The sequence below is a fragment of the Taurulus bubalis genome, assembly GCF_910589615.1.
Source record: "Taurulus bubalis genome assembly, chromosome: 7".
Lineage (NCBI taxonomy): Eukaryota > Metazoa > Chordata > Actinopteri > Perciformes > Cottidae > Taurulus > Taurulus bubalis.
The window spans coordinates 22466905-22573757 of NC_136595.1; the positions used below are offsets into that span (position 1 = coordinate 22466905).

Below are 106853 nucleotides of genomic sequence, written 5' to 3' on the forward strand. Positions count from 1 at the left end.
CCTCCTCCTCTGTCCTTGCTTCCATAAATCTCTTTCACTAGCTTGTCTCATGCGGTACCTCCAGCTCTGGCTGTGTATATCTTTTTAGGGCTGGGTGCTGAACCTCGATGCTGCTTTAGTGAAATGTGTCCGTGGCACTGGAGTCGTGAAAACCGTCAGCTGGTCTTTGGTCTGATTTATAATCTTGTTTACTATTTTTTTTATTTTTTATGATCGAACAGTCCTTGATTCAAATTGAAATTTTGTTCTCCTGCGACTGCTTGTGTTTGCCAAATGAAAAACAGGAAGTTGTAGTAAAGCACGTTTGCATTTCGCCAAATTTAGTATCGACAAAAGTGTCTTCTATTGTATTGTTTGGGGTGTATTGAACCACCTCAAACAATACCCAGCCTCTGCATTATTCCATATCACATTAAACCTTCATTACCAGATTGTTTTGGCCACTTTTAGGCAGCAGAAACAAGCTCCAAAGACAACACTGACATAATAATGTATTCTGGAGTAAAGTCCAATATTCAATCTCTTAAACTCTGATTTTCAGCCTTCTAGAAGATATGAGAATCACTGAAAATAAACTAAACAGAAACTAAAAAACCATCAATTCAGTCTGACTCATGTAGTGTTTTATAATTCTATGGTTTATTAAGTCTGATTTTATATGCTGTGGTTTGAGTATTGATCTTATTTCACTCTAATTTGATTTTAACATTTTACTGTTTTTAGCTTGATTTTGGTCTACACCAACAATTGAGGGAATATCTGTCTCTTTAGCTGTTAAATGCTCTGCCGTTTGGTGCTGGGCAGTGTGTGTGTGTTGTTGATCATTTGAGCATTATTGCTAAAAACAGCTGCCATGCTGAGGCGGAAAGCGATACTGATGAGAGAGGTGAGAACAATGAGGTCGTGCACCTGAAAACTAAAACAATGAGCTGAAGCTCCACATTGCTGCTTTAAATGAAAAATATATTTGTGGGATCTGTGTTAAAATACTATATGTAAGTCTTCATCATTTTTAAGGGTGTCAAGTGATACCCTGCACTATTATTTATACATTCTGATATTTTCTATGTGTCTGCACATTGTGTATCTATCCAAGCACAGTCAAGCATCTCCATTTTAGCCATAATTATTTGTGTACAGTACAATGGTTTAAATATATCGTGTCGCACTCCCACGCGGGTCTCCGACACTTTTAGCCCGGATGTGTGAATGTCAAGCAAAGGGGTCGCTGCAGAACATTAACGGTTCAATAGAAAGAAACCGGGGTGAAAGAAAAGAGGAAGGGTGAGAACGAAAGCACAACTGATCAAAGCAGTGTTTTGCACTCAATATGAGTACATTCATGGACACAAACCCAAAGAGACTCACACACACACAAGCCGACGGACACAACAAAAACACCACCTCTAACACACCATGACCCAGATGAACTGAAGCTATCTCTGGATCTGCATTTGAATCAGGAACGGATGGGAAGAGACACACACAAAAAAACTGAACAGAAAACATCAAAAGATCAGACAACGGACTGAAAGAGTAACTCCACACCCAAGTACACCCATGCCCTTCTGTTTTCTTTATCCCGCTTTTGTTGTGAAACACACTGAAAGGGATAAAGCCACAAGGGATGACCATTGTGACAGCCAGCAGCGCCCCTCGCTTCAGCCCTCTGCTCCTCCCGTGTCCCAGGCAAACCAGAGAGCCACCAGAGTGGGTCGAGGCGCAAGAGATGCCCGGTCCTGGTTTGGTACATCTCACACGACGGATGGAGCCGCTGTCCTCCTCATTGATATTCTGCTAGGCTGCCTTGTGGGCTAGGACCCTGACTCTTAACGGCCATTTGTTGCCGCAGTCTCCTCCTGCTTCTGGGGCACAAAGAGGCTCAGTGTCGGGCAGAGGAGGCTGAATGGAGCTCCCAAGCGGCCGGGCCTCACAGCCCCAGTTCAGACAGCCAGACAGCCACAGCTCACATTCCCTCCTTCAAATGGACTGCAGGGTCCATGGGGGCCTCGGGTCGGGTCGGGTCGGGCAGACCCTGGCGTACTGAGAGTCAGCTCGGGAGGGAAGAATGGAGGGGAGATATTGTTCCTTTTCCCAGCGCCCATCTCCTCCTGACATCCCGGAACTTCAGTTTGCTTTGCTGAGAAAACAGTTGCAATATAAAATATCAAATTAAATTGGCTTTTTCTTCGTCCTTATATGTCTCATTATTGCTTTCTTTCACTTCATGATGGCTCTGCTCTGTCCAAGCGCTGTCTCTGAGGTACTGGGAATCACAAAAGAATGTCAATGGGAGTCTCGCCCCTTCACTTCACTGGCCAACCTCACACCTCTGATTGCTAAACACACCGAGACATATAATAAAATCCATTTGTCTCTCTGCGATTGTTTATAAAAAAGGGGAAATAATGTTAACTTCAACCTCCTCCGTACAGAAATATCATTATATAGTTATACTTCACAGTTAAGACAGGACACTGGTTGGGGTTGTCGTGGCCACTCACACTCACACACAGACACACAAACAATCCCACGCACAATCACATACACACACACTGCATGATTTATTGAGAGTCACGGCCCTCTGGCACGGCTACAACAGTTTTAGTCTCATCTGAAATCCAAAGTAAAGCACATTGTTGTCTGCTGGATGCCACTGGCACACAAAAAAAAAAGCCGGAACTAAAATTCACGCTCAAAGAAGATCCATGGTGTCAAAAGGGTGAACAAAATGCTGGAGGGAGACCTTTCACATTTGGCGCTGCAAGGGAAATTGTCTTTTTTTTTGATTTTCTTCTAATCTCACACCCTCTCCTTTGAGAAGATTCCCTTTCCTTTGCACCCCTCTCTTCACCTCACTGTTTGTCCTGTGGTGCCAAAGTCAAGCTCTGCGGGTTGTACCACTTCCAGAGCAGAGGGGTGCACCTCAGATTAAAAGCAGAGGAGCGGAGACGTGAGGAGAGTTTGCTCCTCCTTTTCAACTGTCTCTTTGTCTCTCTCTTCAGTCAGCTGAATGACGTCAGAACATTGAATGACAGTGAGAGAGGACAGACAGGGTAAGGTTGGACCGGGACAGTGAGTCTGAGGGGTTGATTTATTCCAGTCTGCTGTTGGAGGGAATGGGTGTTCAGAGAGAGCTTGGTGCCGGGGCTCACGTACTTTGCCTCACTGGCCACTGGGGGTGCGCTCTCCCATGTTCTTCCCTAGAAGATGGCTGAAGTCAGCCAGTTCTCCCAGCCCTCGAGGCCCGTGCATATCTGGCCTGATGAGGCCCGGGCGCTGGGAGTGATAGGGCACCCCATTGTTGCAGTTGTAGTTGAGCGCCTCGTGACTCCAGCGAGGCTCCCCATAGTCCATGTGGGGCGTGGGAGCGGACACCACCCTCCGTCGGTCGGGGGAGTCCTGCGGCGTGGCGGGGTAGATGTAGTCCCCCGCTGAGTTCCTCAGGGTGCCGCTGGGACGACTGCCGCCGTGCTCCCCTCTCTGGGTGGCTAGGATCAGGTAGCGCTGGCGCTCTGTGTGCGGAGGCAGCACGACCTCCCCCTGGTCCTCTATCCGGACCATGCCTCCAACGCCTCCACCTCCGTGCAGGAACTTGGAGCTCAGGTAGATGACGGAGTTGTTGGGGCAGGGAGTCCCCACGGCGGTGAGGAAGGTCTGGCTCTGGTCCCAGTCGGTGTCCGGGAGACGCATGGACCGTTTCTGCTGCAGCGGGGTCTGCTCCGGGGTGGGCAGCAAGCCCGGGTCCATCTCTCCTTTAGACCAGCCGTTGGGCATGACGAAGGGGTTGTCCGCCTGCGAGCGACGTCTCTCGCCGCCGCTGGTTCTCGTCACGCTCATCACCGAGCCGCTGCGGCCCTGTCCCAGCATGCTCTGCTCTTTGTCGCTCTTGCGGCGGGTGCCGCCGGCTCCGGCGCTTCGGGGGTGGCGGTGGCGGTGACTCATGATCCAGCAGACGGTGAGGCCGGAGAGGATGGCTCCAGTTGCGAAGGCGGAAACTGCAGACACCACCAGCAGGTTTACAGACACCAGGCCATCAGGCTCCTCGATGAAACTCTCTTGGAGCAGCAATCCTACAGAGAGAAATACAATCACAAAAGGAAGTCCATCAGTCAACTGGTGGAAATAGCATCAATATTTCCTGCATTAAACATGTGGGAGTTAACAAACAGCGAGACAAAATGGCCTATTTTCTCTCTCCCCCTCTGTGGGTGGGAATGGTCGTATGCTTTCCAGCCAAGGTATAATTGCCTTGATTACGTAAAGTGGATGGAGACTTTAATAGCTGTAATAACTGTCTTCCTGATTGAGAATAGCTCTCAACCCTAACATGTTTCGCAACATTAGCTTTACAGGGAGAGATGCCAAGTCTGGCATTAATGGTGAGTAATAATTGCAAGGTTTCCTATTATATATAACAGTTATACCTCCCTAGATGTTTGTGTTGTTTATACTACTTGTGACTTATAAGTATTGTCATTGTGGACAGGAGGTATAATTATCTATTAAGCTGAATCTATTAAGGCAGTAAACATAGCTATCTTTCACTGATACTTCTGCCTTGTGCTGCAAGGCGTCGTCTTTGTAGATTTAAGGGTAAAATATCAGCAGACAACGCCATGACTTTTTGTATTTCTGTTATATAAAAACATGATGAAGTCCCTCCGAGAGAACGGTTTATGAATTATTGAAGATGTGAGTACAGTGAGACCACAGCGCCGCTGCCATGGATCAATTAAGAAAATGCCAGAAGAAAAGTTGTTCTTTGCTGCAGCGAGCTCCTGAGAGCAACACCAAGGAATACAATGGAACTGGGAATTGAATCGGAGAGCAGATTGGAGAAAAACAGATGAAGGAAAGGGGAGATGGGGACAGAGAGAGAGAGAGAGAGAGAGAGAGAGAGAGAGAGAGGGAGGGAAAGAGAGAGAGAGTTGCCTCAAGCCAACGTGACATTTGGGGCCTTAGACAAACACAGTAATAGTTGGTAAATTACAGCACGGATCGTGGCAGAGGGAGGACTGTCTGCACAAGGACACTGAAATAAATCCTTTCTCACAGAAAATAAATGGATGTCATAGGCCTCGGCAGCTACTTACTCACTTGCACACAGCACTGGGAAGACAGAATGAACGTACAGAGAGCAGAAGCGTCTTTTTAAACAAACATACTCTTATTGTCTGACAAATTATTTTTTAATGGGAACAAATGGAGCTGGTTGTGGTGCAAATACGCTAACACGAGGCAGCCGGGTGGTTAATTAATGTGGCCTGTGGCTTGGTATAATAAAGTGTTAGTCTACACATTGACATTAAGCTGGGGAATGGCAGATAAAGCCCTGTGCGAGATTGCCGAACTGCTGTGCTGTGCCGGAGGTGCTCTTGTACACATTAAAAGGAGCAGTTTACCAAAAAATAAAAAAATAAAAAGTGTCTTTTACCCGCAAAGTTTCACATTTTTGGGGGTCTGGGCACATCCGATTGAGGTCGTCCCAACAGCTTCGAGCTAAAAGCTTGTTTTTTCGTTCGTTGACCACTAAAAATAGATAAATGAATACATTTGGAAAAGTCCCATTTTTCAAAATGCTGGCAACTGTGCTTTTGCAGAAACAGTTCTTAATGAAAAATAAGCACATTGATTTCTCTTGGTGACTGAACGCCTTTTCAGAGACACGAGTACAATGCCCTCTAAATGTGCGAAAAGAGCAGAGAAAAGACGAGAAAAAAATCACCGTGGTAACAACACTAATAGTCTACTGCGAGGCTGCACTTAGGCGATGCTAAAATCAGCACGCTAATTTCAGGTAATGCTAATTAAGGTAGCAGGGACAGTGATATGTTGCCTGTTAGCATGCATAATAATAATATTTGCATATTAGCTCCACACATAAAGTGCAGCTGAGGCTAATGGGGATGTCATTAGTTTTGCAGATATTTGGTCATAAACCAAAGTATTGGACAAATTAACGTTGTGGCTTGATGATGGAAAAGGGATCACCAACGTTTTTTTTACAAATCATTCTGAATCAATTGTCATCGAGACATTTTTACTAAATATCCCAAATGTCAACCTCATGGTGAACATTTAGGAGTTTCTGTTTCATGGCAAACCGTTGCTGTGATACTTCAGTGTGGACCAAAATAGAAAGATACGTTGCTATCGTGGATGAAAACATAGTTTTTTAACACTTAGACGAGAGATCCTCGACTCCTCTGCTCCGCTCCGTCCTCTCAACAGGTTTGCGGTTCCCATCGACTCTGACCTGACATTAATCAACTGGCCTTGTTGGTCAATCAATGTCCCTTTCAGCACTAATTAGTCCTTCATCAGCGATCCAATAAGCTGAGCGACACACGTGGACACTGCAGGCTTTAGTTCCAGCCTGATAATTATGTGACATGCACGGCGGTTTAGTTCAGTTCAGTTCAGTCAGACAAATCCTCCTGAATAACCGGAGATCAGATTTCATCAGCGGGATTGTGTTCGGTCTTAAAGCGTATTTGTTTTTAATTTTTTTTCTTTGCTTGATGGCACAACGCCTTCTTTCCTCATTTCCTTTTATCTTTGCTTTTCCTCTTTGCCGATAAATCAGCACTGCCTCTGAATATTCATTTGGGGATCGTTCGGATCGTCCACAACTTTTATGGCCCATGTCTTTAATAATAAACCTACTTATAACGCGTTATAATCAGCTTATAGTGCTGTGTCATTATAGTCATAAGCTCTCATCAATATTCAGAATGCTTTATAACAATATGTTTTAATAAACAACACAATATAAGGTATTTTATAATGACTTATAAGTATCAAGTATCATAATACATAATAATTGTAATACATTATAATATGATGATAATACATTATAGTCACTGTAATAATAAATTATAATGTGATTAGAAGTTGCTTCAAGTAGTCATTGTTTGCAGTGAGTGAAGTGAAAGATATCTTTAAATCAATTGATCTTCACTTTAATTAAAGTAAAAGTATGGTATAAGTATAACTATTACAAGTATGTTAATATTAAATTATAGACATCAGTGCAATAGAAAGTGCTACACATTTTCTTTTAACATTCTCCTGAAGTGGCTTGAGTATATTGAGTATCAAGATTTATTAAGGAGGTTACTGTTGCCCAACGGGATGTAAAATTTTGATTGCTCAATATCTCAAAATTGCCCTGAACACGGATGGCAGCCCATAATTCAGATTTTTCTTCCCTTCGTTCGCTCATGCTGTCACATGGCCAGCTCGTAGTTACATCAGTCTTTGCGTTGTCATTTAAACACTTGCGTACTTCTACGTTTATATTGAATTTGACATCTGTTCATTTTGAAGTTCTTTTCTCCCAAACAAAACCCCGGGCCTTGCTGTATGTATTTCATGTTCCAGGCCAATATTCAATTTGGAAAGACGGCTAGTTTCAGTTACATTATCTCCACTCTCCTGAGTGAAAAGGGTGTTTGTGGGGGCAGCAGATGAGAAAAAAAGGCATTTTGGAGGTTACCAGCATATTCATTACAGCGTCCACCCCCCACACACACTGGAGGAGTTTGAAAAGTCGGGTAATGAATTGATTCATTGCTGGATGATGTTTTCTGAATAAACCGCAGCCTTGATGACTGTAAACAAAAACGAAGCGCTGCTGCAATAACAGAAAATTCGGAGCAAGGCTGCAACATCACGGCGTAAAACCGCAAATCTCCTCTTTCTCACACACACACACACGTGTGTACACACACACACACACACACACACACACACACACACACACACACGCCACATCTGGAATTGCTCTTGCAGTACTCAGCTGCAGAGCTTGTAGATATTTCTCAAACATTTACCTCAACTGTGGTCCGGGGTTGCTGTGTGGCACTTCAGATTAAATTTTGCACGCTGCAATAATACTGCTGTCATCCTCACGCAGGAGGAAAGGACTTGACAAGTGTGTGTGTGTGTGTGGCTTTCTGTGTGTGTCGCTGTAGAGACACGCTGGCCTTCTCACACTCAATATGCTTCTTTGACTCTTTCTCTTCGGACTTTCAGATTATGTTGATTTTGTTTTTGTAAATTTCTTTTTTTTTTATTTCTGTCTTTCTTGGATGCACAACATGCAGAATGTTTAGTGAGCGTCAATAAGCTGAAAGAGCTGATGGAAAGAAAAGGGTAGATGTGGTAGTGTGTTTGTGTGTGTGTGTGTGTGTGTGTGTGTGTGTGTGTGTGTGTGTGTGTGACAGCAGGCAGGTTTCCATGCATCCTACCGAGAGGTGACAGTAGAAGCAGCACTCTCCCCTCCCTTCAACTCCTTCTCTCCTCTTCCAATCCCGCTCACTTATTAAAGCTTAATAGAAGCCAACATGCATGCCTGTCAGCCTGACGCACACTGAGCTGCTTGTCTTGAGGCTTCCAGCTCCAATTACAGCGTAACAATGAGAGGAGAGGAGGAGAGAGGAGGAGAGGAGAGAGAAGAAGAAGAGGAGGGGTGAGTGCTGTGGACAAGGGAGGAGAAGTGAGGAGAGAAAAGGACATGAGACAAAAGTTGAGGGTTGAAACAAAAGAGTTGAGAAGATGAGAGGAAGACCAGCTGAAGAAAAGAGGAGAGGAGAGGGATAAGTTATGGGTTGTGGAACAGGGAGGAGCAGTGAGGAGGAATTAAAACATAAAGTTGAGAAGAGGAGAGGACACTGCTGAAGAAAAGAGCAGAGAGGAGTGGAGGGCTTAAGAGAGGATTAAAGAGGTGAAGAGGAGCGAGAAAGGGTTAGGGGAGGGGAGGGGCTCTGTTGTTGAAAGCAACGCTGATAGGATATTTGTGTACAATATTTAATAAACTGTACATTTGCAGCAGCTACTTGTCAAATTCAAACTACAAAGCGGCTCGCACAAAGTTTTCAATTTCTCTTCGGTATTGGATTTCCTTTGTCTCTCCCCCGCAGTCATCTGTTCCCTCACACCCCCGTATCGTCCTTCCCTCCCGCCAATCCTCTTGTTTGCTGCTAATCCCCTCGTATCGCTCTCTCTTAGCCACCACTCCTTTGATCAGCAGGGGTGGCGGCACCACGGGAGTAATGGCTTAAAAATCCAGAGGAGAAGTAAAGAAACTTTCCCTGGAGCACTTTCAAATCAAGGACGTTGCCGCACGATCAAATCTAACATCTGCGCGACAAAGTGAAGTTTCCGTTACACGGCGAATGTGACAGCTGCGCTCGTGGTAATCTAAGTGATTTAAAAAAAAAAAATCTTCTCTCATGTCTTTCTGCTCTCATTTCTCGCCGGTGAGTAAGGGAAATTAATGGAAAGCCCTGCTCGCTCAATGTCAGTCGTGAAACATTTCCCTTGATTGGAGCACTGGCAGAAGACTCGGTGGATCGGCCCGGCCCATGCTCACGGTTTGGCGCCGCTTTCGACAGTGACCTTGCGAACATGTGTGTGTGTGAGATAAAGACGGGAGAGGGGGAGCGTGCATCAAAAGGATGATCACAGTTTATTGCAACTTGGGTTTGTTTTTTTTATAGTTTTGGCAATCGAGTATGATAGCACTGTACTCATCAGAGTAATTGCTTCAATCTGGGAACACTGTAGCATCGTTACTATGAAGTATGGCAAGAAACACCAGCGATCAAACAATCAGAGAAGCCGACGTTAAAGCCGGAGAATCTACCAGTAAAATGATTTTGTCTGTTTTTCTTCTTGTGAAGTATTTAAGTGTTGCCTCCCCATGCTTTTATAAAAAAATTTAAACAATGTGAAGGGAAAGTTACTCTCAACTCAAAGGTCTTGGAAAAGGTTTGGAACCTATGATCTAACCCACTTTATTTTCCGAGGTCAAGCTTAAAGTAATTGCACCCAAGATGTGTGTCGTACTCCCTCATTGCACAGGAACACTGTGTGTGCTCACAACTACAGCAAGTGGGAAGATAAAGTTAGGCAGGAAGACAGTTTGCAAACTGGATGTTTCAGCAGACGGGAAATTAATATGCCTTTGTTTTCTCTTCCAAAAAAAGTTTGTCCAAGCCGAGGTTAAAGCCTGACTCCTCGTGTTTCTTGTCTTTTTTTTCTTCTTTATGCAGAATGTTGTTGGTGGTCTCAGAGCTCTGCAATTCACTCAACAATTAAAGTTGATCTGTGAAATAAAAGTCAACCCCTGTCCTTCTTACGCACATGCTCTTGCACTTTCCAAAACTGAACTGCGTGGGTGTGAGAAAACAAACAGGATTTGAGCTTCCCTCTCTTTGGGAAGTTACTTTTCATGCGTACAAACAAAGTGCAAAGCTATGAACGCCTTCAAGGAGAGAAACTGTGCGCCGGTATCCCCGTAATGATTCTCTTCTCTCTCTCTCTGGTGCGTGGCTTTAGACTCCTCCTTCAAGTGTCACCATTCAGAACAGCTATAAACACTGTTGATCTCCGACGTCGTGAGACAACTTTCTAGCATAAGACAACTTTTATTATCACTGAGCGTGATGACCAAAACTACCAAACCTATGTTGTAACACATTTAAAAATAATTCTTTCCAAAACGAAGCCTGTTTCATCAGCTCACTCTCGACACCGGGTTTTGATTACTGCCTGCAGGTTTTTCAGCTAGTTTAGATGTTAACAAATTAATTTTGGAACTATTTGAGGCTTCCTGCAGTTCAATAAGTTCCCTCATCAAAAGCCATTCAAGGGAACTTTTATGCAGTTTGAGAGCTCGAATACATGTATTAGAAACGCAGCACATCAAAACAGAACAAAGAGACTTCACAGTCTCCCGGTGGACCTGTCGATGCCACGAGCGCACACTTCTGAGCTTGATAGGTTACGACTCTGTCAGCGCACCGCCACTGATCTGAGGGCCTTTCATCTCCAGAATCCACCATTTCTCTGCATGTTAATGTGTTTATGCACACAGTGACGGCGGGGATGCACGTGGCAAAGCACGTGCGCCGTGGTGTGAATACGCGCGTATAGATGTATGAATATGTGTGTGTGTGTGTGTGTGTGTGTGTGTGTGTGTGTGTGTGTGTGTGTGTGTGTTAATAAGTGACTGCGTGCGCCGCCTGCATCCATGGCTCAGTGGTTTTGCTCATTATCCTCCTCTCCCCTTTCTTCCATTGAAAGACTGCCGGCACTGTTTTGTTTCTTGTTTTTAACACGTCTTCCTCCTTCCTCCCACCCATCCCCATTACTTCTCTTTCGGCACATACGCTGTCTATTTCACTCTCTATTTCCACTATTGCATCTCTCACTCTTTCACACTCTTTCACACAGTGCACCTCATGCTGCGAACGCCGACGTGTGAGCGAGGATGGAAACAAGCTGAGAAAGAATTACAGATCTTTGAATAGAGGCAGGAACTCTGCAGAGCTCCTTACTCGGACTAAACCTCGCTCGCTCGTAAACTGTGTTTACTCTCGGGATGATTGTAAAGCCATTTACAGTCCCTCCCTGACAGCGTTTTTTTTTGGAGCATGGCTGCTGCTGGAGAGTTCTGCACGACTCCCTGGTTAAATAAAACAACAACCTCAGCTCCTGAGGGCTAGTCGGACGTGCCTGACCGATCAATATATTAAAACATTTATGCGCAATGGCCATGTGTTTGCAATTAAAATTCCATAAAATCTCCACCAGAAAACCTGCTCTTAATAGTTTCAGGTCTTCAGCTACGTCTATTAGCGAGGGCAGATCAGACTTTTGTCTGGCTTGTGAGTCGGGGATTGTGATGATGACTACATAATTACATACCTGCACGACTCTCCTGCTACCCATACATTCCTCTCCTCCACCTCTAGCTATGCAGTGTATCTTCATTTTTAACTCTCGCCCTCTTCCCTCGTCTTGGTTTCTGTCTTCCTTTTCTTGCTCACAGAAATAATCTCTGCTTGGGGTGAATGAATGTAAACCGAGAGTCGCTTTTGTTGGGCACTGCGTGGTAAAATCATCAAAAGGGAGGTGAGCTGACTCCCTGCCGTTGCCCATAAACGCTTTTTCACAGCCAACACACACGTGTTGCTGTCAGGAATGTTCCTCATTGAATTTGCGGATTCAATTAAAATCAGGAGACAATCTGGTCAACCTTTAGTGAGCGACAGCTTAACAAGGGCCAGTCTGTTAGCAGTTTCAGCTGCATCCAATCCAAACAAAGCAACTGGGCTGTGGCGGACACTGTGGTGAAATAAATTGTTTTCCAGAGAGTTTTGCACGCATGAGAGTGCATGTGTGTGTGCGTGCATGTTTCTCCGTAGGATGCAGTTTTTTATTCTTTTCCTCTACATACTAAAACGTACGGGTTACGGACTTGGCTGGGCTTTCGTTCGGTAATTGATACTTTCATTTTAGGTGCAAAGCCAGAAAGCAAACGGCGAAGAGCAAGAATAAATATTCACAAACATGTCACCGGCAATAAATTGGAGAGCAGGTCCGCATAGCATTAGTCAAACTACCTGCCCAGAGGGCTCATATCTCTCATTCCCAAATCATCAACCAAGCAATTCCAACGTAATCTTTCTCCCATGCTACATCCATACATCACTTTAGAGCTATGCACGATGCTATGCTATGCGCCCACCAGCTGAAAACACATGCCAATTTGTTTTTATGTTAAGTCCCCCAGCACTGAAGTGTTGGACCGGTTCCTGATACAAATGTATGGATGTATAACAGAATGATTAAACCATCAGGCCTCATGTCGGGGCGGCACGCCATCTGGGTGGCTGATTGAAACTACCATCGTCCTATTCGCTCAGCCACTCGCCCTGCTCTGTTAATTTACAGGTCGCCTTTAATGAAATGTCTCCGCCGTAACACGGGCAGAGGCCTCGGCAAGTCAATCGGGACACATCCTGTGCTGAACGATCGTTCAGAATCACAGCGCCGCAGAATGTCAGCTGACCTGCACTAAGGAGAGTTTACGGTGATCAATACAGGGGAGCTGCAACAAACATGCGTGTGAAAGAGATAAGAAGAAGGACAGACCGAGAGAGAGAGAGAGAGAGAGGGAGAAACAGAGGCTGAGAGAAGTGACAAAGAGAGAGAGAAGAAGCGTCAGAGGAAGGAGAAACATGCATGAGGTGAAAAAGAATGAGATGGAGACAGAGAGAAGGTGACAGAGAGAAAGGGAGTGTGGGAAAAAAGCGCAGTAGTGTTATTGATGTGTTACAGAAAGAAGGAAAAGTGTTGTTTGATGCAGGGAGTTAGGGGAACTCACCATGGTCGATTTCTGTCTGAATGATAGACACAAAAACAATCCCAAGTGCTGTGAGTGGAGAGTAGTTACAGTGCTCTGAATGTCACGCTGCAGGGCTCTGTTGAGGCATTACACAACGCCTCCAGGTCCGCCTCACTTTACTGGACAGCTACTACTCAGCAATGGCCACACACCTGCCGGAGGCCCTTGTTCTTCCTCAGCTCTCTCTGTGTCTGTCTATGTGTGTGTGTGTGTGTGTGTGTGTGTGTTGTAGGTTCAGCCAAATTCCTTAAATGTCAGTGTGTGGTGTTCAATTGGTAAACATTGTGAGAAGAGCTGCTGGCTTCAGCTGGTTTGCGTGTAGCTGTGTGTAAAAAGGTTCCAGGTCCCCTCACACCACAATGTTTAATGTGGCAAAGCCATTTTCCAGCTTTTTAACACACGCACGCACACGCGCGCACACACACACACACACACACACACACACACACACACACACACACACACACACACACACACACACACACTTTTTGAGGCTGGCATCTGGATCACATAAGACAACACATTAATCCAATCATGTACACACACGCACACATACTAGTTTTGCCATTGCGCCATGCTTTTGGGATATATTACATTTTAAGCGTTGCATGCGTCATTTTAAAGTATCGAGTATAAGTGCATACGTATTGGTCAAGGTGAAGCCAATTTTAACTGCTTCATACTCTAATGGGGAGTTCAAATTCTCTCACTCGACTATGTCATTTGACAAAAAAAAAGATGCACTTCCAGTCCAATTTTAATCATTATTATAATCGTTTGTAGACTGGATTTTGATTACTTTATATCTTTGCAATCAAGCAATCAAACATTTGTGCTCTACAATTACAGTTAATCAAGGTGTTGGCGTTTAGATTAATTGCCCCCCAAAAAACAGCAGCACTGATATCCGACATTAAAAGGCCCGGCAAACTTTTTTTTACCCCCTGGAAGTTAGATTTCTGAAGAAAAAAAATCATACGATGGTGTTATTGATGAAGAATTTAATTTCAGAAAAGAATCATCTGGGCTTTGTGGTTGTGGTTTGATTCAATTTGATTGACAGTGTGGCCTGGAAATATAAAAGAACAACTGTCACAAATTGATTCTTATGTTGCTAAATCCTGATAGGTGCATACAAGTATGTGTCACATCCCTCCAATTGAGCACCGAAAAAATAGAATAACATAGATCTTAACATTTTTTCAACTTTGGCACATAGCTCAGTTTTAAAATTAGCTTTTTAATTTGGCTGCATTTGTAATTGACATGCTTTGTAATTTCAGAACATAATTTAAGGTTCACAGTGTGGGTGTTGCAATGTATCTTGGCTTCTTTTTTTCCCACCAATAAATCACACTACTGTGTGACCTTGGATGAAGCCAACTAAATGTATTTAAATATTGTAGGTAAGGGTCAATATGCACATTTTAAAATCTAGGTATCTTTCTGAATTTATTTTGCACATTCAAATGTTATCAGTTTTTTATTTTATTTATTACTCAGAGGGACTCTGTTGCATAATGAGCTGCTCATTTGCATTGCATCTCCCAATTTATTTATTCTCTTCAATTTTAATTACCCGCAGCATTTTCTCAGCTGTCAGGTCATTAGAGGGACCTCGTCTACTTTAAACGGCAGCATGGAAAAACAACTTTTGGACGCGTGGGAACACAAACTCAGGCTTTAAACTTAAGTGCTTGTTTCAAAAGTTTGGTGTATTTCGGGGTAAAAATCAGTAAAAACAAAAGCTATAAAAAATGTCTCAGAGCGACTGTAGGCTATTTGTGTACAACCCTCCCCGCCCAAAAAATGCACTTCAACCTTTTAAAAGATGGCAACCCTGCACACACACACACACACTCACACTCACACAAACTCACACATCTATCGTCAAGGCTCTGTGGCTCGCTGAGGGGTCAGTTTGGGTTTGTCAAGCCTCCCGCTGTGGAGGAGATGTGAGGAGCCGAGGAAGGACTCGGATGGAAGAAGTTGGATGAAAGAGCTGAAGCCCTTCAGGAGTCCTCGCACCTCGCCAAGCTTTCCAGAGGCTGAGGCTGCTATTCTTATCTTCTTAGAGCTCGCCCCAAAAACATTCCCCATCTCTACACTGAGAGCCGCACACAGACGACATACAGTATTTCACTTGCCTTTCTTCCTGGGCAATGCCAAAGTACACACACACACACACACGTCAATTGTTATAAGGCACATAGGTCTTCTTATTTCATCAGCCGAGCCTCAGTATTCACCGGGGGGTTCATCTCTGTTTTTCAAGCCTCTGCTCCTTGGGGTGGGAGAGATGTGTGAGTTAGAGCACAGTCTGGCGTCTGGGGATGCACAGCTTCACACCACACTTCCTGTATCTCTCTCTCTCTCTCTCTCCCTCTCTCCCTCTCTCAGAAGTGACAGCAGAGGGAGTTAGGAGAGGAGGAAAGACGACGTTGGCGTCAAGGTTACGGAGCCCCCTCTCCGTCTGAAAGAGGAGACCGCATCAAACATAAAATGAACTACTGTGGCAAAAGCTTTTCTATCCCCCTCCCCATTCCTCTCTTTCTTTCTCGTTTCCTGTCTTTCTCTTTCTCTCTATTGGGGTTCAAACTACAGGGCAACTCATTTATCATGTGCAGACTTAAGAGCCTGCTTAAACTAGCTGCCATGTAAATACAAAGAACTGTGTCGGCTTTATAGGTTCCCCCTCATAAGCCTCAACTCAGGCCCCGTTCCAAACCGCAGCAATTAGGATGGAACTGGATGAGACCACGGTCGTAAATTTGCCAACAAATTTTCTTTCCTGGACAAAGCTCCTCACAAAATTTCATCCACCGGGGACACAGACAGAGTCGGTTCTGGTTCTGCGGTGATCGTCATCCACTCCAACATGACGGCACAACAAGGAATCTCCATTCCAGTTTCTCCTCATTGATGTTTCAGTGGACCTCAATTACTGAGTGATTGCATCCCACTGGTCCACTAGTCAAAACAGTGCCTTTCTTTGGGAAATATTTTCACAGCACCATAATTGCTTCCATCTGTAGCTACACTGTGGTAACACCAGCTATGTCATTATGGCTGAGTGAGTTCACAGCGAAACGGGTGGCGAATGTGTTCGTACGAGTGTGAACGATCGTGTGTGAGTTGGTGAGCGTCTGGAATGGTGCGCTCGCTGGAAAGCCTTTATTCCCTTTTATCAACATGGAGGAAACGAGAGATTTGAGAAGTGTTGAGTCGGAACGTCGAGGGAACGTGATGAAGCAGGACGTGTCTCCAGCACCCCTTACTCCTATTTGATGGCTGTTTTAACAGAGTTGACTTTAGCTGATGAGCTGTCTGTGCAAACACAATTTGACTTGTTCCCCCAAAAGGCCCGCAAACAGCAAAATAAAACGAGGCAGCGTGCAGCTCAATGCCGCTGGGAGATTCAGGTACCAACAACATGAGAATCTTTTCCCTTTAGAGCTAAGAGACCCTCGTGGTAATTTAAAAGAGAGAAGTTGGAGGTTTGACAGACTGTTTAGCCCACGTTTATGCTGTAACTTATCGGCCTGCTAGCAAGGGTCACGACCTGGAAAAACTGAAAGCCGGCCAATCGACACGTCGCGATAACCTCGCGTAAGTGGACCTGACATGCAATACAGTCTGTCGACACCGAAACCAAATCTGACTCATTGCGCGGTTTACAGGAATGGTTTCTATTACCTGTCACGTGCACGTTCACACATCCTCGATTCATACACTCCAACACACTCGCCAGGGCAGTTCAGAGTTAGTTAGGTGATTTCTGTCAGCGGGGCGTGTTCTGCTCAAACATCATTAAAACTGAACCCGGCATTAAATCCAGCTGCAGTTTGTCACGCTGGCCAAGTTGTCCACTGTGAAGAGACGAATACTTTAGAGGGCACACGACTGCTCACACGCAGACATTACTCGCTCTGTTCTCCTGCCAGCAGGATTGTTCGCTCACACTCTGGGCACAAGTGGCTCTGACCAACTCATTTCTTTGCAAATTGCAGGCCTGGCACGGCAGAGTAAGAAGTGTAATAGAGGTTGAAGCAACAATTAATACTTTATTAGTGGGAGGAATACAATATCAGCACATGGAGTCAGAGAAAGCTTCACTGATCACGACAGGTCGGACAGTTTCCTAATGGTCTGCAGGAGGTGCAGAATCCTAAATCATGATGAACACTGGAGACCAATCAGCTTTGAGGTGTAGTGGTCAACTGGTGTTAGTTTGTGTTGTTCAGGGTTCCTTCAAGAAGTTAAGTCGATTTAAGACTTTTTTTAAGGCCACTCAGAATTAAATTGATGACCAACTTTATAATCAAAATGTAATGCGTTGTTGGTTCCTCTTTCCTGCTCAGAGAAACAAAGACGAAGGACGTTTTGATAAATTACTTCAAAAAACGATGAAATAAAAAGAAAAAATTCCCATGTTTTAGTATATTAAGACTTTTGAAAGATTGCTTTCAGACATTTTAATACCAATTAAGACTTTCTTTTAGATGAATGAATGTAATACCTTTCAAGACCATTGAAGAAAATGTAATAAAAATGTCTTTATCCTTCTTTCAAGTATTGTCTGTGTAGCCACAGCCTGATATTACATTGGCTTTTGTGCTGAAGAACTCTATTGCTGTCCAAAAACTATTAAAAATACAACAAAGTCTTTCAAAGCTTTTCACTGGGTGACATACAGTTTTCTTTAGTTACGATCAACAGATGAAGAGCTGAAAATGGTGTAAATTGGCATTAACAGAAAAATGGAAACAGCTTTTATACTGATAATAATCTGTGTGTGCGCGTGTTTATCAGCCTTGGGTGTTGACAATTTGAGATGTATCTTTTTCGTTATATATCCCAGTGTGAATGCACCCACACTGTGTGACCAGAGTGTAAATGTGACATTACAGACTAAAGATGGAACAAACATATTATGCCAGCTGCTTTATAGATGGTAAGGAAAACATATGTCTTTACACTCCATCCGAAAAGCATTAAAACATGACATTGAAAAGTGTCTTTTGATGTGTGTTCGAAAGTTAAAGAGGTGAAACTCAAAGTACATAAACGTTTTGGGACTTTCTGTGAATGCAGGGTGGATACTAAAGCCTTGAAAATTGCTCTTAGTGCATTTGTTTGCAATAAAATGTGGTTGTAGCAGGTGGAAATGCAAGTCACATGCCAGGACGGCTGAGTCCCTTCACCGCTCACGGGGCTGCTGTGTTTGTTTGGACCCACAAAATTACCGAACAACAATTAAGTTAGCTTGCTTAGAGCCTGAGAGAACGTAGAGCACATCGGCTAATAGACACACACACACACACACACACACACACACACACACACACACACACACACACACACACACACACACACACACACACACACACACCAGGGTTCATACACATTTTGACCAATGGATTTCCATGACTTTTCCATGACTTTAAACCAAATTTCCATGACCAAACATTTTGTGAAATCTCTGTGTAAACATGAAAAAGTGAGAAAATATAGTAATTAAACTAACAATGAGAATTCCAAAGCATACAGTAAACCTTAAATGACACAAATGAATGAGACAATAGTTTGATTAATAGAATTCACATTTATATAGATACCTGTATGTATGCCTGCTTATATTTTGAGCGTCTTTCTTTTAAAAGCATATCAATTATTTCAAACTCAGCGTAAATGAACGACATATGAATATAACACATTTCCATGACTTTTCCAAAACCTTTGGGATTTTATTTTTTTCAAGGACTTTTCCAGGCCTGGAAATAACCATTTTCCATGACGCAAACACACACACACACACACACACACACGCACACACACACACACACACACACACACACACACACACACACACACACACACACACACACACATACGCACACACACAAGCACACGCACGCACACATAATTGAACCCAGTTATTTTTCTGACCTCATCTTTTTCATCAAAGTGCCCCTCCCACAACACATCGTCTCAATTACACATTGTGCTTCCAAACTCTGCTTTGATCCGAGAGGGTTTGAGCAACGGCATGTCTCTACATACTAATATTTGGTGTGTGTGTGTTTTGGGGATGATATTTACAACCAAAAGCCAATACCCTGCGCTACACCCCACTTCTTCGTATAGTTTGGCACTTACGATTTTTTGCAAAGATGCCATCGTTCACTTTTATGCCAAATTCAGTAGAACTGAATGATGCCAAAGATTAATAATTTGAAACTATAGTGTGAAGTGAGGAGAAGGGCAGCAGCTCTGTGATGGAACGAAAAGAGAAGATTAGGAGGGTGCGAGGCAGGCCGTTCACGTCCCCTAGACAGAATTACAGCTTGGCCACAGGCCCACCGAGGAGGCCAGTGTCAGCGCTGTGACACAGGAGACGCCGGTGGCACTCTCAGTCTATTTGTCACACCGGCTCGGCCATGCTCCCTCTCCTCTCACTTTCCTGAACCTCCCACCATTCTCAAAGCTTCCCCACTCTCCTATGTGATTATCCCACCGCCTCGCCATTTTCTCCTCCTCTAGCCTCTCTCTCTCTCTTTCTGTTCCCTCTTTCCGTTTCTTTTCGTATTCACCCATATGACTTTGCACTTCTGATCCTCTGGACCGTTTTACCCGTTCCGTCCTCAAAGTTTGCCTTTTTCCTTATGATCCCTCAATCTCTTTTTCGCTCCGTTCTCTACTTCTTGATCAGATTTACCCGGTTTCATCTCCCCATCCCCGCTCTTCTCAGCCCCATTCCTTTCCCCTTTGCAGAATCACCCTTGATATCTATTCGACTGCCATCAGCCAGAGGAGAGATGAAAATCGATTCTCCTTCCAGCAGCCGCTTCTCTCTCTGGCTAAGGAGGAAGGGGAGGCAGTTAGCTGGGCTCTAAGTAAGGCCGTCCATCCATCTTCCTTTGAGGTCTGACGACAAGGCTGCTCTGGAATGAGTGGAGCACTGACTGGGGCTGGAGAGAGAGATGAAACATGGTGGAGAGGAAAGGCACTGGAGCAGCAGCGGAGCAAAGGCTAGGGCACAATAAATGACTTGGCTGCAAAGCCAAAACTAGCATAAATCCCTCTTTTAAAAAATCGTAATATAACAAGCCTAACCTCAACCTTAAAGGGCCAGTTCATCCAAATTCTCACTAGCCGTTTTATTTGGCCAGGTTTTCAGACACACGTCTCTAAGATTTCCGAAGAGGCTCAAACATAAAAAAGATCCATTTATGACATATGTACAACGTTTCAGTTGTGAAAACCATTGTCAACTTTGCAGAAATGATTTATTTCGACAATGTTTCACGCATATAGAACCTTTAAACAATATGTCTATCTGTAACCTCATATCGGATTGCATACATGTATGAGTTTTCTGTAGTTCTACCATTGTAAATGCCCGATTTTCTTTTATTTGAATACTTGTTAGCTACCAGAAGAGGTCAAATTAGCTTTGTTTAGCTTGTAGTTTATTAAAAAAAATGACAAAATAGAGAATCGAAATTGAAAAAGAATTTGCATTCATGTAAAAGGTCAATGTGTTCAATGCTTTTCTGCCATAACAATAATCTTGTGCTGCAGAGTTACCCTGACCTCCGGTTGGGAGGGCTTTTAACATGACCTGTTACTTCAAGCTTAACCACAATCTTGATTGATAATCATGATTAAAAAAACTGTTTTTTAGGATCAGTGACTGCTGAAGATTGTATAAACTTCGATTTGAAAACGTAGACTCTTCTTTGCGGAAAGGGAAGGGTGAAAATGAGTTTGCAGAATTCCCACAAAGAGAGGTAGATAGGCTGACACCTTATCTCACCTCCCATCTGCTGGGTCAAGATACAGACATGTGCAAAGAGTTGGATGTAGAGATATGAAATATTCAGCAACCAACAGCCTTGTGTCTAGTTCACCGAACCAGGTCCCTGAAGAGTTAGTGCTGGTGTGTGTGTGAGCATCTGTGTGTGTTTGTAAGTACACAGATGTACAGTATGTGTCCTGTGTACGTTTAGAATGAGGTACGTGGAGAGAATTACAGAGAAAGATGCTGACAGACGTATATATAGAGTCTTAACAGTGTCAGTGACAGTTTGTCATAACAAGCTCAAGCTGCGCCTCTTTGTCTTCCTCTAAGTGAACATTGCTTTCTCAGATGGCTGGAGGAATCTTTGTCTTACGGGAAGACAAAGAGAGATGATCTGAGCGTTAACTGGGAACAGGAAACACGGAGGAAATCATCCATATCAGAGACAATGAAAGTGTCAAATAAGAAAAAATATATGATAAGATAAGCCAATAGACCGAGGTCATCACAACATCGCAGACAAAGTGCTGTCTAAGTGGCAGCCTTCGCAAAGATGCTGCCTCACATTCCTGCCATGTCAACCCAGCGGCTCTCTCGCTCGTCTAGCCACAACAGAGCTTACCTCCATCAGCAGAGTGCAGCTCGGGTATATTTCATGACTGGATCAGACGCGGGCGCAAAGTGCGACTCAGAGCTCAGATATACGTCAAAGGCACGGCCAGGGAGCAGGACAGCACGTCTCTATTTGACACCGGTCCAAGAGGAGCAGCCATCGGGGCCGCTGCTCTTTCATCGCTGCGACACAGATTTCTTTCGTGGATACAAATCTGAAAAAGTGATATTCTGCTTCACATTCGTGGCCAGTTTAGAGAGCATATGTCTGAGTCAATTTACTAAGCATGGCAAACACTACACAGCTGGTAAAACAGTTCTGTGATGTCTTTTGTTGCTCTGGAAGGAGCTTTGTCACATGTAGCGTTTTGAGGCTTGGTCCAGACTATTCGGATATAAAAGTTAAATGTGACAAGGAAAGAATGTCTGGAGTAAACCAAAGTAAGTACTTATGGTGAATGTAATTATATTAATGTTACTGCCAATTGTAAAAAATTATCTTTTAGTAATATAATTTAAGAAAACAATCATTTATGCTCAACTAAGAGCTGGCATATTGCGTCCTATAGAAATGGGTAGGTCTGCTGCTTTGGGGGAAGAAAATTGGAATGAATGACTCACAATGGATTGAAATAAATAATTGGCAAGTTATTTTGTGAATTTAGATTAGGCAGCCAAAATAATTGACACGACGCTCAGCTTTTATATTCCACCTCACACAAAGTTGCAGGTGCATGCAGCACGGCATTAAATACAGGAAATGAGGGATAAAGGCAGCGTTTGTTGAATAGGCACTTTCATAGGCTTTCTGTTTGCTTTGATTTCTTTATCTTTCTCACAAGTCCCCCCAACTTTATGCAAATGTCATATTAAATCGCTGTAGCAGTCCTTTAAGGTTGGTAGACATCATAGCAGGAGAAAAAGAGCTGTGATGATCTACAGTGTGCAGTGAGTATCGGTGTCGTTACTCTCTCTGACCCCTGAGACCTTGCACCATTGGTCGAGATATAACGAGTGCAAGATGATACAATACTAGAGTTTATAAGGCACTCCATTAGCACGGAGCAAGAGTAATCATGTTTATCTCTCACCCGCTGCTGTAGTACAGAAGTACAGTAATGATCATAGAAATTGTATCTTTAATTACACGCTTCCCGCACAACACATTATTTGCTGGAGTGTAGTTCCCTTGTGGAGAATAAGTATCAGATTTTCTTCCAGTTTGTGATATTTTACAAAAACTAACTTGCAGGAATCAAAAGCAGGATACATGCACAACCTATTCTGTTTCAAATATAATAACCCTTTTGGAAGATCATGGGTTTTCTGTTTTTCAGAGCAGGGCTAAACCCCAGCACATGTTCTATACGGGGCTACACATGTGATCAATAAAGGCAGATAACTATCTTAACTTCACCATGCATAGAGTTAGCATCAAGCCATCACAGAGCTCACCCCGTGGTTTTGGTGGTCAGAGGACCTGAAGTGAGAGAGCAGCATCAAACAGAGCGCCCATCTGAAACGGGATTAGAGCCGTTCGTGGGTTCTTCTGATTATGCAATATGTATCTGTTCTTTTCTCAGGGAGCATGGCACATGAACTCGGGGAACTTTCAGAAGTGAAGGATTAATTTGCACGCATTGGAATTAGCGCTCAGATCAAAGAGAGGGGGGCGTCGTGGGAGTATCCAAAACCTCTGTGTATCTGGAATAGAGATTTTCGCTCTGCTGTGTACCACTTCTATTTTCATAACAGGAGAGAGAGAGAGAGAGAGAAAAATGAAAACATCAAGGGGAATTCAAGCTGAAGTGGAATATAATTAACCACATGTATTTGAAACAGAACCTACCGGACCAAAGCAAAGATAGTATACAAGTGAGGACAGAGTAAACAGTGGGAAGAACAAAGTTAGCTTTAAAACATACACAGGGATTTTCCTGCCAGCTCGACAAAACGAGACTAGCCGACCGTCTTCATGTTCGAGATTGGTTGTTCCTCTGGGGAGGAGCGAGAAACTACAGAGCACCGAGGTGGATTGGGACTTTTTACTGTGTTTATTTACAGATTTCCTCTGTATAAATGGAAACTACCAAGCTCTTCCTCTCCTTTTACTGTATTGGTGTTTACCCTAGATAGGCACGTTACGTAAGGATCATAACACAGACAAGAGAGCTATTAGCTTTCACACTTGTCGACAAACACACACACACACACACACACACACACACACACACACACACACACACACACACACACACACATTCCCCTTACCGTCACAGTCACCCAAGTGGGCCACGTTTCCCTGTTCAACATCTTGCTCGAACGGCAGTCTGCAGAGGAGAAGAGACACAGTCATTAATCAGAGGACACGGAGGCCCGCGACACGGCCACCGACACACAGCACAGATCCTCTCCGATAGAGGAAAACGCTCTCAATGTTACAGCAGAGGACAAGCTGCAAGGAAGCGTGTATATATATATATATATATATATATATATATATATATATATATATATATATATATATATATATATATATATATATATATAAGCTCCTTTAACACTTTGATTGTCTTGTTTCTATTTTGACAAAGTGAGAAAAATAAAATAATTTAAAACAGCAAAAGAGCTCCCTTGAGCGTCCTAATTTCTTGCAATAATCACCATTATAATTCAAGGATAACCACTTATGCCGACAGGGGCATTAATTATGTGAATTAATGCATTGAATTAGGAGTATTTCTAGGTCAGCATTCTTGTCTTCACATTAGATTTGTGGCGTAAATGTCTCAATGTTTTCCAGTAGGGAAATATGTTTTAGTCATTAATATGGAACTTAAGGTATGGAGCCTGTTCAAATATACTGCAAATTATGAAGATCATCATAAAAGGTCACCTGTCATGAAAGTAAACGTTCAACAAAACCACAGACTTTAGTCATATTCTTCAGAAATTCCCACATATCTTATTTCTACAACTCTATCCTCAAGCTTTAAAACTCATTTCCCATTCAGGCAACAGGGGAGCAACAGAAACTCAAAGGACAAAAACACATGATGAGGTGAGGAAGCAGAGAGGAAATGAGAACAGCACAGAGACCAGGTGCACACAAAGAAAAACACAACGGCGCTTAATCATGGCTCATATCAGGGAAAAACAGCACCAAGATGCGAAAAAAAAGGCTGTGTGTGTGTGTGTGTGTGTGTATGTGTGTGCATTGCAATCATGATTACATAATGTAATGCATTTCCAATCCACTTCAAAATAAGACACACAGGAGGTTTTCATTCTGGTTTCAATGATTGAATATCTGCTGTGGGAAGACTGCAAACACACGCACACACACACACACACACACACACACACACACACACACACACACACACACACACACACACACACACACACACACACACAAGCACGCACTTGCTAATCAGCACTATACGTAATGACCATGTCTAATTAAGTTGGGAATTGTGTGCCTTAAAATCTGACTAAATAAAGACTGGAAACAACTATCCATACTCGGTCCAGGTAAAAACAATCTGCCGACCAGCACCTCTAAAAGGTCAATAATAAACACGCTATATCTCATTTGTCTTATCACCACAAAAAGCAGCACACCATGAGTTTTGGTTTAGCTAAATTTGCATCCCAAAATGTGGAACTATTCCTTTAATTGACAATTCCTTTGACTTAAATGTATGATCTATAAGTTGATGTTTCCAGGGCATGGCTTTTTAGAATGAACTAGATTCTAACTGACGGAGACTCAACTCATATTCGTGATCAAACTCCTAAGACTTGATTCAGTAAGGATCCATCAGTGAGCACTTGGCAGCAGACACGCTCTAGAGACCTGATGCAAGCCCAATTAAAGGAACATTTAGAGAAATGGGAGCTTATTCAAAGTTACAAGCCTTCGGGGTCTGAAGCATGTTTGAAATGCATCTTTCTTCACTTGCAATGGCTCATTGGCCTGCTTTACATTCTGGTTGATATGAAGGGATACAACAAGCGCTGCTTGGTCTTTTGTGGACAGGAGTCATACAAAACAACACTTTGGATTAAATAGGAAATTCTCTACACAGAAGTAAATTACCACTTAAAGATCTACATTGGTCCCCCAAATAGCGCTTACACCAAATCACCATTTGGCCTCCAAACAACCCTTGAAGAATCAGAGCAACAACAAAAAAAAGAGGCTCATTGGGACAAAGTGACTGAGAAGTCGGGATTCTGCAATTAGCTAAAGGCTCAGGCAGCATCGCAGCCAACATCTGTGCTTTTAATGCCTAGAACTCCCCGTGACAAATGAGTCCAAGTGCTCTGTGAACAAACAGCGGGTTGTCACCTTAATAAAGAATAATGTTTTGTGTTCACTTGGCTGCCTCTCAGGGATTGTGAGTCATTTACTTTGTATACATTAGCTTTGTCTGTGTGTCTGTGTGTCTGTGTGTGTATGTGTGTTGGTTTTTACAGTGTTTTGTTATTTCCATCACATTTCCCCAAACTGTAAAGTCCCCATCATAAAAAGGAGCGTGATAAAGACCACATGTGTATTCATGTTAAATGCTTGCGTATTAACAGTAATGATTGCCAATCCAGGACTACTTGAACCCCAGGGGTCACTTCAGCAGTTGCCAGAGGCTTTGGGGAACAATGGTGGAGTAGCTCAGCAAATCTAATAAAATATAAATCACAGTTTGATTTAGAAATACATCCATGTGTTGAATCAGCTATAACACCTTAACATTACATGTTGCAAATAAGATTGAATACTTAATAACTCAGATAAACAGTCAAAATATTCTCACTGGCAGAAGCAAAAGAAGGTGAGAAACGTTTTGTATCACCTCGTTTACAGTATATTAATAACACTCTGGGACAAAACAATGAAACCACACATAAAACCATGTTTCCTCCCAAAACACCCACAATAACTATTTTCATAAAGAATATAAAACTTTCCTTCCTCAGAAACGGCCCAACATCAGTAATTTTTTCACGCTGGCAAAGATTTCCTTCCACACTAAAATCTACAGTTTCACCCAAAAAGTTTATTAAAGGAGAAGTTTAACATTTTCACAATTGGCTTTCTCGCCAAGAAGCTCAACACCACTCTCACATCTGTACGGTAAATACTGTATGTAGCCAGAACCAGGAGATAGTTAGCTTAGCTTAGCATAAAGACTGGAAACAACTAACCAGACTCTGTTTAAAAATGAAGGTGTAACACAACAAGTTTCAGTAAAATTAGTATCCAAGACATCGATATAATGAATCAGCTATAACACCTAAACACAAGCAAAATGGAAAAGCAATAGTAAGATTACAATATGTTTTTGATACACCTTGTTTAGCAGTTCAATAATAACACTCTGGGACACAACAACAAAAAACCCAATCATAAACCATTTCTCCCAGTATTGTTTTCTTGAAGAATGCAAAACTTCTTTTCCTCAGAAAGTGCAATTAGATCTAACACCAACCGCTGAGCTCTCCTCTGGCGTCAGTTTGCAAAGAGAGCTTGCATTTAGTCCACAAAGAGGAAATCCGCAGTAACTCAAAGCAAAATCGATTGCAGAGTTGACCGCCCTTGGTAAATCAAATCAAAACCAACACAGAGGCCTTTAATAGTATAAGCAGGCAGCCTGAGGTGGTCTAAAGACCCATGTTGTCTGTTCTGCTGGCACTACACCTGTGTTTTGAAGGCCTAATTCAATAAGCAGCATGACTAAAGAAAGATTTGATTTCACCGGAGGGAGGCAGCCACAACTGGTGGTGAGCAAGACCCCTGCATTCAGTAGCAGGAGGAGAGAGAGAGGTCACACAAACAACCACATTCACACACATCCAAACGACACTGTGTCTGGGTACGTCATGCACAACACAGACAGGGTTGCACAACAGAGAAACAAACTCTAAACTCTGCTCTCAGTCACACAAGTACACAGTGTTATATGGCCACCACCTGATAAAAAGCAGAGTGAAAGAACATAGTAGTGTTTAACAGCGGCAGCAGACATCTTGAATCAATAATGTACAAAGAGCAGACTGTGTGACAGGTTACTTAGAGGGCACAGGTGTTACTCAGACGCTCAAGTAGTCTGATAGAACCAAGGACTTCCAGACCAGATAAATAATATATGGGGCGTTTCTACGGGTGGTCTGCTACTGTAAGGTGTGCTGTCGGAGAAATAACCTTGAGAGCGATGATAAAAGTGGAAATAAATCAAATCAAAACAAAAAAAAAATCACTTGTAGATCAAGGAGAGGGAAAGGCGGTAAAACAAAACAGACCACGAATAAACCAGACCAGAGTGCCAGTATGTCGATGCAGGCCAGGTACTGTATACGGTATGACGATGATGTAACGTATATGCGAATAGAGAGGTGTCATACCTGGTCCCAGGTCTGAGGAAAGAGCAGGTGCTTCCTCTGGTCCAGCCGCAGTAAGGATCCCTGGAGGCGATACAGTTCCTGCAAAGGATAACAAGTTACTCAATGAACCGCAAATAATCGCTATTTCACTTCAAATGTCTTCATGTAACTTCAATGTAAATACTGATCTGCTCGATTTGCATCTCTTTCACACATTCCATAAGGGCACATGATTTTCATTCCTGATGAAATTATGTAATATTAGATTAGTCAACGAGTCTATACTAGAAGTCAGGGCATCTTGTCAGATCTCATATTAACTATTTTTGCACATCTGAGCCCATCAACTACAAATGATGAGTTTTTATATTTATTTCCTACATCCAAGAAAGCTCTTCATGTCAAGCTTCTTAGGACTTGAAACTTGCTTGATGAGAGAATTCATCACAGGGAATATTTTGTCATCTACTTCAATATTGGGCAGGGTGGACATGTAGCTGAGAGCAGAAACAGATTGAATTTCAAATGCTTTCTTTAGTTAAAGGGAGAGCGGCTCGGGTTTGGTGGCATTTGATTGTGGTTTGAAGATTGTGACCGACTGAATAGCCTCCGCGCTCTCCTCCCTCTCCAAGACTGCGTTCACCTCGCTCGGAGGCCATCCATACCATAATAACAACGTGAGTCAGGTGGCAGCGGCTGGCGATACCACCGTTTTTCACTCTGCAGCTCACTTTACCACAGTTTCACAAGGCTGTCGGAGAACTACTGTGGCCTACATGTAACTTAAAAGAGTGAAAGGTTTGGTTTGTCCATTCTGGGCTACTGTAGAAACGAGGCGGTACAACATGAAGTACTCCGTGAAGATGACCCACTTCTTATCGACACGAACGGCTCATACCAAGCTCAAGAAAAACACAACGATTCTCAGTTTCTGGAGATTAAACACAAGGGAAAACATAGTTATGAATATTATATTTAATGAACACTGGCTCTTTAATTAAGGCAGTCTCGCAGTGAAGCGTGGAACTTAATTCTTGACTAGAAGATGGAGATGAAGATAAAAGGTTTGGAAAAAGTTTTTTAGTGTACTTCAAATTTAAGATGTCTTCGCCTGAACCTCGGTGCAGAACATTGAGACGTTCTGGGATTTGATCTGTCCAACAGTAACCTATTATATGCAAGAACTCCCCACATTTTCCTCACAATAACAGATTCGCAATGCTCGACTTGCTTGCCGTTTGTCTCCTGAGCTTGATTTTCAGAAAACATGGTTCATGAATGACGTATATTTCAACTGCACTTCTTTAGCATCAGATGTTAGAAACCCCTTGACTGCAGAAAAAAAGAGTGTTTGAAATGAAATGATAATGTAAGGTTGAATAAAAAACCACAAACTCAGGACTACTAATCTCAAGACAAACGCAAGTCTCTGTAAGTACATTTTTAAAAGCATACTAGCATCATTAATAGAAATTACTGTGCGCCTAAAAGGGAACCAATCTAAAAACCTGCAGTACCAGAAAATGGATGGCAGAGATGTCAAGTAGCCTAAAAGGGATTCATTGTTGTTGACTGATAAAATGTAAAACCTCTGACATCCGTGGTTAGCTGCACAGCATTACATTTTAATGATGGGTCTGCAAGTGGGGTCAAAAAAGGTTAAAACGTCAATCTGTAACTGCATGCATTGCAAAGCAGACTGTAAAACTGAATTATTAAAGATTTCAGGAAAAAAAGCCAACCATGTGGACTGGAAGCTGTGAGGAAAGGAAGCACTCACAAACACTCTTCAAGGGTTAAAAAGCCGACCTGAAGCTGCTGAAGCGTGACTATGACATTTTGAACATACAAAACATTAACTCTCAGTCTCTCATCTAAACACATAAACTCACACACTAAACGGACCTCAGGAAGAACGTGAGCGGTTCTTAATGTGCTCTGGATTACACGCTTGTGTGACTCACCTGGTTCAGTGAACACACCGCGTGCCTGATGTGTTGGCGTGTGCGGAGGTTTGTGTTAGTGTGTCAGTAGAGTAGACCCAGTCAATGTGCCATCGAGGGAGAGGGACTCTGTATCCTGGTGCTTGTGTGGCTGTATGCAGGTGGAACTTTATTGCTTTGAATATATGCATTTTTACGTTTAATTATGTCGGATTAGTGGACTCGGGGTATTGCTGCACTTTCGGTTTTCGTTAAACACATTCATACTGGCAAACTGCCTGAATAACAAAAACTTCTCTGGAGCTTCTGATAATCTTATAACTGCAGGGTGAGGTGAAAACCTTTAATTACCACCTTTAAATAAAGTAGCTGCTATGCTAAATATGATCTCATTAATAATTAACACATTAACTACTGAAACAACATTAAGCCATTTTAAAACAGAGACACATTTGACAAAACAACAGCTTAAAAAAGAACCTGTAAGAATGAAAGTGAAAAGGAGCATCTTTATATGGACAAAAAGATTGTCCTTATCATTCTCATAAGCTTCATTATAGTTTGTTATTGTCATTTATTTACCATATAATGCTTTACGCTTATGTCAGTGACTACTTGTAGTATTATCTGTTAAAATGATGGTGTATCTGTGATAAAGTTAAAATTGCAGTCAAAGGTAATAACAGCATTCTATGTAATGGTAAAGTATTACACTAACAGCTTTTATTAGATTTTCTTTCAATTTGCTGGCACATTTATGGCATTTTGACTCATTTCAGTATTATAAGGCAGTTAACACATTATCACTTTGCTCAAGGGCACAGGGACGGTCGGTATTAAGTTGTAGTACGGTTATTATTGCAGGAAAAATTCAGGTCAGCTACCCCGGAGCTGGCAGAGGTTCAGTGTCACGCTCAAGGACACTTGTTGTTCTTGTCACCTAACTTCTTATTATGCTGCCCTGCAGCCTTTTAATGCTCCTTTACGAACAGTGTTTGGTGCAGACTCACTTCATGCATCGGGAGTAGAGCTGGCATCGTGCCACTGGTACTCTGACCACACAGGAGGGGAAGGCAAGAAGCAGAGTGTGGCTAACCCGATCCAGAGTCAGAGACAACAGCTGCCTGGCCTGCAGAGAGTCTTCAGCACACCTGCAACACACACAGAACGCAAACAAAAATGCATGAGGCAATTTCAATTACCAGACAGAGACCGCACATTAAACCTCTGACATCACTGAGCCTTTCAGCAGGAAATAACAATATCCGTCACGACTCGGTGTGAAAGAAACAAACATAAACAGTTCTTTAAATAAAGGCCATAATAAAAGTGAAAGAGATGAGAGGTATAGCCGAGTCGCCAGATGTTACAATGTCGATCCAAATATGCACTGTGCTGATTGTAAAGGTTCGAGAGGTCCGCTGACCATCAAAAAACAGCAGCCAGCAGCTGAATCACTTCTAATTGCCACTTAGAGCTACGATAGCCGGCACCGACCTGCCTTCGTGCAGCGGATTTATACCTTTTTATGCACATGTGCACTCATGCATCAGTTGTATCGGGGTGGTTTATGGTAATGACATTGTGGTGGACCCACAGTCATTAGGAAGAATCTATCATTCTGCTAAGGCCAAGCTGTGAGTCATTCTTCACAGCCAATATCATGAAAATCAGGGAAAAGGAGGGGGAGAGATGTAGGGAGTGCAAAACAATACAATAAACAACTAATGCAGGAAAGAGAAACAAAGACGGGAGAATCATGAAAAGAAAACACGAGGAACAGAACCAATGTCAGAAAATTAGGAGAAGATACAGGCTCTATTAGTGGTGGATCTCTCTCGTTTCCAGATTCATTATGGCAACCGGCCAATCACAACGCAGTATTCTCTGCGCTGACTTCCTAAAAGATGACAGTGGCAGTGGCCCTGCTCCTGTGTTCCCTGGGGTTTACTCCAGGGCACAAGGCATCTCTTTGTCTGTGTGTGTGAGGTGAGGTTGGGTTTGGCCTGGAGCAGAAAAGGGAAATAAAAGATCTGATTTGGCTGTGCTCGGTCTCCTGATTAGCCGGGTGCCTGCTGTGACAGCCGGACTGTCACTGACCTCCTGCTGGGCCTACCATGCACACCAAATTACCCCTTGCACACTGGCTCCAGTCCACACCAGCTCATTCATCACACAGTCCCTTCATTTTCACCTCCCATCACTATCCCTCATTTTGTCAAGTCTGAACAAATAAGCTGAGACACAAATTGGTGAGCATATTTTGGTGAAAGGAAGGAAGGAAGTTAAATTAAGTATTAAACAAGAACAGCACGAGTAGATCTGGCTCTACTGTAGGGAGGAAGTGTGTTTTCCAGCCAGTTGGTTTGAGAAATAATCATATTTTCACCCTTATTGCAGAAAGAAAAGGTATTCATATCAGGGGGCACAATTACCATGACAGGAAGCTAGTGTTTAGAAGCATATTCTATTCTTTTTTAAATGCCTCTAATTAGCCTTGGTGAAAGACAATCACCAGCTAAATCTTCCTGCATCTGTGTGACAATCTTCTTCCCCCCACCCTGCAGCCATCCACTGTGTGGAACACTGCATCCCAAGAGAGAACAAAAGCTGAAATGAAGATTGAAAAGGCATTGTACCCCGTGTTCATTACGTAGTGGTGGGCATCCAATGAAACCTGAAAGCTGCCTGCCTCATGCAAAAATGCTAATTAGGAAAGGACAAGGAGCCAACTCCAATCTTTTGTCAAGATCCAGATATTGAATATGATTTAGCTTCAGACTGAATAAGAGGTAATTTTGGTCAAGATGAAGGATAATATGATTTTATCATTTCATTACTTTCTGATGTTTTTTTGGCCCTATTGCCATTCTACAGTATTTCTCCACCTCATTAGAACATGTTCAGATGCCTCGATAATGAATATTAGCCTTTAATCTTATTCTTTTCTATTTGCCCTATTTGTATTCTCTGCATGGGGTTGTATCCTCTCAGCTCCTGCACAATTATGAGTATCCCTCGAAGAATAGGTGAGGCTTTCTGCATAATTCAGGACACATCATGTTTCCAGGACATGTCATGCCTTTTCTTTTTCTAGGCGTATCACACCACCAGCTCCCCTCGCTGTATATACATCAACCCCGGATGTCAGTTAACCCTTTCCTCCCCTCCTCTGCTGTACAGTATGTCTTGAGCTATTTTATATCAATCTCTCTTACTGCACAAGTTTGTGGCAAAAATAAATAGTTTGGGATTTGGGGAAATACACTTGTTTGACTTGCTGAGAGTTAGATGAGAAGATTGACACCGCTCTCATGTCCACGCAACACATATATGTGCTACTTTCAGCAGCCAGTTAGCTTAGCTTAGCAGAAATACTGGAAACAAAGGAAAACAGCAAGCGTGGCTCTAATCAATGGTAAAAAATAAATAAATCAGCACCTTTAAAGCTCACTAATTAACACGTTAAGTAACAACCTCACAGTGACGTTTTTACACTTTTAGGAGTTAACCAAAATAGATAATGTGTTAATTTGTGCGCTTTAGAGGTTCTGGTACGTGGCTAAACTCGCTGTTTTACCTTGTTTGCAGTGCAAAGCTAAGCGAACAGCTGCAGCTTAATTTTTAACCAACAGATATGTGAGTGGTATCAATCTTCTCATCTAACACTTGGCAAAGCTAATACACATATTTCTAAAAATGTTAGCTTTAACGTCTTACTTTTCAGGGTTGAATCCCTCCAGTTCCTCCAGGAAGATGTTGCTGTTGGTGACAGTGTTGTCCTGGTTGGGCATGATGAGGAACTTGAGGATGGTCCCTCTGCTCGACCCGAGGAACAGGATGGTCTGGTTTCTATAAGGCCCGGCTTCTGTATCCAGCACAATCTTATTCAGCTGGTACCTGGAGAGATAGAGCACTGCATTAATGCCAGAGAGTTCTGAGACTCATTTGGGACTTTCTTTCCCCGTAAAAGATAAAAGCATGTAGTCAAGCATCTCTAAGAGGCAAATTTATGATTTAAGTGCAACAAGTGATTGGTTTAGCTGTGAAATACAGACTCTTGTGAATTTAAATCTTATTGTGCCATTTTCTCTTGAGTCACTGCAAAATTAAATTAATTCCATAGAGAAGAAACTGCTCATCACATTAGCATATTAAACTAATTACGGCAAACGTTGAGTCATTAATAATATCAGTCAAGTAAATGTGTCGGTCTTGGAACAACAGCAGAGTGTTGCTGTACTACACACAATCCTGTGTGCATGAGACAATAGACGACAATAGAAGCCACGCTGTGTCGGCCGTTTAATATTCCACATACATCCAGTCCCCATAATCCCCTGCTGGCTGGTCGGCAGCGGGACTACATATGGTAGATAGGGGAGAGAAAGAGAGACAGACAGACAGACAGAGAGAGGCATGTGTGCATTTATGTGAGACTTGATGTGCTACAGCTGCTGCCTGCTACCAGAGGCTTCAACACCAAACCAGTTTAACTTCAACAGCTGGAGTTCACAGCCCAAACACTGAGAAACATCGTCAAATAAAAATGTTGTTTTCATTTTCAGACCCTTTCAGAACTAAGACAATGTCTTAAAATCATGAATTAACTTAACGTACTTCACTTAACCCATCAAATTAAACACATTTAGCAGACTTCCCAGCATGCATACTTTGCTTGTTAAAACTTACCAGAAACTCATCATGTTTTGCACATAAATTATGTTTCTATACTAGTAATATGTCTTGATGGAAACATAATAAACTTTTGCCTTTTTCAATATTTACCAAGACTGCAATCTTTTCCTAACCTTAAGAAGTCTAAAAATAAGTATGAACAAACCGTAATAACAATTTAGTTAAATATTGTATTGCAGGGGGAAAAAAACAATTTTTCAACTTTCTCAGATATTCATCTTTCCCAGTCTCCTAGTAACAAATCACTAGGAGACAGTGTTGATGTTTGACTGCCCGTCACAATCTGGGTTCAGGCTCACCTGGCCATGGTTCTGACAATCCAGGGTCTTTGTCCGAGTGACGGGACGGCCTCATCCATCAGAGGGTGGGTCTTAACGAAGTTGAGCATCTCATCAGGGAACGAGTTTGAGGAATTGAACCTGGAACCTTGAACAGCACAGCCACCGGGTCTGAGGACAAGTTACAGAACATGTTTTTTATGAATACTTCAGGCCTCGGTAAAGATATAGATGTATAATGAAGTAGTCTAGACTGTCTGAGTGTCTCACATTCAGACACATACCACAGTTTCAACAAGAGACTGATTTGATTTAGTTATAAGAACCTCATGTTTGAAGTATTTGGCAAGTGATGGAATATTTGCGTGCGATATGTCTTTAGAGAGAGAGATCTGTTGTATCCTTGAGAAATACGAATCTCCCACCTCCATGCAATATTCAGAAGTATGTACAGGCTGTAATATCATGTGCATAATCTTCCTGCATTCTAAATTACACGTGCGTATAATCAACTTGTTTCACCATGTAAATATGTTTTTTTGTAAAAATGCCCATAAGTGGCATCTTCACGAGTTTTGAAATGTTAAATGTTTTTGCCTGCACGTGTATATTTACTTTTGTCATGAAATTTAAAAAAAAGACCACTCAAGAACAGTTGATGAGTGAATTGAAGATGTGTTATTCATAATACAGTCCTCTGATAACAGCCGGAATACCGGTGCATTAATTGATTACAGCCATCTGCACCTTGGCTTCGGGATGACTTCATCTGGAACGGGCGTCCAAATGGACTCGGGTGATTTCTGCTCCTTAAACCTCCCTTCAAACACCCCAGCCAGCTGCTCCATGTCGAAGGCACACACCGCCGAACCGGGGATACTACAGAGACAGAGGGGTGAGACACAGAGATGAGACCGAGAGGTGAGACAGCGGTGGATTGAGACAGGGACCGTCGATTGATAAAACACTTTGAACTGACACAAGATGACTGTCAGTACGATGTCAAGTGGGCTTTACTTTCCAACAGAAGTGCCGAAAGAATAAGTGTCGGAACGAGAAAAGACGAGGTAGATAATACCTAGATGGAAAAATAGACTGTGAAATGTGAAAAGGGAAGAAGTTAAAATGTAGAAAGTCAATTGTGAGAGTGAGAAAGGGACAGGCTTCCAGCGAAGATGACAAATTGGATTTGGGCTGTTCATATATTTGACATTCAAAACTTGAACACAAAGGAAATTGTTACTGAGATGAAGAGAAAGACTGGATAAGATAGATGCTGTCATCACCGTGGGCGAAGAATAGATAGGCAGCGGATGCAATAGCTCGATTTGACACATGAAAAGATCTTGGCTGGAATTCCTGGAATATGAAACGAAATAGGAAATGAGTCACTGAATATTTTGTCGTTCTCTGTGTGTATGTGTGTGTGTGAGAGAGAGTGTGTGTGCGTGTGTGTGTGTGTGTGAGAGAGAGAGCTATGGACACTTCTTGGAACAGATGTTCTGTTCCCTGTTGCTGAGTTCACGAGTAGTTAAACAGCCTCCAAGGTACACCGGGCTTTTTACTGGGATGTGTTGTAAGGTTTACAAGGACCAGCACACACACACACACACACACACACACACACACACACACGATCTCTCGCCTGATGTTACTTTTTATGTTTTGGCTGGAGAAAGCACTACAGAGACAGAGAAATAGAGAGAGCAGTGTCAGGATGAGATAAGGAATGAGTTTTAAAAAACATCCCGTGCTTCGTGCACCGAGACTCAACTCTGCTCCGAATGTGCCCTCCTCAATGACTAATGGTTATGCGTGGTGTGAGAGCTTGTGACTAAGTGTTAATACCTTAGCGATAAACACGCATTGAAAAACCCTGGGAGGCTGAGTCACCTGCAACCTGCCGCTATAAAAAAAACCCACACATACCCATCTGGTCCTCGCCTTCTTATTGTCTTTCTTTCTCAATAAAATAAACGCCCAAGTGGTAATTTCAGGGTCTGTGCGGCCATCCCCCGTGATTCTGAGTGGTGTTTCTGTTGAGTGCCTCTTTGAAGGCCACAAAAGGGTTTGTTTGGCAAGGCAGCACCCAGAGGCTGGATTTCGGGTTGCAGCAGGGAGCTGTGCTCTGCTGATGTGCCATTTGATCAGGTCACGCCGTCTCCCTCAGTACTTATCATTCATAGGCAGTGATGTGACTCAACCCCGGCCAGCGTGGCGGAGCTGCAGGCAAATCTGTGGACGATACGGTGTGTCTCTCTCAGGGCCGCCGGCACCAGATGTTATGTGTGACATGTCTGCCAGCTGTGCAGCGGTTGCCAGCTTGGCTTCCTTTCTCTACCTTATCCAACCCCGGCAGGTCACTGGGTTTGCCCCGTGTCGGGCCGTGCAGAAGTAAGCCAAAAAGGCCGTGGGCTGTTTTTCTCTCTGAATTTTCTTAATTATTTTCATTTTCACTCAGTCTCTCTTGTCTTTCCTGCTTTTGCTTTTTCCTTTTCTTTCAGTCGCCTTGCACACTTGAGACAACTTTCTTTTGTTTACTTTCTTATCTGTCCCCTGTCTCCATCGGCATTTTTTCGTCCTTCACTCTTTCTCCTTGACTCGGGTTGAGTGACAGGCTGTCCAGGCAAGATGCATAGCATGTCCGTTTGAGAGGACTGCTGCAGAGTCTAAAGTACTTCCTCACTGTTTAACAAGCTCTCTGACAGCTTGGAACAACACAGTCGGTCCTCGCGGACACATGATGATGCCTCGTAAGGGCAGACGAGGAAGAGCAGAAGAATGTGGGAGTCAGGGGAAGTTTTAAGCTCAATCCTCTAATTAGGAGTTCAACTCTGGTAAATTGTAGAGACTACATTTTGCACACTATATAAAAAGTAAAAAACCTTGTGAAATATGGGATATAATTATATAATTTATGTCCAAATGTTTATAGATGTAAAGGTCAGAAATCCAACACACTGATTGTCTGAATAGTGCTTTTTTGTTTTGTTTTGTTTTACAGAAAGCTTTTGTGTTTTTAGATCATTTTTAGTTTTTTCAAGGCTTTTGTGTTTGTTTACTTAATTGATTAACTTGATTTGATTTCAACTATACTTAGTATGTATACAGAACGGTTTCAGATCAACTTTGTTACCCTTTTCCCCCCCTGAAAAATCCGATAAAGAGTTTAGCCGCCACGATGGAATAAACTAATGACCAAACAATGTTGTCCAATCAACCAAAAAGGTATTTTATTTGTTCAGGAAAACACAACTCCCCTGGCATTTTAAAGGAACGTTTTATAATTTACGCTTATTTGTTTCTTGTCAAGATTGATACCATTAATAATAATAATAAATTTAATTTTTAAACGCACTTTTCTCAGAAACTCAGAGTGCCACAGAGCCAATATATAGTAAAACAAATAAAAACATAGTTAAAACATGGTAAAAGCAACCCCTAATAAAAAATGTAAAAAAGAAAAATGAATAGCTGACAATGAATCAACACAAGAAAAAGAATGCCTTCCTGAATAAAAAGGTTTTTAGGCCAGTCTTAAAAGAGTTCGCCCGGTCGCCCATGGTGCGGAGCTTGGTGTTGGGGACCCGGATATATTCTCATAAATATATTTAGCTTAGCTTAGTCTAGTAACAGAAAGATACAAGCTATTTTACAAGCAGAAATCTGTCCAAATGCAAAACAAATCTTTCCACCAGCACCTTTATGGCACACCAATTAACTGAACATAATATTCTTGTTGAAAACTGTACAAAAAAATGAAGTATGGAAACAATTGCAGCGCTACAAGGGATTATGTGACTATTTATTGGCTGGGAGTGCTATTACTAGGCAACCACCGACGACTTACAACTAGTAGTACCAAAATATCAAACACCTTCTTTAAAGTAAACCTCTTGGAGGCATCAGAGATACTGGATATGTTTAACATATTTATAGACTCATAGCTTCGATCAAAACTACATCAGAAAGTTTCAAATGAAAACCTTTCAACCTTATGAGACTTTTTTCTTCATACCTCTTGAACTTCTACCCTTTATCTTTAACTTTAATATTATTCGGTCATTCATTTTATTATACCAGAAACCTTTCACCTGTTCTTTTTTTGGGGGGTATTCAAGCAACCTAATTTCCCCTACTTTTTCTTAACCTTTCCACATGAGATCCCTGTGGGAATTCTCCTCACTATCTAGCCTGACTATCCAGGCTCATGTGGGCTCGTGAACACCTCTGTAACAACTCCTAGTGACATGGCTCAGCTGTCAACTACACACAGTGTTCCTTTCCCAGACCCATTTCTCAAGCGCTTGCTAGACACATAACTATGTATCCCCTGCCTTCTCTACTTGTGCAGGCCTGGGGGGACAAGCTTGCATATGTGCGCATCCTCCCTCATGTCAAACTTCTCCTGGCACAGTAAACCTTTTCTCCTCCTGCTCCTTGTCCTCCTCATTTCCCTTCCCCTGCCGTGTTTTCCTAGAGGGACATCCTGCTGTCTGACCCAGTCACATGGGATTCTTTACAGCCCAAAACAAACGTGGCCTCACCCACTCAGGATGCACTAGATTTACTTTACTTTGCATGGGCTGTTTTCCTTGCACTCGTGCATAGCTCTATTAAGGCTAATGAGCCCACGTCAGTCTGCTCCAGCAGCAATAGACGTTTTCAGCTGCCACAACAACAGCTAAGAAATAATGAAGTGTTTGTTTTTCAGTACCAGTCCAGTGCAGCATGATGTAAGCCTTTCCATTTGACATCTCGCCGCTTCTCTTCCGACATGTTCTCACTTATTTGAGCTGCTAACTAAAGCAGAAAGCACTTTCTTTTCTCTTCTTCTCCCCAATGGTCTCATATTTGTATTCTCCCTCTTTCCAGTTTGCTGTTGCTCCCTACGCCTCCTTGACCTCCCCGAGCATCAGGAGTCTGAGTGCAGACCCAGTCACATGGTGCTCAGTAGGAAATCCGAGCTCTTCTTTCATCCCTCTTGCAGAGGAAGGGCCTGGGGCTTCAGAGGTGGATGCACAAAGGAACTAACAACTGGAGGTGATTTTAGAAGCTGGAAGAAGAGACTGAAGGATACCACAAAAGCAACTTCATAACATTTGAGGAGCTGGTATGTGGCTGTAAAATGATCCCTGGAGTGTGTGGGCACAGGAGGAGATGAGTAACTTCAGAGTCCAGGGGACACTCTGGGGGGGGGGGGGGGCAGTTAAACCTTGATTTCATCCAGATATTCCCATACCACAGTACCCTATACGCTGCCCAGGGCCAAATGACAGGAGAGAATAGCTATTCCTCCACAGGTCCTGCTTCATGCTGTTTTCATTGCAAGCTGCCAGCCAGAGCAATTTGTCTGGCGAGCACTAAGCCAGTGTGCCGCAGTGGGCCACACGGGGCCAGTGGGAGTTTTGCAGCTCACCTCACACATTCTCTTGTTCGCTTTGTGCTCATTTTCCTCCATCACGCGTCTCCTTATCCATCCATCTAAACCTCTCTCTCTCTTTTGGCCGGCAGTTATTTAAAATAGGACCCAGTGGCAGTTTACCCGAGCAGGGGTGTGTGTTCAGCTGGTTCTCCTCGGTGGCATGCCGCAAATACCGTTATCTGGGAACCATTGTACGTTTGTTTGTGCAAGTGTGTGTGTGTGTGTGTGTGTGTGTGTGCAAAGCATCCGTCTGTCTCTGCGGGCAGTGGCTCGGTCTCGCAGCGTAGTCCTTCCAAATGCGTAGATAAGATGCAGCTGATGAAACAGTTTTAGATCTCAGGAAGAGCGAGGGATGCACGTGTTGTCCATTATTGACTTCCTTGTCCTTGAGTTCCACATCCGTCTCTCAACCCTCTTAATTCTCTTCTCTGTATTCTCTCCTTTTACATTTATCTCTTTCCCCACCCCTCTTCCCCTCTTTCTCTGCTGTCTCTTACCGGGAGTCCACTGCTTTGAGACACTGTCCTGCAACTGGGACAGCACTTTATTCTTAAAATGAAGAGGGTATTATACTGGGACCACTGACAGATGATTACTATGCTGCTGGCTGCGTTTAAGTGAGACGCTGTATTGATTCCAGACCAGAGTCAAATAGCAGGGAAGTATTTATATACGTTTGCTTCAACGTCTTGCACGACAGACACAAGAAGCTATAGCACGGCCATTCATAATGTTCTATGATTTGAGCAACGTCTTATTTTAAAGTGTGCAGTATGTTTATCCCTGTCCAATGCAAGGGATGCATGAAGGATATCCCTACAAACACACTATAATGTTCCTCTCAATAAGTAGTATAATATTAGGATCATGTTTTTCTTGCTCATGTTAAAAAATAGCACACAAAAAAGGAAAAAGCAGCATTTCAACAAAGCACAATAAGTAGATTACGCTAACTGTGTCTGAAAAGAGACATTGGAATAAAGGAAAGTGTTTTGGTTATTTACACTTTCAGCAAGAGGAATTATCTCATCCCACTGAAAGAAAATGTAAGACTCAACACTCACTTCAGAACATTAGAGCTTCTCTAATCTAATGCATCAAGAGGATCCGAGGTAAATAGTTTTGCACACTCCTTCCTCCTCGCTGTTGTTCAGTCTCTCTGGTTTGTTTGTGCCGTCTTTGGCTGCACAAATACCCACAGTCTTCAGTAATCCTCCCTTTACCACACAGCATCCTTCCTGTCGTCTCCTCTCACCTTTTTTCAATTTAATCTTGTCTTTCAACAAATCGCCCTTGTGTCCTCGATGAAAGCACTGCATGTGTCTTAAATTACTCTGTACCCCAGAATCTTGACCTTTGTACCTCCACACAGCTTCTTTCATTTCTCTGGAGATTTGCCTGGAGAGTAGGAGGCCTTGCTCTTTCCGACTTCATAGTTGAAGGAACAAACAGTGGTGGTCCACTAAATTTCCAAGGTGAGCCGTGTGAGTGCTGCTTCACACTGGGTGTCTATCTCAATCTCCACGGGAAGTATGTCAGGAAGTGTTTTTTACGTCGGTGTATTTGAAAAAACACCCTCAGTATTGAAATCCCTCCACTTCAGCCCTCAGAGGCACACACGTATGCACACATATATACACATACACACAAATGAGGCTTATTTGAAGGCAGACAGGTTGATTATTGATCTGGAGTCGTGATTGCCAACCAGGGTCTGCTCTTGCTTTGGGGTACGTGGAAAGATTGTGGAGTAGTAATACATAGTGGTGTCTGAGGCATAGCAATTTGAAAAAAGAGAAATTACAATGTGAATACAAAAATATACCCTGGTAAATATAAATAAAGGGACAGTTCACCCCTAACTTCAAATGTGTCCTCTTAACTGTTTATCAATCTAGATTATTTTGTGATGAGTTGGCTAGTTTTGGAGACAATAGCTGGAGGGACTATATGGCAAAAAAAATTTAAAACTTAGCAGCAATGTCTCTTCCAGAAATCATGACCCGGTTACTCCACAGACAGTGTCAGCAGTGTCATGTAGGAACTATTGTTGAAAGGAAAAAGTTAAAATAGCTAAAAGTAATGAATGAGATATTGAAATATTTAGCTGAAACAAATGGATAAAATATGGTTAAAATAGTTGGCTAAAAGTAATAAACTAATACCTAAAAATAACGAATAAATGGTTAAAATATTTATTTTTTATGTGTTAAAGGCACATGTGTGTGCTCCTTAACTTGCTTACAAGTCTATTTTGGTATGTGTGTGTTGTACCTGTTTGACGGTGTGGAGAACACCCCCAGGATGATGTCCCTGCCGTGCATCCTGATGATGGGGCTGGTGGATTGGAGCAGGTTAAAGTAGAAGTGGGAATCACCGGGAACGGAGCAGTTCAGACGGGCCTTCAGGAACGACGTCCACTGCTTCTCCAGGACGCGCTGAGACCCACCCAGATCGCGTTTGCACACCCGCGCCACACGTGACACCATCACCTGTGAGTGGTCCGGCACAGAGAAGCAGATGTGGGCATAGAAAATTACAAAATGCTTTTGTAACATATTGACAAGTGCATCTCAAAGCTCACATATAACGATTTGGGTTTGGGTTTTATCTTTAAAAGGTCTTTTCAACTTCAGGTTGATCTCTACAGTCATTTACAGGCTATTTGCAACACGGAAACCCTTTTTAGACAGATCGTTTTTTTATGAAGGTAAATCTAATATCAATTATTCATAAAAATGTCAGCGTATCTTAAAGTTGCTTCTTTGAACACCCTCATCCACACAACAGTGATGCTGCTTAAGGAACCATTTACTCTGCTCTCAGTAAACATGTCAAAGATGGAGACCTTGTGCAAGCACTTCTCCCCAAATGTGAATTGCTAATTCTTTAGAGAGGATCCTGATGCTGATATCTTTTCATAAAGATGTATCCGCAGCTCCGTTAAGGGTGGCAAATATACAAAAAAAGGGCTTTTCTCGGGTTAATAGAGACATGCATTGTTTACTCAGACTGTGATTTGTTGGATTAGATATGCAGACAAACAAATACAAGGATGAAAGGTCAGCGTGGCTGTGGGAAAAGAGTTTATATTGACATTCAAATAATAGCAGAGATAGCAGAGAGATATTAAAGCGGCATCTGTTTTCATGGAGTTGCATTTTAACCACACATCCTCTACAGTCCATTCAAACGATGCTGTGAATGGACCAGCGGCTCCTCCGCGTAGAAAACTGAGAGTTCAGAGGGAATTGACGATATGTGTTCATCAGAATGACTTCTATACCTTCTCCAGGTAGTTGAACTCCATGGCGATCTCTCTGAAGAAGAAGTAGATGTGAGGTCCCCACTCCACGGCGCTGACGAAATACGGCTCTGCATTGTGAGAGGGAGAGAAAGAAGAAGTGGAAAAGGTTGAATAAAATATAAATGGACCATGAGAAAGCATACAGCAAACAGTGTTTCCATTTGCAATTGCATCATTCACTCCCACGACACCGAGGTAACATGAGGGCAGTGAGAAAGAGGCACAGGCCACGCTTAATTTCATTACATGGTGAAAGGGGATTTCACACCAAACAATAAGCGCATTATGACTCCCTGATGTTTCCGAGAACTCGGTGTCACGCTTTGCATTTCGGCGCTATTACACCCGGGACCGGCTACAACCTGTGTGTCTGATGTCCTGTCTTCTTTTACCGTCCCATCGTCATGCTTGGGTTTGACCGTGATGTGGATTTTCTGTCAAGAAGCAGTCCGTTTGGCAGCTTCGTGGCCAGCGGCCCGAGCATGGAGTTGTCAGTGTGCTGCTGACTCAGCCCTCTGCTACTGACACATGTATCGATCCGGCATACCGCTAAGTGATGAGGACACACACTGAAAACACCGGAGCCTGATGCACACGCGTCTGTAGGTACCTCTGAACCACTTGGAGTCATGCTTGACGGTGCGCAGAGCGGGACTGTCCCCAAGGCTACGGTAGATCACCGCATCGATGGCCAGGAAGTCTGTCACTGTGGCTGTAAACAGATTTCCCTCTGACAAAGACACACACACACACAGACACACACAGAAACACTAGTTAATAAGACAGCCTGCCAAAGCAACAGCATAACCAGAAACAATACAGCTGGCCGAATGTTTTTATGAAAGTCCTCCAGCATCATGAACATAAAATGACTGATCAGTCAACAGTACAATGGTTGTAACATAATTGCAACTTTGCAGTCCTCCCACGCCAGAAAAACAACATTTTTAGTTTGAGCTAATATCAGATAATGGCGCGATGGCTGAACAGTAATGGCTCCCTGCAGTTTTAGCCACAGAGCACTGTTGATTCTATTATAGTGGAGTGTTTAAATATGATGAAGTAAACAAAGCTAATGAATAAAATGAAAAAATAAATCTCCCTTTTGTTGAGCTGTTGTATGTGGCTCATTCCATGAAGTTCAACAATGATAGTGATCCACGTGCAGGGGAGGAAGTGAGGACTAAAACAAAAGGTGCGTCTTACCTGCAAACCGAGCTACATTTGCGTGTTTGGGGTCGTAGGGGCATCTCGCCATACCGCTGACCGTGTCTCCGACCATCTCGAGAGTGTCTCCCTGTTACAGCACACACGCATATAGACACACACAAATGAGCGCATCAATCAGCAAACTCCAAGCAATATGAATTCATCTCCAGCAGCATTATGAAAACAAGCCACAAAGAGAATGACAATTAGGGAGTGTTACCGTAAGTGCAAACTAATGATTCACTGGTGCCAATTAGGGAAAGCAGCAACAACAACAAGATTCACATCAAGATCCTCATGCATAAATAAAACACACACACACACACACACACTGACAACAATAACAAAATGTCCTGACGTATACACAGACTAAATAACAATATTCTGCCCCTGAAACCGCTTTGACAAAAGCAATATTGCTCTCCTGATAATCGTGCTGATGGAAGCTGTCATGGGAGGTTGAAAAAGAGCTCTGGTAAACACACACACACACACACACACACACACACACACACACACACACACACACACACACACACACACACACACATACATCAAATCATACATAAATACTCTGTGAAAGTCTCTCTTCTGCATCTCTCTCTCTATACAACACACACACACATTTACAAACACACACTTAAAAGGTAGCCAAACGCAAACAATTTCAACAGCACAGTCTAATTCTTATCCACGGCTGAAAAAGGTGTCATTTCATTAAAAAAACAGCTATAAATAAAACAGTAGCTAGCATCACTAACTAGTCCCCAGAGAAACAGACAGCCTATCACGGAGAGACAGGTGTGTTATACACTGTTATAGAATGTCATTAGTGGCTGACAGATAATGGGTCAGACAAGTCTCAGTGTTCCCTGTTTGAAATGTGAGCGACTGAAAATAACACTTATCTGGAGAAGCCTTTGATAGAGGAAGGATTTTTTTTTCATCCTCTCTCTCTCTTTCTCTTTCTCTCTCTCTCTCTCTCTCAACTGCCTTCATCGCTCATTTAATATTCCCGCAGAATGAAGTGAAATCAGCCGAATCGATCGTGGTTTTTTTTTGCCCCACAAGTTTGAAATCGGTATTGTAATGGAGCGAGACAGGGAAGTGGTCCGGAAGTGGCGAGCGTTGGGCTGCATAGCGGAGAGGTCAGGTGAGCTGAATGGATAACCAATATGTTTTGGAGTGGAGGAAACATTCAGAGGACTAATTGTTTGAATCACGTCAGTCAACGCTTATAATTGCTATTAGTATGAGTAGCTTCAACCCGGGTGTCTCTGAAGATCTGCCTCCAACTGGGGGTGGGGGTAGAGGGTGGCTGCTTTGCTTTCTTAACGGCTAGTAAAATAAATTGAACCAGGCAAAGACGTCTCGTCTCTCCACCCTCCTCGTCCTCCTCTAACCTCTTTGTGTTCTTCTTGATTATCCGTCTCAGGCTCTCAACGATAACAAGCTCGGCAGACCGCAAAGCTAAACCACCGAGAAATAACAATTGTTGTATCTCAGGGAAACAAGGCACTGGGACTGCCAGACAACAAGGATAAATAAGTTCTGGGGAGGAAGTCAACACCGCCTCGGTAGCTGAACAAACAGCTCTAATCAAGCTGTAAATTCTCACCTGAACAGGCGTACTGATTATGTTTTGGAAGCGAGGACTCCGTTTAGGAAGTATAAATAAGGCATTCATCAGCGATGTCAGACCAATTCTTATGAAGTTATCTGACGGATAACTTACAGTATAGTTGGCACATAGCGGGTTGAAGGCGTTGGTCCCGCACACAAACAGGCCTCCTTGTCTGCTGAGCAGCACCTTCATGAAATTACGGCATTCATCCTGCAGGAGAAGAGAGACATAAAGAGAGAGCGGGAGCTTAATATGCAGGAGGGGTGAAAGTGAATAGAATAAAGGCAAAATGATGGAGTGAATAGAGGAAAAACTGAGTTTTTTTTCAGAGTGATTATCCAAACCGCTCTGTGAAATGAAGCTTCTCAGTCGCTTGACGTGTGGAATTATCACACCATTAACGCTGTCAATCATATTGATACAGTCTGAACGTAGCCTGCAGAGACTTCAACTGTCTACCCTCTTCACACATGCAAACACACACAGAACGCTGCACATACGCTGCTGATTGACAGACGGTAATCCAAACCAGCCTCAGGTTTTTTCTTTTTTCAAACAAGCGGCAGATTTAAGGCTAATTTCTCCACCGTGAGGCGTCCGACTACATGAAGCCTGCTTAATGACTAAATACACCAAAGACACAGTCTATTCTTTGAAATGAGAAGTCGTGTAAGCGCCACATGACTTAATAGCCGCTTTAGCCCCCGAGTGCCAAAAAGTGATGAATGTTAGTGGATGGAAACTGAGAAAAATGACTTTCAAGTTAAGCTGCTGCCTCGACAAAAGTATCGTCAGTGTGTTTATAGGAGAAATGATAAAACACATGAAACCTCTGATGAACACGCTGCTGTTAAGATCACATAATACAGGAAATACAGCACTGGCACTTTTAACAGTTCAGACTTCAGTGCTCGCTTGTGAACTAGTTTTTAACACACGCTCAATTGTAACATGTGTGTTCTCATATATCTGATTGAGATGTAGATGCAGAGTAAGAACAATTATTTTAAATAAAAGAGGAAAACTGAAAAAATAGGAAAAAGAGTTGTGAGCAGTTCAATTAAATAGTTTTTTCTCTCAGGTTGATTGATTTGTAGAATTGTACAGCTGTATGAGGTACATCTAATCAATATTTGATAAGAAGAAGAAAGTTATTATGGAAAACTTTTTGTTCTTACTTTTATCATCTTGTGACCCCTATTTATTTCAGGACTATTTGTTAGGTCCTGATCCACAGGGTGGGAAACCCTGTCTCAAGGGCTTTATCACCAAAATGTAACATGATGATGAACAAACAAAGAATCCATCAACGGTGAATCTGCATGTGTGGGAATTACAATGACCTTTGACTTTAAAAAGCCAAAAGTACCGACAGCAGTTTGTCTTCGCGAGTGTGTGTGTGTGTGTGTGTGTGTGTGTGTGTGTGTGTGTGTGTAGCGTGAGTGCCGATGTACAGTACAGTACTGTAGATCACTGGTGGACAGCAGCCAGCGACCCCCTCCCCAAACTACAAGTGTTCCAGCCAGGATGGCACCAGCTCTGCCACACACACACACACACACACACACACACACACACACACACACACACACACCAGATGGGGTCTACTTCAAGACCACCACTCACACTGGCCTCATCGGAAAGAGAAGTGTGGCTGGAGCAGAAGCGGTGGTGGTGATGTCGGGTATGTGAAAAAAACAGTGTGTACATGTGTGTGTGTTTGTGTGTTCGGAAGAGATCAGAGGGGAACCAGCGATATGAGAGACGGGTGAGTGTTATTCCAGATGCTCCACCCTCCTACCCCTCCTACCCCTCCACCTTCCCACTTCACTCCCTGCTGGGTTCTCAATTTCCAACAGCGAAATAAACAGGAAAGGAGGAAGTGTTTTCGCGTGAGTGTTAAGAGAGTGCGTGTGTGTGTGTGTCGGGGTGCAGGGGGGGTGTCAAGTGTGAGGTGTGCATTTCTAATGGCGCAGCAACGTGTGACAAATTGCAGAGCGACGCTGACAGTTTTAACCGTGTGTGTGTGTGTATCCGTCCCTCCCTCACATACAGCATGTGTTCATGTGTGCTTGTTGCATGTGCGCGTGTGTGTGTGTGTGTGTGTGTCGAATCATAGCACAGTATTTGCATGCTGTTGCATTCTGTCAGCTTGGTCAGAGCTGTAATCACAAAGCCAGATGAAGCACTCTTAATAACGAGCAAGTCCAACTGCCAGCCTCTCGGAGAGGGGAATAAAAACACTGCACCAATGTGCACATTTGGCCATGCTTGTATGCACAGAAAATGAAACGTTTCATGATAGGATAAAAACATTTCAACTGTTGAGTTCTGATTGCCAGTGGCACATTGCAGACATCCACAACATGTATCCCCTGCTGCATACATGCTTTTCATTAACCCTTATTCATCTATTCCAGGAAGCAATTTGGGGTCTTTTCTTATTTTACAATTCAAAGCCAGATTTAGTCAGCAGGATTAGGGTTTCACTATGATTTCCACATTTAAAAAAAAATAAACCAATTACAAAGGATCAAGTCGTGAATCCGAGAATTAAACAATTATTTTTAAAGCCAAATGGTGCAAGTCCTGGTTCCTTCTTCTCCTCTCTGCCTCCTTCCCTCTCTCTGTTCCCTCGCTCCCTGGGCTCAATCCAGACAAAACGCCACCTGTGCTGGTTGGCAAGCTTTCCCAAGACCCAGATGACTGCAGCCCTCCTTCTCTTCCTCCCTCTCCTCCCTCCCCCTGCTCCTCTTACTGACAGTGGCAGAGCCGCGCTGAAAAATTAATCTGCAGCACAGATGAATTACACAGGAGCACGCGCCCGAGTACCAGTATGGACGTAGTTGTGAATGGAAGGGAGATTTAAAGAGAAGTGAAAAGATAGGGTGAGACGGCTCACAAGTGTGTGTGTGTGTGTGTGTGTGTGTGTGCAGTACAAGTGCCTGTGAGCAAGTTTGCACACATGAGTCCGCAGGCAGCGTGTTTTTAATCAGTCTCTTGCTCTTAAGGCAGAGTCTTGCCAGGCTATAGTTCTACTCTGCGGGTGTTGACCGAGTCCAGTGCATGCATCGCCTCTTGGGTTCTCGGGCAGAGGCAGAGGCATTTTCCATGGACACGCAGAAATATGAATGCAAGTGATCACACAGACAGAGTCAGAGGATCGGCAACAAGTTCTCTGTTGCTACAACACGTCAGCTCAAAACAACCTGCAGCAGTCAGACACCATTAAAACTGAGGAGGCTCCACATTCTGCATCTGCTTTTCATCCATTGTCCGCAACTTAACCTTCAGTCTGAGAATATAAACAACCTTCTTCATTCGACCTTAGCCTGGGTTCAGTGCGTGCCCTAATGATGCAGCTTCATCCAAAAACCTTAAACCAACACGGGGTTTTACCTCCGGCTACAATCATCATTCCCGTGTTTGGTCTAACCACAATACAAAACAGGTGCATACGTCGTAAACATCTTCTGCTCATTTTCCCGTTTTATGAGCAACCCCAGCATGTTTCATACTCTCATTAAATATTTGGATTTATCACGATGACCTGTTTTAGTAATGATCGTACAATAGGAGCCATCTAAGGCAGGATTTCAGGGGCTCGTATTTAGCAAGCTGCTCTTCTAAATCTCCAAAGTTTCCATTACATGCCTGGCTGGTCCCCTGATGTTAGCGACCAGGGAGAAGAGAACGTTGCTCTGCCAAGAGCCGCCATCAAGCCAGAACACTCCCACACACTCACTCTCACTCTCACACACACACACACACATACACACACACACACACACACACACACACGACACACACACACACGACACACGCTCACAAAGGTTTGGCGAGTCCTCGACTTCACTCATTAACAACGGGCTCGTCATTCCCAGAAAAATCCCTGACGCACAATTTTGACTGAAAACAGAGTGACTTGCCATGACAGGAAATGAGAGAGTTGTGTATGTTTTCTGCGCATGTAGGCGGGGGATAAATTAACAGCGGTACCAAATTAGCAGCAATGTGCTGTTCTGAGTGCTGCAGTCTTACTCAGCATGTTAAAGCTAATCCGCATCCCTCAGCGACCCTTCTTCTCAGTTTGATGGTAATTCTGACTGAACACACCACAGGCCACAAACAAACATTAGACACCAGAGGGAGGGAGGGAGGGCGGGGGTGAGATAATAGAGATATGAGGACAAAGTAAAGAAAAGGAGAGGGTGAAGGAAGGAGAGACAGAAAGGAGGAAACTAGAGTTTTTCCAGGCCAGTCAGCCATGTGGCAGCCTGAGCGGTGGAGCCGACCTGCAGCAAGACCTCCACTCCCAGGTGGAAACACACACACACACACACACACACACACACACACACACACACACACACACACACACACACACACACACACACACACAGACACACACACACACACACTCCTTGACTGCAACACTTAACCCAAGTCAACCCTGAACAGCTCTCTGTTTGACAACCTGCTGAGAGAAAGGTGGCTAATTGTCACAATGTGATTAATACACGTCATGTTAAGTGGTTGCTTGTAATAAAACAAAATGTATGGAGAAATGAAGGCACAGCAGACTTCAGTCAAATCAAAATATTCCATTATACGGTCAGGACCAATAGGGATGGACCAATTCAACTTTCCCCTCATACCGATACGTGGCTTTGGGTATCGCCTGATACCGAGTACCGATCCAATACCAGTGTTTCATGGGGCAACATCAGGACTTAAACAATGCTTTCCTAACTTAAAGAAGAAGAAAAATTAACAAATAAACACTACATTACAACACTACATATAAAATAACTGAATTGTTATTTACATGAATACAAAGGAATTGCAGAATATAATGTATATTGCACATACAAATGTTATTGAATCAAATAGATCGGCCCCATCGTCATCCGCACTGATCCAGTTATTTGTGTCGGTATCGGCCTTGAATTTTAATGTCCCAGGTGTGGGGCAACTTTGATTAAACAAACAACAACAACAACAACAACTAGCAAGACAAGTGAAAGTAACTCCACATGTGGTGTTTCAAACTGATTAATTCGGGAGCCAAATAGGCTGTGAAACTGAATCTCTGACCATCAAACCCAGAAAAGGCAACCCTGAGCTCCTCAGAGAGCACGATCAACGCCATATTGATCAAACAATCTCGCTAAGTGCTGCTTCTAACGATGCCCGACCGCTCTTTAAAAGTGCTCTATGTGGAATTGCCTTTGTTGGCGTGCACATGCCACGCTGCCTAGCCTGATGTGTTGGCACAGTGCCACCTCTGGGGAACGTCTCACCCTCTACTTTTTGCTTTCTTTTGCTTTCATAAGAAGAGAAAGGGTGAAGAGTGGGAGGCAGTGACAGAGAACAACATGAAAAGGGCAAATACAGGCGAGATAAAGAGACAGCAGAACGCCAAGGACAAAGGAAAATATGGCGAGAATATGCCGAGTGAGTGACAGTCGTGCCCGACTGTTGGATTCATCAACAATTGTTTGGTCAACGCGGGAGAAGAAAAAAGGCGAAAAAAAGAATTAGGATATTGAATTTTCAGCCTAATTAGAGAGAATACTATGTCCTTTGTGATCAACCAAGCAGAAGCATTTAATTACAAAACCAATTACGAGGCGGTGAATGCATCACATCTGACACAACCGTCCCCCAAGCAGAACAGGATATTTTCAGGAGGAGGAGGAGAAGAGGGGACAGAGGGCGAAGACGGCACGGAGAAGATGACTGCTCGACAGATGTGATTCTCTTTTTGTAATCGTGTTCATGAATGTGGAGGAGAGAGAGAGAGCAGATTTAAAAAACAAATGGAATCATGAATATGCATGAACATACATGAGGGTTGGTGATTACTCCTCCATGTTGAGCGTATGCATGCATTAGAGTCAGAAACATATTGTTCTTGATTGAATATTCAGTTTGTTTGACCTCCAACATGATGTCCAAAACAGCAACGGGTCAACTGTAGCAATATAACATATTTTAATACAAAAGCCCCACAATAAACACAGTTGCTACGGTGCTATTGATATCACGATATCAAATTCACATCATTTGGTTATTGTAACATCAAAATTTATCCTGACTTGTGTTTGGTTTAAATTGTTTTTTCGAGACTGTTAATAAAACATGTTGGTGCTTTTAAACACTGAATGTGTGACAGAGCACTTAAAAGCACATTGTTGTATCTCCCTTTTGTTATGGCCACTCGAGGAGGTCATAACACAAAAAACAAACATTACAAAATATGTGGCATACATAGTTCATTATCTTAATTTCTATTTTGTTTTGTCAGAGCATTCTTGATTGCTGTAGGAATTTCAACAAATATTAGAAAAATACTTTTGAGAAAGATACCCAACCCCAGCTTTACGCTTTTGTGTATTGATATCGAGGAACTTGTTTTAACATAATATTTGAGTTTCGCAGTATCGCCCAGTGCTTATTCAAATATGGTTCATTTACCTATCCTTCAATTCAATTTCCATAAAATGTACTATACCACAATATCTATCACAATAGTGATCCTACATCTATGAAGCTGCACGTGCACATTGTGGGTGACACCGTTCGCTTTCCTGTCAACGCCTCCACACTATTCCTCTGAAAGACAGGTGGCTGTGATGTGCCATGAAAACTAACAATGCACCAGCAACATGCAGCAGAGAAGAAAAACATTCATGTTTCATGAGGAAGGAAATGCATTAAACACAAAGCTTCTTGGCGAGAAACACTGCATGTAAACTTTGTTGAGACCAAAACTCAAAAGGGTTCCGTTAAAAAAAAATACTTTTTTAACCGACAGTTTCTGTTTCATTGTGGACGCTGTAGTTTGTTGTCTTACAGGATCGCATTAAATTGCCAATGTGTATCTCGCCGACTTTTTCATCAACTAGTATTCGGAGTGAAAATAATTGCTTTTTCACTCACATATTAATTATAGTGACTTGAAAATATCGTGTCGGCTTTCAGAAATCCATATCGGTCGAGTGTGTGCGTACGTTTGTGACTGAATGTGCTTGTGTGTGTGTGTGTGTGTGTGTGTGTGTACACCCATTCATATGCGCCTGAGCCTCAGAGAGCTGACTGAGAAGACCTGGCAGTGTTCGTATCTTCCTCACATTGCCCGTATGACTCACAGCCTTAGCAGGCAGCACACTCATTAGGGGCAAGAAGACCTTTCATATCTCAGTCAGCCCCACAGCTCTCCTCGGGGCCGGCCAACAAGGACCCACACACTCCCCTTCTCCTCTCCTTTATCTCCCCCTCTTTTCTCTCTCACCTCTCGGTCTCTCTCTTCCTCCCTCCCCTCTCCTCCTCTCGGCCAAGCTTTTTGTCTCTGTCCCTCTATTCTCAATTGTGTTTCTGTCTGGCACTGTCTCACACATATTTAATGTCAGGTGTTCTCTCACTGTGTTAAATAAGTCTTTTTTTTGTTTTTTTCTGCCTGCAGGCGACAGAGTCCTTGTTTTCCCCCGCCAACCGTCACCACCACACTCACCCACACACATCCACTGAATACGGGCTGTTTACGTGTGGCAGCTAGGGGATGTGTGTGTTGGAGATATAAGAGGTATTCAGGCGTGGGCTGCTGGTGGCTGCTGGGACGTTTCACCCCATCACTTCTTTGCCGCCTCAGCTTCCCAACGCCCACCTGGATTTTCTGAGAGCGCCATACGCATTCCTGACTCGTGATGGTGGAACGAGAGATGTATAGGTAGGAGTGGCTCTATTCTTCTGATTGATGCGTGTGTGTGTGTGTGTGTTGGATGAGCAGGGACAATGAGACGATACGCGGTCGGAGCCGTCCTCATCTGGAGGCTGAGCCAGCAGGCATGACACTCAGATGACTGGCACACTGAAACCAGAGCTCCAGGCAGAGAGGGAAGACATGTGCCATAATGATGTGCGTACGAAAGAGAGCTCTGACATGCTTTCTACATATTTCATTGACCAAATGTCATCCAATATATTTGATCTGGAATTGTTTTGCATATTATTTTTGCAAATAATCTCATAATGCTTTTTTTTTCTTCTTTTTTTTTTTATATCAGAAGGAGCTGAACAATTTAAGCTATTCTGAAAAACAACTCAGAAGATGCCTCCAGTAAAAGAAAATGAAAATGCAAATGAGATGCTGAAGTAACTTAAAATCAATAAATTAAGAGTTTTTGCACTATATATGGTATTGTAACCCTCATCCTACAGATATCCCTGGGGACCCCGAGAATAAACAACCATCATTGCAAAATGTCTCACATCTTCTTAAAACATAAATTTGGTTATTAATACCATCTCAAAACAAACAAAACAAGTATTATTTTTTGCAGTTGTTCCTTCCTCCCTGATAGTGTGTAAGACTTTAAACTTGGACCTTTGGCAAACATGAAATCAAAAAATAGCTCCAGCTATTAAAACTGCATGTGCTGATTTGGGTCTATTAACTGTGGTGCATCACAGGACCCCAATATATTGTTCATTAGGAACAAAATTATAGACGAAGTCTGGACACTGGCTTCCTGTCGGTCAAGAATTTACTTTTATAAAGCACTGAATGGTTTGGGCCAAAATACTGATCTTTGGCTCTGAGGTGATCCGGCACAGGTCTGCTTTCTGTCCTTAGAGACAAAATTAAACATGGAAACGCAATGTTTTTATGCAACACGGAACAATCTCCGGAACAAACTCCCAGAAAAATGCAGGTCAGCTGCAACTCTCACTTCTTTGAAATCAAGGCTGAAGACCTTTCTGTTTGCTGCTGCCTTTTATTAAATCATTTCTGACTCGGCACTGTAACTTTTATTCTTGTATTTTATACCCGTCTGAATCTATTTTGGCCTGTTTTCCTCTTCTATGCTCCTGAATTTTTAATGACTGTTTTTAATTGTTTTATAATGTGTTTCTTTTGCACTTGATGTTTTATGTAAAGCTGTTGACTGGCCTTGTTGCTGAAACGTGCTGGATTAACAACTTTGCTTTGCCTGGTTTTGAAAAGAAAGAAAAGATGGAGAAGCAGACCCCGTCTCACCTCATGTTTGCCCTTCATCCTGCAGATCCTGATGTCATTCTTGTTTGACTCCCACGTCCTTTTCTATACATGAACAAAAACATGCAATCCTGTTAGCTACATTTGCATTTCTTTGTAGTACAAAAGTACTTCCTACATCCGCCTCAAGGTTATGAATGCTTTGGGAGTCTGTCCAGAAGGAGCTCACCTTGCTGTAGAACATCTCGTCTCCTGCGACGATGTCCAACTCCACGCGGAAAAGGTCATCCCTGGTGGGAGGAGAGAGAGATAGAGAAAGAGTGGCGGTCAGCCAACACAGCATTATCTAAAGCTTCAGGTAAGGAAAGACGCTGCACCAAGCAAACCATGAATGCCAGTTCCACAGCACGAGGACAGCATAGATACCATTGCACGCTCAGGACAGAGCGGGTCCATGCACACTTTATACAAACTCCTCTACTATGCATTCAATCAGTGTGGTTGTACAACAAAATAAGTCTGCACATGTAGCTACAATACAAACATATTAGAGACTTGTATTCGTTTAAATTTGATCAGAGCCTCAGAGATTAGGGAACAGCTTTACAATGTCTTCCATTTCTCCGAATACATATATATATATATATGAGAAATGGTACCTGACTGCATAATGATGTCTCGTATTTCTTCACTATTTGCTTCTTCTCATTAAACTCTACTTGCTGCATTAAATTTGCTCCTCGGCGCCCGAATTCAGCTTATCAGTCTTATTCAAAAGCCTGAAATTGAATTATTGGATAATTTAATCAAGTTGTTATACTGATGCTTGCACAGCCCCACATGCTGCCTACACGTGGTCCTGAACCTAACAACATGCATGTATTCATGATGTTCCAGACACTGCTTTCTCGTACTCCTAATCTGCTGGTAATTCTGCACCAACCTTGGATGTTTCTCTGAAAATGGAAGCTAAATGAGAGTTGGGCTCGGCAGCTAGTAACATCTGAAGTCTGCATATTGATCAAGGCCTCGGTATCTGCTGGGAAAGGGACTGAAGCATGGGCTTCATCTGAGCAAAGGGCCGGGCTCTGAACGGGCTCATCTGTAAATCTGCCATAGCCGTGTTATTGCGGCAGTATCGATCCCATCTCTGATCCGGCTCTGCCTCCCGGTGCTGCACGTCGTCTTGGTTTCTCTTTTTTCTTTAACAGAGGAAGGGGTTATCATGTGTGCATCCGTGTATAAGTGCCTGCATGTCAGTATTTGTACCACCTAAGTGTGTGTATCGATGCTTGTTTGCATCTACTTTTCTGAGCTGGGAGATTGTGTGCATAATGAGAGCACAGGTAGACCAAGTGTCACGACGTTACTCCGATCCTGAATAATTCATCCTCACTTCCTTGCTGGAGTTTTAGAAGATCCCCACTCTTACTCAGCCTTGCAGAAAAGCAGGGCGGCTAAGGAGCGAAGAAGGGCAAAATCACCAAACACTTGCTCGGTGCGTCCCTGCTTAACAGGTCAGAGTTTAAGCGTTCTCCAAACAGTGGAGTGGGCCAGAGTGTGAGGCATAATCTCATCCAGGCTGTTTCAGCGTTGTCTCACCATTAACATAATGGATATAGCAACAGGCCTCCTAGTCAGAGTGGATGGCAGCCAGCGCTGTTGCCTCTGATAGTGCAGAGGAGGGGGAATTATTTATGCTGCTGCTTCTCTTTCCCTCTGCATCTCTTCTCTTGCAGGTTGTTTGAATGATGCAAAGCCTGTGGCCTGTATGCTTTTGTTTGTTTATGTGTGTGTTAGTGGATTTAATGTGTGCAGCATGTTGTAGAAAGTTGGAGTTAAGGACTAGCATGTGAACTGTGTAAAATGTCTTTATTCTTAATGTTGCAGAATGTGCATGCAGCCATATAGCCTCGATTCATTAGGTCATAACTCACAATGGCGCCTCAACTCACAAAATGTAGCCCTTTAACCTACAATTTAAAAGTCTCCTATTTCTTTCTCTTTGACTGGCCGTGTGTGTGTGTGTAAGATGTGTGTGTGCCTGAGCTGTTATTTCATCAACGCCTCAGACCTTTTTTGACCTGGCTAATACAAAGTCAACACAGAATCTGAAGAGAAACTTTCAACATTTCCTACATTTTTGACTCGACCAGCTCATGAACTTTCTCCTTTTGACTGTCGAAACAACAGCAGACTCAAGGCCAAGACATCTTAAGCCTCTATTTCTTGTTCGTCTTCCTGCTCCTCTTGCTAGCAGCTGTATTGCGGTTTAGTGTGAGAGGCGTTCTGAGTCTGCAAACAGTGTGCAGGTAAAGCTGCTCCACTGAATGAAAATGAAATGGAAAGGTATCGAGCTGACCAACTAGTTACCCTGACACGTCTTCTGACTGAGGGAGAGTAGAATGTGGCTTGCCAGGGTGTGAGTTTGCACGTATTTGGGTACCTGTAAATATGTTCAATATCATACACTAGTGAAAATGTCAGTGCTCTTAAAACTAAAAAAGTGTGTACAGAAAAATCCCGTAAGCTCCAACTAAGAGCAGCGTTTCGGTCAAAGACCTTTTTCATGCTTTAAACTCACCCATTGTCTGCAACATCCACTTAGAAAAGGATACCATTGACGACTACATCGTAATACAAAATCGTAATTATTCATAATCATAATTATTGCATTTAGTGCATCCATGATAACATGTAAACAGCGTGGTCTGTGCCCATGTGGGTGTCTCCAGCCTGGAGGCTTCACCTCCCAAGCTTCCCGAGCTTCCCAGTCTTCGCCTCAAGAGAGCGTCTCCGCGTCCGTCTGCCATGAGGCATTTGACCCGGCTGTGACCGCCGTGTGACCCCCCGTGACCTCTGAGGTTGGTGTTTGTGTGCTAAGAAACAGAGCATCCACCAATCTGGCAGGAAGTCAACACACTTTCCTTTTCCACCTAATGCAAACATACACACATCCACGCATCGAGCCAGATGGTAAAACCCTCTCGCGCTTCATCACGAATGGAACAGTTAATCAAGAGTTGGCTTCGTTCCTTTGGTCATCTTGTCAATAGATAAACACTCTCCACTTGGTTTATATTTGGATGCGTCTGAAGACCACAGGATCCCCAGCTGCTCATCTGGGCAGCAATGAAATGGGGCTTAACGCAGCAAGGCGCTTTACTCCACCAGCCAACAGCCAAATACACAGTTTACGTTCATTTAGCAAGGATGGGAAGAGGACAGGGAGAGGTAGCTGCTCTCAGCAGGTGCTTGGGGGCAGAGATTTAGCAGCGCTTGCAGTTTGAGGAGCAACTATGCTAATAGTGACAGGATTTGGGGATGAGCGAGGCGTCTTATCAGGCCATGCACCCTGTAGGAGCTTTTGGCAGTCATACCTGTCGCCACACAGGTATTTATTTATATATAACACATTTAAAAAACTCTTCCTCCCTGCTGGTTGTCTCTGGCTCACACAAGCATTTGAACAGGGATCTGTGTCTTTTTCTGGGCTGATAATTCTCTGTCAGGAAGCAGCAAAACACTATTAGCCACATACAAGAAATATATAAATATACTCCCGTAAACGCTCTTTCTGTGAATCTCTCCTGCTGCCGAGAACCTCGCTCGTCTTTCTCGTCTTTCCACGTGTCAGTCTCGCGTTTCATTATCATCCGGTTGACTCAGACATTCATATCAGTTTACCTCTGCTTTTCAGTAAAAAGTTCTGCAGCAGTAAATTGAAATTAACGTCTCAGACGGCTTCATTGCTCTTTTTATATTTTAAAGCAGACTTGCAGACTGCAGTAGCTGTAGTTTTATTATTATCAGGCTGTGTGCATCTGTGTCTCAGCGCAGACAAAATGGCTGGAGCCTTGCTACATAGCTTGATATATTTACAACCAGCTCCGTAGTGAGGTTAGACCAGCTGGAGGCCAGGGACTGGGTCATTTCCTGGACCACTGTGGCGTCTCTCGTCTTAACCGTTTCAGTCTTTTTCAGACTGCCACTACAGCAAATAACCAGCGCCTTATGTGGACTTTTTTTTTTAGCATGTTTCAAGCTAAATCATTTTTGGGGCGACACGGGCAGTAAATCTTGAGGTGTATGTTTTTTGTTAGTTCAGTCTGTTTCAGGTTGGCTCCTGAATGCTCCAGGGAGCAGCAGATGTAGCTTTACGGTGTAAACCCGGTGCAGCTGAGCCGGCCGTCCTTGTCTGGCCTCCTGACCACCAGGGCTTCTGTCTGTCCAGTATCAGCACATTCACCAGACAGGCAGGAGGGGACCAGCATCATGTGGAGACCAAACCAGAAAGCCTTCAAATGATTTACTGTCACAGATTTGTTACCAAAAAAAACCTTGGCTAAGTATTCAGTACAAATGTTAGAACTTGTGCTACCTGCAGGATTTTGTCTGATTTCGCCAGCATTAAAAATCTATATCTATAAAGAAATAGCCAATCTCATTTACTTTTGTCATCTGTGAGCATAAGGACGAGATGGTCATTCACTCTTTTGAAGATCGTCAGTAAATGTGTATAAAATATTTTTTAGATTAGATCCTGATGGGCAGCTGGCATGGCAGACTCTGCCATCAGTGTATAAATGTGTGTGTGTGAAATACTGAAAATTGACAGTAGTGTGAAGCGCTTTGAGTGGTCGAGAGACTACATTGCTACTATTCTATACTATTCTATACAAATACAATGTGTTGTATTTATGTGGGTCATATAGAGGCCATCTGTATTACAGTGAGACTGTTTCATAACCGGTAAAAGTTCCTGATAGTAGCTTTAAATAAGGCTCGGTTTGTTAAGGCCTTGTCACAGTACAACGGCAAAATAGCAAAAAGAGAAATCCATACTTTTAATGACATCTCCTCAAAACACTGGAAACAGCCCAAAACTATCCCCAGCGGTACAAAGCCACAGCTGAGTGCTAATATTACGTTGTATTACGTTACATGTTAGAAGGTTGAAACTCTGACCAAAGTGTTGGAACTGGCACACATATGACATTCAACAATCAGCAAATACCTCTCGCTCGATTACTGACCGTATGTTTTATCAGTAAATTTAGGTTTAAAGCTCAGACACTGTAACTCCTAAAATAATGTTCAATGAGTGGCAAATGTTGCTTGCCAACAAAGGCAGTGAAAACCGACAGACCAACAGATTTTAAAGCTGAAAATGGCTCCGATGGAGCTATATTCGTACTTGTATATTGTACTAGTATGATGCAAGCAATCAAAGGCATATCACAGGTCCCTGGTTTCTTGAAGTGTATTATTAGTGTAGTTAAAGCCATCAATTACCTGCTCACACTATACGATTATCAGTATGTGTGGGTGTGTGTGTGTGTGTGTGTGTGTGTGTGTGTGTGTGTGTGTGTGTGTTGTACCTGGCTCCGATGTAGAGCGTCCGATTGACTTGGAGGATCCTCTGGATGTGTAGAGGCTCTTGTCTCAGCCATGTCCGATGGGGTCGGCCCAGGAACACCGGGTGTCTTCTCACCACTGTCGGTGAACGAGAGACAGAGACACATTCATGGCTGATTCCCAGACTGACATCCATCTTTGACTAAAGTAGTCACCATAAAAGTGGTTTCCTGTTAGTTTGTTTTGACAGTTCTGCAACAGTAACAGACACAGAGCAGAACACTGAGACTGAGATACAAGAAACAAATAATCTTCTGAAAATGATGGATGTCTGAACTATACCTCATATGTCACCGTTATATTCATGAGATTTCTTTCGTTGACTGATTGGGACTCACTTTTGATAAATTGTTCATTTGCTTCTGCTTTTCGTTGACAAGGTCGGTAAGGCATGTTCTGCCAAGTGATTCAGATAACTCAAAAAGAGAAACATGCAGAGACAGGTGAGTTTTTGAAAAACATCAAAAAACGCAAAACAAGATGTTCAAAGTGTTTCGGAGGATGAGTAAGGAAGACCTTAAGGGAGAGAAATCAGAGATAAAAATGGTGGGGCATGTTGTCTCGTAGAAAAGAAAATGGAGAGAGAGGCAGAAATCACACTTACATACAAATCAGATGGATTAGCAGTATGGCTATCTGTCTTTGACCTTGACAGAGGGGAATGAGAGCTTTTTTATTATCAGATATCCTCTCATCTTCTCTCTGCTCTTTCATCATCACCTCTTTAAATCCCACCCTCTAGTCCATTCATCTGTTTCCTCCTCTTATACATCACTAAGTTTTGTGTGCTTCTGCTTTATTTCTATGCTGTAATTCCTTCCTATTGTATCGACATCAATCCGTCATGGGACCTGGGACCACTGTGATTTATTCCTTTTTCTCAGTGTCCTTCACTTTTTCCATCTCTGTCCACCTCCACACCTCCCTCTACTTGTATTGTCTGTACTTGTCTGGCCTTCTTGATGAGCCTGTATTTTCCACTAAAGCTTGGACCTGCTGTAAACCACAGCTGCTGAGTCTAACACAGCCCCTCCAGTGCAGCGCTCAGCGGCCTGACAACCGCTAAACTCTTCTGTTTGGTATTGATACGTCGAGAAAGGTCTGGGCTCAGCTGGGAAACCATCGATCAATAATATTGAACTGCAATCAATCAAGGTCAGATCTGAGCTGGAGACTGTCGAGTTGACACGGAGACTCGAAGTCTGAGTGCGTGAGAAGCTGCGTCTCTCGAGGGTCTGAGCGTGTGTGTGGGAGAGTCACGAACGCCAGAGCCCCTCCCTACACTCTGGTCTCATTCCTGAGTGCGACCCCACACCTCCTGATCGAGACACCAGTCAACACCATTCGTGTGAGAGCTTGTCTGACCTCCAGAGCCCACGCCGTGACCTTAAGGCTCCTCCATGCCCTCCCCCCCCCCCCCGCCCTTATTCAACACCCTGCCTGTTCGGCCGCGATCCCACACCTCACACATCACGACCTGGGAGGCAGGCACGCAGGGGAGTAGGCGGCTAGAGGGCGTGAAAAGTCGGGAGGTCAGTACCTTCGGTGGGGATGAAGTTGAGGGGCCCCGGCTCCGCTGGGAACGCCGAGCTCGCCGCTCGGAGCAGCCAACACAGCAGGAAGAAGGGAGGGGCCACGGTCGCCATAGCAACACCACGGCAGAGTCTGTGAGAATTAAGAAAAAGACAAAAAAGGAGAAAAAGGAGTGAGTTTTTGCTAAAATGAGGCGGAGGAGTGAGACAAATGAACATACAGAGACACAGAGGGGCATTCACTCACCCAATGACTGACTGGCTGACTGGCTGACTGACTCGCTGACTGACTGACTGACGGTTTTCTTGACTGAAGCTCTATCTTTATAGTCCCACAGCATGTCTGTCTCTACGCCCTGATGTGAGGGGAGAGAAATAGCCCGTCGGAGCAAGGCCTTAAATCATCCACTGAGGGAGAAGTGTCCAGTCAGCTCTGAATGCAGCCAGATCACTGTGGCACACCATGACCACATCAAACATCACACCACCTATGACACATCTGAGAAGAATGCGAAGGAGGCAAAGGGGCGACGTCTTGGGCAAGACAGAGGGCATTATGTGTCCTATAGATGAATGGAAAATCTGTATAGGGAGAGAGTGAGTGAACGGCTCAATAACAGACAGATGCAGACATCGAGCGCTATCCAGGATATGAAAGAGGCTGAAAGAGGGGGAGAAGTGGTGGTTTACTTAAATTAAATGCTTGCCAGGGCCACAAATCGCCTCTCTGACGGCGGAGCTAAACTGTTGGTGTTTTTCATCAGGCGGTACAGAGGCCCATGCAGGGTCTCAAGATAGGATTCATGTGGAAATACAAATGATACCCAAATGAAGTTACCCTCCGCGATACATCTAGTGTGCATGTATTAAGCACTCTACCTCGGAGTAAAGCTCCTGTATCGACTTCAGCCACAAACCTCAGCAGGCAATGACTGGCTGGCCGCTACATCCGCGTGCTGCAATGTTGCTGCTGTTGTATGTGTGTGTGTGTGTGTGTGTGTGTGTGTGTGTGTGTGTGGTGGAATTCAATGGGCATCCAACTGGCACTATTATTCAACTTGTTATTATCTTGAGCTCCGACTCCTGTGTAATTATCTAACAATGTTCCCCTCTATATACACGCCTGGCATTGGTTTGAGAAATATGCTAGAAATTTCACAAACACATAATTTACAAAACCACATAACTCGATTTTCATCTCGTTGTCATCTTAACACTGAATGCAACGCGGTGTAATTTGTTTTGAAAATCAAGCGGAGAGCCCTTACTTCCCCACTGCTGCCAACACAAAACATTTCTTTCAGTCATGCACAATTGCTACATCCCAAATTTGAATACTCAAGGTTGGATTTCTTTATGCAAAACTCCTCAGTAATTTACTGTGGTCACAGATGCACAGTGTGTAAAAGATGCAAAAACAAACACGAGAACGTACACAATGCACTATGCACTATGCTGTCAGGTTTTGTCTCTCTGAGACTTTTTTCATGTTTTTTTCAGTTCAGTTCAAGTCCACTGAACTGCATTGTGGGTTTGAGAGCTTCACTGGCAAAGATTACAAGAGTTTTGTTGCATTTTGATACATTAAAACATGAATTATGATTAAACCTTGTGCGCAGGGTCATTGTCATGTTGAAACCCGAAAACCTCCTTCAAAAAAAGTTCCAACAATTTGGAAGCACACTATTGAGTAAAATATCACTGTATGCTGGAGCAACACTGCAGTATGTAACCTTTCACTAAGCAGTGGCCGCTATTTCCAGTTAACATATTATGGGATAATGTAATAATTATCTGGTATAACATTCATTTAGTTAGGGAATTGCCTGTAACGTCACTTATACACAAACATCTATCAAAAGGTTCTTTATCTATTTATTTGAAAGGGACCGTGCAAGACTTCCTCGGTGTACCAGAGTTAGCTTTAAGCTAATTAATATACAAAACCACCTGCGCAGGAAATGGAGGACAACGTCTCTGTTAAGACAATTAACACTGTCGCTAACATTCTTCACCAGAAGCTACTGGTCATAGCAGACCAAGAAAGGAAGATGGGGCAAACGCATGACGTTTATACTTAATTGTACAAGGTTGAGTTGTAAATTAAATAGTATTTTTGTGTGAGTAAAACAATGTGTTTCTTTAAACGTGTCATAGTCCCTTGGAATTGAACTTGAGGGACCTTACTCGGACACTTCACAGACCAAAACGGATGACCATGCGTATGTATGCTGGAGGTTTAACATACTTTTGGCCGTATAGTGTCAATCTATAAATAATACAGTAAAATATGGTAATAACATAAATAAGGAATGGGTTTATTTTAATCTTGAATAAAATTTTGATCGGATCTGGGTCTGTCCGAGGCTGGCTGGTCGCTGCCGGAGTCTGAGCTCAAAAACGTCATAATTTTTTCTTTTATTGTATTAGTTTCTCACAGTAACAGTAAAGTACAGAATAAAGTTCAACAGAAATAATTTAAAAAAAAGAACAACAAATGCTGGCATACTGTACTCTATGTAGTAACATGGAAACAGTTTCCCTCTTTGAGTCATTTTCAGTCTTTCTCTCTCCCTTTCTCCATCTCGCTCTCTATCTCTCTCCCCCAAAGGATACAAACAGCCATTGTGCAGCCCATCTCTTTAATGGCGTCCCAGACATAACCTTATCAGGACACATAATCTTTATGGGACATTTCTCACATTCCCTGCTCTGACATCAGAATTAAAGTGGGAGGCATGCTAATTACTCAACACCCACAAGCAAAATTATGGGAGGTGAAAGTCACTAACAGAAGAAAGGAGGTCATGGGGTAAAGAGAGAGAGAGAGAGAGAGAGAGAGAGAGAGAGAGAGAGAGAGAGAGAGAAGTGATGAACAGTAAGAGAGAGAGAGAGAGAGAAGATGAGAAGTCAGTAAGTCACTATATCCAATCACAGATTCTATTGTTTCTGCTATTAATAATGTATGAATAAATGTCAGGCGGTACGCATTCGATTAGTATAATTAGACACCCTGGGCTATACAATTTCATGGGACAGCAGAATAAGTAGATACACAAGTATAAAAATGTGTGTGTGTGTGTGTGTGTGTCTGTCTATGTGTGTGTTGTGTGGGTGCTCAAATGGTTCAGAGCCCAAGCATCTCTGTAATTATGACAAATGGCTGCAGCCAAGTCCATTCAGAGGCCTCGCCGCATGGCACAAGCTGCACAGTAATACACCATTATCATTGAACAAGGCATACGGCAAGTCGCATATACATTTTCCCATTTGGAGGAGACACTAAACCGAAATATTCAACCCCAGGGTGCTATAGCGCTACGTTTGTTGAAATTGAAATGGCAGTAGATGTCACTAAAGTCATATTGAAGCTGGCACACGGTGTGGGATTTAAGAATCGTCAAAAACGACACAGTCAGCAGCACATTATTGTGTCAGTTCTGTCACCGGGGGGACTATTGTTTCCAGTGTTGTGACAAACATATTCAGGGATTGAGCTGGATTTCCGGTGCCATCCCAACTCACTTATTTGGGCGCCAAATCAATACGGATGGCAAGTGACGACGGCGGAGGAAGAATGCAAACAATTGCAGGTCAAGTGAAACTTCAGTCTGAGCATTTAGATCCCAACCACTTTAACTATCTTTTCATCACCGTTAATGAAACAGGAGTCCTGAACTCGTCACTATGCTCCATTCGCAAACAGGATTTACACAGACTAACGCTGATTATGGGTGTTTAGGCGGGTCATTTCCGAAAGTCATGAAGGGATAATGTAGCTGCTGAAAAGGTGGTGGTGGTGGTGGTGGTGGTGGGAGGATGGGGTGTGGAGGGCGCCACGTCTTCTTCGACCCCATTAAAGCCATCTCATAATGATCAGCTCTGACAACATAGATAACGAATCACCAGCCAATCAATCAATGATGTCTCGTGTCTTTAGCGTTAGCCCTAACGAGCACTGATACAGTTCTGAGACGGAGTCGAGTCAGATGAAAGAACAGAGGCCTTCAAGAGAAGAGGGAACGGTTTGAGGCGGACAAGAGATGTGAGGAATGCCCGCGATGTGGAATTGGTCGCTGGTTATTCAGAGAAAGTGACCCTCTGCTGCAGGGGTTTGAATACTTTGCATGCAAATAGAACTACTCATCATCAAATGAAGGTGCTAATGTGCTCTGAAATGCTTTTGTCCCTAACTATGGTTGCCATGGCTCTCGCTTTCCCCTCTCCTCAATCTCTCTACCTTTTCCCTTTCACCATTACGCGCCTTGGTTTCTCCCTTCGCCCCATTCTTGTCGACGTATACGTTCTTGAAGTGTTTTCATTACCTGGCCGTGAGGTACAAATTTGGAATGGTTGAGAGAAAACCGAGATTATGCGTGTCCTAGATGTAGGGAAAATGGTAATGAATTAGAGCAGCGTTAATAGGGACACTGTGGTGGTTGGGGTATTTATGATTAAAATATTTAACAGAGTGGCTGTCAAGTATTATACAGAGGTATCAGTACGGGTAACACAGTCCTCAAGCAATAGTCTGATATAATCCCTTTTCACACTGGTCGCCGAGCTTCTGCCTTCACAGAGGATGAATTAATTCAAACACGGTCTATTTTGACTCAAATCCTTTTATCGTTATTTTACAAGGTACATTTTTTTATACACAGTATATATCCTGTAAATATAATTAACAAACAGTGAGCAGACAATTAGCAAGTAGCTGGTTAACATAGTGGAGCATTTAGCAGCTAGAGGGTTTGTTCATGTTCAACTGAACATTTGACTTACATTCACCAAGTGTAAATAAATGCTAATATTGTATACAACAGTTTTTCCGTATCAACTTCATGTCAATGTTGATTTTTTTAAGCTTTTGATGCCGTCCCAACAATGCCAACTCAATCAATTAATGCAAGTTAAACATTTTAAGTAAAGTCGCTGTCATAGTTTTCTGTGATTGCTTATAGTGGCACAAAGATTTAATCCAAGACATTCCTAAAAAGATTGCATACCTCTTAGAAAATTCTCTCACATATTTTTGTCCACAGACAGAAGTGGAGGTTATGCAGAAGCAGTAGAAGATGACTTAGTAGTACCAGAACCTCGTCTTGATTCAATTTACTTCAGTTTCCTCTTTAAAACAGAAGATCATACTAGAAGGGAGCCAAAAACAACCCTCAGGGTTTCAAGCTCTAATAACCTTTGTTATTGTAAAGGAGATACGCTGAAACTACCAACAGACTTTGGGCTTGATCCTTAAAACGCTTAATAACTTTTTAAGAGGAATTAATGTTCAAATAAATACTCCTTTGCCGCAGGCACAAGGGTGAGCTGCACTTTGCTCTGCCTTTATTGTACCACATCATCGAAACGACCTTCAGAGTTCAGTACTTGAGATTGTGCGGATACACGGGTAAGTGTATCAAGTAAGCGGGGGAGGATTTTATGATTGTTCCATTTTCTTTATGTGGACTTAAAAACACCCCATAGATTTGCCGGAGACTGGCCTAATTGTCAAATAAGAGACGAGAGGAGAGGCTGCTTTATGGAGTGTGTAGAATCAATGACAGGTGATAGCCTGTACTGCTGGGATCTCCTTCAATCAGCAATAGCATAAGAGGCTGTATGTGAGGAGGATAGTGAATAGAGATTAAGAACGAACGCTGTGAGGGGGGATTTAAGGCAAAGATGGAAATCAAGACAAGCGGATATATAAAAAAAAGAGTTTGAAAAGTGGGGAACTGACAAGGCAGGACAAAAAAGATACACTACAGCAAGTGATGAGGAGAAACAGAGGTGAAAGAGAGAGGGGGAGTCACACAGGATGTAAAGAGAGTGAAGCCAAAGAATGTCCAGAATGAGAGAGACAGAAAGAAAAAGAAACAGGAGAGGAAGAGCACAGAGCCAATACACTCGCATTGCCAGATTTATACCCATACTAAGCCAAGAGTAGACTAGAGGGAAGGACTTATCCAAAGGGATGACACTTTTCTGTATCTCTGTGTTGTGTAGAAAAAGAGGAGGCCCCCAGGGGTCAATACTTGGACCATTACTGTTCAGCCTGTACACATTGCCTCTAGGCCACACGAATTGAAAACACAAGGCATGTTACCAATTATGCAGATGACCCATCGTTATACAGTACCCACGCTTGTCTTAAAATACTGTCTGGATGTCGTGTAACTTCCCGCAACTCCACAAAGACACGATAACAAGATAATTGTTATTGGTGCTGATCCTCTGTGGCAGGAAACATGTTCTCACGAGCCTCTTTCTCCCTGGAAGTGCATGACAACCAAGGTCATACATCTGGCTGTTATTGTTGATTATGCCCTATGGTCCAGAGCAGCATCAACAATAAAACATATAGTGTCTTTTATCATCTTAAAAACATATCCAGAGTAAAAGGCTTCTCAATAAATAAGCAAGAATGTCCAGAATATTGAACAATCCTGCAAAACATAGTGTTGTGTGTAAAGCTGACGATGTTGCTTGTGGAGTTTGAGTTTGAAAATGAAAACAATCTGGTGATGTGGAGTTAAATAAACCTTTCCAAAATAAAGATTGTGTTGCATCATGGTCAATATGGATGCCATTTTGACAAGAAGAATATGTGGTTTTAAAAAAAGACTCTGAGTATCTGATTTTGCTGCATCAATAATAATCTTTTTTTTAAGAAAAAGTACAACAATGTTATAAGAGTGCAATGCTGACTTCTACAGCCTTACTCTTAGCCTCACCACATACAATAAAGGGCATGCTACTTCCTTGTTGATGCTGTATATTGGCATTGGATCTAAATCTTGAGTTGTAGAATTTTCCAATAAATGCCCACCTAAAAAGAATGTGGGTTGAATTTAATCAAAATGGGTCATAACAAAGGGTCACAACACAAAATAAGTGCAATCACATCACTCCTGTCAGCTGTCAGATCTCTGCATTGACATTTAATGTGTTTCAGACCAGATTGCAACATTTATGAAGCCCTCCCTACCTGATCCAGTCAGTACCTCTCTGACTTTCCTAATCCATATGCACACCTGTCAAACCTCCTATGTAATCTAGTGCAAGCCCTCTGGTTGTTTCAGAAGGAAAATTTAAATTTGACAAAGTAGCTTTTGAGTTTTAGGGTCCAAGCTGCTAGGAGTCTTTGCCAGATTGCAATATATGTGTTCTGAATTTACCACTGTTGAAAAACAGACTGAAAACGTTTGTTTTTCCCTCTGCATTTGATTAGTTTAGTTGTGTTTGTATTTCAAACAGCATCTGATATTTCCCTTTGTTTGTGCAATATATCTCCCCTAGAGTAAAATGTTTTATATGAATAAAGATTTCTTTGTTTCGTTTTCCTGAAAACCACCTTAAATCTGTTCTGCTGACCCCAGACCCCTGGCTCTCTCACATGGATGCACGTATACATAAGCACATACTCTACACACACACACATGCACCCAACAAAACAACCGACACACACATCTGCTCTGGGCATTACGCCTTTACTTAAGCCAAACCACAGTCGTCCCCTTCTATCTCTCTCAGGCCTAATGTAAAAACGATGCTGGAATTCCCTCCGCTAGAGCAAAATGCACACATGATTTCTTCTCTTTGCTCGGGACTTGAGTGACCCGGGGTCTGTTTACTAGATATTTGCATCGGCATGAAATCCTGGAGCCTCAATAATGTAGCGCATATTTAAAGAGAGAGAGAGGGAGAGAAAAAGGTTGAGAGAGAGAGAGAGAGAAAAGAGGGGGAGTGCACAGCAAATGAAAAATGTAGAGTGACCTTTATGCACATAACACTGGTTTTCCCATGCACTGAGAGACACCATGGATTTATGTAGTGGGAAATATGTGCAGCATATGCAGGAGGACTAAAACGTTGCTGTCACACTCCTCCTTCTATCCGGAGCAGACCATGAGAACACGTCCTCTGACTCTGCTACCTGACAGTGAAGCCAGGTACAGTATCTTCTTTACACAGCACCATGTGTCTAATGGATGTATCATTTCAGGGGATTTAAAGGTTGGTGCTGGAATAAGATAATCTCTGACTCTTTCTCTCTGCAGAGGATGTGCTTCCCATTAATGAGCGAGCGGTAGCCCGGCTAAAGAGCGCTGAATGACGGAGCAGTAATGTAATACCTGTAATAGCTTATTGTTGATGAATGGATATCTTTGAGTATTACTGGCGCTCGCGCTGGAGTTGTGTCACTGTCATTAACCTTCACAGTCCTCAAAATTACAGCGGCGGAGACGCCAGCAGACGGAGGAACAGTAGTCGCAATCGAGACGGAGTAGAACAAAGATTTTGCATCGTCTGCAGGTTAATTATAGGTCCTTGTTTCAGGAGGAAGACTCTCCAAGAAGGAGCGATGAGATGAATCTTTTATTTTCTGTACCACACATATCTTTTATTACTCTATGCGCCATGCTCCTTCTCCTCGCTTCTTTTATCTTTTTAGCTTCAGCATGCTTCGCGAGACAAGTAGAAAGCTCATCTCAGATCACAACAGTGGAGATAGGCCTGACCTTTGGCTTCACACCAGTTTACAACCATCATTAGCAGGGCAGGGATCAGGGGCCAAAGCCATAAATCACACTCAAACCATCCATGTAGGAGGAACGCAGCTACGCTGCAGTAAAAAATGAAAAGAAAACACACTCTGAGACTGACGGGAGACTAAAAGCAAATCCATCCATCACTGGCTGGAGACTCCATAAACCCAGGAGAAGAAAACACACAAGGCGATAATCTCTAGCATAGTTATAAATAATACAGAAACCTCGCTAATGGCAATACGACGTTCTGCAGCATGACAGAATCCCTCATGATGTGATTATTCGGCTACAATTCCCCCCAAGGACATGCATTATCTCGTGTAAATACTCAGGAGTAACTCAATAGGGCAATATGTTCCCTTCCAGAGACTGGTTGCCCTTTTAGCTTGTGAATCAGGAGGAGAGGTGGATTTATTGTAATGGCAACAAAAAAAAGTCAGTTGGGGCATGAGGTCGGGCGGTGGACAAAAATAGAACATTTGGGGGGGAAACGAAAACACTCTGCAGACTTTACTGGCCATCTTTGCAAAAGGGCACTGCTACTCACAGTTGAATGTACGTTTCTCGTAATAGAAGGTATCAAGGAAAACAGGAGGAGAATGCTAATGACCTGCTGAGTCATTTTGAGTGAGTAAATAAATAACAGCACCAAATGGTTCAACTGCAGAGAGATTTTCACTCTTCTTTATGTAAAATGGCTTAAAATAAAGAGCCGTAATGGGAGGGAAAAAACTTGTGCTTAGAACAGAGTGACTCATTACTATCAGGCTTGGGATACGAACAATGTAGTGATGTAACAATACCTCAACCTGCGTGGCCATTTAAAAAAAAAACATGTTACATTTGATTTTTTTTCAGTATCACCCACTTCCAGATGGATTCTTACAGCAGATATTTATTTTAAGAGCTCAATTAGCAAATACAGACAAGGCCACGGTAAATGCAACGCAACCGCCAAGAGACAGTTAGGCCGAGCATAAAGACTGGAAATGGGGGAGCAGCTGGCTCTGTGTCAAATGGGACAAAAAAATCAATTGTATATCTCGTTTGTTTAATCCGTACAAAACCCAGAGTGTAAAAACAGCACATTGTGGTTTTACGAGGAGTAATGTGCCGGACCGTTTGTTGGCCGGGAGCAGCTACTTCCTGGAGTCTCGTCGTGACCATGAGGTTGCCAGGCAACCAGTAGAGACTTCAGGAAGTCACTTTGCCCGGCCAAGGTGAGACAAAGTGTCAATTTGTTAGATTTAGTGGTACTTGAAGGAGGATTTAATGCTTCTTCTATTTATTTATTTTACGAGTTGATGGTAAAGTGAAGTTTATGTTGGACTAAGCTAACTGGCTGCTACATGTAGCTTCATACCATATTTAACAGACAGATATAACAGTGATATAGATCTTCTCTTCTCTCAGGAAGAAGGCGCTTAACCGTGTTTCCCAAAATGCAAGTGGCCTAAACACATCATCTGGTCCTTTAAGCACAACACAGAGCGGTTGAACAAAGCATAACAGTCAGATAGTACGATGCACAGATACGTTTGGATAATGCAATGTGTGAAAGGGCAGCATGAAATTGTCTATGTGATTCTGTTCCAGAGCAGAAAAGAGCCAGAGGGAGAAGGAACATGGAGGTCAGGATACATTTTGGGCTTCACAACAACATCTCTGTGTGCTAATGGCGTTTCCCATCGCTTCATTTACCTACTCCCCCTGCACGGCGCATGAAACTCTGCCAAACGAAGCCCACGCTTTGGTGTCAAGATGAACATATTCAATGCAAAGTTGATGGTGAACTAATTTACTGTGTTGAATCTCTATGTACGCTATAGCATTGCGTGTCCCGCAGCTGTGTCCAGATTATTTATTTATAATGGCAAATTTCACAGGAAAATCATCTTGTCAAACGCTCCACTGTGAACGCCCCCATCATAAACAGTATCTAAAAGCAATTTTCTCCTTCGCGCCAGAGACAAGAAGGCCAAGCATCTTCTCCCAGAGGAAGGCCGGCTGGCACTGGCAGAGATACAAAATGTGGACCTGCAAGTCCCCGGCCTTCCATTTCACACACACACACGCACACACACTCAAACTCTGTGCATTATCAGCATCCTGGAATCAGACATGTGGCTTCCTCTTTTCACCATCTCCTCTCACCTTTCTTACCCCCTCCCACTCTATCTTCTCTCGCCACAAATCAGCCGCCTGCTCGTCCAGTGTAATCAGATAAATTCCATTCCAATGTATCGATTCCCAAGACGAGTTCACGCGCCATTCCCGCCTCTACTTTATCTCTCCCCGTTGCTTTGGATGTCACATCTCATGTGGTATACAGACAGACAGCCACACACACACACTGAGGTGTCAATCAACAGACATCTCCAGTTGACAACTGTGCTCACAAGGCAGCTGTGAACAAAGACACATGCCTGCATATGTGCCGAGCAGTAGATCCAAACACAAAACAAACAAACAGAAATAAACACACACACGCAGACACACACACACACACACACACACACACACACACACACTCTATCGTTGCATTGCAGGCATAACTCCTAGGCCTGGCTGTGTGCAAGTTTGATCCCTCTCACCGTGTCTGAGAGGCATGTTAATCAGCGAAAGAGGCTGCCAGCTCAGCCATATATGTCTCTATCTTTCTTGCTCTCACTCCCTGCATCTCGGTCTCTCTGCCTCTATCTGCATCTAGTCTCTCCAATCTGTCTTCGCTCTTGTCAAACCCCGTTTCTCCTCTTCTACCGCATTGTATTTATCTCACATTCCTCTCATTCTCCTCCTGTTCTTGGTCCAGATTTCATCACATCACAGCAAATCATGTTTTTTTCCTTCTTTTTTCTTCTTCTTGCCCCTGCATATTAGATAGCATGGCTAGACAGATGGGATTTAAGACACTTAAGGCTGGAAGGTTTATTTAGAAGGGTTCGCTGAAGATATCTCACCATTTCATTTGCCCTCTTCTTCACCCCCCTTCCTCTCGTCACCCTCCCCTCCTCTCCAATGAGGCTTTGGGATCTGTTTGTGCCGGTCTTAAAGTGGATTTTGTTATGGTGACTGGATCAGGGTGGGTGGCTGTGGGATGCTGGATGAGTTTCACAGGACGAGTTTTAAAGCACGAGCTTTGAGAGCTGAAGGGCAGAGAGACAGCGGAAAGGGAGGATGGCGAGAGGAGAGACAGTTGTGCGGGGAGAGATACAGCAATCGTGTGTTTACAGAGACGGCTCCTAAGGAGATTTCCACCCCAGCACTCAGTTATAAGTCATGAGGTGGGGGAGTGAAGGGAGGTGGTCATCTCCTCGCTGACAGCGATAACAATGGTGAGACAGATGACGAGGGAGTAGAGCAAAGGGGGGGACAGAAAAGAGGAAATTAGAAGAGAAAGAGAACATGAAGTGTGGTGAGTGCAGTCAATTTAGAGAGAAGAGCGGGCCCTTTCAATGGCTCCACATGTGTCGCACAAAAGAGGCCTTTTAGCGTTCTTAAACAAAGGCGCAAGGCCGCGACACAAATTAAAGAGATGTTGCTTCCTTGACCTGAATAACTCAGGCAGACGGCCAAAGAAGATGTGTTGTGGCTAACAGCCTGCTTTTCTTTATTTTACTTCACAAGGCTCTCGGGCTCGTCCTCCATCCGTCTCATCGCACTTAAAAGTAAATGCATTCACGTGGCACACTTGGGAGATGACATCTCAATGGGGTTTGCTCTGCTCGGTCACCCGGGGCCATCAATTCCTATTTGCGTGAAATGGGCTTGAGCTGGAGTCTCCTCGTGGCTCCACGATCGAGGGGATGTTCAACAATGTCATTGAGTACCTGGCATCTTGTGGAGCAGATCAAATCAACATGAACCATTTCCCTTGGAAGTCAATGGCCCCCCGCTCCTGTTGTCAAGTTAATTCAATAAAACCAGAGGCGAAACAACGGGTCCAGGGAGGCGCGTCAGTGAGCTCTCACTTATATGACATGGAACTAACCCGAGAGAAGCTTTTACAGTAGAGAGGAGCAGCTCAGGTAAAGTATGCAGGACACTGGTAGTATTGATTGTGAAGGCCGTAGTACTACACAGGCTCAAGGATACGTGGAGGTGAAAGACTGCACGGTGGAGCTTTTCTCTCTGTGCTACCTGTCACGAAATCAGTCGAGAGGAATGAAGCAGCTCATCTGGGCCCTTTTTAAATTCCACATAACAATAATGGGAATCCAACACACAGCTCCATCAGCCCTCGCTCTCATCTCCCCATTAAAGCACTGGTCTAGTACACAGGTTCTTTGTGCTCCTTCCACTGCGACAGATTGGGAGCTACAGACTGTATTTTGTTCTCTGAATAACAGGGTAAGTGGCTCGTTCATTGATTGGTCTTTCTCCAGGCTTTTGAGCAACAGGGTATAACGCAGCAGAGCCGAACAGACAGTAGACTAACCCCCTGCTGCGGCTGTTGACAGAGGCTGCCATTTAAAAACACTGAGAGGAGGACAAACAACAAGGCGATGAGGAAAATTGCCCAGCTTGGTTTCACCAGAGCTTTTCCCGCAACTCTCTCATCCAGCTGGAATATCCTCACAAGAACTCTGAAGTTTAAGTTTGCCCCAAAAAGATAAGACAGGAATTCTTAAGGGAATGTGTTGTTCAATTTTGCATGAAAAGAACAATCCTCCTTTGGATACTCTTACAGACTTATATATCCCCAATCTGTGATGTTCAATGAATTCCAGGAGCTGTTTTTGAGATGAAGCGACGATTTGCCCACTTGGTCTACTTCTGCTGAAGTTTCCTGCAATTTCCAGAGTGGCTCTGAACAGCCCAGACAGAATGAAAATATGGAGGTGGACACACAGAAAGTTATAGTACACTAAACCCCCCCCAAAAACACAACATGGCCTCAGGCCTAGAGAGGCAGTGGAGAAATGGCCTTGTTTCACAATGTCTGCCTGTATATTGAACTTCTATAGGAACTCAAGTCCTTACTGTTTGCCTGTGATTGACACAAATTCAGTTCGAGACAGTCTTATCATTGTTTATCACTGAGGAAAACCTACAGTTGAATTTGTTTTTTGGGACTGCATTCAAGCAGCTTTCCTGCCCACTCAGACAGCCATGTCATGCTGGGCAGAATCCGTGGGAACGGAGTGAACGGAGCCAAGGCATTTCCTCCGTTGTTAGCTGGTCACATGACAACACACAATACGATTGCGAAAATGCCTGATATATCATATATTTAAGTGATCAAGGCAACAAATAAACCATGAATAACTGTTCATTTTCAGCTAACAGCAGGTGATGATCAGCTGCACATGTTTTCGTTCCCGCTTGAACATGCACCATAAGGAGACACTTAATATTTATGTTTTTGTTTGTTGATCATTTATCTGCTATCAAACTGTTGTAACAATATTTCCCTCTGCTGCTAATATCTATCTTGATGTAATGCCACACTGTACCTGTTGGCCAGTCATATGCAGCAATATGAAAAGAAATCCACAGAAAAACTAACTACAAAGTGGCAGCTGTAGGATGTGGTACTTAAAGAGTCTTCATGCTATATCAAACAATGCCCAACGCTGTGAGAGGTACCATAAAGATTTTGGCACATGAACGTAGAGACCATGGGTTGTATTGTCGGTGCACATGGCAATTAGAAGTGAAGCAATGCTCCAGGCCCGGATTGATCCTGGAACAACAACCTGCCTGTTTATTGACTGATCTCCTGGGTTTCACTGCTGCACAGATGCCCCGAGGCCACTTTGTTGGGCTCCAGCTTTCTGTCTCTCCCTCCCATGCTCCCTGTGCTTTGTGACCATGTGAGAAAGAGAACTATTCAATATTGCCTCGCTAATGTCAAGCCTGGTTTTCCTACTGACAAAGAAGTCCAGCCTCAGAGCATGTTATTATTTAATTCAGCACTGGTGTAGCAGTTTGATATAAATCTACCTCGGCTTCTGCTGTTTGAATTTCATTTCCCTTTATTGACACTCATTCAAAACAAAGTCTGAAAATAACCTCATGTATTTATGTGATGGTGAAATTGCATTTGCAATGTGTGTTTCAAATACTTAACAATTATCATCCATTATATACATCTGGGGAACAAGCAGTCAGATAATCATACAGTTTAACTCAATAATCAGTCGGTAATGGACTCTAATTTCACAGGAAAACTGCACACGACAAAGATCAATACGGTAACCCAAAGTTGAACCTGGAAGTCGGTCTGTCAACTGTTAACAAAGGCCAGTTTGGGGTCAAAATGTTAGCATTCGCCGAAGATTTCGCTTATATATAAATTTGGAAAACCCAACCGTGTGTTTAAAACATGTTCTCAGATTATTAATGTGATTCAATTCAATTTGTTTCAACCTGGGAAACATTTTCATATTGGATCCGTAATGCTCTGATTAATACTAATCATATTAGTAAACTGGGCGACTGTACTTCTCCTTACTAACTTCAAATGAAACAATCTGAGAAAAATCTGTGTGGAAGCGTTTTGGAAGGAAGAAACATGGATACATTTGGGTAAAAACTTGTACAGTACAATGCCAATGCTTTAAAATAATGTTAGCGTGTAACGACAACTTTGACTACGTTGTTTGTCTTTCTGTTAATTTGAATGAAATGACACTACATGTTAAGATACAATACTTCCAACATAAAAAAAAGTGACAAACCTCCCCAACAGATATTTTAGCTGTGTCACCACGTTCCCAGATCTCAGCAATTATCTTGGTTAATATGATGCAACCATCAAAACATGTAGAAACAATCAGATACAATAAGAACCCAGTTGTATTAATACTGCAATTATCCTTTGAATATTTGATAGCAAAAAATGTCAAAGCTACAGTGCAGCGGATTGCCAACCATACCAAATGTGCACGGAGGAAGCTGTGAGGACGGCATGCATTAGCTCTGTTTACACTGGACTCAACTCTTACATAGCCAACCGTGCGCCATCTGCAGCCAACATGGCTGTGAAAACACAACGTACAGCTGAAGGACAGCTGTCAAGCCTGGCCGTCCTTATTGAAAAAGGGGTGGGGGGTGGGGGGGGGGGATTGATATCCATCTAGAGGTGTTTAGAGATGGGGAAGTAAGAGAACAAAGTAGAGAGCAAACAAAGACAGAGGAGAGAGAGAGAGGGGGTGTAAGCTCAGAGTGAGAGAGAGAAAGAGCGCATAAATTAATTTGAGAGTCAGAGTGAGATGACACGGGGAGATAAAAACGAAAATAGAGGGTTGGATTGGAGCGGCTGGAGACAAATGGAAAGATAGTAGAAAGGCAGCCTCGCCAGCAGTGTGGTAATGCCGTGCTCTCGCTGAAACAGTTTGGCTCATGACAAGATAAGGACAGCCATCACAACCAAAGCCTCCAACTCACACAATCACAGAGGGACACAAATGATTAGCTGTTACAGCGGCATTAAATGGAATTTAAAGACCGTTGCGAAAGGACAGACACAGTTCATCAACTTGTGTGCTCCTGAATTAGGCCGCCACCGGCTTTATGAGTCTGAAGCCGTGATGGCTGCTTCGTTTCTCCTTCTTTACTCTCTCCTCTTACATTGCAGACAGGGCTCCGTTTTAAGCGATATGTCAAAGCCTCTGTGAGCTTTGAAATGGCTGCCCAATGCTAATCAGAGTGAGTCATGCTGTGGGAAATCTGTCAGAGAGATAAAAAGAGTGAAGGCAGGGACGGACAAAAGGGCGGAGGAAGCAGCCATGAAGGTTTGAATCACCAAACATTCGGCTATATAGATGTTCGTTAACCTCGACATCCACCCCTCGCTGTTCTCTCACTCATTTATTTCCTGTCGTATTTCCTCTACTTTATGTCTCGCTCTCGCTTCTCTCCTCCTTTCCACAGTCGAGCCTTGCTGTGTTCCTCAATGCCAACGGGCGCTATGGCAACAAGACATTGACTCCTGCAGAGTCGCTGTGAATGTGGGAATCAACATGTGAGTGTGCGTCTCCCTCTTTGAATAAATTTGTGCGTATCTGCCTCCTTATATTCCGGGATTAAGACACATCGACAACAGAAAGCGGCGCTGCAAAATGAATCCGATTGTTCCCATGAAATACACGGTGCCAAAGGCTTGGTGATGGAATTACTGCACACAGGGCTCCGCAGTGATCTAGTATACCTGCTGGTGATTTAGTCAAAGTATTTTTTGAGCTATTTCTATTCTCTCTGTACTGCGCTGGTTATTCCCTCTGGCATTCGGTTGTAGGGTTTGTACATCGTTTCATTAAATAAATAGTTACTGCCAGTTCACAAGCTCGTTAGCTCGGTCGATAACAGGGTCCAGAAAGCTAAAACAGTTTATTCAAAATACACATTTGTATCATTGATTCTTGTCTCATAAATGTCAGATTTTTTTTTTTTGTGGAGCAGTTTATACTCCATGCAGAGGAGCTTGAAAACATTATAAATATGTTATATTTGGACATCAATTCCCATCACATGGCTGTATAAAAACAACAACAGCTTCTTTCATATTGGACAGGGCACTGACAAGGCACTTGTTATTCATCAACGGCTAAAATTGATATTTCTTTAACTTGCGATTCAACTGAAATTAATTTCACCATATAATTTGAAATACTGGTCCGTGGCCAGACCTTTAGTCTGAGGTAAATTAATCTACATATCTAGTTTATATTTCTATGTTTTTATTACCACCTTTAAAGCTACAACGTGATATGATATTAAAAGCAATTCAAATGACTTGATCTTCGTGTATATTGGTGTCTCTTTGCCTTATCAACACGATGTGCAATTCATGATTTATAAACTTTTATACTTAGTGATACACAAGGAGCTTCATAAAAAATAAAACACTTACCATAAAGAAAAACTATTTGCATCTTTTATTCAAAACAAGCACAAAGTCAAACCGAAATAAGTTGTAAACCCTTGTATATTCAGCTCTTTTTTTTCTTATCACAAAGCATCGTCTGGCCAGTGCTGATATCAGCCTGAGGCCATTTGACTGTGAATGCATCCACTCATAAAGTATTGTAGATGCTAATGATAGCAAACTTCCCACACAGAAGTTGAGAGCTCTCATGATACATTAAAACTTGTCTGAGAGGACGTGAAAACAAACAAAGTCTTTGTCTTAAGGCACAAAAAAGCCAAAAGTCAGAACTCTTTGATTTCGATGTTGAGTAAGCAGAGGCTGTGTGCCTGTAAAGACGGCAAAGCACTAAGGGCCAAAATCCATAACCAATCACAAGTAAACCAGGAAGTTTGGCTCCGACTGAAGTTGCTCTTTGCTGCAGTGGCTGGTTGACTCGTCGAGCCGAGCTTCAGCTCCCCAAAGAATCCAGGGAGGCTGCCTCATTTATCCTCCAGCCACAATGAGTGAAGCGCTTTGAAGGGGGTTTGAGTAATGAGGGTAATGCTATGTAACCTGGCAAGTTGCTGCACAAGAGGAAGCCAAGAGAACAGAGCTGCTTCCTTGGGGGGAGACAGTGAGGGCAGAGGATGCACTTGGAACCTCAAAATGCACAAAATATGTGCTTGTGTGATACCAAAATATGTTTGGTTTTAGCTTCCAGTGATGTTAATATGCAGTATCTGCAGAAGGTGTAGACCTGACCAGATGTTGAGATGAATTTGCTATTAGCTGGTCTTGCTGTGAGTGGGAGGGGATCTGGTTAGTCCAAAGGCACCAGATGCTGTTTATAGTGATCAAAGATGGGGAAATAGAAAGGAAATGAGGAGCCAGGTTGAGCGTATAGGAGGCTCAGGTTTTCTTTTGATTTGATTCATGTCAAAGCGCAAAACAGGAGCAAGTCACACACAGTGAGCAAGAGATGTGGAAAAGTTCTGTATATGAGCAAATGCACTTGATGACCCCATGAGCATCTTCCCTGCCTCATTAGAAACAATCATATACTAAGATTGAAAAGTAAAGCCAACGAGGAAGTCCCTTAAACTTGCATTCTTTCTCATGACCAACAGGGGGCGACTCCTCTGGTTGCAAAAAGAAGTCTGGTTGTAAAGAAATTAGTTTACTGATGTATTGCCTCAGTAATACACATTGTAAACATGAGTTTATTGTCTTAATGTTAATTGTATAACTTATGGTCCCTTTTAGAGTTAACTAGATGATAAAACGGGTAATGCTTTAGGGCGTGGCTACCTTTTGATTGACAACGCCGTTGCGCGGTCTGGGAGTTGTCTATGTTTTCGTCTTACAACTTTAAACCCTTTCGAAGTCTGTTTTCAGTTCGTCAAAGTTAAATGTTACTTTTTTGGTCGTATAAAAATGTCTTATTCAGCGTTCGGTTGTACTTGACCCTCTTGTGTCACTTCTGGTTGCAAAAAAACAAGATGGCGACGGCAACAATCAAACTCAAAACTGCAGTTCACAAACCAATGGGTGACTTCACAGTGACTATGTGAACTTGTTCTTTAATGTCTATTTGGAGGGGAAAACAGCTGTGAGAATATCGAGAACTGAGGCATGGTCAACATATATATAATAATAGTTTTGCTTTGTTTCTTAACCGATCTTAAAACGATTCATGAATCTCTTTTTGTCTCACTCACTAGCCTGCAGCACAACTACCGGCCTCACACCTCATAGATTAGTCCAACACATCTTCACAACCACGCAGTTGATGTGTGCTTGCAAGTCAATTTCAAAAGCAAGTAAAAGTAATTGAACCGGAAATATGGGTGAAAGTTAATTTCCGTTGCTTCACATGGATGGAGAAACGGGATGCGAGTGTTTAATCTGAGAGTGTGCGCATCGGAGAGCGCGAGTGTGAGTGTTTGTGATGAGCATGACAGCACCGTCCGCCCACTTTTATAGCCACTTATTGGACAGGAGCCTAGCAACAAGCCGAGCAGCCTCCTGTGCGCGCTGTAAAAGCGTAATCAGACATGGTGTCAATTAACAGTACCAGCACCGGCAGTCCATCACAAGGCCTTTCACTGCATACTTGGCCCGAACTTCAAGGCCTCTGAGAGGGGGAACATGTGGGAGGCTGTGCGAGAAGCTCGTATGTTCAGAGACAGAGACAGTAGGTCTGTGTGTGTGTGTGTGTGTGTGTGTGTGTGTGTGTGTGTGTGTGTGTGTGTGTGTGTGTGTGTGTGTGTGTGTGTGTGTGTGTGTGTGTGATTCCTTGGTCGTATGGGAGGTGTCCTGTTGCTGCTGAATGTGCGACATCACCTGAAACAACAGGATTCAAGCTCAAAAGCGATTCCCGCCGTGCTGTCAAATCAGACCCTTTTTACTTCCAGCTTCACTCTTGAATAAATTAAATGGAAAAAAACATACTTGAAAGAGATTTAAGACCTCTTTATCTCCTCAAAAAGGAACAAAAAGGAGACACAGGACCCCGCCGACGGGGGAGACGCGTCGAACAACTGACCGCAGCAAAGAGGGGCGGCAGAGGGAGGGGAGGTGAGAAGAGATGAGGAGTAACAGACGGGAAAGAGGAGAAAAAAGCGTAGGGAGAACAAAAGAGAGAAGGCAGAGGAGAGTCAGGCGAGGGCGGGAGAGGGAGACGGGAGACGGGAAGGCAGAGCAAAAAAAAAAGGAGGGCGACAACAGACAGCAGGGTTTTGGCACTCGGCCCGCTCTGGCACCTTGGCATCGATCCAAGCGCTGGTCTGTGTGGGCAGAGTAACGATTGATGCCCAGTGATCGCGAGGCTTTCCCACCGCGCTGCCGATGTCACGTGAAATGTGCCAATGTCCCATGAAATGTTCACACGCCGACGCGCGCGAGCGCCAGTGTGGCATGCACACACACCCCACACTTTTTTTCAAAGCTATCACAAGTAACCTCAAAGCAGGGGAGTCGTTGTGCGTCAGTGGGGCTCCTTCCTCCACTCATCTGTTTTTCTGTCGATCTTCTTCGGTCTTAGCTTCCTTGCATTTTGTTCATCTGTTCTGCCAGTCTCTAACAGGTCTCTATTGATCATCTTATTTCCTCTTTATCTTTAATCAAAAGGCTGGGGAACTCTGTTGTTTAATTGATGAGTCTCTGTGAGAGGCCCACTCACTGGCTCCCACAGAACCCGCTCTCATTCATAATTAATAAACTACTGCTAATTATCCAAGCGCTGCTCCACACCATGCGCCCTATATATGAAGGGAGGAAGAGCGAGGGGAAAGAGACAGAAAAAGAGACAGCGGAGAGGAAAAATGGCTGGAATGAGAGACCGAGTGGAGATGTGGGATTTGCCATAGACAGAACACAGACATTTTTTGGGGCGAAAGGGAGGAGAGGATGAGACCTATCACCTGTGGCTCTCATCCACATCCAATCTATCTCCATTTCATCATCTCTCTCATCTCCATCACATCACACACTTCCTCTCCCTCGTTTCATCTTCTTATTAAAGTGCTCCAACTTTTATGGGCTTTGGGAAAACAGAGAGGGAGAGAAAGAGGAGGTGGCTGCAAAGACAGGCTGATGGTAGGGAGAGAAAATGTGATTGATTTGAGAAGGAATAATGCATTAGAGGCTTATATATGTATTCATCCTCACATGTATCTCTACGCCGAAAAAACTCTTTTCTTCAGTGTTAAATTACGAACTGTTCAGAAAGTGTTTCCGACCCCGATGAGGGTTCTCAAAGTGGAGCGCGTGAGCTCCTGGCAGAGGGAGGGTAGTTTGGGCTCAGATGGATGGAGCGGCTGTCTCTAATAAGGGTCCATCTGGAGGTGGATTGACCTGTCTGCCTACCTACCACAGCCTAATACCGATTGATAAATGGGAGGAGATGTGTGGGCGGCTGTGGCTGAGGAGAGGCTGCAGGCAAAGGAACTGGGACGGCACATCATGTTTGGACACAGAACCTGAGTCACTGCTGCTGGGGGCACATCTGGAACGGGGTTGTGAGGGGAACAGGAGTGTGTGTGTGTGTGTGTGTGTGTGTGTGTGTGTGTGTGTGTGTGTGTGTGTGTGTGTTTGTGTGGAGAGATTTACATAAAGGAATCTACGGCAAGCTTAAAAATCTTGATTGCCTGCACTGTAGGGGCTTTAAATCAATATAGTAAGCAGAAACAAACACACGCACTAACGCACTCACACGCACAGGCTGAATAAACTCCCGCACTTCACTTCATTAATTGGTCTCTTATGTCTGTTAAACCAACAGATGTATCTATTTAACTAATTTAAGGCAACTCTCATTGTGTACTTTGGCTGCCCACAAATAAATTATTGGATTTACTTGTTTTCCTCTTGCATATAAAACTCTTTTATATAATGCAAACAAAAAACTAACTTAACTTCAGGATAAGTTTAAACAAGCTGAAATACATTATGATTAAATTAGATCTCTAGATGCTTTGAGCATTTGCACACAGCTCTCAGCGCCAACTCTTATTCCTTTTACTATTCACACCAGGATTTTTCTTCATATCTTTCCCCCTCATACCCGCTCTTGCCTGCAGCCTTTGCTCCATCTCTTCTTTTTGCGCCAAGTTCCATCTTTTAGAAAAATAACATTTTTAGGGGAGAAATTAGCTCATGTGATGGGGAGCATAAGCGCACTCGAAAAATACTCAATTTGTACCTCATCAGCTCTAACTGTGTTAATAGTTGTAGTTTTTTGCCATGTACTGTAGTGCCCCAAATTGATAAACAACCACTGGCATCGTTGTGGCGCCTAGCTATGACGTTGTTAAATCTAAAACATTTACGGAGGGACATTAAACCATCCATCTCTAACATGGAGCCCAGTGTCCAGGTACCAGACGAACATCCAGACAAAACGCAAAAACGTTACAGGTGCTGGGAGGAGGAGGGGAGGGAAACACCTAGGGCCCATTGTTGTCTTACAAGATCCAAAAAGGTTTTGCAAAGTCTGCAAGAAGGAGTACTACTATAATTATTACTACTGTTCAATAGATGAATGTGCACGCATTCAAAGAGGTGATGTGCAGACACTTTAAAAATTAGCCTAATTGCAGAAACAGTCCAATTCACAAAGATTTAGAAATAATTTGCATTGCAGTAAGACGATACAATGGCAGTTGAGTCATGAAAAATAATTGAATAAAGCTCCCCTGCATCTCGATTTTTTTAAATACATGAGAAGAAAAAAAAGAGAATTCAATAATAATGAAGTTCCGCTGCGGTGTCTCGTGCCTAAAAGCACACATTGGCTCAGACCTTTCTGGAACCCATGAGACGCTCGCTGCACACGACATTTTTGAGCTCTTCCTGCCGTGATTGTGCCGTTTCCAGGAAGGTGCAAGACTTCTGGTCGGGATTCAGAGGGTTAATGATTATTTATTATTTCACCGACTCTCATATGTGCACATTGAAAGGAGAGAAATGAAATGGGCCTGAGTCCGGCCCGAACTCGGTCGATACAGAGCGAGACCAACCTGAATCGACTCAGCGTGTCGGGCCCGTTGGGTCCTGACGGACTTCTGGCTCCGGTGGACTCTCACCCCAAACAACCGCATTGGCCTCAAGCGATTATCTAAATAATCTAAATCAGATGCAAAAAAGGCCAAACGTACTCAGCTGCAAAACTTTATGGCCGTGTTTTTGCGGTATAATAACATGAGCGCAATATCTTTTGTGAATCGGGCCTTAATACGGGGCAGATGGTGGTTGCAAGCCATACGCAATTCATGGTGCTATCAGCGGCTGCAATCCACTCTGAGTGAATTCACCCCTGATTGTACGGCCCCCTGTGGCCACGGGACCACGCCTAACCCCTGCTTCCCTATCCCCAAATTTGACCCGTTCTCATCTGTCATGAGACAGACAAAATAGGAAATCATCGGAGAGAAGAAGAAATGGGCCCCAGGCTAGATGCAATTTCATAGATTTTTATCAGCAGTTTTAATTGACTCCCTGGATTGGAACAATTGTCTTTTCACTCACTCGGGCTTGGCAGACGAGCACTCCCACTTTCAGTTCAGTGACCAGAGATTAAATTACAACCCCATACAGACACACCTCTTCTTCCCTCTGTCATCTTGGCTCTGTTCCATCTCTTTCTTGGCCTCAGGCAGGTTAGACCTCACCTGGCCTCCACATCCCCAAAGTCCTCCAACCTCTCTCTATTTCCATCTCCTTCACTGTCTGACAAACCACCCCTCCACCGGGCCTTCCCCTCAACCAGGGGCTGTCAATGCCCCCTGTTATTTTCACCACCTCTCTTTACCCAGAATGCAACGTGTCTTCACTCAAACCCCTCAAGTGACGGTGACCTTGGCTTTCTGAACTGAAATAGAAGGCAGATTAAAAAAATTCACTGACCGCCTCCCAGCCCCCCCATACCGCCTGCCCCTTACTCTCACATTACACTCTAATGGTTTAAATGGTGCGCTCCCCATGAAATCGAGGGCGGGCTGGGGCCAGGGTGAAGAGTCCAGCTGACAATTTATGAGTCAACTAAAGGTCATCGGTGAATCCTGTACCTCGATTATGAAGTTTCACTAAGCAACAGAAAACACAGCACAACTGGTGCTGCAGTTCAATCAAATCTATTCCAACAACTTCCCCTCTCACGATCACGAAGACAAGTTCTCGGAGCGTTGCCATAGACATCAAACAGGGAAAAATTATTCGTCTGTTGCAATCTGCAGCCAACAGGCAGGGCCAGATAAAATGGTATCTCCAATGACATGCTGTATTCCCAACTGACTCATTCACTGTTTGGCAACAAAATAGAAACATAAAAATGCACAAATGAACCCAGCAAGTGCATAAAAACTCATTTTCTAAACTCGGCTATAAAAGCAGTGCTCTTTCTCTGTGAAATTGAAAGAGCCAAAGTTGGAGTTTACCTTCTCCTTCTGCTCCACGGGGCGTTTGCAATTGGAGCGGGTGGTATTATTTCATTTTGACAGAGTCAATATGTTATCATTTTCAGCGGCTATCTGCTCCCTCGCCTTGAATTACCATATTGAGCAGGACACTCGTTCTGGCACACTCTGATGCCAACCTGTAACCTGACGGACTTTCATTCATGTTGGTCTCTGTGGCACGACTGAAGTAGTGGCCCTCAGATAAACGGTCAGTGTGCCTTTCAGCTTGATTTAACTCTGTCATTCGTTTCACTTTAAGCGCAGTAAAATGCAGATGAATAGCCAGGCTGTGGAGCTATAGCCTATTTCAGTTGGATTTTGTTTAGTAATATCAAACATTAAAATGCATGACACAGACAATAGCATAATCTTTATCACACAACATTTTGCGAAAAGGTAAGATGATAGGATTGATATATGTGCTGACTAGTTTCTAACCAAGTCACTTTTACATTTTATTACACCTTTTTGCACAGATTACACAAATGTAAAACAAAGTGTTGATTAGAACACTTTAGAGGTGCTGGTAGGCTGTTTTTGTTTCCTTTAGCCAGAGCCAGGCTGGCTGTTTCCCCTTGTTAACAGACTTTATGCTAAGCTAAGCTAACTTCATATTAACAAGACAGTTGTATCAACCCTCTCATCTAACTCCCAAAATGACATACTGTTCCTTTAAGAAAGCCACCTTACAAAGCGGCAGTTAGTTAACGCACTACTTTAAATTTAGAAACTTAAAGCAATGTCATTTTTATTAGGTACAATATGGTGATGCAGCATTTTTGTCCCAGAGAGCAGTCCAAGGTTGAGTAGTTTTAAAACTCGGACGAGTTCCTGGTTTCTTTTCGGTCTCTCCCTCTGAGTATTGTGTCCTCTCAGATGGATACAGGATGGAGAGAAGTGATGGACTGCACTTGATACACAGCAACCAATATTTGTTTTGTGTTGAGCCACAAGCTGTGTGGGGCAGAAAATACGGGAAAAGACAGGAAAGAAATACACATACAGTACCCTCTACACAATCTCCTGACACAAGTGGATTTCTTCCCAAACACTTTGCCGAAATTGTTTTGATGTCCACCATGCCAACCGTTACACATTTGTCTGAAGTCTCAAGTTTAACATCAGCGGCGAGTTCGGGTTGCAAATACGAACCGTGTAGTTCACACTTGCACGGAGCAGCAGATGTTACAGAGAAGTGACAAACAGCAAGGCGGCTCATATTAGTGTAATACTGAGACGCACTGCCCTGCAGGTCAGGAGCACCTTTATGACCGTCTGCATCGCCTGAGCAAACCCTGCATACACAGTATGGCGTCTTCAAAACAGATGCCAGTCTCTCTAGAGACAGCCCCGCCGGTGTCCAATCCCCAGCTACACACCCACAGTCCCAGCACGCGTTTCCACACTCGCACATAGACATGAGCGGTTCTAAGCCGCGACCGCCCCGGTCTGGAATCGGAGCTAAATATAGGCGGTGAAGTAGGGCTATAGGTAGTTGTCAAATGAGGCCCCATTATCAGCCTCGGACTGTGAGGCACTTGTGTTCTTCCATAATGACCAGCCGCTGCACCTGTCTCTCTGCCTGGCCTGCTCCAGTCCACACACGGGCACTCAGGTCAGACTAAATATAGCCGTGCTCCCTCTTTGTCTCTCACTGTTGCCTTACGCTGCACCACTCCGCACAACTACCCCGAACAAGCCTCCCACCCACTCTACACCACCATCCACCACCCTCAACACACCCCTCTTTTCAGCCTCTCATTTGTAGCAGGGCCCGAACAGTTACTCTATCCCTCTCTCATCTCATCCCCTTTTATAGAAACAGGATGACATTACAGTAGGCAGGAATAACAAACAGGGATCTATTGGCACCAGAGAGGTGGGCCATTAAACATTATCCACTCCGATTAAAGTGGTGATGTCAGTATGTACATGTCTATCTTTGGACCGCTGCAAAACAGTCATCCGGGAGTGGAGGGTCATTATAAAGCTGGCCATTTTTTTCAAAAATGATTTCAACTCCATATTAAGTATGGGCTTATTATTTCTCGCTATTACTTTTCTTTCAATCTGGCAATTTACGATCTTTTTTTTTTATTACAAACTCAATCAATCTGAGAATAAATCAGATTATAACACACATCGTTTTGCACAAGCACTATCTTAATAGATTTTTTTTTTATTACTCAGAATGATTCTGTCACAATCAGCAGATACTACGACATGAAGCATCTTCTGTACGTTGCTCACCGCAAGAAGACTGCAAGGAACAGTGTGTGAACTTTTGGTTTCAGTTTCAACAAATATGCTCCATAAAAACATTGGATCTTTCAATTATTTAATCTAAGGAACATATAGACCCAGAACCAGATAATTCTGATAGCAAAATACCCCCAAAATACACACTTTTGACCCAGTCAACAACTAATATGTTGCAATTACAAAATAATATGATTATGGCTACTCTTTAAGCTGTTTTTAAGTCAGTGAAACGCATTCTATTTCATGGTCCATTGCTTTGATTGATGTTTATTTTCCTGAATATCAGTGAGGTTGTTCAGAGAACACTAATAATGTGGATTACAGGAGAGTAGCTGGCTGCGATCCCAAAGGCGACATAACGATTTGACGAAGGAATATTTTCTTAATGTGGTTTTGCAGACCTGTGAGAGTTTGTTGCCGTTCTGCGAGCAAACATTAATTCCCGGGTGCAAAGTGAGGATATTACTGACAGTCATATTATGGTCTGTCCCCTCTCCTCTATTCTGCCACTGACAAAATGTCCAATACTGCAGGCGGTAGAAACATCTGCAGTGCCAGCACCCGAGAGGAGAATGACTTTCCGCGGTAATAAAAGATGAGACGGAGTGATTAGGGAAATGCCGGTGAATGTCTGCGAGGCATTCTCGCTCACTCCTCCTCCTCCTTACAAATGCCAGTCAGGGTTACTTCTAACAAAGGACAATGCATCAACCTGCTCAACCTCTACAACGAGCCACAGCGGCAAACACTCATTCTGAAATAGTAAATGCAATCACATGAATTGAAAACCGCAGTAATGCTTTTAGCGGATAAAAACATTGCCGTCCTACATCTTCATCTCCACACCTCGGGTTGCCAGCGATGCAGGCAGAGTCTATCAGAAATGGGCCAAAACATTGCGGTGGAAGCAAAAAAAAAATTACTACACCACAGTGCACTCCGTGGCCTCCTCTCCCCGTCTCTGTTACCCTGGAAACTGTTGTCTATGTAGGAAGGAGCGATTCTATTACAGCAGCAGGGCCAGCCAGCAAATAGAACTATAAAACATGACTTAACAGTTATAAAGGCCGAGAGGAAGCGAAGATGAAGAGGGCTAAGAACATACAGAGAAGGAGAAGAGAGAAGGGAACACAGGAGGAAAAACAAGAGCAAGAGATGAAGGTATATTAAAAGAAGAAGGGCACGGCGGGGTTGTTGAAAAAAAGAAAGAAAAGGAAATTCAGAAGTGGAGGGAACGTGCAGAGCTACGCAGACTAGCTGAACATATTAAAGATTACTTCCAATCCTCTGACCCCCGAGTCATAGATAGAGGTACATAGAAATGTAAGACGCCTGAAGAATTTGCCGAATAAAAATATCAGAGGAGACTGCTAAAGCACACTTGGCAGAGTTATGATGATAACTGCAATCGAAGAACGTCTGATTACATAGAAATGGTGTGAGAGGATGGAGAGTAGGGGACGGGGCCAAGAGCTGTAAGCTGGTTAAGCAGATTGCCTGATCAAACTATGCTTCCCTACATCTATTCACGTCCTCTCAAAGCCTCGTCTTTGCCATCCATCCCTCAACACCCGCCCCTGCCCAAGACTCATAATGGCCCTATTGAGTCACTCCATTTGTCTTCCGTCACATGCCCAAAGCCATCTTATGCCTTTATTCTTTCTTTCTTTCTTCAATCCTTTTTTTTGTATGTGTCTCTGCCCCCTAACGCCTCCACACCGTCTCACACCACCTCCATTAAGGGTAAGTTATCACGCTCGTGGCAACAAGAGGCAATACTCGTGCTCGGTGTGTGTGTGTGTGTGTGTGTGTGTGTGTGTGTGTGTGTGTGTGTGTGTGTGTGTGTGTGGAGACAGACAGTCAGAGAAGGTCAGCATGGAGCCTGCGGGGAGACACAGGAGAGGAGCGACTGGCAGGGATCAAATACTAATCGATACTGAACACACACTCTCTCTCTCTCTCTCACTGGGGCTTTACACTTAACTCAGCCTTGTCCCTCTCACACTCATGGCCATCAGATGGGGAGTGAGAGTGTGTGTTGGTGTGCGCATGTGTGCGCGTATCGGGTTTCTCTTCTTTAGCCGAGGGAATGGTCCTCTCCGATGTGACATCGCCTTTGAGAGAGCCGTTCGGGTGCGTGACCCCCAGATGCCTGGGAATCATTGCAGGCCGGATCATGTTGCCGGCCGGCTAAGGCCCGGCTTACTTTGTTCTAAGGTAAACTACGCTAGCCGGTAAAGCATCGCAGCCCAGGGCTACAACATCTGACACGGGTCAAATTACTCTTTCAAATCCATTTCAGTGCTTTTGTGTGATCAACTGTAAGTTGGACAATGGAAATACAAGTGAGTGAGTCCCGAGGCCTTAAACGCATGCACCTGTTTGGAGCCTCAAACCTGCTTAGGAATGTGGGTGTTTAAAGATATTTTTTTGAGAGAAATTGGATTCAGTCTTCTTTTGTCTGCCAGATCCCGAACAGTGTAGGTTAGGTTACAGAAGAAATAACTGTCTAACCTCACAGCCTCAAACTACTCAAAAAGGAATTACGTTATTCTGGTTACTTTAAAATACTTACTTAGAACTGCTTTGAGGTGTTTTTGTAATGCTGCTCTCTCAGTTGTTGTTACTTTAACAGAAGGAAGTCTGTCACACACTTTTTACACTTTCAGATCGGGACACACTGATCCGACTTTTTCCGTCCCGATACTGATGCCTGGGCGTTGGTCATCGGCCGATACAGAGAACCAGTCCAAAATCTGTATTTAATAACACCAGCAACTTGGTAAAAAAAATCTTAAAATCGAACGTGAATTATAACTTAAGTTTAAACGTTAATGCAGCAACAAATTGGTCCAAATTTAAACAAGAATTCAAATTCCAGTACATATTGTATATTGAACTAAATTGAGTAAATCAGCCCAATTTTCAGCGATAACCGATGCAGCTATTTGAGTCTTCAATATCAGTATCAGTGCATCCCTACTTTCAGATTACTGTGGCACATGGTGGGTATCGGGCAGTGGCCCTGGACCAATGAGGCTGTAGGGTTGATTATGGGTGGGCTGGTTTCCACAGACCACTCTGTCGACAGCATAAATGTTGCATTTCTCAAAGCAGTTCTATGAAAAGGAACACATTGTGATCTGTATTGTCTAGAGTAACTATGCCACTGTTTTTGGTCATACGATTTAGATACAGTATAAGCAGATAAATACAATGCCAGTGGCATGCTTTTTTGTTGTTTGTTTTTGTGTTGAACAAAGTAATTCCTGTCTCTCTGTAACACTTCATTCAGTCTCTACAATAACGTAAAGGCTTTGAATGATACATTGTGTTTTCATTAATAGACCTATTATATGTTGCCTAATTGTTTACTCACTTGAGTCCCATGCTTGCAGTAAGGCCATTATTAATTCCAATATTGTTGCATTCAAGCAGCAACAATGAAAACTCTCTTTAATAATCCACTCGACGTGCCAGAAAACAATATTCTGATTCTCCAGAGGAAATTATATTTGGACTTTTTCAATTTGGAGACATGCGTATCAATCCTGCTACAGTTTGATGGCCGCAGGCAGTTATTTAATAAAGTCAAAGAAAAGAAGACTGCGTTCTACATTTGTTTGGTCAGCGTGTGAAAGCGGATGTTTCAAGACAAAAGTGTGAGAGTTTTTCGACGCTGTGATATTAAAGGAAAAGAGCTCAAATTGATCCCAGGGTCTTGGTTCCCAAAGTGGGTGCCACAGCACCGTAGGGTGCCCTAAGGACAGGCAGGGTGGCTGCAAGATGAGATTCCATTTTTACTTTAATCGAAATGATAAAAAAGAAACAACTTTCCTCCCATTCACTCAGACGCTTATGGCAATAAGCCTCCATGAATGGTAAGAAATGTTCATTGTCTCGACCAAGGACACTCGAGGACATGTGCTGCTGAGCCACCGAGAGAAGTTCATGAAAACATTCTGAACTTGAAAACCTAAACTGCAAGCTCATTCCACTTTTGAACAGAATGAAAGAAATCCATTTTTATCAATTAGTACACTTGAATTTGTATTAATTGTTTAAGTTTATTATTCATCTGCAAAACTACACAGCAGCGGAGCCTAAATCATCTGCTAACGTGCATTACTGTAAGAGATGGTATCATCCAAAAGCTCACTGTGAAGGCGTTCTTCATGGTTTTAGAACGCTTGGGGTTAAATTGGCGCACAGTGTGTGGGGATTATTTTCTCTAAAGAAAGGTAACACTTCGCTTTACGGCTTGCTTTAAAACTATTTCACGGAGTAATCTTGTATTATGTCTGTCCTCGATCAGCAATCACAAAACATTATTCTAAGAAAACGAACACAGCTGCAACACAGCTAGAAGTGTTCCATAACCAAACCCTGCTTTTTGATACAATGCCTTGTTCATGTGCTGCCAGTTAACTGGACTGCACTCTGGGTTTGTGAGAGAATGGAAAAGCCCTCTGCCAAAGTTTTTTACAGAGTTGGAAAATTTCAGAGAAAGAGCAAAAAAAAGTAATGATTTAGGCAGACCGAGAGAGAAGATGTGGAAAGGTTGCATACGGGGAGAGACAAAGGAACAGAGAGAGAGAGAGAGAGAGAGAGAGAGAGAGAGAGAGAATAGGCTTCATCTGTGAGAAGGTGAAACTAGATTGGGGTAAATCAGCACCTTCACGATCGCACGGCCTCCTCTCTGGAGATTTTATCCTCCATCTTTTTCCCGTTACTTTAACTTTAAATGGAAGGGTGTGGGTGTGTGTGGTTGTGTGTCGGTGTGTGTGTGTGCTCTCTTACTAATGAACATCTATCTGTTTCTTAGCTCCGAGTCTTCATGTCACTTTGTCTGATACATTACTTCCATCTTTAGTGCATGTAGCTAGTCCGCTCCGCATAACTCGACTATCGGCTCCCCCGACCCCACCTCCCCCTGCTCTCTCCCATCTTCCTAACCTGTCACTTCACCTGCTGTCTCTGATCCCCAAAACCAGGTTGCTTTTCCCGAACTACACGTACTATTTCTGCATCTCTTTGGCACCTATGTGCACTTAAAAAGAAATTGTGAAGGTCATATACACACAGGTACATTCATAGACTTTGACCTCTGTATTGATCCACTCCTCTGCATGTTAGGAGAAGCTGGCCGCTGTGAAGCGCTGTGGTAGCCAAGTGCCAAAGTTTCACTCACTCTTTAGTAGATGCTGTCAATCAATAAGGGCTAATTAAGACAATGCCATTTGAATATGCTGGTCTTTTCCTGTTGTTACACTTTATCCATGCTGACCGCTGCTCACTACCTATTGACTGTGAGCAAATTACATTTTAGCGAATCAATGGCTCTGTATTAAAGAGACAGTGTAAACCTCAGTGAACTTTGCCTCATCTCTCTTCACTTTCCTGATGGTAAAAAAGTTAATTGCTAAAAAATATATATATTGTTAAACGCCTCTTTAATTTGCCCACGGTCAGCTGGGAATTCATATTAAAATAAAATAACCTTTGACAGTGGTTGGGTGTTTGTGTAGGCTTTGAGATGCTTTCATTATTAATTACACGCTTGTTTGAAGTGAGGCAGCAGATTTTGAAGGTCCCGTACTATTCCTGATATTTAGTTAATACGAGTTTGTTTTCAGATAATCCGTTCGCCTCACTTGAAAGGAATGCATTTGATTATAGAGAGCAATATCAACTTTCCTCAGGATATTTGAGTTGTTATTCATAAGGTACAATAACCTTTGCAACATTTTCTCTATCGCCACAGTAAACCACTTCTTGGCAGGTGAGCAAAAAAGCTCCTCCAGCTCCTCTTGCACGCCTCATCCGGTTACGCTTCCTGCGGCTGTCGTCATCTCCATTTGCCTTTTTTTTTCTTCTCCATTTGCCTTTTTTCGCCGTCGCCCTTTCCGTCCACCTCTCTGTCCGTCTCCATCCACGGAGAAATAAGAAAAACAGAGCTATCTGCTGTTCCACAGTGCAGTCCCCCTAATCAGGAGCTTTGTAAGGTCTAAACAACACTCCCACAGCATACAGAGGAACAGAGGGAAGAGAAGGCAGAGGGAAGCCGGGGTAGAGAGAGGTACACGCAGTGAGAGAGAGAGAGCCGAGAGGAAAAGACACCATCCTACCATATAATCCCCTGCTAGCCCACTTGAATCCTGACAGTACTAACCTGTTTTTATTGCAGTGAATGTGAAGAATGCCAATGAAAACGCACCTATGTGCCGAGCACTTAAATGCACTGCTGTGGGTCTACTGCCCATGCACTAATATCATGAAATTATTCTGCCTGGTAATTGCCAAATAAATGTCTCAAAATAATCCATTTTCTCTGTCAGGTTACTAGTTATTGGTTATCTATTTTCTGACTCAACTTCGTCAACCTGAGCACAAAATCGACAACGTTGGAAACTGTGAAGTGATCCGTGAAAAAAAATGGCACGTGGCAAAATGTCAACTGTTGAATTCCCTCTCGTCTCGTCATATTTAAGTCAGAGTATGTCTGTAGTGGGTGGTGTGAGACGTCTTCATCGACTTCAGAGGAATAGTCTTTGTAATGAAGTTTGTCATTGTGCGACCCGTTACAATTATGGAGTCATTAGTTTCAGAACAGCCTCCAGCCCTCCGTAATAAGTGACATTTTCTGTTTCGTTGTTTTAAGCCTGCCACTCTGTCTCACACACACACACACACACACACACACACACACACACGGAGCTCATTGGGAGGCGAGCCATCCAACGGCAGTTGATTGCTACAGTAAATATATTATCTACTAAAAGGCCTCCTGGGGCCGGCGGTATTTGGGGAGAGATGAATTAAATTAAAATCAATAGGCAAATTAAGAGTTCACTAAATAATGCGACTGCCTTTTAAATCACAGAGAGAATTGTGATTTAAGCGCGTGACTCCACCGCCAGTTAGCGAGGTCTCACTCTTTAATGCGATTATTCGGCTGAAATCCTCAAACAAATTCTGTTTAAGCTAATTAAACAAAGTTGCACTGACATGCAAGTCCAGGTTGGTTTTACCAAATTAGAGACGAAACCGCGCATGACTTTGGGAGAAACTCTCAAATGATGCCGAGCGGCTGAACAAATAAAAAAGATATTGCACTGCAATATACGCCCTAAAGCGTGCTTGAGTGCAGACGGTGTTTTCAGAGATGCCAAATCCTCTTTGTTTATTACCCAGGATTCCACCTGCATGCCACAGCCGCCGCTCTGCTTCTGAGAGTGTCGATGGGATGCATCATTTCTTTGGCCGAGACGAGCTGGGGACGACGAAGTGTGTGACAACTCGTGTTTACTCCACTCTTCCATCGCTGCATGAAGGTAGACGGAGGGGAGGAGATGACGTGAGTAGACGGAGCGGAGTAGCATAAACGTTGACAAGAAAGAGGAGAAAGGTGCTGGGTGTGTCATTCCTCGGCTAGACTGTGATTAGCCACATTTCGGGGGAGGACGTGGGGTGGTTGTCAAGATAGGGAGCGAGCGAGGCCGACACAGAGAGAAAGAGAGAGAGAGAGGGGGATAGAGGAAGAGAGGGCTTGGAAACCATCAACTTGGGCATCAAAGGCCTGTCTGCTTGTTCTGCCTGCAGCCCTCCTCTTTGGTTTGGAAGAGGGGATCATGATGGCAGGAAGGAGGAGGGGGTCTGCATCAAGAAGCTGACTGGAGAAACTTTACTTTTTCTTGCTCACTTTCTCTCTCAAATCGGTCCTGATGCTGTCTCCCTCATTAACACAACCTTCTTACAGCCTCTAGACATGCAAACAGATAAACAAACACACTCTGCACACACACACACACACACAGAGGGAGGGCTAAAAGCGAATTACGGAGTTAATGAAGCAGAGGTCACCCGCTCTCACCCTAACAGAAGGGGGGAATCAGTGATGCGACCTCGATCTGCACGACTCATATAGACCACTTTGGCCAATCATCTCAGCCATCACCTTCACTATTCTCCTCTCTTTATTCTCTTTATTCTCTTTATCTCGCACTTACTCACACACGCACATGCAAAGATAAAGCTCTTCCCCTTCTTAACCTGAAAGAGGGATTAAAGGGTAAAAAAAATAATTCTTCTCCATAATCTTCCGTGCTGAGCTCAGTCAAGTTGAGGATTGCGGCGTCAAAAGGAGTACTTTGCTGCAACTTCCCTGCAAAAAGTTCCCCCCCCATTTTGACTCCTCAAAACCAATGCTGTGAGCGTCGAGCCTGAAACGGCTCGCACATTTTTTGCATTCATCTCAGAGGCATTTAAAATCCAAACATCTGCTCGTGCCAAAACGCCACCAGCAGGCCACGGACAACGGCCAACAGCATTGAGGTATTTGAAATGAGCTCTGGGAGCAGCGCGGAGCCAAAGCGGGAAAAGAGAAAGCGGTAGAAAAGAAAGAGCGACAGAATTGGAGGATGAAGACAGATCCCAATTAATTCAGGGTACGGAGTCGAGGCGGCATGGAAATCAATCATGACAGCTCTTTATCATATCAGAGGCACTATTGGTTATTGTACTTCCCCCTTTGCCAAGAGACGTCTTTGAGAAGAGAAAGAGAAAAAGTGTTTCGCCAGAACCCCCCCCTGCTCTGATGGTTACTCAATTTAAATGCTAATATTAAGGTTAGCTTGGGTGTATGCAAAATTGTATGACAGACAGAGTAGTTAGCAAGTGAAAAACTGAGCTAATGGCACGCTGCAAGCGCGCCCTGTCTCTGCTTGTGTGTGACATGTGACACGTATGTAAGACGCAGGCAGACGATGGTTGGGGGGCGTCAAGTCAGGCTTCCTTTTTCTCCTTCCCCCGGTTGCCACATATCTCCTGTTTGACGTGAAGGAAATGGAGGATTTGCTGTGTAAACATGACCTTTCAGCCCTGTTTATCCAATATTCCATCTGAATGACAGTTCCTCCCCCCCCACCCCAAACCTGCGGCATGAACAGGAGACTTTCCATTAGGCCTTCTCAGGCTGGAGCCCTGCCGGGTCACGGTAGATGGAGAAGGAAGAGATTGAGGTCTCCCATGTCTTACAGTGTGACAAACAGCTAAATAAAACATTCCTGATGGCTGTGAGACGACGAGCCATCTGCTGGGGCCAACTCCTCAGAGACGACTGGATGCTCATGCGCATTTGCCGGGGATAGGAAGTGGAAAGGCTTTGCCTCAGTCCTAAAAGTTCAGTCATGACCTTACTTAAAAAAGCTGGTGCCATAGAGGAAGGCCAGGAAAAGGTGTGCCCTCCTGTAGCTCTGTATTATCGTCTGATCCCTATTGTGCGCCTGGAGGTTTGAGATTGATTCAGTTTCCTTAATCAGAAACTACTCCGGCCCTAGGGTGTGATGATAACTTTGTGCGAGGCGGGAAGGAGAGAAATGGAAGGAAGCGGGGAGAGAAGGAGGGAGATTAAGTTAACAGGACAAATGAGAGTCATATGTATCGTCGGGCAGTGTAGCCAAACAAAACACGCGTTCGGGAACTTTGTTAAACAATCGTTCCCTGTCCTTTTGGCAGTTTTCTAAATGTTCTCTGGTATTTCTTTGGCATCAGTCCCCACACCTCTGTTCCTTGTCCGATGGCCAAAAAACACAATCCTGAAACCCACGGAGCAGAATCTGACCTGCTGTTGGACCCCACCTTTACTAGCTGCATTGTTGTTTCTATGCTGCTATTCCAAGAATGATATGTTGTCGACATTTATCTGTTGCATCAAGTCTCAGATTCAGAGTAACACGTGAAGCAGAAAGAAAAAGCGTGCTTGCCTCCCAGCGTCAAAACAGCTCATATGCATGCAGAGCGGTTCACCATAAAGAGCAGCAGAAATGCGATGGACTGCTGGGAGGCAGCCGTCGGATTAAGTGAGCAGATTTGGACCCATGGTGGCGCTTGAAAGGTCGATTAGGACGAATGAGGCCTGTAGGAGACGGCCCCCGTTTAGCATCGTATCGGGAGGCGGTTTTTAATTCAAAGGCGTGTCTTTTACAATCTTGCTGCGCTCAGTCAATCTGTTCTTCTGAGTCGAGACTTCCTAATTGTCGGAGTTAGACGTGCAGTAAATGCCTGATCTTATCTCTAATCCAATTACTGTAACTCAATCAGGAAGAGTCTACATAACTGCATACATGAAATCAATTCAAGCTCCGGGTTCGACTACAAACACACACGGCAACAGATCATCTACTGTTGGCAGCTAGTCAGGAACTAGCTGGGTGGCTGATGGAGCCGAGGCACACATCAGCACGAGTGATCCGGTCATGATTGAGATGATATAGAGGAGCAAATTATGATTGTATAAACACACTAAAACTCAACTCATCTCAACGCCACGAAGGGTTGTTTATGTCTTCTTGTCACCTGAGTAACGTCTAATAAAGAAAAGGGCCACTGTTTAAAAGCACTCACGCCCTGTCAAACTCTGCCATTGGAGTGTTTTCATTTCCACTGTAAATTGCACTGGGACTTAAGTGGCGGGAAGTGTGTACGTGTGTATCCGATGGGTGCTTGGTGAGTAGAAAGCAGTCCTGCAGTGAAGCACCCTCTACCAGCCTCTCTTATCTCCCACTGCGAGGGCAAGATGCACCGATGTGTTTGCAAGGGGACATGCACTTAAATGAGATCAGAGTCAAACAGCGTATTTCAGCACCTCACCGTGTGGTGATAATTCACAGAGGGCTCTGGAAGCAGATATATGCCTTTTTGGTTGTGTGTGTGTGTATGTGTGTGTGTGTGTGTGTGTGTGTGTGTGTGTGTGTGTGTGTGTGTGTGTGTGTGTGTGTGTGTGTGTGTGTGTGTGAAAAGAGAGACATAGCACCATTTAAATGTGTTTTTTAGTGCTGGTCTCTCAAGGGAGTCACCTCACAGTGACAGAGGAGAAGCGAAAAGACTCAGATCTGTTGGGTGCCGAGTATATCTCATTATCAGTCGACATTCAACACTGTGTACAGTACAATTCTTTATAGAAGCCGGGCCGGGCCGGGGTCTGTCTGCACACAACTTGGCAGGCCGAGACACTATGTCTCTACCGGAATGGAAATCAAGCCATTCAAGCGCCGAGACACTGAGGACCCACTTTTGTCCTCTGTTTTATGCCACTTTAATGTACAGCTGAGGGAGAGGGAAGCCAAGGACGGGGAAGAAGAGAACTTTGTGAGGGGAGGAAGTCGGGTTTAGTTGTCCATGGGAGGTGGTGGCAGTGGTTCTGTGCACATTTTGTGATGCGATCTCCATATATTTATTTTTACAATGTCACTCTTGTTTTGAAAGCTAGAATAATGTCGCTGTTATTTTTTCTTTTCCCAAGTCAACCAAAGCCCGGGATAAAGAGTTTTAATGCCCAACTGGATCGCTGTCATTTATAAATTCAGAGAGACGTAGCGAAACTAAAGTACTGCATGTGAGAAAAGGAAAAGACGGCAGGGACCGACAGCCACGTCCGTAAACCACCAAAACTACTGCAGAGTTCAACTGCGCCTGATATGAATATCATTTTCATTCAGTCTCACTCTGCAGCTTTTTAACCCCAAAGCCCCACGGTCTTAACTTTGGAAATGTCAAGAAAACGACACCTCTCATTTCACAGGAGATCCTTTTTGGGGACTGATACACTCAGATGGATGACGGATGGCACGCCCATGCCCTCACCCTTGTCACATATCATTACTTAAACCCCTCGCTAGCAATTACCTCTGGAGAGAACAAAAGCTGGTGCCAGGCAACTAATACTGACACGGCAGCTCAATGAACAACACGGCCCGCTTTACCATCGGGCCAATTTGCAGAGCCGCCGCAAGAAGACCCGGGATAATGAAGGGAAATGTTTAGATCTGCAGACACAGGCAGGCAGAGGCCGAACATCTGAAGTGAGAGAGCAAAGTGGCTTTTTAGAACAGATCGCGGGTCAATGCGGAAAAGATGCATGAATGTGGAGAAGCAGAGGGGCAGGATGGGGAGAAAAAGAAATGGGAGAACAAAGATAAAGTGTACAGCCTGTGATTAAAAAGAGAGCACACACACACACACACATACACGGAGTGAAGCCGGAGCGCGGCTGTAAGCAGGCTAGACCACCTGAAAGAGCCATTGTGACAGCACCGGATGCGGTCTCATAATGAGAAGGGACAGGGCAAATAGGAAGGCAAAGCTAAAATGTCAGGGCACAGGCGATATGCAGGGCCGGCGTGGCAAATTGTGTACAGCCGCGAAGGGATGAAGGGTCACAGGGTGTCTGCAAACTCTGCAGGTTGTGTGCTGGAGTCAGCAGTGGCCGAGCAGTCACTCCCCACACAGCGGACACGGCATAATCTGCCAAAACCGCAGGACACTGTTTAAAAAACACTAACAAGAGGATTAGACAGACAGACAGTGAGACATCTTTTGGCACTATCATGCTCCTGATTCACCGGCATTGTGGGAGGAGAGGAGGTGAATTTTGAGGTAATCACTATGAAAGATTAAAACAGTAATTAAGATAGCAAAATGTAATAAACATTTTTTTTTTAGATTGAAACCAAGTGTTTCCTTTAAAACAATTATACAGCGTCTTCCTTTTGCGAGTGAAAATGAGGCCTCCAGACTGACAGTGAGAACAAATGAGGCGGTGGGAAAGCGGTTGGGGTTCGTTTGGGGACGGTGCGGATGTTAATCATTTCCACCACTGGTTTACAAGAACCCAGCATGCTTTGTCTGCAAACGCTCCCTTACCGTTTATTTACCAGCACTCATCAACATTTCCCCTCTGCTGCAAAAAAAAACACAGACACAAGAAGAAACACGTGCACAACAACGTGGGCACACACACACACACACACACACACGCACGCACGTACATGTCACGCTGCAATAACATTCTGTCGGTGGAAATTGGACAGACCGAGGTCGCAGGGGGTCTCCTATAAATGCACAGCATGGAGAAAAATGCCCATAAATTACTGAAAATGCGCTGGACGTGAATCAAAGAGTGAGGGCACACAAAGTAAACGCGGTGGCTTACGATAAGGCAGATTTCTCATCCCCCCCCCCCCCCCCCCCCCCACGTCCACAACAAAAAACTTGAATGACTCGGAAATGCCTTCCCTCCCTCGGATGATAAGATTCCCAGCCTTTGTCGGTGCGAGAAAAGCAAACGGCCTGAAACTACCTGGATGTCTGGATGTCTCTCTCCGGAGAACCCCTCATGAGTGGGAAGCGGAAAGAAGACGTCCACCGCCCTGTTTGCCAGCCTGCAGAGTCAGTTTGAGTCTTTTTGGTTAATTAACTAAGCGGTGTCTCTAGGCCTTGTGTGTGCGCCGCTACTTGCCAAACTCCATCAAGCCACCCAAGTGTCTCAAGCACTCTGACTTCAGGGAGACCGCCTCTGGTCTCAGGATAATTGCAAAAGCAATAGGGGGGGGAAAGAACACGCACACGCCGAAACAATTACAAAATGCAAAAGGGGGAACATTGCTTTCCCCTTTGCTCGTGTTTTCTCCATCTTCACGCCCACTCGTTTTGCTGTCTTCTCAATTCTTCAGCGGCTTATTCTAATTAAATGGAGGTTTTAAAGCCTATCTCATTGTCTGCCTCTATCTTCTTTCTCCTCCCTTCTGCTGTAATCGTGTAGCCTCTCCTTTCAAAAGCCCCACTATATCCCGGGCTTGGCCATGGAGAGTAGCAACAACCCTTTCTCCAAACTCCAGCAATCTTTCTCATTTATTCTAGCTTATTCTCCTTCTCCGCCTCATGCTGTTCTCTACGCTGCTCCAAATTCTTCAATTTGCTCGGCTGGGCCTTGGCAAGATGCAAACGCAGTCTTCCTAAAAAAAAAATAGAAATAAAAAAAAAGAAAAGTCGATTGGCCCACTTCAAGCTCTCACTCCAGGGTCATTTATTCCTTTCCTTCCCTGGCATGTACCAAGTTGCATTCTTCCAGAGGCACTTATGCGGCAATGGAAATCATTTTGGAAGCGACCCAGGCTCACCATTTTTTTGTGCCCCAGCTGACGCCCACAGAGGCAAGAGGGGGGAAACGAGGAAAGGAGAGCAGAGGAGAGGGTGACTGTAGTATGGCCTTTGGACAAACTCCAGGTCAGCTGGACAGTGTGGTAGAAAAGTCCACAGAAACACAAACCCATATGCACACAAACACTGTGCCTTGTTTCTTCTGAAAGCACCGCTCTGCTCAACTTGATACAAAGGTCCCTGCGGAGAGGCGCATAGCTTCTCTGGCCCGAGCTGGTCTTCTTCCAGCTGAACTCACACACTGTAGTAAGCGAAGGCCATTAGCCCTCATTCACTGTCACTGACCTGAGACTTACACTGGGATGCAGATGCCTTCACCTGCTCCACTGACTCTATTGACACAATCTAGGTAATTGTTTCTGATAGCCGGGGGCTACAGCCAGGTCAATGGCGGGAAGACAAAGGGCAGTAATACAATGACATTAGAGGATGGACTCCGGCCAGTGTGCAGGACTGGGGCTGATTTTTACCATGCTTTCCCCCCAAACACACAAGTGTAATATTGCATAGAGCAACGGCAACAATTTCAATGCAATATTACAATTTCCAACATGATTTTTAACCAGGATTTGTGGTCAAAGTTATGTTAAGTCAAACTAAATTTGTGTAGTGGACATCCATAGCACGCATCCAATGGTATCCCAGCATTAGCAGCAGGTGACAGGAAGACAACATCCGTCTCATTGGAGAGAAGTTAACATCTGTCTATCGCTGTTTTTTTTGTGACTTTTTTGTGACCAAGTTCATTTGAGATAAATGTCCCACTGATATACTTAATATTGTTAGTTTTCTAGCATAACAAATTTCCCCTCGCTTTGTAGGTGGACATTACCCAGTCGGTGCATTTGCTCTCCACGTATGTTCGTCTACAGCGACCACAGGAAGTGAAGCCCCAAGGTGGTCGAGCCTTATCTGATAATTCTATGTCTCATAAAACATAAAGACTGCATTATTGGCCAGTTAAAGCGCCAGTCGGCATTTCACATGCTGACACACACCATTACATTAGATGAGGATCCTGGGCCATTTGCTCCCTTCTCCTGGAATAACTGATTTTTTTATGTCTAATACTCTAATACTGGATAGTATCTCCAGGTTCAGAAAACCTATTCAGGGCATGGTTATAATATTGCTAGTAGCATCATGTTTTAACTGCACTCAGTTCATTTATTTGTTTTTCCTTTAATGTAATGTGATTTTTGAAGGCGTGGAGGGTTTCTTGTTTTTAAATTGTAAACTTGACTCTTGCTCCTAAATGTATCCCTGTCCTATAAATAAAGATTGACTTACACAAATCAAGCAGATGGGATCTCTGTTCTATATTAAGCCTGCAGTAATGGTGGGATATTTATATTAAGGAGCATACTGATTAGAAGTCCAGTCAGACCTAGAACTATTTCCATTTTTCTATTCTGAGTGGAGCTGAAAAAGAAAATCACACTTCTCTGAAATAACGTATTTATGTTGTGTTCCAGTTGCAATGAAACTAATAATGGCTGTAGTCGGGACACGGGATGGCTCTGGGGTTTTGTGTTTTCCAATCCTCTGAAGTCTGTCCGCATTTTAAATAGTCTCCGCACAACATGTAATTATCACAAAATGTCTCAAACATTAAGTGTTATTACTTTTTCTCACTGCACTTAGTGCAGAGAGAAGACCAAGACAGCTTGTTTTCTAGTTTACTCATTTTCTTGTTTTCGTTCCTTAGTCAAAGCTACTTTGTGTACTGTTGTGATCTCCCTCCAACAATAAACACAAGGAGACATTAAATACTATGGAAACAACTACTGCTTGACAAAATTGGATCGGCTTGTTAGCAAAACATATTTCCTTCCATGGAAACCTTTTCGAGTTACATAACGTCCTTCACTTTCAACAGCGAGCCGAGGAAGGTTAATTAATTGTGTGATGAAAACATGAAGTTAACTCCAACTTCGGCAAAGTCTCCCTTTCATACGCACAAGAACACACTGACACAACACGCACAAACACAGCCGCGCGGATTAAACCACCAGCGAAATAAGATGGAAATCCATTTCAGACAGAGAATGAGATGTCAAAGGTCTGTTCGCAGCCGTCAGAATGATCTAAGATGCAAATGACTCAACACAAGTGGGCATTTGGATTTTTCACACTTGTGTGCCAGTAAACACTTTGGCCGGTTGGCTCAGGACTGTGGCCCACTCTTTCCAAGTGCGTAATCAGTCACATTAATGAGAATGGTAATGTGATGCAGAAGAATTAGTCCAGGTCCTCAGGGTTGACTCTCAGGAGGCCTTGGAAGAGAAACTAGCTGCCTTGGCTGAAGACTTGCTGAGCTTTAAAAAATAAGCAACCCCACTCTGAGCTCTCCTGAGCACGGCTACCGCTTCGCCTGACAACAATAACAAAATGTCCTGACGTATACACAGACTAAATAACAATATTCTGCCCCTGAAACCGCTTTGACAAAAGCAATATTGCTCTCCTGATAATCGTGCTGATGGAAGCTGTCATGGGAGGTTGAAAACGAGCTCTGGTAAACACACACACACACACACACACATAATATGTTTCAATGAGGCAGTAGTTGTGTTTATGGAGAAAAACTCTATTCCTATACCTCGTCTCCCCTGTGTGTCTGTGTCCCCCGACGCTCAGATAAAGGAGAACTAGTTCACCAAAACACAGCGCTGGCTCGGCGAGAGTGTTCTGCTTTAAGATTTATCACTACATCCACTTACAGAGACACTCCTAAGCCTTGAGTCTAACTAAATATCAGCTCCTCTGTGAAACATCAGCGGTTGTTAGCTGAGCTGCTTTCGCGCCCGCCTGTGTGTGTGTGTGTGTGTGTGTGCTGAAGCTTGTGTGCATGTTTTTGTTGCTTTATTCCGTTTGATTGAAGCCTCATTCTCTCTCTCGGCTCTTCATTAGTCCGTGTATGGATTCTGACACCTAAAACTTGCCAGAGGCTCAGCTTTACCCCTCTACCCAGCCCAGGGTGGCCCGCGGTGAGCATCACCTCTTAGCTTCTGTTTTTGGGTTGGCCTGCTGCCTGGCGTAGCCAGTAGTGCTAAAATGCATTAATGAGCCACTGAGCCAGCCTCTTTGTGTGAGAGTGTGTGTGTGTTTGTGTGTGTGTGTGTGTGTGTGTGTGTGTGTGTGTGTGTGTGTGTGTGTGTGTGTGTGTGTGATGACTGATGAGTCCTCAGGCTGCCACTCCACACACCCCCCTCCTCCTGCCTCCACTATCCAGGAATCTATTCATTTCAATCAGGTAAGTATCCCAGCAAAAGTCCTTGACTGCAGAGAGGCCTCCTCCACCCCCCCTCCCCGCCCCCCTCCACACACACACACACACACACACAAACACACACACACACACACACACACACACACACACTTGTTCCACTCATTCCCCTATCTGTTCTGTTTCACACTTCTACATTTGTAATCCTGGCTCATTTGTAATTTTGCTTCTGCGTGTTAGCCTCAAGAGAGAGAAACTAATTTCAGGAGAGAAAAGGGATTATCTGATGCAAACGAAATCTCCCCACCTCCAGACAAAGATATTGATGTAGACTTTTCACGGGAACAAAGAGAGTCTCAAAGCCTGCTTCAGCCTGGATGGCAACTCTCAAGGAAGAAGCAAGTCAACTGCCACACTGGCAATTACTCCTTATCAGCGCCAGGGAACCGACTCGACAATGGCGAAGAAATGCTGATCTCATGGCCCGTAAACACGAGGAGAAGCACAATCAGCTTCCGTCTTTGGGTTTTGTGAATTCTTGCGGAAGTGACAAATACATACAATAA

The 106853-nt window shown here is 43.5% G+C and overlaps 1 protein-coding gene across 1 annotated transcript; it reads right to left on the minus strand.

The window, feature by feature from the left end:
* Positions 1-3165: 3165 nt before the first annotated feature.
* Positions 3166-62565, minus strand: sema6bb (sema domain, transmembrane domain (TM), and cytoplasmic domain, (semaphorin) 6Bb; the record flags this gene model as incomplete). Its single annotated transcript, XM_079221276.1, has 16 exons — positions 62445-62565; positions 60868-60982; positions 55716-55776; positions 55529-55591; positions 46597-46695; positions 44859-44949; positions 44263-44382; positions 43632-43720; positions 42620-42837; positions 35668-35799; positions 34942-35091; positions 33665-33844; positions 30955-31095; positions 28023-28100; positions 23889-23947; positions 3166-4073 (listed from the first exon to the last, which is right to left on the minus strand). The coding sequence occupies exons 1-16, from the start codon at positions 62548-62550 to the stop codon at positions 3166-3168; spliced, it is 2610 nt and encodes an 869-aa protein (XP_079077402.1). The 5' UTR covers positions 62551-62565.
* Between the last annotated feature and the right edge of the window lie 44288 nt (positions 62566-106853).